Here is a 123143-nt window from a genome sequence, read left to right on the forward strand (position 1 = left end):
ATTGGCTGTCCGGTGCCCACGAGTTGAGAAATCTTGTGAGTTTCCAAGTGCTGTCGTCACTGGCACCAAAGGGCACCAGCCGCTGCCGCCCGCATATCGCGGCGCTGTCATATCATATCACCCAATACCGATAGCGGTTAGAACGGCAGTGAGCTCGATTTCTCATGTTCCCTGTCGTTCGCGGCCTGCTTGGACAGGGGGCACAGGCCTGTGGCCATACATCCGAAAACGAACCAACGCTGAGGTCATGACCGTGATGATCATGGGTTGCGTGCGGTACTGTCCGTAAACCCATGCTGAGCTGAACAGGTCAGTCAGAACCGAACCAGCCATTGATGCAGATGACCACACCGGGGTATCTGGAATAGTGTCTCTTGTTCACGCGGAACGAGATGCGGTCGTTACGGTTGCCGGCTCGAGCGAATGCCGCCTTGGACAGGCACACAGCGTGCGATGGCATTCCTTGATGCTTCAATATGTTTTTGAAGGATAGTCTAGTAGGGGTGCTACCGATCTGAGTAACTATATCGGCACCTCAGCGCTCAGCTCTCCGGTTAGACAAATTCGATTGCGATACTCACGATGTAAGCCTGGGCTCCCCGGTATCGCATCGCACCAGTCCCTGGGCCTTGATTATGTCTTCTGTTTGAAGCTAAACGTCGCGTATGAGAGGATCGTGATTGATCAGGTTTTGAGTGTGGAAAAGAATGCAGGACCTCTCGCTGCGAATATATGCTATTGGAAAAATGTAGCATGTGTTGCCGAGCAATATATACATCACCACAGATCGAAATTGATAGTCGAGACGTCATGAAGGATGAGAAGAAAAATGCGAGCTCAGGACGCGTCGTGGATCGCGCGCAATGGACGCGTTGTGCACGTGACCCGCGTCTTTAAGGTGGCGCTCCCGGTATTCTTGCATTTTCAGACACAGAAGCGATGCAGGAAAGGCGAATCGCCGTGGAATAAGGTCTCTTATAAAGGAGAGTGTATCAAAATAAAGGTTAAACACAAAAGTCACGGCAAAACGTGGGCCATGCATACATATGGTAACTGCGGTGACTATGGGGGACTCGCCGCATATTTACAGAAATCTATGCGGCTTTTCCGCCATCCGCGGTTGGAGGAACTCTCAGTGCCGTAGAACATTTCAGAACCATCAATTCTTCCCCTTCCAACCGCCTTTCATGCAAATGGGGCATTGTTGAGATCTAGATGTATAACACTCGTCGAGAACGCGGTGAGTTCTAATGCTAATCGCTGCAGCTCACTTTGGCCGACAAATAATCTCGGTCATCATTCTTCCGATGACAGGCGCGGACGCTTCAACATGCCTGGCTGGTCGGAGGTCCACCATCGTTCCCTCCGTCACGGTCGGTGCTGCCATCATCCTCTCCGTGACGTTGATTGCCCCTGGAATTAGAGGGGCCACAGTTGTTCTCATTCTCAGCCTCGCTCAAAGCGCTCCCATAGATGTCGCTATCGTAGTATAGTTCGTCGTCGTCGTCGTCCGTGGTCACGCATTCAGAGACAGTATGACTTGTGGCCCGTCTTCTCTTTTTGTATGGTGGCGTATTACTTCCAGTGTCGCCAAGTGAAGCAGAAGTTGGAACGATTGTACTCTGCTGGCCAGAGGACCCGGCGACGACTGTGACAAATGGCTCGTTAACATCTAGTCAGGAGAAGGGGGAACTCTACATACACTCACCTCCTTCCTCGAGCATGTTAGCAGGGCGTTTACGCGACGGAAGGCCTTTACGGTGAGTATTGAATGGAATTGAGAGGCTATGCTCCGACTGCCCGCCAGGTAGTACTGTCTGCGACTCTGGTGATGGCGACGCGGGAGGAGTTGGGGCTCCCGGTGGGAGGGGGTCTTCCCCATACATTCGCTCGTGCTCCACAATATGTCTCTTATGTGGGTTGTACCCTGCGTTATGCGCCTTCTCCTGAATCAAGACGTCACATCCGGGCAGTACCTGCTTGATGATTGGCCCCTCGAGGGTGGGCCCGCGGAAGCTGCGGCCCACACGGAACCAGGGTATCAAATCTCTATCTTTGTACAGTCGATTGATTATTTCCTCCTTGGGCAGCTCTGGATCGACCTTGAGGGCCTGTTTTTTTTTGCATTGAGAACTGTACATCTAACTGTGGCGTGACATGCTGACAAAGGAGACGTACCTTAGCATATCTCTGTACTTCTTCGTATGTCAGGCCTTCAATGACTCGACGCCGCACCATCTTCTTCATGGGTAGCAGCGGAACCACCCTTTTGTTAGCAAAGATAGAATTGATGATTTGTTCCTGCGTCAGATGAGGGTCGACACCGTGGGCCTGTGCCACCAGTCGTCATCGCAAATACATCTACAGGAGCAAAACTCGACATACAATGGCATAGCTTTTCACTTGGTCTTTGTTGAGACCCCTGAGGAACTTCCTGTCGACTTCTCGGCGGTTTCGCCGGTCGGTGGCGTCGCGCCCAGAGGAACTAGGCGAGAGAGAGGCCTGCATATTGATGGTGCCTTCACGGCCAAGCTTCTTGATTTGAGCGAGCTGCGACATTTGGGATGAGTGTGAGGATAGAATTGAAAGCAAGTTCTTGGTGGTGGTTGAGGGTAAAGGTGAGCAAAAGAACGCCACATTGGTACCTGCCTTTTATGTCGCCATCAACGGCCACCAACGGTACCATTAACATCACAACGTACCATTGTAGTCCACGAGGGCCGCAGCTGATTACAAATTCGAAAAACAAAGAAACATCAGAGGCCTATGCAGTCGATCTGCGCTCTCGTTAGATTCATTTTCTGGAAGAATTATGTAAATGCAGCTATGACCCTGTAGTCTGTTAGAGGCACCAAACACTCACTTTCGCAGACAAAGAAAACATGCACAGGCATACCATTATCTTCGCGCAAGTGACTTCCTCACGGCTTTAACTTGAGACTCGGGAGTGCTACTAGGTCCGAGTCTACCGAAGAGAAAATGTGGATCCTGAACGGGAAATTGGCGGCGATTCATTCTGCAGAGCGAGGAATAGACATTGTGCAACTAGCATTATAAACCATCCTGCATGAAACTCAGAAGCATGCAGAATTCAGTCTGCAAACCAATTCCGCTCAGCTCATGCCGTTTCTGAGACATGCCAGCTCCGGGCCGTTGAGAAACCCCAGAAAACTGCTTCATACGAGAGTCGAGGCTACAGCTCTTTGAAATGTACATGCTTGCTGATTGAAACTGGTACTATAGCGCGGCCTTGTACCAAGGTGACTGATTGTGCGACGACTCAGCGGCGATTTTACGAATCGAGTTACTTCCTAATTCACCGACGAATTGACAATCCCAGGCGTCTACACATAATCAGCGTAAACTAGTCCAAAGCGGGTAAATCTCGCCATAATTGACAAGTATCCCAGTCCAGGTTTTCTATGCAAATATCGAGCTCGCGATAGTCGCTAACATTCGACCGCGCTCCTGTAGTTCCATCCGAAGAGACACTATCAGGACGTCTTGCAGAAGTCCGGCAGGTTGTTATCCTCTCTATGTTACACCGACTTTTCAGATTTGCTCAAATTTACACTCTGGATTTCGACCCAGGAAAATGACAGGTTACAATTATCAAACGGGAAATTAGGTCGATGTTAATCAAGGTCATGAGATTCATCAGGTCAGTGTCCGCCGGGCGTGTCAACTCTTGTTTGCTCAAGAACCTGCTGTTCTTTTTGTTGCACCGCCAATCTTGCTCGGTTATTTAGTTCTTGATTCAACTTTGCTGGTCACGTGTTGCATGTAGTCGACACCCGGGCGCTCGCCACTGAAAGGGCAGCTCGTGGCTCTGGAGAGACAATGCAAGACAAAGGCGTTATAATGCGAAGCCTCTCGAGAGAACTGATTCACACATCTTGTCAACTCAGGACTACTCCGTTCCAAACCTGTTTATTCGCGAGTTCGTGGATCTACAAAGCAACCAGTTTATCATGCCCCCTCACCGAGCTCTCCAGATAGTCGAGGTTGTTCGTGAGATTTGCCTCTATTTCAATGCTCCTGTGTCATTCTTCAGGAATGTCTTGATGTGCCTCGCCCTCGTCAACAAAACCTTTTCGCAGATCGCTCTCGACCTGCTTTGGGAGGAACTCGACGATGTCGTATACGCCTTCAGATTGTTCACGGCGTTCGAAGGCATCCCTGCGCGTAAACATTTCGAGGCGTTTAGTGCTGGTGCATATAGCAGGGGCTCGCCCCTGCACTACGTGAGTTGGACAAGAACTCAAGCCTAGGATAGCTGACATACTTACCATTCTCTGACAGCATCTCAGCGCTACCAGCATTCCTTTGCAGGAATGGATTCGCTTCCGCTCATATGCGTTGCGAGTACGAACTCTTCGCTTAGATTTTGGACTCTCTCCCACCCCCGGAGCTGCAGTGCTTGCACACCTAACACGTCTGAACCCCTACCGCACACTCTTGTTCCCAGGCCTGCGCTCTGTTAATTGGATTCGCAGTTCGATCTTGGACTCCAGCATTAAGTACGTTGTGTGCCCTGGTCTTCGCTGCATCGACTTCAGTGCATCCCGAGTGCTGCATGATTGCTTCCGGAGCAATATCATACGATGCGAGGACGACATTCATCACAAGGTCTCACTACAGATTATATCCTCCGTCACAGCCGCATCGCTGCAGCGTATAGCCATCCACTACATCTCGCACCCATCCGCTTATCCGCCAACTCTCTGGTCATGCAATCTCCGTTCCGTCAACCTCGATTGTCCACATGTGGGTGTCGATATCATCAATGCGCTCCGGAGCTTGGAGCGCCTAGAGACGCTCGAATTGATGGCGGATCATATTACGGGTGAAGTCACGCATTCTTTCGGCTTCTGCGCACTGCGGACCCTTTCTCTGGGCAGAAATCTGCAGCTGGTTACGGATATATTGCCCAGCGTCCAGTCACCAGTTCTTCACCAGTTCGAAACACAAGTTAACGAGGGCACCCTGGAGAAGTGGCATGAATGCTTGTCCATCGTCTCCTCCCAATTTTCGTCGTCGTTGCGTTCCATCTCTATCCACGTGTATACAGGCGACTCCGAGAATACGCAAAATCTCATATTTGCAGAGCTCATGGAGCCAATCTACTCGATACATGGCCTTGAGGTCCTAAGCTTAGAAGTGTCTGGGTGCGACCGCCGGCACTTGAAGGAGCGTGACTTCTCGAGAATGGCACGCTCCTGGTCCAACTTACGCACCTGCAACACTCTCTTCGACTCCAGATGGGCATGCGATCCTCACAGCCCACCGGTCCTTCATCCTCGTGTCATGGCGGAGTTCTTGCAACTTTGTCCGAAACTAGAGACGCTAGTCGTGCCGAAGGTCGACATGTCCCCGGATGCTTTGACCACACTGCCGCCATTCAAGTCCTCTGCCCTTTATTGGCTTGATTTCGGATATTGCAAAAGCACAGCCGTGCCACACCCAGATTTCCTGGCACGTTACATCGATTCCATGGCGCCGAATCTGGACCTCGGCTATATGTTAGGAAGTATAGTGAACGATGAATCGGTGGAAGATGACGCTTCCTCCGGAGAAGGAGGTGACTCTGATAACGAAGGCAGCGCGGACGCTGACGACGGGGATGATGCAGGCTCTGTTAGCGAGGATGGCACTGGCGTCGATGATCAAGAGAACCCGCTCAATATCTTGTCGCGTCATGAGGATCCCCCTGAATCGAAGGACGAGTACAGCTCTACTCCTGCTAGAAGCGCTGTGCCTACGTGGCATGACACCATACGTCTCATGTATGACATACGACGTCAACGGTGGGCTCCAAGAGGATGAATAGTCTCAAGGAATATTGATGAGGTATGTTCTCTTACGCTTCCTGGTCGTACGCAATCTTAAACGATTGCTCGTTGTTGTGCCGTGGTCGCTGGTAAGTGCACGCAAGAGGATGACCACATCGGGTATGAAGGATAGTTCGATCGTTACTCTGTATGATGTGATAGTTGTGTAGGCCGAGATGTATACTGGCTGGTCAATGCATTCTGACTTCTGCTTTGTTGTGTACTTCACGGGAATCGTCGAGGATGCTGGGCAACAGCCCTTTATTGTTTACGTTCGTAACAACACCTTGGGAGTTGTGCCTCATGAAAGCTCTATACCATCACCTTCCATCACCCGCCGGGTATACTTGGGCAGGCCTATCGCACTAGATGACAAGTGTCGCGCCACTGGTGCCGTAAGGTCACAATCTGCGTATCGCCACTATGGACATTTTGTCATTTCGAGCCCTTGCGCACACTCACTTGCTGGACCTGATCGGTCGTGCAGTAAGACTGGATATCGCTGCATCGTATTCCATAAACCCTGCGCCTCGATGGCTATTTTTGCCCTGCTCGCACACCGCCCGCATCGAAATAGCCCTTTTGTCGCACGAATTGTTCCACAGTTTTCCCCCGGTACAGTACCCCTGCCAATGAAAAGGCATGTGTCCTGAAGTGCAGTATATTGAGCGCATGTTTCTGTCCTTAAATTTCATGATTTTTATGATGTGCCTTGGTGTCCTTTCTTTAGTATCTTTACAAGTGCGAGACGTTTAGTGCGTTGAAGGGTTTGCTGATCAAACCGCTCAAATAATACTGTACTGTACGATACATTTCACGACAGCTTGGGTGGCTCAGTTGGTTAGAGCGCAGGTCTCATACGTAAGTGTGAGGGATTATTTAATCCCGTAATCCTGAGGTCATGAGTTCGATCCTCATCCCGAGCAAGTATTTTGCGTACCACAACCGAGTCAAAACGAGTGCGCCGAATCGAGGTGCAAAATCATCTTGACGAAGCTGTGGACCAAGACTGCACCATTAGAGGGTAGTGGTTCAGATCTTATAATGTTGTGACTCTTTTTGCCTAATTTAGCACTCCGTCTCATGTGTACATATTGCAGGTATACACATATACCATCGGCGGATGGGTGTCTGATATTTTATCATAGAGTCAGGCCATATTAGCACCCTCCGAGCAGCATTCCTTATGATTTCACAAATTTCCCTATGCGATGCCAGAACAGATGCTCCTCGCTCTCTTCCTCTATGCCCCATACCTCGCCCTTGCTCCAAAAACCCATCTTTCGAATGAAGACATGAGTCGGTCGGTCGAGACAGCAGCCGTCAAACGCGTTCTTCCAAATCGGCGTCCAGAATCGCTGCCACCAAGCAACGTCGTCCCTCGGACTGAGCACATGCTCGAAGAACAGCAGCTGGCCTCCAGGTCTGAGAGCGAGATCCACGAGATTGCTTAGCGCCTCTTCGGAAGAAGGGATGGAGCATAGCGAGAGGATCGAAATGAGGGTGTCGACCGAATGTGGGGCGCCCAAGGCGGAGACGATGGACGCAGTGTCTTCAGCACCGTACGGCAGAATGAGAAGGGTGCCAGCCGACTCCGTAAAGCCGGCGGCGGTAGCGCGTTTTCGGATCTCGTCGTGCATCAGCTCATTGGGTTCGAGGGCGACATATTTTGTCACCGCTCCTGGATTGAGATAATTCACGGTGTGGCCATAGCCTGTGCATAGTCATAAGCTGAGACGTGCCATGCTTCGTTTTTCGTCTAATCACGATGCCTACCTGCACCAATGTCGAGCACAACCCCCCGAGCGTTTGCGGGGATGAGGTTCTCTTTAACAGGACGACTGTTCCCGTCGATGCCATCACCGAAGGCCGACCACACATGGTTCATGAAAATCTGCGATACTGTGCGCGGATGTAGCAGCACTGATGGGGCATGTATAACTGCGCGCAGAGTGGGCAGGAATGCCAGCTGCACAGCCAAGCGCAAATCTGTGAGGAGACCGATGGAAGCCGACAGCTTCATCCCGGTACTGAATGTAAGACCGAGGCGGGCGGACGTTAGTAAAGGATTATACTACCGACATAGGCTGATAAGACAGCTTACAGCGGAGTTGCGACGCGGTCAAGCGAATTGCGTTGCAGCAACGTTTCACCTTTGTTGGTAAGAAACGAGTTGACGACTTGTCAAGCTGCAATCATTTCGACAAATCTCGAGTTCTCAAGCTGTCCATGGCGGCCTTGAGATCACGCGTGAAGTTTTGAAGCTCAGCGCATGTGCAGACGAAGGCGCACACCTGTCTCGGCACCTTTACATCTCTTAGTAAGATATGAGCCGGTCCTGCTCACGACATGTGTGTTTAGGGGGGGATTAATGTGTGCGTTCTGAGCGATAAAAGCGACGGACATGTGAGTATGCTGACAATACGTGGACGCTACATAAATACACCAGGAGATGGAGACGAAGACCCGCAATTAGAAGTTCATGTACAAAACCCACCCATCAATGCCTTAACGCCTTCTGATCCTCAGCAGCCCGCGGTGGCGGGATGTTGAAAGTGCCGCCTATCGGACTCCACCCGTCCTCCGCCCTCTCCTCTGCCCGTATTAGACTCGCGATGCTCGCCGTGTGCCGATGGCTTTTCTTCGACGAAGACATGCCCTTCGGCTTCATCAACGGCGTCGCTGAGTTAGGCGTAGTTGGCGGGACTGGCGACCGAAACGTAATGTCCATCTCCTCCTCGTCCGACTCTCTGTCCGAAGGGTCCTCAAGGTCGTAGTCTGCCGCGTCGCGCATGATGCTGCCGTTGGAAGCCCGTCCACGTGCCGTGCGCGGCTCCTCTAGGTCATACAGCTCGTACTTTGATCGCCGCGTGCCGTACGGCGAGTTCAACCCACCCGGCGGCGCAAGGGCATTCGCGCCCTTGAGTTCGTCCGGCAGATACAGGTAAAAGCATGTGATCGCCAGGCACGAGCCCACCACGACGTCGATCAGGTAGTGGTGCGTCAGGTACATCGTCGCCCAGTACAGCACCGCCGTGTACGTCCAGATGAACTTGGTCGCGTGCGGGAAGAAGTGCGACACGAACAGCGCCTCCATCGTCGCGCAGCCCGAGTGCAGCGACGGGAACGCCCCGAACACCACCGGCGAGTTGCTGAACGCGACCGTGTACCCGTGCGAGTGGAACAGCTTGTCGATGCGCGCCAGCCCGCCCGCCGACCCGGGCATCGAGTAGTTCGCGGGCGTCAGGCCGTAGATCAGCTCGTACCACGGCGGCGCACACGGCAGCAGGATCTGCACCATCACCCCGATCAGGTTCATGTAGCCGAATGCGCGCGCCCACAGGTGCAGCGCCTCCTTCGTGCGGAACAGCCACAGGAACGCGGCGACGACGAACGGGAACGTGAAGTGGATCACGCCGTACGGCAGCCACGCAAAGATGTCGAGCACCGGGTGCGTGAAGCGCGTGAGAATGTCCGAGATGTTGGCCCCGTACAGCACGGACTCGAGCGTCGGCAGCAGGACGACAGAGATGTTCGGGCGCCACGCCGCAGGGATGAAGCGCGACGTGTAGAAGGTCAGCAGCCATGCGAACACCGGGGTCGCGGGGATGAAGAACTGCGACGTGAGGGGTATGAGGAGCGCGATGGCGTAGAGTACGGGTATCATGAGCTTGAGCGGGAAGCCGGGGACTTGCATGATGGTGATCCAGAAGGTGGCCAGGGCGAGGTGGAATAGATATATGGAGTCGGAGAAGGTGAAGGAGTGTTGGCGTAGACGGCTGATGGTGTCCCGCGGCGAGAGCGACTTGTCGAGACGGCCGACCGCGGCCATGAACGCCGTCCAGACTCGCTGGAGCGGGCGTGGTAGCTGCTGCTTTGAGAAACTCATGCTAGCAAACAGCTGTATTGAGATGTAGGTGAGCAACGTCCGTCGGTGTCCGGCAGAAGCGTACCGCGACCAGTCAGAGATGCGTAGGTCTCTGAGGTATCGAGCGCGGGTCAAGATACCGGTGCTGTTGTTCCCACCGAATCAGGCGTGGACGTCGTCGTTGTCGTGGTCGTTGTCGCTGCCGCCGAAGAGCTCGTATAATTGCACGTGCGCACCCAGCGGTACGGGCGGCTAATTCGCGCCGGCCCATTTGCTCACTGCGAACTTAGCTCAGTACCTACAAGCATATTGTCGGGTTGACCTGGCTCCTGGGACTGTCTGAACTTCTACTGAATCGTTTCTTGTTCACATGTCCCCATGAGCCTACTATCGAAAGCGACAGTAGGTGCAGTTGGGCTGCTTTGCAAAACATTCTTGAACATCGGGTATTGTTCCTCTGTCACCATCCATGGTTTCGAGAATTTGCGTGAGGCATTGGAGAGCAGTGGGAGGACGGTAGGATGTGGTGTAGTCACCAGTAAGTGCACACAATCGAGCATCTCTTCGGCGCGTTATAATTTTCATCTCCTAGTCGCCAATCACATCTCTACGTGAGTGTGTTACTTACGGCTTCCTTCGAAGTATTGAGGATTTAAGCAGACTGGATGACCCTGTGGTTTGGGGCATCCTCCCCTCTCGCTACTATCTGAGCTCTCGACTCACAAGATGGACATTGGGGGCGTCAGACATAATGTTTACGAATCCGTAAGTAACGCGCTACCAGTGCACCATACTTGCCTGTCTGAACTTGAGTGTTCTCTGCTAGATAGACTGTTCTCATTCTTTTTCCGCCATGGGCAAGTCATCGAAACGTTCCGAGGCAAAGGAATTTTCCAGCCTGCCGTTGACGATGCGATCGAGAAGCTGAACGGTGGTGCTTGGGTAGGTTACCATTGCAGAGGGGCCTGTACACTCCTTCACGACGCGTCTAGATTCATCTATTCGGCGAAGGAAAGGTCAACCAGCCTGCCACCGATCCCACACAAGACCCGGCGAAGCTGCTAAGATTCAAGTGGGGTGTGTACGTCAAAAATCGCATCTTAGCTGGTGACGTCCACTCACGTGCGAACTAGAGGTCGTATAGTCATGGAGACCGCGAATACTCCCGTAATCATACCCATGTGGCTGACAGGTGCGCCATCTCCTTACAATTAAGTCAAATTGGATTCTGATTCACGGAGTAACTCCAGGATTTGACCGCCTGATGCCTGAAGGGCGTTCGCTCCTGTGGAAGTTCATTCCCCGGCCGCGCGTTTCTCTGAGCGTAACATTTGGCAAGCCAGTCGATGCTAATGAGATACGCAATGCACTTCACACACATCGCGCTACGCCAGGGGTGTCAGGGAGCACCAGTGGCGGACTATCCGATCCCCGACGGCCACAAGAGGAACAGAAAAGCAGTGAAATCTTGCGCGCAGCTTGGCTAGGTGAGGCTGCAAATCCGGAGCTACTTGAGGAGCCGGGACGAGATACAGTGGCAGCGGTCGCAAGTGTCCGGAGCGCGGTGACGGCATTGTTGCAGCGTAAGGTAGAGGAACTTGGGCGCGAAGTTGTGAGTAGAAAGACGAGGACTTGACATAGAGTTCTTTGCACAATTCCTTTCATGACTCGGAATTTGCGGTGTTTGTCTTTGATGACCTTCCCACGCGATTGCATGCTCGGCGACACGGTGAAAAATAGCGAGGATGGTGTGCCGAGTGATGAACCTGGCGCGCCCCGACTCATCCTATAGCCGTCGCTGCCGACGCCTCACGCAGGTGCACATTCAATGTCCTACCGGTCCTGCATTCGTGTTCTCGTACATCTCTGCCTGAATGAACCTACAGCGTAGGACACAAGACACAATGCAGCCGCCTCAAAGCCTGAGGCGAACACGACACGCAGGGCGTCAGCCACCAGCGCCACAATCTCAGCTACCGGCGCCACGAGCCACAATTCCAGCCACAAAAACGGGCGGCAATTATTTGATCCAGTGTCAGGTCAAATACTTACACTGGTACCTAAATAGCAGTTGTTTGAAATTTGAGTCCCATGGGGGCATCTTTAGGGACTATATACACTCTCACAATTTTCTGGTATTTAAAATCGAATGTTGAAGGCGGTACAAGATGACTGCTGGTTGAACCCCATACCCCTGCCATTTGTTTGTGATGACCCTGTATTGTCTTGCCTGGTATAGTCTCGAGCCTCCGTGTTATTGCCGTTATCACTCAACCTGTCAGTCGGGCCAAACACACATAAATTTCGCGCCTCGCGTCGCTCTGAGCACCTCGAACTGAGAACACGGATATCTCTTGAAATACTCATTGTATAGCCTTGATTCTTGCTGCGTTCGACTCTGCTCGTCGCCCCGGAGGGCCTGATACCAATAATATTGCAATCTATCCATGCGTGACTGTTGTCAGCTCCGCCACTCCCTTCTGGACGCAGGATTGTTTTCGCCCGCGAATGCAAGCATCTGTTCGTGTCGGAATGACTGCGTTGGGTCAAAGTGGATACTAGGGAGGGCCCGGTATGGGTTTAGTGTGTCCCCCAGTAAGACTATCTTCACTATATGCTATTGTCGCCATACTGCTAGCACTCCTCCATGCCATCAGTACAGATTGCTTGGGATCTATTTTCCAGTATCCCCAACCCATGTAATATATCATATAAAGCCATGAGAGCTATCTTATGGTGTGAACCTGTTCCCCTCATCTGTCATTGGCATTCAATCACAAAGAGGCTCTCGCGCCATCTAGGACAGCTTCTACTGCATACTTGATGGACTAATAGTTGCGCTGCCCTCTAGTTCCATCACCTCTTATCCTCGCAACCAACCTGCATACAGCGCAAGAGAGGCTACATGAGATGCTGTGCACAGTATGTCACACCATCACTCTACCCCGCCTTGATATCATCTTAGTAGGCCTTAGATTGAGACTTACCAGGACATCTACACACATTACATCGTCCAATATGTGAAATGATTGATATGTGTCTATTAAGAGCATTACCTATGTAAGATACAATGCGTAGAGCAACTTGATTACGAAACAGAGCTTGGCTCTGGTGTCAGACATACCAACAGTGAGCCAAACACAGATAACTGTCTCTCCGGGAGAGCTGGACATGTGCTGGAAGTTTGGGAGTCCATCAACATCGATTTGAAGGCTGGGATTCTGTGAATTGCATGCTGTTTATGCCATTCCATAGTGCGCACGCAGGGCGTTGACAGTGACGCGCAGACAGCCGCTAAACAGATGATAGATGTCTTGTAAAGCTAGAAACACACCAGTAGTAGGCTACTAGGCTGAGATGTCAGATGGGCGAAGAACACAAGGCTACAGATGGACAACCATAGCTTGTGTGATGCTCGAGTGCAGAGAACAGACCAAGGAAAGAAATATGGGTTAGGGGACGCACCAAAAATGATACCGGGCCCTCCCTAGTATCCACCTTGACCAAATGCAGTCACTCCGACAAGAATACACGCTTGCATTCGCGAGCGAAACCGATCCTGCATCCAAAGGGTGGTGGTGGAGCTGACAATAGTCACGCATGGACAGATCGCAATATTATTGGTATCAGGCCCTCCGGGGCGACGAGCAGAGTCGAACGCAGCAAGAATCAAGGCTATACAATGAGTATTTCAAGAGATATCCGTGTTCTCAGTTCGAGGTGCTCAGAGCGACGCGAGGCGCGAAATTTATGTGTGTTTGGCCCGACTGACAGGTCGAGTGATAACGGCAATAATAGGATTTGAGCGAGACTGCGTTTACCACCCATAGTACTTGAGTATACTTCAAAATGCAAATTGATACGGTCCTATACACGGCGCGCCTATTGCCGACTACCAACCTGATTGAGATATGCCGACTGATGGCGGGATTGGTGGATCTCTTTAAGATCTCTCCCATGTCCTCGCCGACGAGCGGTCGAACATGATGGTCCACAACACTGTGACTGCGAACCCGTCTTGCTGAAGTCTCAAAATCTGCGATATTCGTTGCCACTTGTTGGCAGCATTGTTGGCGTCTCAGAACAACCACCGGGCTCTTGAAGCAGTGATGGAAACCGAATCTCAAATGCCATGGGGCATGTTGAAGACGGACACCATGAGAGCTATTCTCAAGGACCTAGGTCTCGCAGCGTACACTGAGAGGCATGAAGAGATGGCCCAGCGCCTGCAACAGGTCGAGAAGGATGGCCGTGAGTCGTTATCAAATACGAAAGGGTGCGAGTGCCTTGACGCATTGTGCGGTTCAGTGGATGCAGTGATCAAGAGGCTCGAGCGCTCTCAGGGCGGCGGATCTGGTGCAGGGAACCAGCGCGCTCGAAAGCGCAAGCTCGGAGGCGAGGGCTCAGCCCGTCTCAGCTCGCGAGGGCTTGCACGCAAAGACAGCAAGCCAATTTTCGAGGGGGTTGTATTGCCCGCGCCACCCAAACCGTGCCGGCAGGTGTTTGTTGGCGTGGTGATGCCATCTCTGCCGAGGAAAATGCGAAGGACTAGTTTGAAGCGCAGGGCCGAGAGTGATGACGAGGGTCTTCAATACGGTAGTTTGCAAACAAGACGGAAGGGCAGACGAACAGCATCGTTTCCTGTTACAAACAGCGATGGATACGAAAACTAGACTGTAGGTTTGCAACGAGGGTTGTCTTGTCGAGCCGCATCTTATTGCCGTTTTCACGAAAGGTGTCGCGCGCGTCAAACACAAACAAATTCTCGCTGAACGACCTCCCACTGAAAACACGAATATCTCGACAATTACTGAGCGTATCATCTTCATTTTTTCTGCGCTAGACTCGCCTCGTCGTCCCGCAGATCCTGGTACCAAAAGCATCGTGAATTTCCAACATTGAAATTTCGACATCTTCGGCATCCCTCTGATGCAGAATCGATCCTGCTCACGAACGCGACATCAGAAACTTGCCGAAAAGGTCTCCCTGGATGTGGATAGGTGCTACGGAGGGTGTGGTATACTAGTGGTATGTCATTCACAGTTGCTCCACTTTGTGCCATTCACATTCTTGGGGGCGACTGTCGTGTCCTTCCTTGTTCCTTTGCACATCTCAAAAACATCCCTTCGTTTGTTTCTATGGATTGTATCTTGCATTTGTGCCCCTACTGACCCCTTCTACCATCCTCTCCTATCACTGCAGCATTTCCCTAGCCTCTGGGTTGCGACACATGGATACAGTATGATTAAGTACAAATGATATGCCATGTAGGTACCAGTGTCCTTATAACCACAAGCACTTGGTATTGTCTTTGAAATGATATCGATAATGAAATCTATGTTACACATAATGTAGATGAGATATTCGTGTTTTCAGTGGGAGGTCGTTCAGCGAGAATTTGTTTGTGTTTGATGCGCGCGACACCTTTCGTGAAAACGGCAATATACACAAGCTGCTTTCATGGCCCTCCAGTCAACTCACCTACTTGACTACATCGTAACAAGAAACAGTACATATATACTCATACACCCCCAATATACCCATTCCTCTGTATATTCCACACGTTGTCGTCGCCCATCAGTTGGCGAGAGAGTAGCCCACATCTCCCTCGATGCTCTCCTGCAGCGTGATGAGTCGGTCTAGCATCACTTTGCCGCGCTCATTCAGACTCTCGCGGAAGCGTGCCTCCTTCATCCACATCAGCCCGTGCTGCAGGACATTCCGAGCACGAGTCGCTCCGCCACGTGTATCGCCCATAGACGCATGAAGAGTCGCGCGACGCTGCTTTGGGTCGTACGTCGCGCAGTGCAGGATGTTGTTGTTGTAAAAGACCGTCTCTCCGGCTGTAGCGGTAAGCTTGAAAGAAGCGGCGCTGAGAGATTCCGAACATACGTTGCAGGGTCACCTGGATCGCCCCGGGCATGTGCATGGGGTTCGTAGGAGGGTCAAGCGTGGACGAGTGTGCGCGCTGCGCCGGAGTGCGGGGGACCTTGTGAGACCCGGGCACAACATAGAGACACGAATCCGTATAGAGGGCCCTATATGTTTCCGATGGGCTTACGGCAGATAAGAGGAAGGGTAGGAGACAAACGTGTTCCATTGCACCTAGATACGCGCAACATCTGTTCAGTCGTTTCTGCATTGGAGCGGAGACTGGAGCAAAGCACGCACGCCATGATGCCAGATGCCCAGGGCGGTCCGCTCTTCATCGTCGGCGGCGCTCTCACGCACATCATCGCGGTGCCAGCGCAAGGCAAACGCATGCGACTCGGGATTGATCAGCATGTTGAACAGCTCTGGGCCCGTCAGATTGCATGCGGAATCACGCGGGCAATGCAGCGCAGCGCGGCGCACCCATCTGCAGCTCGTCCTCCTGACATCCGAGGAGCTCTTTCACGACGTTCACGAGGGGGTCGGACGTGTACCACTGCGCGAAGGCAGGCTCGCGCAGCTCGGGGTGCATGACGTGTTGCACGCCCCACGAGTCCGGGTCATCGTCGCCATACGGGGGAAACTGGCGTCCTACCTGCGGTCGCCGGACGGCCTGTTAGGCTGTTCTCGCTCACTGCAAAGAACAGAAAAAGAGCTCACCGTACGCCTCAGCTTCCAACTGCCCGAGCGCGTTCGTGCAATCGCGCGGTCAGCAGCCTCTTCGAGAGACTTACGAGAGTCTACGGGGATGAGGTCGCGCACAATGACGAAGCCCTGGTCGTTGTATATCTGTTTGGTTGAAGGGACCATAATTGCAGTGCACTGCTAGCAAATGGTATCTCAGAGGCTGCACCTGTGTCTCGGCGAACAGCCAGTATCACATGTTATTAACGTCCAAAAAACGCCTCGAGTGTTCGACATAATCAATAACGTATTTAAGAACATGTCAAAAACCTAAGGGTTTTTCCCGGAACAGTAATGCGGGAACCTAGTCAATTACTTACGTAATCATACTTGAGGACCCTGAATTTGGATATCAATCACAGCCACCTTGCAATAATAACGTTAGTGTGGCTAACACATGCTCGATGCTTAATCACTGACTGAACAATGCAGTGCAGTGTGCTGATTCACAGAAATCGTCTAAACTCGTAGAACGCACGCCTTTCCTTCAAAATGACAAAGACTGCGCCTTATGGAACCTGGACCTCACCAATAACAACTGATGCAATCTTGCAGGGAGTAGGTCGCTAATAGGTAGGGTCGAGGTTCCTCAATAATGAATGTATTGTTTTATATAGGGTGCTAAGCTCATTGAACTCTTCGTGGACCCCATCACATCTACGATCTACCATATCGAAGGTAGACCGCTCGAGGGCGGGAGGAATGTCATCGTGAAGACAGAGGACGCTCGCGATGTCATAGGGCGGGAGTTCAACGCCAGGACAGGCGTCCAAGAGGTGATTTCATTTCTTCACCTGCTGCACGCGCTGACGAGACAAGCGCAGTATGGCGGAGGCGCGGCCGTTGCACACAATGGAGTTGTCTACTTCTCCAACTTCTCCGACAACAGAGTATACAAGGTGACGGACGGGCAGCAGCCGACACCCGTGACTCCAGGTGAGTGCATGTTCTGGATGGCTCATGCGCCGCATCATCGAGCATTGGACACGCAGACAACACCAACCACCGGTTCGCCAAGATCGACGTGCACCCGGTGCACAACCACCTCCTGGTCGCGATCATGGAGGACCACACTAAACCCGCGCCGCCCGACGTCGTGACGACGCTATGCGTGATCAACACCCAGACGCGCACCGTGACCACGCTCGTCTCTGGCGCGGACTTCTACGCCTTCCCGTACTTCTCCCCCGACGGCACGCGGCTTGCCTGGCAGCAGTGGTCCCACCCGGACATGCCTTGGGAAGGCGCCGAAATTTACGTCGCGGCGGTGTCCGCGGACGCGCAACGCCTCTCCGTGCATGACCTCACATATGTTGCGGGCAAGAAGATCGACATCAGCGCGTCGTATCCCTGCTGGGCGTCCAGCGAGCTGCTGCTCTTCACGAGCGACGTCTCCGGGTACCAGAACCCCTGGAAGTACGACGTCACAGCGGGGCGCGCCGCACCGGTACTCCCGGAGCCCGTAGCGCACGACTTTGCGGAGCCAGCACACAGCCTGGGGATAGAATACGGCACGGCGCTTGACGCGGGCGCAACGAAAGCGCTGTACGCAGCCCTGCGCGATGGCCGCAGCGTGCTGTACGTCGTCACGCTGAAGAGCGGGGCGCTGGAGGAGCTGGCGTGCCCGTACGTCGGGATCAGCGCGGTCAAGCGCGTGACAGAAGAGTCGGTTGTGTTCCTTGCGGACCGGGCGGACGCGGCGGGCGGCATCGTCGTGTGCACGCTGACGGACTACAAGAAGCCTGCGTACGTCACGCTCGGGGCAAAGGCAGATGCGGCGGCGCCGTTCCCGCATTCGCTCATCTCGGAGGCACAGTCGATCGAGCTGAAGGTCGGCCCGGATGGCGAGCCGCTGCATGTGCTGTACCTTCCGCCAAAGAACCCTGAGTACACCGCGCCCGAGGGAGAGAAGCCGCCCTGCATCGTGAATGCGCACGGCGGTCCTACCGGTCGCGCGTCCCTAGCGCTGAGCTGGGAGAAGCAATATTTCACGAGCCGTGGCTGGGTGTGGTCAGTAGTGTTCATCCACTTCCCGTTCCTGCCTCGGTCCCAAACCTAACGATGAGATCACCAGGCTTGACGTCAACTACGGAGGCAGCTCTGGCTATGGACGAAGATACATGTACGCGTGCGCATCCTTTCGTTGACATGCCATGCCTCTGATGCACCACAGCGAGCGCCTAGCAGGAAAGTGGGGGATCGTCGACGTGGACGACTGCGTGCACGCGATGCAGCAGCTGGCGGCCGCCCCGTATTCCCTCATCGACTCGCAGCGGAGCGTCATCCGCGGAGGGTCTGCTGGAGGATACACCACGCTCGTGACGGTATGCAGCTATCCCGACACGTTCGCCGCGGCCACGTCGCTGTTTGGGATTGCGGACCTGCGCGGGCTTGCCGAAGACACACACAAGTTCGAGTCGCACTACATGGAGAAGCTGATGGGCGGGACGATCGAGGAGATCCCCGAAGTGTACAAGGATCGCTCGCCGATGTTCCATGCTGACAAGATCAAGAGTCCGCTGCTTGTGAGTAGCCTTGTGTAGTTTACGTGTGTGGAGACGGCCGCTCACTGACTTGCCATGCCATAGGTGTTGCAAGGCGCTATCGACGCAGTAGTGCCACCTCAGCAAGCCCAGGTGATTGTCGATGCCATCAAGAAGCGAGGCGGGCGCGTCGAGTATACTATCTTTGAAGGCGAAGGACACGGATGGAGGAAAGCAGAGACTATCAAGGTTGCGTTGGAGCAGGAGTTGCACTTTTACGAGGATGTGCTTGGAATTGTGCCGGGTGCATCGACATGAGCTTCCGTTGGGTGATCTAGAAATGTGAATATGTAGGTTGTAGTGAATGTAGCATCATTCCCTGTACTATACAGTTATCGACGAAGGCGAACCTGACGGCTCCTTATGCGCCTCGGAAGTCATCAACAACAAATTTACGACATATGTCCCACAAGCCTACCCATGCACGAGCTACAATTGAATCCTGATCGTCTATGTCACAGTGCGCATTCTAATAAATTTGTTGCTGCATCAGGAAATATCTGACTAAATACATTGCAGTATATAGCGTGTATAGCACACCTAATGCTGTAGTTTGTCCCCAGATCTGTAGAACACTGCAGACAGCCCTGCAGCACATATAGTACGACATAGCACACATAGTAGTATGCTTCATCGCTATAGGCACCATTGTGCGCCTGCTTATCGCACTCTGTTACCTGAAGCACACATACAGTGCTGAGGTTCTCAAGTGACCAGATATATCATCAATACATATTATACCCCTTATACGCGATCTATGGATCTTGATATTTACCGCTAGATTATTCTTTGGAGAACCCGGAAAGAAGCAAGGATCAAGGTAGGATTTTGGGTCGAATTTGAATACCAGACCTTTAATTTGATTGTTGGCGCCTAAATGCATTGCGTCTCGGCTTCTTGGGGCGCTAGATACTCTCTTCAGCACGTCGGCTACATTCTGTTGACTCAATTCTGTTCCTCTCAGGCATCTCTGCTGGACTCAAGAACATTTTAGGACACCTGCCCGCATCATGTGGGCAACAGCGAACCCATTGACAAGGGTGCTCAATTTCTCGTCAAATTCGCCGCGGATGACGTGATCGATCCAATCGCAGCTCGAGGGCGGGAATACTCATGAGTCTAAGTCTCCAACCGTGGGCGATAGGGCGGCTCGACACCTTGTCTTCTTTCTATCATGGCGCACCAATTCCATAAGTGAGTCGTGTCGACCGTTGTCACTCGCGACACTGTTCACAAGGGCGGGATTGATCATACAGGGAGCCCGAGTTCGAGACACTACAGCTACATGCGGGGCAAGAGCCCGATCCAACGACAAATGCGCGAGCGGTGCCCATCTACGCAACGTCTAGCTTCGTTTTCAACAACTCCGAGGTGAGCCTTGTTAGTACTTACGGCCTTGAATTGAATCCTAACCAATTTTTCAGCATGCGGCAGATCTCTTTGGCCTTAGGTTAGCGGCATGGCGCAGTGGATCAACCCATGTATTTGTTAGCTCATGACGTGTCTAAAGGGCATTTGGGAACATCTATTCTCGTATTGGAAATCCGACCGTTGTAAGTGCACTTCGGTACATACTCGTCCAGAGGATTTCTCATGCACTCCGGGTATAGGAAGTCTTTGAGAAACGGATGGCAGCTCTCGAAGGAGGTGCTGCAGCAGTTGCGGCTTCGAGTGGTCAGGCGGCGCAGTTTATGGCAATCTCCACTATTGCCGGTGCTGGAGACAACATCGTCTCGACGTGAGTCCCGAAGCTAATGCGCCAGATTTTCGTGAAACTGAAAATGTCTCATCAAACAGTTCGTATTTATATGGCGGTGTGAGTGTCTGATACGTCGCAGGCGTCCATACAAGACTCGAGACTTACTGCAATTTGACGGCAGACCTATAACCAGTTCAAAGGTAAATTTCATGGATCTGTTTGGCCACGCGCATATAATGAACATACCTATCAGTGTATCTGAAGAAGTTCAATATCGGGGTCAAATTCGTCACCAGCGAAGATCCGGCGGCGTTCGCGGCTGCGATCGACGAAAACACGAAGGCTATATATGTCGAGAGTATTGGCAACCCAAAGTACAACGTCGCACCGCTACCCGAGCTTGCCAAGGTGCCTAAGTGATGCGCATATAGCTCATAATACAGCTTATCTGAATGCTTTTGTCAGGTTGCCCACGACAACAACATCCCCCTTATCGTAGACAACACATTCGGCATGGGTGGTAGGCTTGACATACTTCGTCTATCCCGTATACGTTACCTAAGTTGAATCAGGATATTTGATTCGCCCAATTGAGCACGGTGCCGACATCGTAGGTAGGTTCGCGTGGAGAATCTCCCTTCGTTGTCTGACATATCATCCCTAGTGCACAGTGCGACGAAGTGGATTGGTGGACACGGAAACACCATTGCAGGCGTCGTCATTGACTCAGGTATAGACATCATCCAAGTACATCCCGTTTTCATGCGCATATAGTGACCCTACTGTAGGCAAATTTGACTGGGCACGCTCCGGAAAGTTCCCCACATTCACTGAGCCCTCGGAAGGCTACCACGGCTTGCGATACAGCGAAACGTTTGGGCCTATTGCCTTCGCAATCAAGTGCCGCGTGGAAGTGCTGCGTGACCTTGGGTCGTCGATGAATCCCTTCGCTGCGTTCCTGCTACTGCAGGGCCTCGAAACGCTCAGCTTGCGAGGACAGCGTCACTCTGACAATGCCCTCATTCTTGCACAGTGCGTCCCTACTTTCCTGAATAACCGATTGTTCATATGATGAAGCTGACACACCCATGGCACGCCAGATGGCTGGAGAAGCACGACAAGGTCGCGTGGGTATCGTACCTCGGGCTCGAGTCGCACTCCTCGCACGCAGTCGCGAAACGGCTCTGCAGGCCAAACATCTACGGCGGCGTGCTGAGCTTCGGCGTCAAAGGCGACGCAAAAATTGGCAGCAAGATCGTCGACAACCTGCGCCTCGCAAGCAACCTTGCGAATGTGGGCGACGCGAAGACGCTTGTGATCCACCCCGCGACGACGACGCACCAGCAGCTCACGACCGAGGAGCAGTTTGCGTCGGGCGTGACGCCTGATCTCATCCGGGTGCGTCGTGCCTGTTGGTTGGCGAGTATGCGGCTGATGGGTCATTACAGGTATCTGTTGGTATCGAAAATATCGCGGATATCATCGCGGACTTCGATGCAGCCTTGCAGGCTGTGCCGTAACATTGCTTAATATTGTGCCAAGTAAGTCAGAGCGAAAGGTATGTAAAGCATAGGTAACTAAGAGAAATAAACACTCGATATGCATAGCTTAAGCGCTTGAACGATGTATGTCTCTGAAAGTCAATGAACTAAGATATTGAATACCCGTCAGCGAGTTGTTTCCCATCACGAGAGCACTCGTACGTCTCAACAACAGCAATCATTTGACTAGCAAATTCGCTATTTAGTATGGTTGGTCGTGAGCGTTGGCCGCGCCATCGACAGCCATTCGTGACAGTTGTCTCAGCACTGCGTTGTATACGGCGGTAGGCCGAGCAAAGCGCACGAGAATATAAGAAGACGGGCGTGCATTCTGAGAAATGCAGATGATTACAGTAATGCCCCCTAAACATACATGTCGCGAGCTGGACCGGGTCATATCTTACTAAGAGATGTAGAGGTGCCGAGACAAGTGCGCGCCTTCGTCTGCACTGCATGCGCTGGGCTTCAAAACTTCGCGCGTGGTCTCAAGGCGCGCTGATATGGACAGCTTAAGAACTCAAGATTTGTTGAAATGACTGTAGCTTGACAAGTTGTTCAGCTTGATTCTTCCCAACGGAGGTGAAACATTGCTGCAACTCAATCGCTGGACCGGGCCGCCGCGATTTCTCTGTAAGCCGTCTTTATTAGCTATTTAATGCTTACTGAAGTCTGAAGTCCGCTCGCCGTCTCAGTCTTACTGTCAATACAATGAAGCTGTCAGGTTCCATCAGTCTCCTCATACATTTGCGGGAGGCTATGCAGCTGGCATTTCTGCCCACACTGCGCGCAATTCTACGTGCGCCATCAGTGCTGCTACATCCGCGTACAGTGTCGCAGATTTTCATGAACCATGTGTGGTCGGCCTTCGGTGATGGCATCGACGGGAACAGTCGTCCTGTTAAAGAGAACCTCATCCCCGCAAACGCTCGGGGGGTTGTGCTCGACATTGGTGCAGGTAGGCATCGTGATTAGACGAAAAACGAAGCATGGCACGTCTCAGCTTATGACTATGCACAGGCTACGGCCACACCGTGAATTATCTCAAGCCCGAGGCGGTGACAAAATATGTCGCCCTCGAACCCAATGAGCTGATGCACGACGAGATCCGAAAACGCGCTACCGCCGCAGGCTTTATGGAGTCGGCTGGCACCCTTCTCATTCTGCCGTACGGTGCTGAAGACACTGCGTCCATCGTCTCCGCCTTGGGCGCCCCACACTCGGTCGACACACTTATTTCGATCCTCTCGCTATGCTCCATCCCTTCTTCCGAAGAGGCGCTAAGCAATCTCGTGGATCTCGTTCTCAGACCCGGAGGCCAGCTGCTGTTCTTCGAGCATGTGCTCAGTCCGAGGGACGACGTTGCTTGGTGGCAGCGATTCTGGACGCCGATTTGGAAGAACGCATTCGACGGCTGCTGTCTCGATCGGCCGACTCATGTCTTCATTCGAAAGATGGGCTTTTGGAGCAAGGGCGAGGTATGGGGCATAGAGGAAGAAAACGAGGAGCAGCTGTTCTGCCATCGCATGGGGAAATTTGTGAAATCGTAAGGGAGACTGCTCGGGGGGAGGTAATATGGCTTGATGTGATAATGCGGACAATATACAGCACGGATCCACCTGATGCTGTATACGTATGCGTGTGGTATTTACGCATGAGATAGGGTGCTGAACGTGGCAAAAGAAATTGCATAAAGATAATCTCCGGATTATTCCTCAGTAGCGAAGGGAAGTCCAAAGGCTATACCGCAAAACACTTGCCTGGGATGACGCCGACCACGTCGGAGTCCAAGGATGTCCTCCGCCAAAAACATGATTGGTGACATAGTGCATGCGCTCCTCGACGTGGGGGGACATATGTCACGAGAAAGCGGTGGGTGGCGACCAGTTGATGGCGGACGTGCTCGTGAAATTCTTCGCGGTGTTTTGTTATGACACTAGCAGGACATACAGCACGTGCAAACGCATCCTCTCCGCGCCGCGCTGCTTCGTGACCTTGGGCGTAACACACCACTGGGCATGGCCACAATGACTGCCGAGCTCACCGGGTATTCAATGAGTTTTCGTGTGGTATATGGTGAGTGCCCATGTCAGCAAAACTCCCCGGACGTCCGGGGAGTATGTGTGTGCAAATGCGATAGTGTATAATACACCTCGGAGCATCGCAGACTTTATAGCTGCGTCAAACTCAGTGCAAACCTGCTGCATGTGTATCACATCACCAAGTGCATGAGTATCTACAAGAGGGAATGCGAGTAGGGGTACGTCTCCGAGAAGCTGGGAACATAATCCGCATCGGGAAGCTCGAGGCCTTCGCGACCATCGAAATCGGTGAGCCATTGCGCGACAGCACGGGCAACGTGCCGAAGGGAGTTGGAATGGTGCGTGGCGAGGGTTTCGACGCTTTATACGGGGTCGAGGATGGCAGCGCCGAGCAGCACAGTACGTGGAGGAGAGGGAAGGCCATGGTGAACGGGGACAAGGAGCGTGGGCATGTGTCGGTAGAGCGACGCCGGGCGTGACATTAATGTACGTCTGGAAAAGGAATTCAACGCCGGAATAGCTCAGCTGGGAGAGCAACAGACTGAAGTATACTTGTCTTCTGGAGGTCCCGTGTTCAATCCACGGTTCTGGCATTTTTGCTCATAACCAGCTGCAACGCGCATCGAGTTGATTGTTTCATTTTGGCTGAATGCTTTGTTCCAGGTGCTATGTTCCTCGAATTTTGACTTTATTTCAGCCAGACAACCCATATACATCTCACGTTTATCGTGCCTTTACTAGCCTTCTTTTCACCCTTGCTTTTACAGCAGCGTGTACAGCGTAGTCCCAGCCGGTTTTCTGACGCAATTGTTCTGGTATAGAGGCGTCATCAATTCTTCGTGCGTACCTTAACAGCAGATGACAGCTTAGCCGGTCGAAGATAGTCGTGTTTCTTCTGAAGGAACAGCCCAGGTCGAATGCCAGTTGCGGGGTCGCAGCGCGTATAGCACAAGCACAGAGTTCATTATATATTCACTATCCGTGCAGTATACAAAAACAATCATGGTCCATCTGGTGTCCGTGTATCCTGACGTCCCGACGACTATATACCACAGTGACTAGTAGGAAGAACCGACAATTCTGCAGGAGACAATGTTATCAACGCTTACTGTGCTACAACCCTCGTTATTGTTTGGATAGCCTCACGAGAGCCGTTATTCGACATGCGTCGTCACAGCGGACCCACTCCAGGTCTCGTGAAGTCGGGGAAGTCAGGCCAGTTTCCGAGCTCTCCGGGATCTCCGCCGATGCGCACCCACTGCGAATGCGACGGCGTGGGCCCGTCGAGGACAAATAGCTGATGCCAGGCGGGAGGCGAAACGTACTGGTTGGGCGGCGCCGTGACAGTACACGTATTTCCATTGCACGAGAACTCGGGGAAGATTGTCCTCGAACCCATATTGTTACCGTGGGTGCTCGAAGTTGCTGGTCCTCTTGTAAGTATGTATGAGTGTACGTATCAGGTGTTGTACGCACCAGCAAGTAAGGACACTCTCATTGTATCCGTTGTCCCTTGATAGAGGGTGACGGTGATCGTGTATGTTCCGCCATAATCCCAGTCGTTCTGCTCCACGGAAACGTTCGGCTGTATGAACCCTTGCGTCAGGTAGGGCGGGATGTACACTTCCACCCTCATCTCTTCTGGGTATCCAGGGGTTTCAGGATCACTACCAGAGATTAAAACTCGTCCGTCAGGAAGCAGCTGGGTAGGAACAATATTGTCAGTGGGCATGATGGACGATGTATCACAGGTGCGACGTACAGTAGACTCCGAGTGGTACATACGTGCGACGATTGTAGTGTTCAATATGGAGATGCGCTGGTTTACCGGTTGACTGGGATCATAGAGGAGAGCTTGGTAGTTCGGATCTGAGCCTAATCCGAAGCCAGCAACTCCTGCTTGAGCACCATTGACAATGAGGAAAGTGCCGTCCGGAAGCGCTGTTAATCGGTCAGTACTGCGACACTATGCTCTATACGTGGAGGCATACGGGACTAGGGAATATACAAAGCAGCCATAGATCAGAGTGAGCAAACAATACAACAGCAAATATATTACTTACGATGCAGGTCATGACTCTCTTCGAAGGCTGATAAAGTTGTCAGCCTCAAGTACGATCCTGAGTCGACATCTATGCCACGTACCATTCTTTCAATTGTCCACTCTGGGTTCTCGACTTCAGGTTGAATGTTTATGCAGTTGTCAAGAGCAATGCCGAAGTTAGACCCTCCACAGATCAGGACCGTCACTGGATCTGTGTAGGGAGGATACTGGGGAAAGAGGACCGCTGTCGCCTCCATGGGGTAGGTCCTTCCGGCTAAGAAGCTGGTTACTGACCCCGGTATGTTGGGCAGAACAGTGACGGTGTCGAAGTTGACAGGTTCGAGGATACGGGCCTCGTTGTAGTATCCTAGCAAAATGTTAGATAAGATGAATCGGGACAAAGATGGCCATACCGATGAAGATATTGCCACTGGGGAGCATCATGAGGAACGGATACAAATTATTGGGATCCGTCCGGTTGAGATAGTCAAGGAACTTCCACGTGGGCCCCCCTGCTGGCGTAGGCAGGATCTCCAAAGAGGGCTCTGGTGCACCATTGCTACCGACTTCGCCACCAACCACCAGGACACTGCCGTTTGAAAGCAATAGCGCTGACGGGTACCAGCGTCCTCGCTGGACATGTTCAGCATATTGTCAATGTCGACAGGTTATGACGTACCTGAAGGGCGAGCTCCTCATAGTTCTCTTCCCAGTCATTTGTACCATTCACGCCGGCACTGCCGTCAGGCGTATACAATCTGACACCGTAAGTACTTTCGAGGCTCCAGCCACCGATATTCAGTTGTCGCGCGCCTCTATCCGGCAAAACGATGGCTGCAGAGCAGAAGACATCGGTTTTGACATGCATAGTACGCCACGCCAGATCGAAGTTGTCGACGAGGCTGAGATCAAGCTCGTATGCTCCTGTGGAGTTCTCATACTCGCTCGTTCCCCACTTCTCCAGGAAAGCAACTTTGCCATTGATGCCCACAGTCGCTAAAAGCGGAACCACTACTCCGCCAATCAGGAACTACACTTGTCGTCAGATACATCCGTTAGTATGGACCCATGCGTATTCACCTCGTATCGGCCTGTGTTCGCTGGGGTGTGCCATGTTTGCAAACCGCCATTCCAATAGTAGAGCTGGCAGGGTCGATCGCACTAGTATTCGATGAAATCAAGACAACATGACTGACCTGTAGACGCTCAGGCCCACCACAAAGATGTAGAGGATCTCCAGAGCAAGGCATCGAGCAGTCAGACTCCGCGGAGAATCCAGGGCTGTACTGTATAACGTCCGAAACATCGCCGCACCCTAATTCATCATTAATATGGTCCAGCGGAGAGCTGCACGGATCGGTCTCACAGCACTCGTCGCCATATTCCATACCGGCTGCTGGGTATCCGAACAAGGCACATTGATTGAGGCAAGCTTCGACGGTATTGTTGTCGGTCCAAATATTCTGATACGGGAAAGTTCTATTGGCGCCAGGCTCCCTGAGATCTAAATAAATACTGACAGGTGGATGAGTTATACCACACTGCTTACTCGAGGCAGCCTTGGTATTGCCATTGGCCAGGAAGACTAGTGTTCAGCACAATGGAGACTGGGTAGGCGGTAACGTTGCCGGTCGATGTGTACACCTGCATGCACGGATCAATAGACGACGGCAGTCATATGCGGTACTGCGTACCGAAAGTCGATTAGGTCCGCCGCACGCCTCCCTACGCGCAATGTGTGAGGAGCTATCGAGCCGTTCAACGGTGTCCATACGTACGTAGCATTTCCACCACAGCCCATGTTGCAGTCACTCTCATCTGCAGTGACCGCGCCGTTGACCAGATTGTCACCACAGACTATACGATAGCGTAGATTAACTGAGAGCCGGGTCCGATATGCGTGATCACTTACAGCATTGAACACTGTATTCAAGACCAGCGAGGGTGTAATTTTCGGCTGTACAGTTGGCAATACATGATTCAACGGTCAGGTTTTGGTTGTCTGGGAGCTCGTTTGCGAAAACACGGCCATTGACGTTGTCACTACAACTCTAATCAGAAGGAGGGGATCGAGCAATGAAATGTCTTACACATAGCATGCAGCATACTGCCAAGGAGCAGGGAGGCCAGATGTGACCGGATAGACAGAGCTAGAGGTACCTCCACCTCCACCTCCACCACCACCTCCTCCTCCTGGAGGTTGTGGCTCATGTGGTAGTGTGCCGGTGTAATTGTAAACCTACAAGGAGTTAGTGTCTAATTCAGTGATGAGCGTGGACGCACATACATTCAGTGCGTTGGGACCGCCACAAAACTCGGAACTGTTTCCTGCACAGGCCATGTTACAGTCACTGATGGCGATCGGTGCGCCTCCATTATCGAACTCAAGACCGCAATCTTCAGGGCGAATGAGTCACAAAAAAGCAACGACTAAGGCAGTACTTACAACATTGGTCTGCATATTCCGCACCAGCCAGAGGATACCCTGCATTGTAACAGGCAGACGTACATGACTCGATGTCAACGTCTCCCGTGACCGCAGGTGTCACTGCGAGCGTGCGAGCGTTGACGGAATCGCTAAGGACGAATGTGAATTGGCATTGTCATACACGGAGTACACTATGAAACGCACCTGTAGCATCCGAGAGACTGCCATAAACCGATACTCGGAACGGTAATTGGGGGTGCGGGAGGTTGCACCCCACTCCAATACACGTTCAGGCGATCTATGCAATATGAACGAGGCACGAACGCGATCACATGACGGACACGTACTGCCCGCGCCGCACGTTTCAGACGCGTCCCCAGCACATTGGAAGTTGCAATCACTAGCATTGGCTAAGGTCCCCCCATTATCAATCCCATTGCCGCAGACTGAACCAGAAGATGTCAGTCATCAGGGCGCTAATCAATATTTCCTGGCCTTGGCGTACAGCATTGCGATGCATATTCCACACCGGCATAGACGAATTCCTGTTGAATGCAGTAGTTGACACAAGCCTCGACGGTCATATTGGTTGTGTCTGTGTAGGACGCCCCGGTCAAGGTCCTAGCGCCCGTGTTATCCCTGTCACGACGAATCCCATAAGTGAGCGCATCTCTTGGCAAGGGCTGTATTGTCCTACGTGTAACATCCTTCGTACGTCCAATTCCCAGGAAGGGTAGGGCTTCCGCTACTCTGGCGACGATGAAGGAGCCCTCTAGGAAAGACTCTGGATGCTTGAGACTGCAAAGCATAAGCATACGTTCCGTCAGTCTGACGATAGCAGCATGTTACATTACGTACCAGGGGAAATGTTGCGCTGAGCAACACAACGAAGGGAACGAGAACCACCATCCTCGCCGACTCCTAGGCAGCCCGAGATGGATAATACTCAAGGGTGACGCAGCCTTAACGAAGGCACCTCAAAGGCGGCCTTTTTGTACTGGGCTAACCGCCCAGCAACACCAAAGAAAGAAAGCGTGCAGACTTCGCGGCGGTGAAAATAAACGCGTCTAGGCCACTTATTTAATCCGAATTTTGGATGTGCCGTATATCGGTCGATTTTGCCAGCCCTCTCCAGCGAAGCGGTAACAATGCACGCCCAAAACGGTCCACTGCGCGCCTCAAACGCTCGGAGAGGGCTGGGCCCGATCAAGAACTGCATTCGGGGTAGGCAAAGGCGTTCCCGTGTCCGAACGTCGACGACTGAATAGTCTTATTGACTATTGACAGCCCGTCTACCTCGGCTTGTGTTCCCCGCTGCGCGTGCCCGTGTTCCAAATAGTACCGGATGAGGAAGTACAGAATTGAGCGCAATCGGCGCATCCACATGAAATATGACATCCCATGGTCGACGGTCCTAGCGTGGCTTGTGGAACAAATGATGCGAGATTCGGAGGGTTAGCACAACTAAGGCAGTTGAGCACCCTTGCATGTTTCTCATGAAGCCCTATGTGTTCCGTCGTCTCATTAGTAGCAGGCGATCCATGAGGAGTACTGTTTGTGCACCTCGCTGGATCTGTCGTTCCTGGCTTATTCGCTTCGGCGGCATACTTATCGCTTGATCAAGAGTACTAGTGGCAGCAGGGAGATTGAATCGGTCGGAGACACGACTGGCAGAGCGTGCTGCAGGACGTGTTACACAGCCTAGAATCGTCGCGTCCGAGGCGCGGTGTCACGAATGCCAAGACTGTTGTGTGTAGCCAATCGAACAGTTCGAGTATTCGCTGTTATATAATTCAACGTCATAAAGACTCAGCTGTCCGAATGTTAAGAAGGCTCATACTTGCCAAAGTTGGCCACGGCGTCGGCTAGCGCGGTAAGGATGTTTACACCCTGTTCTACGCTTGTCTCTCTCAGAGTGACCAGAGTAAGATATGAGTGCATGTTTGACGGAGTGTGAGCGACCATGGGCTTTCACTAGCAGTTGGCCATGGCGATGACTTATAGCTTCCAGTATTTTTAGATGAGCACCCTGGACGCAAGAATAGCCCAAGGCGGCGGCACGTTTCCGGCCGAGTCGAGACGCTGGTATAGAGACGCCCAGTGGCCAGCTACGCGTGATGCGTCCAACAAAATTATTATCTCCGTATCATGTTCTCATTCTTGCAATGATTTGGTTACTGAGTGATCTGTTATGCAGCATTCACTTCTTGTGCCAGTGTCGCGGAGATAGAAGGGCTTGTCAAGGCGAGACGATGATAGTATTCCACATCTGCAGATCCAAAGTCAGTTTTGGTCAAGAGCTCCAACGAACCTGCGATACGGCCCACATATAGAGGTGTCATGTGGATATATAGTCTTCATTACTTCCTTCCCAGAAGACATTGCCCGACTGAAGATTGAAAGCCCTGCCAGCACTAGCCAAGGCACACAGTGTCACCATTGCCACTCGCCGCCCCAGCTCGTTCCTTGAAGCAGAATTATCATCAGGCAGGATCGATCATCTTCGACGGCTTCGAGTCTAGCGGCGACGTTGATATGCATCTGCGCTGAGGTACGAACAGTCCAGAGTGGCCTGATAGTGTCTCAGTGCCCCGATAGGCATGTTCTGTTCCCCGCGCCCCAGAGATAGGTGAGAGATTACCTGTCAGCATTCAAGTACAGCGGCTGGATGCTTGATCTTCGCTTACTGTCCAGAATCAGGCACGCTGTAGTTAGTACGCGGTGTCAGGTGGCTGAGACATCCGTGAATTTTCCCGACGTGTCTCCTTTGAAATGATCAAAGGGATGGTAAGTAGGGGGGTATCTTAGGACTCACCCTGATAGCTGTAATCGCATGAGTGAATCAGGGAACATCTTCGCCTCAATCGTCACTGCACATGCAAAGCCATGACGATTACATTGTCGGCTACCACCGTGTTTGATAAACCTCGTACACCCTCGTGAGCATCACAACCACTGCACTTGTGGGGTGTAGGGTTCCATACAATGCAACCATCGTGACTCACGAGCACGACATATACAAATCGGGTATAGCTACTAGTTGAGAGTGGGACCCGGGAGGGAGGACACACAGATAGGCGATACGATCGGAGACAGTTCGCGGAGCTCAGAGAAGATAACCCTACATCTCTTGTGGCGCACGTTCGAAATGGCACTACAGGACAGTCATGCAATCCTAGCTCAGCTGCGGGTCCACAGGCCTGCGGTCCGCTGGCACTTGACTTGAGAACGTTGATTCGGACCAAGTCCGACCGCAGTGAATACTGAGAACGCTCGCGGGCATTATACGACCTGTAAACCCACACCTCTCTGTGGATAGATGTCGATCGACCAGCGCGCAGAGGCTGCGCTCACTGGACGTGGCAGATGGTGGTAATATCCAACACACGGGCCGCTCTACATACAATCAGGCACCATCGGGCGCGATTCACACCCTCCTGAGGTACGATATGGATACTAGACCGCCACCACAAAAGCTGTGGGCGAACTGTACCCGTGAAAGGGTGATACACGACAGTCCGTCAGTGAGAATCGCACCATGAATCCAGGACATCGGACCCTAGGACGGCTCCGTGTTCAGGCACCTGAAGCAGATGATGAGCGGCACACCTTGTGACCTACCTCAAATCGCCGCCGTGCGACTGCCCATTAACACAAGACCGTGCGAAGTGAGGGTCCAAGCCATCATCACTCCCAGGATTCATTAATCAAGACACATCTGGGTACCATGACCAGTTGATAGATATCATGTCCCGCCCTGTAGTATGTGCTCCAGTCGCCGAACCTCGGAATAGCAGGAGCAAATGTTCACCGATCGCCGTTGACATTCGAGATAGACGCACGCGTCGCACAGGCAGTAGGGGAGATCAGAGACGCGACGCCAGCGGCGTGTGAGCTGCTGTCAAGACGCGCCTGCCGAAGGGTTTCAGACCACCAGACAAATTCTGGATGTACGGTATGGAAGTATCGTGAGCATGGCCGACATCATGATCTGATCCCCTTGGTTCGCCATAACGCAGGCTCCAGTATTGCTATCTACGGCACGATGCATACGATCAAAAGCATCGTCCATTCCATGCCCTGTCAGCTAGTATACGGATGGAGGTGTGTTTAGCTGAGTCCCCGAGGCTTTCCAGAGGCACTGAACAACCAGACACCACGCACAGCAAGGTGGACCAAGACAGAATGCAGATCCTTCGTAAATGGAGATGTTCTGGCGGGGAAGCGCTGCGAATTCAGGTGATAACAGATCGCACGGCTGGCGCAAGGCTCTGAACCACCCGGTGATGATACATCACAGGTGCAAGGCCAGGGTCTAGATGTTCCGCCCCGACACGCTGCGATGTATGTATATCCTGAATATTTGAGCACGACTCAATGTACATGTAGTAGCCAACCAACGCTTACCCGACTCATCTTTTCGTGTTCGCGGTTGAGATCTGTGAGAAGAATGGTAGACGCATGACCAAATGAGATGCGCGATCGGGCGAGCTATGTCCGCGTTGCGACGGAGCTTCTGGATGTGGGTCGGACATTCATTGAAGCGAGATGGACTGGTCGCGGGGGTGCACCGCGCACGCAGCTGGCGACATCGAGCGAGAACGAATAGGAGGCGTCGCAAGAGACCAGAGAAGTCAGACATGCGTATTTGGAGGGGCAGGACGGCCAGTGGGCGATAACAAACTCCACACGAGGCTAAAGTGGGCATGCACGGACGCTGATGGTATTAGCAATAGATAGTCCGAAGCGGTCAGTACTCCGATAGCACACAGACCACCCAACCTTGTCCCGCTACCCGCTACGCCCGCCCCCGCGGTCGAGAGACTAGTAGTCGAGAAAGACGTTGAGCAGCCTGCCAACGACGGCAGCCACAGCCATTCCAGCTCCGCGAACGAAATATTCTCACGGGACCCCCTAATTGTGGCGCAAGCAGCACGGCGGGGCGCGAACCTTCTTTCCTCCTCCCACCCCGACGAAATCTAGCTCGCGGTCAGTCAACTTTGTTTCCAAACTTTATACTTCATTTTTGCTGACCATCATCTCATCGCTCATCGGCCTCGACGTCCGCGACGCTGTCCAACACCGCAATGACACCTCATCCAGGCTGTGCGGCATGTCCCACGACTCTCATCATTCCCCAACATCTCCCACCAACCCTCCCGCCGCGAATACCTGGACAGAGCCTCCTTGGACGGGGTGGATAGAGACCACCGGCGATGCGCTGCTCATTCTCGAGGCCGCCAGGCGCGGTCTCATACCGCGCGTCACCCGCCGACTTGTTGATTCGGAGCGCAAGATGATCACCTCGGGGTCTGTCTTCGTCTTTGATGAGGACGAAAGTGGTATCAAGCGGTGGACGGACGGATTCTTCTGGAGCCCGAGTCGTATACTTGGCAACTTCCTCCTCTACCGCGAGACGGAGAAGCGAGGCGCCGGTCATAGGAGCGCACGCTCCGAGCAGGCCAACGTAGAAATTGAACCGCAGTACCAAGAGCCTGTCAAGAACGAGGGCCAGACACTGAGCAGACCGAAGAGCGAGGCACACCGTCTTGCGAGCGTCGATCGGCAGCGCGAACGCAGCCTGGTCGGCAGTCTGACGAACAGCTACAAGTTCAAGCCTGGGGGCATGATGAAGAAGGTGCGTCATCAGTTGCGTCCCTGCCAGTGCTTCGTATGCTTCGTGGTGTACCTTGCGTTTCTCTTCAAGTGGATAGTCACACTCGATGTCGCTCGAGTGTCTTGCTCCTTAGCGTGCCGAGCTATGGTCCGAGTGTGCTCACTGATGGTACCCTCACTGCTCAACGTGGGCGTTGAACGTGATGTCGCAAGTACCCGTCTTCGGGCACTTGCGCAAACATGTCTCGTTGCCTGCATGCCGAGCAGCTCACGAGGAGTTCGTCACCTGCACTGGTCCATCGGGAGCATAATTTTGGCTTACGGCGTACCGAGCTGAGCTCGAGGAATTACAAAAGGGCTGTCTTCTTCAGATGTCCCTGGGTTTCAAAGAAGTGATATCGCCGTCGTCCACCATCCATACGAGTGGACCATACCAATTTTTGTGCGATGCTGGGATACTGGCACATCCTTAACGCTTAACCTGTCTCGCGCAGACATTTTCATTGTCGATCGGAGGTGTCGCGCAACACCTTATCTCGTACTACAAGATCGAAGACGTGGAACATGGTCGGCTGCGTTCGCCCTCATCGCTGCCCGAGCTCGCGTCGCTCGACATCAGTCCAGAATACCTCGACAAGACGCACTTCCGCAACCCGCCAAAGGTGGAGATTGGCGTAGACGGTGTACCACGTTACCGTGGCGAGGCCGATGATGCGGATACGTCGCCGCACATGCTCCCTGCCTCCCTATCACCGCCGAGCCCCTACGCCGAAGCAGACTCTGGCTCGTCTAAGCGTGGCAAACGCTACGACCCTTACAGCAGCAACCCACCCAAACGCGCGCGCAAGGTCAAGAGCACACCGCCAGGCCAGGATACTACGTCTGAGACTCCGCCGCAACCGCTTGCCGTCTCGGTGCACCAGCCGCAACCAGGCTACGCGAGCGGTGATCCTGCAGCGCCCGTACCACCGCACTACGCATCATACGGCTACTACCAGGTGCCGCCGCCAGGGTATCCTGTACCGCCAATGTATTCTGGGACGTACCCCGCGGTGCCACCACCAACGAGCACGCCTTCCCCACCGCAGCAGGGCCAGCCATCGCCGCCTGCGCCTGCGTACGCTGGCTATACCGACCCCGCCTACGCCGGGTCACACTACCCGCAATACTATGCGCATCCGCACGCGTATGCGAGCTACCCGCCTGGCATGCCGTGGCCGCACTACGGGTACCCGCCGCCTCCGCCTCCTGCGGTGGCAAGCGCTGGCGATGCGGACGCGGATGTTGACGATGAATCACGCCCTCAGGCGGGCGGGAGCTCCGGGGCCTAGTCTGCCGTCACGTCGGCTTATGCTTGGTTATCGGCTCTATGTTATCGTCGTCCAGTTATGGTGTCGGACAATGTCGTTTCTGTGTATATTAGTCTGGTTCTCCCGGTCTCCAGTTGATTCTCTCTCACGCTAGTCGTATACCACGGTTCCGGACGTGTCCGCCGCTTTGCCTTTGCCAGTTTGCCCCCTGTCGTCGTTGCTGTTTTCGCTTGTGGTATATGTGTATCGCTAAGTCCAGACTTCCCTATTCTCGCTGTGTACTTGTACGTTAATTCAGGTCCCATACGTGATCTTCTGTTCGGATTGACTGATGCCGTGGAACCATTCAAAGTTTCAATATCGTTGTCGATATGGATTGCTATTGGACGGTGCGTGGTCGCATCTTCCTCTCCAGCACAGAATTTGACGCTCCCAACAGATCCGAATGCTCCTACATGCTGTATTGAGCACATTGAGACAACCTAACGTCTTCTGCGCTGCGGCCGCATACTAAGATACATCGACTCTCGAAGAACAGCCCCGGGAAACGTCTCTGAATCGCAACGCGGTCTTCGCAAAAGTCGGGATGTCTTGCGAAGCGCAGAAAGGTTGCAAAATATGCACTGCGCCCAGTGACTCTGCGATTATACCATATTGGATACCGTAGTGGCCTCTTTTCCAGCAAGAGAATGGTCTCTCATATCCGCTTGCTACTTTGGTTGTTTCCGCGTTTCAAGGCAAGATCCCTTGAGTCTCGGAAGGTCTGTCAGTTCTCTCGGGGGATCATACGGGACACCCTTGCTTTGCACTACAAGATTAGGCTTGACAACTCGAGATGGTCGACGAAACGTCTTGTCATTCTTTGATGTACGACAGGCTCGAGAATTCCCGAGCTCCGAACTGAATGCGCCTCAGTCCTACGCTCATATTGGGGCAATCGATATAGTTACGCACGGCCTTTCGCGACTCATATGGCCTGTTCCTACAGTTGGATGAGGACAACGAGGTCTACTGTCTGCAGCTTCCTTGTCCACCGCTGGGAATCGAAGAGTACGAGCGAATAATTCCGATGACCCTTACCGAGGGGATGATCGCAAGTATTAGCGTCGACCCGTCTCAGAATCTTCTGGTCCTGATAGCTGCACCCATCGGCCTCGTGTAAGCCTGGCGTTCCTGCTGCTTTCTACTTCGTTGACAACGTTCCTTTCGTTCCTTTTCTAGACCCGACGATGTGCATCCCCTCGCAGAGCACTGGGATTGAGCTCGTTCGATCTAACACCTCGCATGGACGGCAAAACGATCGGATACGGACATGGTCAAATCGTAGACCAGGCATGCATTAAATCGGTGACAAGCAGGTGCACGATTGTCCTGGTCCCTGCCTATTCCCCCTTTCAGAGGCCATTAAGGATAATTAGTGCGCTACGTCAGCATGGTGGTCCTCCGTTGTGCCATAGTACTTCCTCCATTGCCCATTTGAGAGCAAGTGAATTGGTAGTCAGAGTGGCTTATTGTTCTCGTACGTATAATGGTTCTATGATCGCGAGGCTGTGTCTGTCACGAAACATCCCCTTATCTTTCCAGACTACAGCAGTACCAGTACTACTGTCCGGTTTACATCAGTGTCCGTACGGCTTTGCACTGGAGATGAATGCGGTGCGTTGCTGCAGAATGCCTTGCTGTACTCTCGGGCATATTTTTTAGCCTGTGCCTGCGCCTCCTCCATTACTCCCACTACCCATCGTCACCAATGGCTACTGACCGACTTGGCATCCATTTGCTCGAACACATGGATGTCAGAAGTGATCGTTCCAACTTCATGCATAGCTCGTCTACAAGCTTCGCTTTGCATGACAGCGCCGACAGCCCGGACTTTGTGCAGTATCATGCTGTAAATCGTGAAGCCGGCCGGTCAGCGGTACTCTGGCGAGGAAAGACCCTTGAGGACGACGTTCCAAGCGAGGTCTCTGGGATTCGGTGAGACATACCTCGATCGAGCGAAAGCCTATTGATGCCGTTCAGCAGCTCAGGTCAGCCTCAGCTCGGAGCACGAGCTATTTGCGCGACACAAGATGTTTCATCTGCAAGTAAACCTGTGTACATCAGAGCAAATCCACCATCAGATCATCCTAGGCATCCGCAACATGTACAGAGGGATGCTACAATATCTAAGTTGAAATTCAAGGGCCGGCGTCGCTCAGGAAACCACGCGACAGTACCTTCCTGGACCAAACGTCAAAACAGCCGGCCATTAAGTCGATTGTTTCTAGGTTCTTCTCAGCGCACCCGCAAAATGAAGCAGGACATGAGATCCTTCAATCCCAGGCCAGCTCTACACCGCTCTCAAATGAAATATGGCATCTCGACGAACAGCATATACCAGAAACTCTTTACCAGGCACTTGATATCGTGCCTGAGGGCTCAATGGAAGAGTCGAGAAACTGGATGTACGTAACTCCATGTGACGATGTTTACTTCGCGTCCTGAAAAGCGCACGATAAGGCAAGGCGACGTACAAAAACATCCGCAAGGGTCGCGACAGGCAGACGAATACCAGCCAAATAGGCCTTTCGACATCCGGCTTGCTTCTAAGATCTAGGATATGATCTTGGAGTACTTGCAGTACGACTCTACAGCGCTCATGAAATGCGTGGGTGTTTGTAGGAGTTGGGCTCTGAGTTGTCGGAAGCACATGCCGGAAGAAGGCATTTTTCTGAAGAGTCAAAGAGATGTCTTCCTTACCGCGAGAGAGGAGTCTTGCCCCTGCAGCAGATTTCATTGGGGACGGCTCTGGAAACAAAACGAGCCAGAGTGGGTGGAGGAAGCTTGGAAGGCCCTCGAAGGCAAATACTGGCGAGTCATTGCTGAAGGGCAGAAGGAAGCTCCTCTGCAGAGCACAGGATCACTCCGTCACTTGGGATCACTCGCAGCATCGTCGCTCAAGGGGAAGTGGGCGGGCAGGAAGGTCTTATTGACGATCAGGCATGGCGACTGGATCGTTGGCGAATTCCATCCAGACGAAGTTTTCCACTTTGCTGGATGGAGCACAATCAGGACGTTGACGCTACACGATGTCACTCTACCTTCTGCTGTCGTGTTCATCAACCTTGTCGCGGCGTCAAGTGCAGGCGGTGGTCTGAGATCACTCACACTATCTCGTGTCAAGTTCAAGGATCCTTCTATACCTGGCCATCTCCGCAGACGCATGTGCAGTCAGAACACTCGAACATTAATGGGACATCGCTTCGGCCTCACTCTTTGTGATTTGGATGCACTATCTTGTGCTGTCTTCGCGCAAGTTTTACTTGCCGCCAAGGTTCATAACGACCCATGGATGCCATGGCTCCGACTTGCTTGGGGTTCCTCTGGGCTCGGTGGCGCTGTGTCGAGCTCTCCGCTGGAGCTCCAAGAGATCTTGCAAGAAGCGGGCCCAGCGCTCAGGAGATTTTCTCTGACTGCGATTGGAGACATACGTAAGTGCTGTTTTTTGTCCAATGCCACAGACCTGAAGGCTTATTGTTTTGATATCCAGCGCATCACTTCTCACTGTTACGCAACACAAATCGACTTGTGGACATATCGCTCAACATCTGGCTTGACCGACGGCATTTCAATTGTAGCTGGCTTGCCGAAACTCTCGAGAACCTCTCGCAAGCGCCCGAGAAACTTTCCATTTGCTTCGTCATCAACATTCATATCAAGGAGGGACACATTGCACCAAGAAGCGAGCGCTGCAATGGCTACATACCGAGCATATCTCGGTCAATATGAAAGCGGGAGGACAGCACATCAACACAATCTGATCGTCCTCGACGTCACCGTTCCGTAGTCGGAAGATGTACTGAACAAGCGAGGAGCGGACAGCGTTATCGAGAAATGTCTGCCGGATCGCCGAGTCTTCCTAGTGCATGAGTAACAGCCTATAACCGTGGGGACTTCTTCAGATAACTCAGCTATTTAGCAGGGCCAGGGTGTACGAACGCCTCGATACTCTAGGTTTCTGATAGAGCAATTAGAGAAGGAGAACTACCTGCGGGATCTGAATGAGGGCACGTGTTGCGCATCGTATCCGAGCAGTAGGAATGTCAGTACCGTACCTTTCGTACCCTAGGACATTCCTCAGTATCTATATCGTCATCTCAAGGTCGAAGCTGGTTTTAGTGAGTTGATCGCTCGCAGCACCATTATCCGCGTGTATACCTCAGACTACTGCTGCATACGGTGCATATTTGGAAGGATCCGGATAGCTCAATTGAACATCGGTATCGGCACAGAGAAGACAGCTATCGTTTAACATGAGCACCTGATGACGTTGAGCATGAAGTCAGCATGCAGGACCTCGGGTGATACCAGATATCTCAAATATCGCAAGGAGTGTCGCGTTAGTGATGATTGAGGCTTCGCAGGAGCAAAATGCCAGGACCGTGGATTGAACACGGGACCTCCAGAACACCGGTTAACTTCAGTCTGTTGCTCTCCCAGCTGAGCTATCCCGGCAGCACATATCATCTTTAAATAGTTATGCTGACACGTGACCAACACCGGCGCATAGCCTAATCGATGCACAGACGTTCATTCCTTTGCTTTAAACTTGCAGTCTCGCTCAGGGCGTATCTTACTAAGAGATGTAAATTTAAAGGTTCCGAAACAGGCGGGCGCCTTCGTCTGCACATGCGCTGAGCTTCATATCTTCACGCGTGATCTCAAGGCTGACTGAGAACTCGAGATTGTTGAAATGATTGCAGCTTGACAAGTTGCTCAACTTGTTTCCTCCTAGCGGAGGTAAAACATTGCTGCAACTCAATCGCTCGACCGTGCCGCGACTCTGCTGTAAGCTGTCATTATTACCTAGTCTAATTTCTTTTTTACTGACGTCCGCTCGCCGTCTCAGTCTTACTTTCACTGACTCAATGAAGCTGTCAGCTTCCATCGGTGTTCTCACAGACCTGCGGATGGCTATGCAGCTGGCATTCCTGCCCACACTGCGCGCAATTCTACGTGCGCCATCAGTGCTGCTACATCCGCGTACAGTGTCGCAGATTTTCATGAACCATGTATGGTCGGCCTTCGGTGATGGCATCGACGGGAACAGTCATTCCGTCAAAGAACAGCTCATCCCCGCGAACGCTCGGGGTCATGCTTGACATTGGCGCAGGTAGGCATCGTGACCAGACGAAAAAAAAGAACATGGCCCGTCTCAGCTCATGACCACGTGCAGGCTACGGCCATACCGTGAATTATCTCAATCCAGAGGCGGTGACAAAATATGGCGCACTCGAACCCAATGAGCTGATGCACGACGAGATCCGAAAACGCGCTACCGCCGCAGGCTTTATGGAGTCGGCTGGCACCCTTCTCATTCTGCCGTACGGTGCTGAAGACACTGCGTCCATCGTCTCCGCCTTGGGCGCCCCACACTCGGTCGACACACTTATTTCGATCCTCTCGCTATGCTCCATCCCTTCGCCCGAAGAGGCGCTGAGCAATCTCGTGGATCTCGTGCTCAGACCTGGAGGCCAGCTGCTGTTCTTCGAGCATGTGCTCAGTCCGAGGGACGATGTTGCGTGGCGGCAGCGATTCTGGACGCCGATTTGGAAGAACGCGTTTGACGGCTGTTGTCTCGACCGACCGACTCGTGTCTTCATTCGAAAGATGGGCTTTTGGAGCAAGGGCGAGGTATGGGGCATAGAGGAAGAGAGCGAGGAGCAGCTGTTCTGCCATCGCATAGGGAAATTTGTGAAATCGTAAGGGGGAGGTAATATTGCCTGATATGATGCTGTATATGCCTCTATTTCTTGAGGGTTTAGCTACAATACATACACGAATGTAGTTCCCGGCATAGAGCGACACCCTCGTAATTGCATCGGTCAATGATTAAGCGTGTAACATTGTGATGTCATTTGCGAACATCTTGACGGAAATGCGAAGGGAATGTGATGAAGTAGTGATAACACTTGAAGCCCAAGATGTGTGTGTGCCCCATGTCAAGAGGCATTAGCTCTCTAAGTCACTAGTGCAGAGCGTCAACAGAGTCGAAGGCTCGAAGCTATCGAAGCTACAACTAGCGAGATAGTGGACCGCTTCCTCTCTCCGAGAACTCGGTGGAGAGCTCTTTTCTGATGCTGCAGAATTGATCATGCGGCGGCCGACAGACAGTGAGAAGGCTTTTTAGCAGGAATAATTGGACTTGTCCAATGTAGAATGGAACCCATGGTGACAGTTTGCTAAGCTAGCGTGGTGGCAGACAATATTTCCAATCGCTTCGGTCTCCGGCACATAACTTAATTTTCCGACTGTCCCGCATTTCACGTTGACCCAAGTTAGGAGCATGCCTCCTGGACTCGAGTGTTATTTGGGGCACAGTACTCGATACCGGCAGACGAAACCTGCTTATGATCGATCATTGTATTAGTTGCATCTTATGGCGCTACAAAGGCCACCTTCTTACGATATCTTTATTGCATTTCGAGATTAAAGAGCACATGGTTATGACGAGATAGGTGATGGGAAGTCATGGCCTCAATGAAACGCAATCACGTTCAGATGTAAGCTTATATCATAACTGACAGTCGTAAGAACATTGTATCCTCCAAGGTAACACCGGTGTTCAGGTGGCCCTGGAGAAAAGCACTCATGACATGCAATGTAAAACGCGGTCTATCACAGTCCGATATCACAGTCATCTTGGTCCTAATCCCGTGGAATCACAAACCTTTGTTGTAAATATCAAGCCAACGCATACACAGAACTCAACCACCCATTACCGTTCGGGTATTATCGCATGACGTCCAACCACAGCGGTACGTTTCCTTACTGATCTTGCGAGATGTAAGTTCATGTGGACCAGGCTCCGATTTTGTACCCACCATCCACCATGATACATACTCGTCCATTGATCCCACCAAGGCGGACCTAGCAGGGAAGGTCGTTCTCGTCACTGGTGCATCAAAGGGGATTGGAAAGGCCATTGCCATTGCGTTTTCACAAGCGGGCGTATACGGCCTCGTCCTCGTTGCGCGATCACATCTGGCTGAGGTCAAGGCCGCCTGCGAAGCCGCTCAGCGCCCAAACCAGCATCTGAGAGTGCTCGCTATGACCGCTGACATCACCGATGTTGCGCAGGTCATCCACGTCATGGAGAAAGTCAAGGAGTCCTTCAAGAAGCTTGATATCCTGATCAATAACGCCGCATTCTACGGCGGACTCGGACTCATGCATGAGCAGGATCTAGAGGTGTGGTGGAAGACAAGGGAGGTGAATATGGGTGGGACGTACCTGGTCACCCGCACATTCCTGCCGCTGCTCTGTGAATGCGGGGGAGCCAAGACGATCATCAATATGGTGAGCGTCGGCGCGCATTATGTCGTGCCGCATGGCTCTGCATATTTGGTATTGTAATCTTAGTTCCTTCCCGAGCTGCTGTTTACGACGCATTTCGCAGACAGCGAAGTTCGCCTTGCTTCGTTTCACGGAGCTCATAATGGCTGAGTATCACACCCGAGGCGTGCTAGCTATCGCAGTACACCCGGGCTTTGTCCTCACTGACATGAGTGCAGGGTTACCAGATAACATGAAGCGTATTCTCACCGACACCGCTGAGTTGCCGGCGCATGCGACCATCTGGCTGGTGCGCGAGCGAAGAGACTAGTTGGCTGGGCGTTACTTCAGTTGCCAGTGGGATGTTGACGAGCTACTGGCGAAGAGACAGGAGATTGTTGATGGTGACAAGCTGAAGATGCGCATGGTGGTATGAGTAGCCAGTAGTGCTCCTAGAGCATATTCAATATGGAGGAACCATTACCACCTGTGTTGCTTTGGAGTGGTGTCTATCAACGCCGCTGATGTCGTAAATCAAAGGCACAAGGTACAGTGTCCTCCGGGATTAGAAAGCTACAGCACGGACAGCAACGACACCCCGAGTTACCGAGATGGCATAATGCTTGTTGTAGCGGTTCCACTGGACAACAACAAACCCTAGTATGCAGCTATCGCATGGACTCAGAATGCTCCCCTCGATGGCGCGATCTTCATCGGCGCGAATTTGATCTGGACTGCCCGTCATCATACCACGTTAGGAAAGCTCTATATTGGCCGGGATAGCTCAGCTGGGAGAGCAACAGACTGAAGCCCGACGGTGTTCTGGAGGTCCCGTGTTCAATCCACGGTCCTGGCATTTTGCTCCTGCGAAGCCTCAATCATCACTAACGCGACACTCCTTGCGATATTTGAGATATCTGGTATCACCCGAGGTCCTGCATGCTGACTTCATGCTCAACGTCGTCAGGTGCTCATGTTAAACGATAGCTGTCTTCTCTATGCCGATACCGATGTTCAATTGAGCTATCCGGATCCTTTTAAATATGCACCGTATGCAGCAGTAGTCCGAGGTATACACGCGGATAATGGTGCTGCGAGCGATCAACTGTCGCCTAAATCCCCACTCCGCTCGATGTATCTCGCGACTTAGGACTGAACAATCGGCGATAGATCTTCGTCTTTGGATGTCGTCTTTGGTAGCGCTCCCTGCAGTGTCTACACTGCAGCGTGGCGTGCCATCTCCTTGGAGAGAAAGGCTCAGTAACAACGCAGTTACTGAGTTTGAAGGCAAAAATGCGTACCTTCCAGGGCGCCTGAGCTGAATCCTGGTCCCACTGTTCTCGAAGCCTGAGGAACCACGACTCCATTTTTTCAGACCACCTGTCCAGGTCTACGCCTGCGCGGCCACACAAAACGGTATCTACTATGTCTCAATTGAATTTTGGGAGAAGCGCTTCAGGTAACTTCTCGTCGACACTTCTGCAGAACAGCGATAGTTCTTGAACATACCGTGAATAAGCCAATCTCATCTAAAATTGATTTAAAAACTTGTTCCAGGGAACACTGAGTTTATGGACATATGTAGGTAAAGTCGCCTGCAGGGTTTATAGAACAGACCTTCTGGAGGATGATGCAACAATTCACGACCAATCATTGGGAGTGATTTAATGTAGCATGTCCGTTAGACCTTCTCCTCGTGTCACTATGCTGCATTCAAATCGTACAGGGGTACTAGGATAAGGTCAGAGTTCTGCGCAAGTAGAAGAATGAATGCGTCTAACGCACGGGACGAGCCCTTCAAGAAACTTGAGAGGACACACACGAGGTTCGCCGTTCACTATTTCCGGCGTAATCTTGTACAGAGCCAAGGTACGAGCCACCACAAGATACACCACCGTGTTAGCAAAATGCAATCCTGGACATAACCTGAGCGTAAAGTGAGTATAAGCGTCAGTCAGACATTACATGATATTATACCTTCGACCAAAACCATAGACAAGTGTTCTTGGATCCCTAGGAGCACTTCCGTCTCCCGCATGCAAGTAACGATCTGGTAGGAACTCTTCTGCTCTGGGATACGCCGTCTCGTCATGCAGCATTGACCTGCGTCAAAAACGTGTTGCGTGGTATTCGAGCCTTCGACTCAACAAGAAACTTGGAGCACTTACCATATATTGCCCATGATCCAGCTTTGCTTAGGTATGTGGCATCCGGAATAGTCGGCGTCTTCAGTGTTGCTGTGTGTCACGAGGGGAATAGCAGGATTCATGCGATGCACCTCTCGTATCACACAGTCGACATAGACCAGCGCGCGTTGGTCCGTGATGTCAGGGAGGTGGTGATTTCCCACGACTTGCATAATCTCCTTGTATGCACGGTCCTGTACCTCAGGATGGCGGGCCATGAAGAGGATGAAAGTGAGAATGGTACTAGTAAGCTGTCCCATGCGTGAGGGTTAGTATGGCGAAATGTATTCCGTAGAGACAGGGCGTACTGTCTCTATCCCAGCTGATTGGCTACGTCAGGTAATTTAATATCAATTGCATGCGATTTACTCACCACTGTATAGACTCCCAGCGGCGCACATGATGATATCTTCGCTGTCAACAGTGCGATTTTGTCCTAGGTTCACAAGGGAGTGCTTCACGAATGAATCCGTTGCCGTGCCCAGTTCCTACAGAGGAAAACACATGTCATGGTATCAAAAATGAATGGACATCGCTGCTGGCTCACCATCTCAGCCTTCACTTCAAGGAACGGGCCTCTGGTCATCTGGTAGAACAGAGTTCTGGCGGATTTAGCCCAGCGCTGGAAGCCTGCACCGGGGAGCCATGTCGGAAGATACTTCACTTGCAACGGAACTATGCGTCAGGTAGCTATCGGCACAAACGGCGAGGAACCGACATATTGGAATGCGATTGACAGCCCATCGACCTGGTTGGAGTGCTATGCTCGTCTGCTCCATGACAGCTTTGGCTATTCTTGTGTATTCCGGCTCAGGCTCCCGTCCGTAAGCAAATAGCACGACGAGCTCCTCGATGTTACTGCCAAAGAAACATGAGGTCCCGAACTGACTGACTGAGGGAGAACATACTTCTGAATGTGCGAGTAGAACGCAGAGGGGTCAGAAGCAAGCTGTCGCATCAATTTGATCGACTGCGTGTCGAGCAACTCGCTCCACTTGTTTGCGATGGCATCTGGATTAAGAGCGGCATGTAGGACCTTGCGTGATCGTTTGAGACGCTCGCCGTAGTACTGAAAGCCAACGTTGTTCTGACGGCCAAGGAGTTCTGCCATCGGCCAGCGCGGCTTGGAGGCGAATGTTGATCGTTTATCTAGCAATTCGGTAGCGTCCTTCGCGGAATTAATGACTATGATGGGATGTCCCAGTTTCGATACAGTGACAAGAGGTCCTTGAACGATACGTTGTTATTGGCTGCGATACATCTATAAGCTAAGCACTTACCTATCTTCAGAGACCAGCGCTGGTAGGTCTTCCAAGGGGGTTCGTGTTCTCCTGCTAAGTACGACCCTGGACCTGGCCGAGATGCTATGACCCTCGATGAGTATGGGAAGGTTGTTGGCCTAACATACCAGGTGGAAGAGGAAGCAGTTTCTTCCGTGCTCGCAACAGTAATGCATATGCAGCCACTACAATCGCAACGCAGAGCCAGAAGTCAAACATAGTGGAACAGTGACCGTCGAGCCCCTATCCTAAACGTGGAGAAGGTATATCAAGTCCTACGAACTTGTAAAGCGCTACGAAAGTCACGGAGGACGCGTGAGTGCCGCATGATGCGGACCGTGTCCGCGTTACGCATACTGGTTATCAGCTTACTGTAATGGAGCTCTAACCAACTGAGTTAGTGTGCTTGGTGGGCATATCAAAAAATGAATCTTGAGCCCTGCACGGCGTTACTCCGCATATAGGCTTGATGATCAGTGAAATGGTCGACGTCACAGAGTATCAAGTCACTTACTCCACTCAAATCCCACTTTGCCGGTGTGATAAGCGCGCATTAAGTTCATCTAGCGATTGCCACATATTTGAAACGTGGGGCTTCGGAGTCATTGGTCTATATCTGGAAGATACACTGGTTGGGCGAAGAGTGGATCTCACCATCAAATCACGACGGAGTGACAGCTGGATGTCGAGTGTTCTGTGATGAAGGAATGCTACGCTCGGGTATCTACATTACCAGACTGTATATGTCCCTTCGGGAGACAAGCAGGGTCCTTCAGGTTGTCAGTTCAAGGGGTGTTGCAAATCGAAGGAACACTAGTGAGCGGATCATGCCACCGTACAGTGCATACAATATCTAGAGCGGCAGAAGAGCTTTCAAAATGAGAACCCTTGTTCTCGCCTGCGCCGTTTTATTAAGACCGGGGTTGATAACAACCGGTTTCACGTCCGAACCAGCGGAATCTACACAAGAAGCGAGAGCGAGCTATGCGGAGGATAGAGGTGCGACGAACAAGAACGCTGGGCCCATATCAACAGGGCGCCAGCAAATTGCACTGTATACTTACCATGGGGACAACTGTCGCGATCGCACACATACCGAATAAGTATTTACAGCTATTTGCGTAACAATCATAGGTTGTGGGACGTGTCGGGATCTGAACGTTCGAACCCACAGACCGCGGGAAGTCGGTCAGGACCCCAAAATCAAGACAGCCTACTTGCCGTATATGGATATTTGATTTCGTTAGCCGCTGATATGCCGCTAAAAACTACACCAATATTAGTGTCCTCCCATGAAGTTATTGTCTATTCAGAATGCCACGGAAACTATCAAACTTACTACAGGTATCATTAAACCTTGATGTTCATCAAAAGTACAATCTGATGAACAATTTGCTGCATATGATTTTATGACTGAAGGTAATTTCCTTGATCCTCTATCTGCCAAATTGGCCATGTCAACAGTTGCATCATCATTGTGGGGCCTGACAGGTGTTTCATACTGTGTGATTAATGTTTGAAAATGTTGTAGGTTCTGAGTATAAAAGCAGTTGGTCTGTTGAATACCTGACCCACTTTGCAGATTACAGCTATCATGATGGCCACATCAACCACTACTGACACACTTTCCATTAACCTTATGTCCTCATTTGGCCCAATGCTTATTGGTGTATTATTCTCATGTGCACTATGGGGTATTACATGTGTGCAATTGTAAGTGCTACACATTTGCTAATGAAGTATACTGTCAGGCTAATCAACTGTGCTAGATTCATATACTTTTTTGTGTATGTATAGTTTTTCTAATTAATATTGTTTGCATACTAACAATATGTAGTTATGATGCAGACTCTGTATGGTTGAAAGGTTTTGTAAGTCACTTGTGTATTTGATCCAAAAAATGACACTTTGATCTGAAATTTGACAATAGGTGATGATTATGTGGTACATATATTGCAACATTGGCTTATGTTGTAAGCTTATGTGCATTTCAGGTCACTAGACACAGCAAATGTAGTTTGTCTGGCACTTTCAAGTAGGTTGATACAACTTCTGGACTTACAAAAAATTGAGGTTTTGATATTGACAGTGTGGCCAATACTTATATTACACTGGGGGGATGTGGAAAGATTGGTTGGTCCTGGACAACCATATTTACCGTGAGTTTATGTTCCTTGCAACTTTACAAACATATACAAATGTATGTTGCTAAATGCTTCCATATTTCAGATTGATTCTGGTATGTATTTTCAAATAATCACTGAGTGACCACAAGAGTTATTCACTTTTTAAAGCATCGTACATGGATTGTTGTAAGTGTGAAGTTTGACAAACCACCTAATCTTCTCACCATCCTTTACCAGTCCATTGTGGATGTTGGTGTGCAAGTTTTCTTTATGTATAGAATTTACAAGTGTAGGTCTTGTTTATATGACCATGTATTATTATTGGCATATTAACTACATCAAATCATAGTTGGAGGCAGGAAATGGACAGGTATCTTTGCATTGGTATGATCATTTTTGTTTTATCATTAAAAAGCTAACATGAAAGTTAGGTTCCTGTTTCTCTGTATCAAATTGGTGGGTTCCTACCAAATGTCAATCATAATATAACTTGATGTAATTATTGGTATGCTATAGGAGGATCAATTCGTAAGTGAAACAATCAGAAACATGCATATGAAGCTATATGCTTACAAATCAAATTGAAAGCATATGTTGTGAAGGGGTAAGTTCTAAAACATTTCTTAAAAAATGTCTCTGATTTCCAAAAGACTTGCAAACAAGAGCTTTTCTGAGCTGTCTTCTGCAGAGATGATTGTGAGTTAAGTTTTATTATGACAGATATTGTATCAGGATTAGTGTTTAAATGGGTAGGGTATACAAATTGCAGTCCGTGCAGTTGGTGCTGCAATTGACATCACTGTGACCATATGTCTTATATATATACTCATGCAACATAGACATGCTGAGCTTATATTGTGAGTGGTTTTATATTTCATGATCCACCATTTTACTAATTTGTAAATAGCTCCAATAAACTCATTTATCACCTCATTATTCTTGCCATCAATACTGGATTGTGGACTGCAATTGTGGCCACAGTAGACTTTGCAATGGTCAGTAATGTATTATTTCAGAATATATTTGCATATTAACTTGAAATTGCCAATGATCACAGCTGGCTTCTAATCCGAGTTCTCTCAAGTACACACCTTTTGAGTTTTCGCTCAGCTCACTTTACATCAATGCTCTTCTTGCAAATCTGAATGCCAGGAAGTACTTACGGCACGGTGGCATTGCTCCCATGAATGGATTCATTGAAGATGGTGTAATTGCTATGCAACCTATGAGCACGGGTCATACTAATTCATTCAGAACAGAGGAAACCCATGTTTGTTTGTATATCATTCCTATGATCTCTCTCTAACACACTTATTAGGATACCTCTGTACCTATTAAGGTTGCAACATCCAGAGTTGTCGAGATACCACACAATCAGACTAATCCTGAAGAGCTTTCGAAGGTGTGTATACTATATATGCTTATGGTGAATAATGACAAACATTCACTTGATAGAGGTACCTTTGAGGCTATCTAGGATACTTGTAATAAACAGACAACTGCTTTGAATGACATTCCACATGGTCATAACATGCTTGTCGACTTTGAGTTGAATACCTTCCGACGCATCAGGGAAAGGGCATTGAGGCTTGCATTCTTCCACACTTTAGCAGATATTTCTACACAGCTCGAATAACTTTGGCATGATGACATCAAGTGCAGCACTATATAACAAATTGAGGTCGCCGTAACACCACTCTGATTGAACATCCAGCATTCTGTCTATAACAGCTCATAGCGCACTGGGATGCACGGCCCTTTCTCGATGGCCGCCGAATCCCAAGCCTGCAGGCTGGAGGACACCTTAAGCATTATGTCCGCTCCGGAGTCAACAAACCTGAAGCGATCCATCATTTGCGTGAGGATAACCTAAGTATTGTCAGGGTCGACATAGTCTTCACTCGACGACTGCATGTCCTTACCTTGTACTGATATATTGCTACCACCAGCGCGGTTAGCTAGCTCCTCGTTACACAAGTGTGAGCGGGACGCACCCAGACGTATACCAATGCAGCTGCGTGGCCCGTCGCTGAATGCCAGCGTATTTGCCCAGCCCGTGCATAGGGCCTCGCTAGGAGGCAGGTCATGCAACCAACGATCAGGGCGGAAGGTGTCCGCGTCCTTCCAAACCGCATCTAATCGCTGGATAGCGATGATCGGTATGAGGACGACCTGTGCCCAGTACGTGAGCATACAGAATTCAAATAGCGACCAACGAACACACCTGTCCAGGCAACACAGGGAGTGCAGAGATGAGCTCGCCACTAGACAATCGCACTGGTTCACGTAGCGGGATGACGTCCGCGCGGATAGCGGTGCGTTCCATATATGGGAGCCCAGGGTAGAGACGTAGACTGCAGGGCGTGGAGGTATGTTCAGTCGTAGTAAACATATCTGTATGAGGTAGCTTACGTTTCCTTAAGGACTGCATCGAGGTAAGGGAGGCGTGCCTGGAAATCGTCATAGGTTGGCTCGTGCCCGAGCTCAGCGAGCTCAGTGCGCAGGCGTTCTTGTACAACCGGGTGTCGCGCAAGCTCGAAGACAGTGAAGCCGAGCGTTTGCGTAGTCGTTTCGTGCCCGGACACACTGCAAAGGTGGGCGTCAGCGTATAGCGCTATGGCGACTTCGTGGAGGAATTACGAACACAAAGGTAGATATCTGCGGACGTGGTGTCAAGTTCGAGTCATCCGGTAACAATGATGGAGAACACACCTGTTCGAGCAATTCTTCGTGCGAGAGCTTGCCCGTTGAATGGGCAGACACTACGCATTATATGAGCTGATTTTATGGAGGATATACACATGCTACTCACAAAGCCGTGTCAGGAGGTCCTTCTGTTGAAGCTGCTTGTTGGCAACAAGAGCCTCGTTTCGCCGAATCATCTCGTGCGCTACACCAGACTGGGCATCGTGTTCAGTAATACCAAACTAAGCCACGCTTTGGAATCGTACTTGTATAACCGTCTTCGCGAGGCCTTGACTCTGTATTGCTGATATCGGAAGCTTGTTCAGGATTGGGAAACGTCTCAATAGCATGAGCGTCTGCAGATTATCATCCGGTCAACAATACACTCTTCGCAGTGCACGCACGAAGAACGCACCAGGAATCCGGCATATTGCAGAACGGGACCGACCCCACGGCGTCGCGCATTAAGGATGAGCTGCGCGTCGTCGCTATTTCCACCTTGAAAGTCATGGAGGAATACCTGCGCGATTGTCAGCTTAGGTGAGCTACGATGATTGACGAGACTTCACACCACTCGACCAATAACGTTCAGGCTGTTACGCGGTGGCAGCGCCGTATGTCAAATGTAATATGAATTATTTTGGCTTATGGACTCACGTCGCCTTAGCTGTCCAGTCGAGAACGTTGATAAGAGCGCCGTCGCTACTGCCTTGAACTTCAAGAGTGAGATTATCGATTACCTGCAGAACAATAGATCAGGCGTGCACACGCCGCTTTGCGTGGTCGACGTACCTGTACCGAGGCTACGGCGATATCCTGAGACATGGCTTTGATGTTTTCGTGCCTGAAAAGCGTTAATGTCGGCCAGCGTGCATGGAAGGATCTAAGGTCGCACGTACGAGAACGACGGGCTGACCATATGGCGCATCCGCTTGTGTTCTGCTTCGCCTTCGACCCATCCTAGTCCTTGACCGAGGAGTCTTGCAACCCTAGGACGAACGACTTCACTGTGTGCTATAAAAGCAATTGCAAGACCATTAGTAAGACCCATCGTAAGATTTGAGTGGCGAAGGAGGCGTACGATAGTCGTAAACTTTCTTTTGGAGAATGTGCGTGATCCCGAGGGGATCACCGAGAACAAGCTGTCGCTATGAGCACGCTGGTAGCATGTCGTCATTACATGATCCACTCACAACGTCCGGTGCCTGCGTCGGGTGCGTAAAGTCAGCCTGGCGGATGAAGTAACTGGGGAGATCATGACCCACTCTGAAAGCGGCCTTGATCTTGAATGTTAGACCGTGTATATGGATCCACTCTCGGCAGGCACGGCCAGGTTCCTTCATGAAGACGGTCTTTTCATGTCCCCAAACCCATTCTGCTCCGGACTAAGCAATAATTCAGTATCGACCACTAGAGCGTATGCGAAGGAAGTGGACGTACGGGAACGGGGAGTGCCTGTACAATACTCTTCGATCGAAGCACACTGGAAGCAGCCCACAGGAGCGCAAGAACGAGGATGACACTTGTAGCTTGCTCAGCGAGAGATGCAGGAAACATGATCCCAAAGGCCATCATGACAGCCGTTGGTTCCAGCACCTTTGACAGTCGTTATATATATAGTAGTTGACATATGTAATTGTCACGATAATGATGCTGGAGCGTGAAGATGGTTGTACACATATGCAGTGATCATGAGATGCTGGTTTATCGACGCAACGAGGTATCTCCGGGGTCACGACGCTTCATTCGCTCAAGCCCGGGGATTGACAGTCAAGCGACAGTAATCAGATTCACAATAACGCGGACCTCAACCAAGTTAGTTGTGACTCGTCATGCGCAGTTGAACGAGAATTTGCTCACGCTTTAAACCTCTACATCTGGGATGGCATTTTGATTTTTCTCAGTGAGTCACAGTGTATCAATTGTGAAGCGATGAAACATTTCGGAACGCGATTAGCAGGACTGCATGAAGGACTTGACGCGCGATGTGGCACAAAGAAGTCGTGGCAGAGCGAAGCATGATTTCCAAGCCAGGCAGACGTGAAGCCAGCGTCTAACAAGTTGCGGAGACTGTGGGACCAAACAGAAGTTTCCTGTTCCATCAGTTCGCTCTAGCCATTGAAGACAAATAGACGATTGCAAAAGCGAATGAAACATAGTCGCGATATCACGGGAAGATGCATGCATTACGTAATAGACCCTGTGTAGTCACGCGTGACAGTCTAATTAGTCGCATTCCACAGCGATCATTCTTTCATGGCAATTGACATCGTGAATCTGACAATCCGGGTCGGATGGCTACGTATCTCTTTAAATTAATTCATATGCGGTAGAACAAGAGATTCTCGACCGGTGGAGGGCGACAAAGTTCCAAATGAAAGGCAGATTGTCACAGCGTCTAAATCGGCGAAGGCAACGAACGATGTTGTCTCCCTCCCACCAAGTAAATCACATCTTATCCATATTACCCCATCACGAGGCCCACATTCCGCTAGCGACCGGGTATGGGCCACTTCAGAATCGAGTTAATTTCACGACCTTCAGACCCTAGGGGACCTTGCTCCACGGATCAGGGGATCTCGTCGAACTCACGACTAGAAGCATATGTGTGGCGTACCGAGTCCACTGCGGCGCTAATATGTGCGTCAATGGTGTCCTTCTGATGAGACTTTAGCAAACGAACTCATAGGGATGCTACCTTGCTGTGATTTCTGATAGGAAGGTACGTTGTACCTCCGTCAGTGTCACCGCGTCAACACACAGTATCTGTGAGCAAACGAAGTGGGTAATGATGGTCATACATGCGCTGACATCTGCGTTGGGCGCTCCGTTGTAAGAAGCCGTACGCATAGGGCACCAAGTAGCAGGCTGCGTTCTCATGGTATATCCCCCGGATCGAGATTCGAACAGCAGAATACACGCTCCGGACAGTATCTCTGTATCCGATGCTGCTCGGGCTCGGAGATTCAGTTTCCCCTGGCGCCATTATGTTGTATGTAGTGGGTCGTTGATCATATACGACCCATTTGGCCTCGAGTGAGAGGCTTGAAGTTTACGTTACTCTAGGGCGCGTACATTGGGCAGTTGCTCAGGGCGCACAAGCGTCTGCAATGAGCTATCCGAGAGCTGTGCCTTCCTTCTATAACAAGTTGATTACAGGCCCATTGTCCACTAGCAAATATTCAATATACTGCAACTGCCCAAGACTGACATTGGAATTATTCCGTACCCTCGAGAGACTCAATCATCGTACAAGAAATGTTTGCAAAAACATCATTTCTAGTTGACGACACAAATCAATCCTCTACAATACGAAATCGCAAACCACCGGTTTCGCTACAAAAGCTCGGAGAGTAGTCATGCTAAGAATGAGAACTGTGTTCTAGGTACAAAAATACAATGCTTGACATGCACACACTTTACCTGGCTAATCTATGTTGGTACCCTGCATTCTTCCTTTCACAGGAAGCAGATGCGCGAGCATCAGCCAGATCTGATACACTAATTGAGAGACACGCATTTTAGGGCAAATATTCCACGCACATTATAAATCAAGTAAGAGCGCGCATCGTGCTCTGGAGTCCTCCACCAATAGAACCGGAGGCCAACGAATAGCCCTAGTGCGAACATTGCGGTGCTCACTCCTGTATCGACCTTCCAGAACCAGCACAGGAAGAGTGACCAGATGACCATCGCACAGATGGTGAATAGACGTGCGGTTTCAGGGGCGTATATCGGAAAGGTGACGCGACCAAGCTTTGCATCTCCCTCGACGTCAGGGAAATCTTGTGTATGGACGGTAGTGAAAATGAGGGTCCCACTGATGACGACCGCGATCCATGAAATATGATCCAGCGCACGGGTATCACCTATTCACAAAGCAAGCGTCAGACTGATTGAGTTTTGAACGACATTCTTCATGGCACTCCAAAGCTCACCCACGAGCTTTGTTGCCCCTATCTCGAAAGCTGTATATCCACCTATGTTGCATAGACTCTTGCCCAAGTGATGAGATGCGAGCCCAACGTTGTCATAGAAGTACGTGGTGAGCATAAGGCCAGCAGTTACGGCAACCATGTCCCAGCCACACATATATGAGTGCAGTAAGCACACGAGTACCGTGAGATGACGTAGGCGCACAGCGGCTGCCTCGGACACTCGTCCTGATGGAAGTGGTCTCCATGGTCGGTTGAGTACATCCTCCTCCTTCGATCGAGCCTGGTTTGAGACATTGCACATAAGCTGGTGCAGCCAGATCCACGACCATGCCTGCAATAAGCGCGACGCAGAGTGCAGGGGAGCTGTCGCACACGCGAAGGCCGTCTAAATGAGCACACATCAGCTTCGCATCAGCGGGAGCATGGGTAACCTCGAGGCTTACAATAGGCAGGAATATGGTCTTGTAGTCTGTCCACGTGAACAGTAATAAAGTGTGCAGATGACGAGGGAGCTGCATTAGCATAACGAACGTCCGTTTGCCCTATGTTAATGCCTCGCCGACGTTTATGTACGAGGGTGCGTGCATGGTTTGCAAAGGCGCACAAGGTTGTGATTCGCAAACAAGCGTGAATATCTCATTCCCGGCGTTTCCGGATGTTACTTATCTTCGCAGGATAAACGAGCTGCCACGATCATATGTAAGAAACAATATTGAATAACTCACTCTCCACAGTGAAGTGTATCTTATGTCGGTGCTAGTAATGAACAAGCGATAGAACGGTAGCTTCGGGGGGCAATCCCGATCACGACGGACTTGGTCTGGGAATGAGCCGAACCTACGAACTCAGAGCAACATCAAACAACTCACCAACAAGGGATAGCATGTTGGCCACCACGGTGACAATGCCCTTGGCGGCTCACCGGACTTGCAAACAACTTTGGCGCATCAAGCATTGCGTGACTAGGAGCCAGCCTACCATGCTGAGATAAACTGGTGACGGGTAATGAGGGAATGGATTCGGCGGCAACACCGTGGTGGTAGGGGTACTGACGTGGGAATATACATGCTACGCAAGTATGTACGATCGCTATCCGATCGAATATGATCGACCTCGGGGGCTTATACTGAAAGCGTCAATTAGAACATGCCCAACACAATCAGTGAAACGCGACTTGTTTTATGCACAGCGGATCAAGGCCGCCACAGGTTTGCGTCTTCACATGACGATGGAGTTTCCTTATCCAACTATAGCGCTGAGTTGCAAAGCGTCGACCTTAGTCTCAGAGCAGACCTTGATACTTGGCTCAGGCTCCGGATGTCCCCATCTGTCGCGGTACGTAAGGCGGCTCAATTTTTGCCGCTCATTCGTTCACTCGTATGGGTATATCGCATGTGCTGCGGACGGATGGGCCACTGTGGTCCCGTAATGACGAATGATAGCACAGGATCGTTTGACGACAACCCTGGATATGACAGAAACAGGCAGGGACGCTTGTTGAACTGAGTTCATCAGAAGCCTTCTCGTTATCAGAGGGCACAGTGTGTTGCCACCGGAAATCATGTCCACTGTTGTCGAGCAGATCTGCCAAGGCTGAGCACAATCATCTAATTAGGGGCCTTCGTTAACAATCGCGCTGAACGCGGTGCGACGTAGGTTTCCGTGACGATTCGTAATAAAGCAGCGCCGGACCATAACGCGGATGTCTTCTAAAATGATGTCATGACATAAACTACCCCGATGGACAGATGGGTACAAGTAACTCCATTCTGCTATACAAATTCTCCTAGGTACAAGGTAAATGGAATGATAGGTATGAACTTTGTGTGGACATCGTGTACTATGCAGAGTAATTGCTCGCTCGTAGCAGCATCATTTGCGCGTGCGCTTCAGACCGTGGCTGTATACGGCACTTGAAAGGATGCGGGTAGCTGTGCGAATAGCGGTGTCAGCAGAGGCAAGTCAGCTATCGTTCGATGTATACATACCTCACGAGGTTGAGCGTGAAGTTCGGACGTAGGTCCTCGGACGGATCGGGCATAATGTCGAACATCGCAAGCAGTGTCGTAATGAGAATGAAGACGGAATTCTCGCCTAGATACTTTCCGGGACAGATCCTGGATGAGTCCGTCAGTGGGTGCCGCAGGAGAAAGGTACCTGACGCCGCTCACCGTTTCGCGAAACCGAATGCCCAGGTGGCCGGGTCGATAGGGGCATCGTCACCTAGGAAGCGTTCAGGGATGAATTCTGTCCCCTGGGGACAGTCGAGTGCGACAGCCCTGCATAGCATTGTATCAAGCGTGGTTTCACATATGAAGTCAGACATACGCACCAGACATTCGGGATAACGATAGTGCCCTTTGGAATATAATATCCGTTGTACAGGTCGTCCTGCGCCGACATGCGAGCGATGCCTGCTGGGATAAGTCACGATCAATGGAAATGGGAGCCCAGGACGTCGCACTCAGCGGAAGGACAGGGTGCCATCGCATCGTCTCCTTGATCACCGCGTTGACATACGGGAGGTGCGCGCGATCACTAATACTAGGAAAGCGCCCGGTCCCGACGACGCTATCGAGCTCTTGTTGCGCACGCCGCTGCTTATCCGGATGCAGCGCCATTGCCATTATGAATACAAGCACCGTCGAATATGTCTGTCACGCGGGTAAGGCAATGCCTCGCTAGAAAACACAAAGTAGCGTACAGTTTCGCCGCCAGCTGTGATTCCCGTCAGCTGCTTCTACATCCAAGCGACCTCGCGACATACCTCCATACATAGCACCGGCTGTCCATTTGATTCGTTGCTCGATGTCCTGCATGTCATTTATGCGCACGGACAGTAAGTCTTGCGTCATAGACGGAGGCGCCCTGCCAGCATCCTGCGAGTGCGATGTGATGCGTCGTTAACGACACTTCGGAAACACGACCGACACATACCATCTCGCGCTTCACGTGTTCATACGGCTTCGAAACGAGCCGCTCAATCATCTCGCGGCCCGTGCTTGCCTCTCGCTGGAAAGGCACCCACGAAGGGAGATGTTTCACTGGACAAGGCGCTCAGATGAATTATGAACATGACCCTGACTTCACTCACGGAAAGGCATGAGGTCGCACAGGTACGCCCCGGGAACCGTAGCTTCACTGATAACTTGCATGGTGCGCTCCGCATGAGCGATGTACTGGACGTGTTGTTGAGACATGAACACCTCATTACCCACACAACACAAACCTCGTCTTCGGCAGTCTCAACAGGGAGGCCATACACAACCGATAAGATAACATTTCCCGCTATACTGCATGCAGGTTATCAGCCCGCCACCGGCGCAATGGTACGGAAACCACGTACAGGCGAACATGGTTGAAGAAATCCTCGGGTGACTGGAGTAGCCGTTGGCAGAGTAGAGCGGCCAAATCTTCCTGGACGCCATGATAACGCTTCACAGCCGCGGGACTGAGGGCGGTGTGTGCCAGTCGTCTATGCGCCCGCCATTCTTCTCCGTACGGAAGGAGCGGCATACTCTAAGTGCAATGTTAGCTCATGTTACACATGTCAATACATGGTGATCGCTAACTTGACTAAGTCCCATGAGTTCACTGACTACTGTGAAGGTTGGCCGGTTGGAGTAGATACCACTGCGCTTGTCGAGAAGGTCATTGATTGCCTTCATGGAATTGAGTACCAAGACGTGGTTTCCAAGACCATGGAAGAACAGGAGGTCACCTAACGCGGGGTCAATAATTCCAAAGTGTGCCAACAAGTGCAGTCAACGTGCAACTAACCATATTGCTCCTTGTACTGGCAGAACTTGAACCAAGCACCCAGGGGAGATACTTGGAGAATATTGCCTATTATGAACCTAGCAGGAGGACCGGGAGGGAATGCACGGCGTTGACGTTGACGCCAAAGCCAGAGAACAATGACTATAGGAATTGCGAGCAAATACCTTCCTAGCTCAAGGGAGAATGCTTTCTCGTTGAGGAGCATCTCGGGAGTGAAGACTTGTTTGGCGGTCGGATTCGCTAGCAAACGTGGACGATGCAGTGTTTGTCAGTTGCGCCTTCAAGATAACTGCTCCATGTGTAGCCAAAAGGAGCTTTTGTGGTGTGATAACAAGTACTATGCAGCGAAACGGATTCATATTCTGATCGTCGACTTGCAAGCGCCATATTGCGCAAATGACTTTGGTGCAATTGCTAGCGATGGTATTCATGGAGTCTCCGCATCGAGCTAAGCGCCGTTACGATCTGTGTCCCGCAAAAGGTTACGGCGTTAGTCACATTCTCAGGGTCTGTCCTATTAGCGTGCAAGTGCCGTGCGATCCTGTACTTGGCCGAGAGCATTCATGGTGAAGATTGGAGTTGGATCGATGCACCCGATCAGAGATCCGGTGTGTGAGCGGCCTTCCCATAGGACCGGGACACGTCGATGACACAAGACGCCGCCAATATAGGCCCGCGGTGACATGAGCTGGTACATCATATGTCAGGGTCGAGTCTATGTCCGAGATTACATGGTTATTTGCAGTGGAACTGCATTCCGAGCCATATTGAGATGTGTGCACCCCACCGTTGCCTCATCGACTCAAACAAATGTAGCCGGCTTACGTGCATCACATTTTCTACTTTTATTGGACCACAATAAACATTACGATACGCTGAACGCTGAACGACGTTGACATTCCCTATGCTGCTGTGAATCGAGGTGAAAAGCCTCCACATATGATAGCTCCGCTCCGCGCTCGATATATTGCAGATGGATGCCGTCACACAGACTGCGTCCGGCTTGACCCCTTTATTATCTCCGCAGCCTTTGATAGTGCAACAATCAATTCCCGTATGAACAGCGACAAAGTGGACTGCTCACTTTCTCGGCTATGGCATATGTGGTCGACTGGATGTGGCAGCCGATATGCAACGGGATTATGCTAGCGTCGACAACTCGTACATTGCGCGTACCATACACGAGGAGACTCGAGTTCACGACCCCTATGAGCATCTCGATCAGCCATTAGCCATGATACTGAGCAGCGCCAAGTATTGCTCCACCCACCTCCCGCATTGCGTGGCGCCATTGCAGCTGTCCCTACGGTACTGCATTAGTTAGTTGGAGTGAATGACGGCATCTGGTATACTAGCCTATGAGGTGGTCTCCTGGCTATGACCACCGTCAGTACTCGAGCATAGATGACGATATGAGGAACACTTACCGATGTGTTGTTGCGAATGAAACTAGCTGGCAATCAGAACCGACCTAATCGCACTCAAATCACAGACTGCTTACCTCAGAAGATCGTCAGACGTTTGCGCTGTGGGCGATGGATCGCTTTGATTTGCGATCATGTCTGCGAACGGGCTTAAGTTCCCGACTCGCTGCATGAACTTGACAGTGGCCAATAATACCGCTGCATCTGTGAAGCATGAGTACATCCATCGGCTCATGAGACCAACTGCTGTCATACCAAACTCGCGGCTGAGGAATTGGGGGTCGATTGCTGGGTGTGCAAACGGGTCATCGGAGTTAATATGCTTATAGAAACGTCAATAGGCGACTGGCTAGGGAAAGGAGACGGTGTACTGACCACGCTCCCGCGACTGGTCGGATGCTGAATGGCATGAGTATTAGGATTTCCCCTACTGGCTTGTGCTTACCATATTCCCGCCAAGAATCGCAATATAGCTTTGATTTGGTTGAGGGTCGTAATAACCTAAGCTCCACTGAATCAGCTCAATATAGGGCCCATCTCCCGTCTCTAGCCACGAGCGCTGGATGGGATATTGCAGCTCCTGGAGCGCAGAAAGGTCGGGTTGCTTGGCCTCCTTGTCAAACAGATCGAGCAAGGACGCAAGCTCGTCCTCCTCAACGAACGCTTGCAGTGGTAGTATAGTTATGGTATTGTCAGTTGCCGCAAGTAGACCGGTATGATTGGCGTAACTAGTGTGGACCTATTTGCATTCGTGTTCAGGCAACAGTCGTTACAATTTCACTCACTATAGCTCAGTTTGCTCAGCCAGAAATGTTGCATTGTTCCTCAGGATGTCTATGCGGTGCTGCATTGATTGAGTTACAAGCCTGCGTGAGTAGGATGCTTACCAAAGGTCTCCACTCCTGGTTTCAGTTGCCATTGTGCCGCGATGTACAGATGTTCCTATTCGAGTCTCAGAGCACCATCACAATCGCAGATGCCTGAGACCTGCCTGCAGGTTCTCGCCCACAGATGGCAGATCAATCAGTGTTTGTATGCCTTGGGCCTCGAGTATACTTCTATTTCCGATACCTGTATTCTCTCTCAATATGGCTGAACGTGGCAGAGCAGAGAAAATTACTTACCAGAGAGCTCCAATATTTGCGGGGTCTGGACAGTGCCTGCCGATAGAATGATCTCGCGTGAAGCATTCGCGACGTAGGAAGCAGATCCGACGGAGAACTGAACCGAAGTCGCGGTCAATGGCTCGCTCTGTTCGGCAAAATGTATCATCGTGACCTGCAAGGTCATGTGTTCACTTTGGTGTCATATACGGGCTACAAGTATGAAATACCTGGGCATCGACAATTATGTGCAAGTTGGGTCGTACAGGTTGATTACAATAATAACCTGTCGCAGAGTATGACCTTGTTCCTGTGCGAGGGTCAACGCTGGCTAAGGTATTGAAAACGCCTGTGCTGTTGCCACCTTGCTGCCCGTATCACGAGTCGTCGTCAGTCGTATCAACAATGGCCTAGTAAATCCACACTCACAGGCTGGGCGTTTGTGGGAACCCCGATAGTGTTCAGGGTTTCAGTCAGCAATGTAGTGTCTTCAAAGTAGAAGGAATTATAGGACGCCTATATTTGCTGGGTCAAAATCCACTTGAAAGGACTAGGGGGGCATGGTTACGTACCACAATAGGGCCCGAAAAACCATCAACATTGGGTAAATTCATCGCCGCTTGCGCTGCCTCTGCGGGAGAGATTCCCGGATACGGATTACGCGGTAATAATGACACGTTCTCAGACTTCTTGAAATATGGCAATAACCCATCCCAGGTCCAGTCGTTTTCTGGAGCAAATTCACTCCACGTATCGTATTCCACTCTAGAAGCGCGATTTGTCGCCATGCCGTTGATACCACTTGAGCCACCTAGCATCTTGCCTCTGTAATGGCGCTCGAGAGGTATGTTTGTCCAAGGGCAGAGCTAATTCTTACCTAGGGAGAGAGATGTTTCGTCCACCGGCATTTGGCTGAGTTGTCGTGACAAAGCCCCAGTCATACGAGAAGTTGTGTTTCTGACTGAAAGCATACTCTGCGAAAGACGTATGTAAGAGAACGTTGTGATATGAGATGCACCGCATACCAGGTATATCAACAATGGGATCCCCAAGATGAAAGTATCCAGCCTCGAGGACTCCGACCTGTACTCCAGAATCTTCTGCTAATCTAGGCAGATTGTCAAAATACGGATGAGAGGTCGCGAGCGTTTGATACTCGCCTTGCTGCAACAGCAAGACCCGCCGTACCACCACCTGTAGGAAGCCTTGTCGATATCACAGGTAGACCAACCCAGAGCGAACTTGATCACCTATGATGATGTAATCCAGGTTGACGCGTAAGAAATCTGAGATGTCACTTCCTGAAGGAGGGTTCGGTAAAGGGTCACATGCTTGACTCTGCAATATGTATGCGGCGAGGATGAAAGCATGCGACTTCATTTGTGCACTCGTTGAAGTGCGTGAAGAGTTCGATTTGTGTTCAAATACGAGGGCATCTGTTTGGCTGATGTGCAACTACCCAGTGCTGCAAGACGCTAAACAATTCATGTGGTTGCAGATATTTCTGTACACTGCCCGAGCACTAGTTAGCAGATGTCAGGGATGAAGATGATGTAGTGATTGATGAAGGATCAACTATGACAGATCCCGGGCACAACCTCGGGGGCTTGCATGCCTCATGAACTTTAGGGGCACGGGAGCAACGGTATGGCTTCGCACACTTTCTGTTGATCGGTGAAGGTCGACAAATTGCCCTACGGTACACATAAATTCGGGCATGGATCGAGAGCAACTGCTTCCACATGCAGCCATCGGGGTTTGCGTTGCCCTTGCCCATGAGACAACGAACGCGTAAATGGTAATGCGCGCGTCCTCGGGGCTTTCTAAGTGCATGGCGCCATCAGAACGAAACAAGGACGACCGCAGTGAAATACACTTTGATTGTACCATGACCTTCGTGGCTGAGTTAGTCACCGCAACTGTCACAACGCAGTTGTGACAGTTACTGAGACTGCAGACAACAGTATCTGACTGGACTGTCCAGTACTTATTCTATGGAAAACTGTGAGCAGCGACATGAAAATCGATTTGGATATCTGTCGACATTTGCTCAAAATGTCCAGGTTGCATGTTCCTTATCGACTCGGCGGTCACCTCAGGAAGCACTCAGGGTCTCGTGGGTAAAGCGCTCCGATCAGAATACGGACCTTAGTAAGTAGAGTGTGCTACGACAACTGTCCTTCACAACTTCTTGAGGTCGACGCTGGCCCTAGATCTGAGAAAAATGTGGCACAGCGCTGGAGTGACCATCAATGGATAAGAATGGAGGGCATGAAGAGCGTCAGCGTCAAGCCACAGATGGATTACAAGGATCCGGCGGTAGCGGAACTTCCTGTAGTTTAGGGTGCGAGGTAGCAAGCGCCCATTCCCAGTTTGGAATTGGCCATCTCCGTGCGACGTATCACCGAGGGTGCCCGAGCGCAACCCGCCCTCAATGGTGACTTCAATCTTAGAGGGTCACATATGTCCTCGCTATTTCGGCCAACACAGCCCTGTGGTAATCTTGGAGACGGTTTACTTACCATCGCCGAAAAGAAATACATCATTCATAATTCATTGGACAACCTGCTTTCATGTTCTACCGCTCGGCTTAGGTCACCGTGTGGTCTTACACACTTCTAGACGTGACAGCGCCAGCTCAGCGCTATATTTATAATATTTACCTCATAGACGATTATTTGCGCTGTCCATGATTTACGCTTTCGGAGGAGATGCATCATGGATCATAAAATCATCCAAACATTGCAACAAGGATCCGATTACTGACTTTTAACGAGTGAAGTCTTCATTTCGTTCCGTCTTCCTTGGAGGAATACGACGGAGGATGGTCAGAGCCAATCGTTGTATCAATGGTGAATGGTTAAGCTTGGGTACAAACAGCCTGAGCGAATCGAACGGAACGGAAATTCTAGCTACCAGCGTGAGTTGTGTACAGCTCGAAGTCCAGGCTGAAGTGACAGTCTATGCGAGCTTGCCTCGGGTTTCTGTCTCATATCAAGTGCACGTCTTCAGCTGTACAGTATGTCTAGTTCTGCAGCATCATACTTCATGGTGAAGGACGCAACTCGTCTGATGCAACATCAACCACGGGATACAATGTTCAGCTAATTATATAGTGGACCTATTGATAATCACAAGTGTACAACACAGGCATCCCGCGCACTACCAACAATAGCTTCCAGCAGTGTCTTTACCTCAACTGCGTCGTCTATGGTCGGGTAAAGCCCGTGATTACCATTCGCATACTCCGCCCACGCTCTTCCAGTATTGCTCATGCCGTCGTTCCTCTCCAGCTTCACTTCCTGCCCATCGACGTACAATACGGGGTCACGGATATGGAGAAAGCTGCCTCCAGGTTCGCTGCTCTCGACGCGGATGGATCCGCTCTCGCCGTCAATCGTCCATATGAACGGTGTCCCGTCCTTACCATGCTTGCTCTCGAGACCCCCACGCCAATGAATGCTCACGACGGCTCCGCTCTTCAGCACACCAGATATTGCTGCCTGCGAACACCCTGTCTGTTCAATGGACACGCCGGTAGGGCTTCCTGACCCGTCGACGAGCTGTGCAGTCGGGAACTGATTCTCCAGTATGGCAGATACTGATGAGAATGGGCCGAGGGTGAACATGAACGAATCGAGGAAATGACCGACTGCTATATCCAGCATTGTCGCACCGTTCTCCACTGTAGCCGTATACTGGTTACGTTCGCCGATGTAAGGGCCCCAATAATACGGCTCCCTGGCAGGGCGCGCAGTCTGGAAATGAGGGTTCACCAATAGTCAACGACAGATCTTCGATAATAGAAAACTGAGCTCACTACGGTCGACGATAAAACGCGTCCTATTTTCCCAGAAACAATGATTCTTTTGATCTTAAATGGTTTGTGTCAGCTCACTGTTCATGCCCAACGAATCAAATAAAATGCGCAGCGAGCTTACCTCCCTTATGACGAGACTCTGCCTTCCTTGCAATCCAACCATGGTCCTTATCCGGGCGCTTCTGGCGGCGTCTGCTATTTCTCGCGTTTCTCGGAGACCGCGCCCTGCGGGCCATTCGAGAAAAAAGTCCTTTCCTGCCTGAATTACTGGCAGAGCTGCAGCTTTGTGGTCGGTCGCTTTCACTGCTATAGCGATCATATCGACATCGCCGTCTCCGGCTATGTGGGCGGTGGAACTATGGTACGCCTTCACGGGCCCTTTCGCCAAGTCGGAATATTTTTTTGCGCTGGCTTGGGCAGAGTGTGGGTTACTGGTCGAGACAGCGGCGAGAGCATACTGATCCGAGAGTGGCGACTGCAGAAGCGAGGGCGCGAGCATGAAGGCTGCCCACCCTTGGGTAGAGAGGCCAACGAACCCAATGCGAATCGGAGACATGCTGGTTGATGGGCGCGATCACGTCCACATTCAGAGTATATAACCTGCATGAAGCTTCTGTACATACGGTACCATGAGCAAAGCTCCTTCTTCCTCTTCAGAATTATCGAAGTTGAACACGGGAGCAAGGGCTGCGGAAGATATCTAGCAGCCAGGGTAGATCGTTATCCTGCTGTCCGGAGCTTCGAAGAATTATATCATTATACGAAATCTGACAAGTTCTGCTTCTGCTTCCTTTGAGATACATTCCACGTACCACGATGCACTCAAGCATTTCCATTACTCCTCATCAGACCCCTCAATCGGTATCATTGGCTCGGGGAAACCGGAACTTGGAAGTGACAATGACGATATGCGCGATTGGGGATATCCCCTCGGAGCTGCGCATCAGGGTGGATACCAAACCTCTCCAGAGCATGTTTTCGGTGATTGACCGCTCCAGCTAAACGCTTAATGTCAGACCTGCTGTTCACAAAGTGTGGCGTCGGTGCGGTTGATGCGGCGTTTGAAATCACGGGTTGGGACGGTGCCGAAGCCCGGCACTGCGTAATCACAGCCACAACTCACCAAATTGGGCTCTTGTTTCCGGAATTCGCCCGATCACACATCCACTTGCGTATCAGGTTCGTAGACACGGGCTTGGCTGTCCAATCTGACGCCTGTGATACGAGCAACTTCTGAAAGCTTCACAGTCGCCGAACGCTGCATACCATTGCCCACTTCCATTTAAGAGGTTATCTGCACTTCGTACTACTACGCTTTTGGCAGAATGGCAATTAGGTCGCCAAGAAGATGCGACATCGTAGGGCGCGGGGCGCAGGACGTGCTTGTCTTTCGACGGTTTGAGCGGTGAACATGATGGATAATTCAGCGAGTCCCACGGATATTGTATGTTAAACAAAGCTCAGATCGCCTACACAGATCCAATGCTACCATACTCTCTAGAACCTCGGGCCTTGGTGCTCATAGCTGTTGATGGTAATCAGATAGTCAACGAAGGCGAGTCCATAGGTGACACCCACAGTTCCTCGAGGTACTGTATGTCTTCCGTAGATAGCTTGCGGTCAGAGACAATGGCATCGTACAGTCTTTCGATCTAGTTGTCATGCAGAGTCAATCCGGGCGGGCTTATTGACGAGACTGTCCACTGACCGAATTGACACCGACGATAGGACTGGTGACCTTGCTGACAGACCACGCAAGCGCCACCTGGCTCATCTTCCACTCGAGCCTTTGCGACACCTCATTAACCCGCTTGACAATTTCCCTGTCTGATGCCCTGAGTTTCTTCTTGAACGGTGAATTACCTGTGCTCTTGACCCTTGCTGTCTCCACATCAAGTGGCCGAGCTAGATTTCCGTCCATCAACGGAGAGTATGATAGTATACCAATCCCTTTGTAGTTGCAATAAGCAAACATCTCCAGCTCCTGAAAGGTATGTTGAAAACAAATCGAGTTTATGCTCAAAGGTGATGAGTGGGAGCGTACCTGGGGCCGGTAGAGAAGCGAATGCTCCACTTGGATGCTCACAAATGGTGTCCAACCATGTAATTCGGCCACCCTGTTCATTTCTGCAAGCTGCCAAGCACGAAGGTTGCATGCACCGAGATAACGGACTTTCCCGCTGAGAACTAAGTCATGCAGCGCTCTCATGGTCTCCTCAACGGGAGTGGAGGGGTCGAAAGCATGGATCTGAAGCAGATCTATGTATGATGTCCCTAATCTGAGTAGCGACGCGTCGATCTGATTGAATATGGCGGTGCGCGACAAACCGCCCTGGTTTACGAAGTCGCGAGATTGGCCAAGGCTCGGATTGAGCATGGTCTTCACACCTGGATCGGAGGACACAAGGAACAGCGCTTTGGTCATTATCACGAGGGTCTCTCTTGGTATGCTGTACTGCGGTCAAAAGTTGATAACTATCTGAACATGCGTGGTTGGTAATTGGCGAGAGACATACCTGCTTTATAAAGTTTCCGATGATTCGCTCGGAATCCCCATTCGAGTATGTGTTGGCGGTATCGATGGTATTCACGCCCGCATCCCAAGCCGCTTTGAGCAAAGGAAGACTCTGCTCAAGGTCATGGCCAATACAGAACGCGACGGAGCAAAACACAGACCTGCTCCTCCGTCAACAGCCACGGCTTGAGGCAGACACAATCAGATTTTCACGTCACATTGAATGGCATATATTCGAAACCAACTCACGTTCCATTTGGTATTTCCGAAAGTCATACCCCCCAGCTGCAGCAACCGGTGATTATTGCCTGTAAGCAGTATTACAACAGCTTTGCACTCACGATGGGGACGGACACGCGTAGACCAGACCGTCCGAGTTGACGATACTCGGGAGACATCTTATGAGCCATTGTTGCTGTTGCTATGCTTGATTTCTGCTGTGCTCGAATGGGACGGCGGTTCAACCACTTCAGCATATGGCTTGCTGCAGAGGCGCCAGGTATATTAGTCCATTCGACCGCAATGATCCGTTCTGTACGTGCGCCTTAACAAGCAGCAATTCACCCTTCTATCATTCGGGGAACAAACAGATCTGCCCCGAAGTTTGGGGTTTACCGTGACACAAACGACGCAGATCCAATTTCATAGCGCGTTGAAACACGAGACCCACGCGTTTGGGGTAACACAAGATCGTGTGAGCGACGAGGCAATGGGAAGTTCCGCTGTGTCGGTAGAGTGCTTGGCAGCGAGCACTTCTGCATACATATTGGAGATAAGCATGATGTTGACAAATCAATTGGTATGGAGGTGCAATATCTGTTTGCACTTGTTGATAGTCGTTTGCTTTTGGTAGCGTCAATGGCAGAAGTCGTCCTAGATCGCCACTTTTGGCCGTAGTCTGTAATCAATCAACACATTGATGTCGAAAGTCTGTGCGGCTGCGCTTACCATCAGCAACACGATACAATCGTGTATCACATGTCTGATTCCAGCCCAAGGGCATCGTGGTCACACCCGGAGCGACTCAGAAGCCCTGTTACTGGTGCAATCTTGACCATCATGTCTCTTAACGTCAGTAGTCACTTCCCGGATTACAATAAAGATTGACGTCCTGCCAGCGTTCAACAGTATCCGTATCTCCTTCAACTCCAAAATTGATGATGTGTTAGCTGTGATGTCCGCTGACATATTCTTATGTCGCAAAGGGTCCAATCATTCCATATCATTCATACTTCTGTCATGCGGACCCACATACTTCCATCCAGCAGATGTATTTGAATCAGCTTGTCTTGTTCCCACACCCTGTATGGCATCACGGCGAGGCCGCGACCAGCTTCTATGCCGACACCACCCCGCAATCATTGGATTTTTCCGAAGGTTCAGGGTTCCGCGGTTCGCGGTCCTTACGCAACGTCTAGCGCCATAGCATAGGCAATTCACCCCTCTATCCGTAGGAGGCGTCCAGCGTAATCGGGATTTCGCAATGAGACAGTGCAATCATGCGGTGTGTCAGAACGGCTCGACAACAGGTCTCACAAGGACAAGTTGTTTTGGGTCGTGCCTTGCCAGATAGACTCCGTCCAACGGTATTCCACAGGACCTCTTGACGTAGTACAACCATGTCCATTGATGCCGACCCGAGTGCGCCGAAGGGCTTGATAGACACCAAGGAGGTGGGCGCAAACCCGACTCGCAGTCCCCCTGCACAAGAATCCACGGATAATGCTGCATACCGAGAGGATGTCAAAGTAGATGGAGGTCTCTGGGCCTGGCTATCAGTCGCTGGCGGGTACGTAAATATTCGGGAAAATGTCCTTCGCTCTAACCATCCTCGATCCCAGATGGATGATTCTGTTTTGTACATTCGGCTACGCGAACTCGTTCGGCGTATATCAAGACTACTACACACTCGAACACTCGTCATCATCGTCTAATATAAGCTGGATCGGTTCTCTGCAGGTGTGTACGGGTAGGCTCATCACTCGGTGTGATACTCACAAGTAGCTTTTGCAGTATTCGCTATCATCTTTCTTAGGACTTCCTGCTGGAATCTTACTCGACATGGGCTATATGAGAACAACAATGATTGTTGGATCAGTGCTATTCGTATTCTCGTAAGTTTTTCCCGTTAGACTGTTCATCCAATTTTGCTGAAAACGCAAGCTGCAAATTAAATCAGAATGTTCATGTTATCGTTGACCGACCCTCACGATTACTACCAGCTAGTCCTGTCGCAAGGTGTCGGCCTCGGAGTGGGGAGTGGTATGCTCCTAGTTCCAGCCCAGACGGTCCAGTCACATCATTGGGAGAAACGTCGCTCCCTTGCAATGGGTATCGTTGCCACGGGTATGCTGCTCTTATACTTTTTATAGGCTAAGTTTCAACTCGTCGTTTTCGTGCAGGTTCCGGCTTCGGCGGCATCATATACCCGATCATGTTGAACAGACTGATACACGGTCCCCTCGGATTTGCGTGGGGAGTACGTGCATCTGCATTTCTGACAATGGGTTTCCTCTGTATTGCCAATTGCATCATGACGACTCAACTTCCGAGGCATACTGTTCGACCGAAGCCGTCTGTCTCTGTCATGTCCATTACTCATGACTGGGCCTACCTGTCAATGCTTGCAGGGTTCGTATAATAGGCCTTCATACGGTCAAACTTCTGATTCGGTTGTACAGGTTCTTCACGGTCCTGTGGGGTTATAACTTTCCCTGTATGTGCACCTTCTCCACTGCAAGGTTAATCACGTTGACGTACTAGATTACTACATCCAACTGTGGGTTACTCTGCATGGCATGTCGAGCAACCTCGCATTCTATACGGTGAGGATCGTTTGTTCCGCGGATTCCATGCCAATCTTCCTCATACGTGAACAAATATGACATAGCTCGCTATTATGAATGCTGGCTCCATTCCAGGACGAGTAATAATGAATGCTATGGCGACCAACCTAGGCTTGTTCAATATGCTTATTATTGTGATAGTCGCCATGGGCGCCCTCACATTTGCGCTATTTGGAGTACTCAGTCCAGGGGCGGTGATTGCGTTTTCGATCCTATATGGATTCTTCAGCGGCGCATGTAAGTGGATACGCGAAATACTAGTATTTAGGTGACAAATCTAACATCTACTCGCAGTCCTGTCTCTGTCGGCGCCAGCTATTCTCGGTATGGCGAAGAATGTAGATGAAGCGGGGTAACTTGTTCTTACTATCAAACCCTCTTACGACACTAATCATGTATTCAAACAGCATGAGCCTTGGTCTAGCATATTTCATAAGCTCCTTTGCGTTCCTGACTGGAGCGCCTATCGATGGTGCACTACTCGGGAACGTCAATGACCCTCGGTGGTACCGGCCGACTGTGTTTTCAGGAGTGAGTACTTCAGCACTCAGGCTTGGACATATTAGTTACCTGACTCACTTTGCGGCGCCAGGCCGTGCTGATGGTTGGAGCTGTCTTCTTTACGTCGGCAAGATTCCTGTTAGTCAAGCGACGTGGTACAAACTACGTTTGACCATGATGCGATGTGGTAAGCTGGTGTTGGTGCTGGCTCAATTCGCCCCTAAACCGGACCTACCGATGCGGATGTATTTCCCTTAGAAACACTTCTCCGTGTCACTCATTTAATGGCTGCATATTGCTTGGACGCATTTCATGTAAGGATTCGGTGTGCTGATACTAGAATGCAATACATCCCTCAGGCTTCGCCCTGCGCTTTGTGACAAGTGCTATACATACTACTCGTCAAAAGCTGTCTGAGACATGAGAAAGTCAGGCAGAGGCTTCCCGATGGCTCACATGTCCAGGTTTGTATGGTACATTTTATTTATAAGGATTGACTCTACGTATAGGTGGGACATTGGTATCGAGGCAGTTGATTGCGTGGATTCAGCCTAGATTCGCAATGAAGTTGACCTCAACCATTCATGAGAATGTACGGTGAAGGCTGATAGTGAGGATACTTCTTCGGTCTGCATCCTGACCATATCTCTTCCCTTCCCGCCCGGTGCATAAGGAGCAGAAAATCATCCAAGAGTGGATTGCCGAATAAGAGGACCAGGTCAAACATCACCATGGAGCAGTGATCAGTTGGCGAACCAGAAGCTCTTAATCCAGTATTGCTTGCTGCAGGCGACTACATTCGTCTCCTTCGTTCATGCAGGCCGTCATTCACACGGGGTTGACTAGCTTGACACCACTCCCTCACGCATGATAATTGGGGTCTTACAACAGACTATATCCTCCCCGCGTCTCGGTATGCAAAGGACATGGAGATGAAACGGTTGAATCTTTGATGTACAATACGTTTCCGACTCTGGGATATCTATTGAATACAATCTGGATCGAATAGTGTTTTCAGTACCGAGGATGTGTGGAACCTTGCCCGCATAGCCCCACACTCACCACTCTCGCAGTCCAACCACATCCTCACGTTCGGAATGCGACCACGCAAGGGACTGCAGGAAGATCTAGGGTTGAGGGAGGGCCAGCTTCACGACGAGCTCGCGTATACAGATGCAAGCGTTGTCAGGGGGGCCCGTTCCTCCTGCGAGTCTATCGTCGGTCGCGGCGCGTGAGACTTCATCTAGCACAGTGTCCCTCGCCATTTGAACTGCACGTGAGATCACCACCGAGGGACAACTTGGAGGAATGCAACGTCGTAAGGCAGCCACGCGACATTTGATGTCGCACACTCCTTGCCAAACAATCCAGCGAAGAGCAGTAATCTCTGCGGTGACGACGGTATATATCTAGTATCTTCATGATCGCATGCCTCGCGCTCTCAGCTACTGGGAGTCTCTACCTAAAAGCCACCTCAAACCTGCCTTGAAGTCTGCATTGAGCTTCACAGCTGCGGTCAGGGTGGGGTAATAGACATGGAATCCATGTCCCACTCCAGGATACCTGTCGCACGTCGTAGCTCAGATTTAGACATGCACAGGACGGTAAGTATGCTCACACATCAAGCCTCGTCGGAACGTTGTCCTCTTTCAGAAGCCTCTCGTACACCAGAGCTTCATCCCGGAGCGGATCCCGTCCGCACGCCTGCACGTACGTTGGTGGGAGACCCGCGTGCGAGGGATACAGGAAAGGCGAGCACTCGGGATTGAGTGGCTCTGCGCCTAAATCCGCTGCCAAAAGCGATCACCAATATCAGGGCGCCACTCAAGGTTCACGCAAACGGTATTTACCCCAGAAGGCCTCCACCCGCTCTCCATTTAACGACGGCGAGGTACCGCGGTATTCCTCCATGGAGAGCAGCTCGCCCTTGTACCTGAAGGACGCATGTCAACCTACTGTATAAACTGCCACGCATACAGCTATGTCGTACTTATCAGGATACGCCTTTGGATGCAATACGATAGGAATCTGCAATATGGTTCCGCTAAGCCTGCGGTTCTCGAAGAATGGGTCGTCTCGGGCACGGTGGGCGAGAACCGCTGCGTAGTTGCCTCCCGACGATTGTCCTCCTACCAGGAAGCCGCGCGAGATGTCGCCACCAAAAAGCGCCTGATTGTTGACGGTCTGCGAGAATGTCAGCTCTGAGGTTCAGATGACGGCCTCGCGAGTACGGTACCCATTTCAGCGCAGCATAGCAGTCGTTGAGACCGATGGGGGATGGGTGTTCTGGTGCGAGGCTGTTTCGACATGTCAGTTAAAGTTGTCTTTGTGAGGAGGCGCAAGACGTACCGATACTCGACATTGATTATAGCGATTTGGAATTCTACGCAGATGATTCTGAGATAGTAGTCGTCAAGCTCCACGTTGCCCACGATCCATCCTGCGTGACCCATACATCAACGACTTGTATTGCCAAAGTCACAATGTAATACCTCCACCGTGAATCCAAAGTAACATAGGGAAGGAGATGTCCTCGGAACCGCGAGGTGTCAGGCAGCGTACGAGTATTTCCCCATCATCAACCTGGACATGGTGGTCTGCCACAGTATACGCATCCTCTGCATGTTTCCATTAGGAAAGAGTATATGGTGCGATGCGTCTGACGCACCCGGAGGAAGATGCGGTCTCAGGGTGTCCTTGGTCATCCCAACAACGCGCACATTAAACTGCTCACGCAAACGAGAATGGTCCCTCTGCTTCTCAGGCGGAGGCGGCGGAGGCAACGCAGTCACTATAGCGGCATATTCGGGATCAAACTGACCGAGCTTGCTGTAATTCGACATTTGGAAAGCACGTGTCCAGAGGCCGTGGTAGGGTCGCGGCAGCGATGTTTAGTAATGCAGGGGGCAAGAAAGCATTGATTCGCGTCTCCGATGCTTCATCATTTATACTTGGCTCGGTGACGTGATACCGCAGTCTGCACGCTATGTGCGGAGTCAGCAGAATTTAGTCGCCGGGAAAGTTTCCTCACAGAACCTCCTAGGAACGGGCCACTGCGTGTAATCATGCCTTAGTTATTGTGTGTGCAGGTGTTGGCGAGGACAATGTCCGGGTCTGCGAAAACACACATATTGGTGATAGGCATCAATGTGCCATCAAAGTGCTAGTCGGCTGATCGAGACGAGAGGAGCATTCCTTCTGGTCTGCTAATGTTATTCCGAGATGGAATATTACACGGGCTTTTACAGACACCTGAAAATCGACACCTGTAGTGATCAATTCCCCAAGGGCTTTCAGATGCACGTCGAGACTTATGCACAGCAGAGAAAGTTGTCATGTTATGAGCGAAGTTTCGAATGCTTGGGAATCGGTATCTCAGAGTATGCACATTCCGTTATCTTACTATGGGGTGTATAGAGTTGCTCATGGCCGCGTTCGCAAGCCTCGGGTTCACGAAGCACTGCACATTTTTTCAAGATTCTTGTGTCATCAGATGCATTGAGATCTTCTACACACCTGTGAATATTTTCAGTGCAATAAAATGAGTTTTACTTGTACCGGCACGAATCCACGAGGACAACTCATTTTGAGGGTGTAATAGGCATAGAGTTGCTCAAATCATCACGGCATGTCACCGCGACATTTTCACACTCCGACGCGGCAACACCCGCCAGCAGTGAGACGAGCATGGTCTGATACAATGGTCTATACTCCTATATTGATGCCTGACTCGTAGACAATGAGCGAGGGCTTATGGACAGTACGTCGTCCTGAAGATCGAGCGAGGAAGTCAAGAATGACCACTACCCCAAGTGAAGAGGAGCAGATACTTGAATGAATAACCAGGTTGAACTTAGGGTTTGACCGACTAATGGTACAACTATTTATACAAGTACTGGCTATGCATGGACCACTGTATCTGTGTGGTCGTGTTTAGTAAAGAAAGAAACGTAGTGGTACAATACCAGGTACGAAGTGCGCACGGACCCCATTATGTAAGCTACATAATGTTCAACCCATGGGTGAGCGCTCAGACAGGTGCCAGTATGGGCGCTAGTAGTACAAGAAATAGAATGGAAAGATAAATGTTTCATGGTCTTGCAAACACATCTGTGCGACGTGCCGAGCGAAGTCTAAACTACAGTCACATTCAGCCACAGGAGCAAGACGATCTCACCCACCACGCTTGTCTACATCATATCTCAAGTGCTTTAAAGTATCAGGCTTGTTGATAGACATTTATATCAATAGAGAATGAAGACTGAAAGCTTCCGGGGTGAAATTCTCATCGCATTCGGGCGAGATCTAGTTCAATATTTGTGTACACTGTTGTCAAAATGCCTTGTTGAGCATGCTACTCATTCCACATTCATGATTATATTATTTCTGTGCCATGGGGGCATCCATAGGGACTATATACACTCTCACTGATTTTTCGGGATTTTAAATTAAAATGTGGAAGGCCGTACAAGGCGGTTTGAGCAACTCTTGTTGGAACAAGGGTGCGAACGGCGCGGGGCACGTTTGTCCACGGGTGTAGCGATGCCCGTAAGGGACAATCGCGTGTGGTACGTACATCGCGCGGGGTCGTTATATACTACGATAGGGGCCTCCGGCCCCCGGCTACTTGCGCGCCCGAGCTTTCGGGCTCGTTCCTGACCACACAGGTCAGCGTGTTTCAACAACTCTATGCCTTGAGCAACTCTATACACCCCATATTGACGTTCAAGCTCTGCCGCAGGCGGATCGAAAGGCCTTCCGCACAGACGCTCATTCGTACGAGACGTCTGGCGGTGATGCGCCTGTGGCGCAGTCCGGACATTGTTTGGACGTTGTTTGGCTCACTATACAGTTCCTTATTTTCGTACCGTAGAACTCTTGCTCTCGCGCGTAGGCTGACTTCAGTTCATCCCTTACGGCCTACTGAAGTCAGTGAGTACCTTTAGACATATCAACAGTATCAATATACTAATGTATCATAGATATACTATTTGTACAGGTGCATACCTATCTGAGTTCGTCCCTTACGGCCTACTGAAATATACTATTTGTACAGTACAGCGCTCTCGTCCCACGTTAGGTTTAACAGGTTATGAGCCCTACCGACACTTACGAGATCACGCTCGGCTCCAATGAGTCGCCCGTCAGCCGCCTCCCCAAGCTCGCTGAGGATGGATCGAACTGGGTCTTGTTCAAGGCCCAGTTCAAGGCGACGGTGTCGTCCAAGGGCCTATTGCGGTTCCTCGAAGGTCGCAACAAAATACCTATCGAACTGACAGCTCCAGGCGTCGATTCAGATGCTGACGAAAATTACGAGAATGCTCTCGACATCTGGACAGGGAAGCATGAAGCCATTCACGCACTCCTTTTCCAGACCATTCCGGAGACAATGAAGCTTCGCATCCTTTCCCTGCCGAAGGCCTCGGATGCCTGGAACCTTGTCTGCAAACAATACGAAAATCAAGGGGAGTTTGTTCAGATGGACATTCTCACCCGTATGCACGCCCTCACCACCGAGAATGGGAGCGACCCTCGACCGACGCTCAACGAGCTACAGCGGCTATGCACAGAGTACGCCGCCGCCGGAGGCTCCCTCGATGACGCAGGCTACAAGGCGATCATCCTCAAATGCCTGCCGTTGAGCTACAGAGGTGTGGTACGCACCATCTTGTCTTCTGCACACCTCATAGCTTTGGCAACATCGGTGCCCACTCCGGGTACATCACCTTCACCGCCTGGTACCACCTCCGCGACACCATGCTCTGGCCTATCTCCAACTGCACTGGTTGAACAAATCTACGCAATAGCGCGAGATGAATTCGCCTTGGCCGGCCCTGTTCTCGCCAACGACTCTGCTCTTGTAGCAGACAGCTCCAATAAGTGCTTGAATTGCGGACGCGCTGGCCACACCAAGCCAAATTGCTGGAGTAAAGGTGGAGGGAAGGAGGGCCAGGGACCTAGGAGCAAAGCTCGCCGTGAGAAGGCCGCAACGGATGCGCATGAGAGCGCGAAAGCCGCCATCGCTGAGCTGGACAATGACGGTGATGTCTTCGCATTCAAAGCAATAGACTTGCCCATCACTGACATCCACTTGCGCTCTGCAACCGGCAACGTACCTCGCCTCTGGGACTCGGGCGCAACACGACACTTGCACCCCATACGCACAGACTTTGCGAACTTCCGCAGCATCCATCCTAAGCCTATCCGGACGGCTGATGGTCGGGTGTTTTACACTACCGGAGAGGGAGATGTCCTACTGCCGACTGAATACAAGGGCAGTAAGATGAAGGTGAAGCTCCAGGATGTTTTGTACACACTGAGTATTCCCCACTCCCTTATCTCCGTCAGCCGGGCCACCAAAGCTGGCTTCTCCGTCCGTTTTGAACCCGACGGCTGTCATCTCATAGCCCCCAACAGACGCACCTTGTCGCTCATCCCCGCTCATCAGGGGCTGTACTCTACCTCGACAGATAGCAGTGCACAGGAGGGAGCGCTCAGTGCGGAGGTCATGTCCGTGTCACTGCATGAGCTGCATTGTCGCATGGGCCATGCATACAGCCCCGCTTTGCTCAAAATGGTCCGTGCGGGTGTGGTCAAAGGTATCAGGCTGTCGGACGAGTCCAGCGTCTTCTGCAACTCATGCATGAGAGCCAAACACGCCCATGAGCCTTTCCCAAAGCAGCGCTCGAGCCCACGTGCTACCAAGTACGGTGAGCGCATTCACACGGATGTCTGGGGAAAGGCGCCTGTGGCTACTCTCGGCGGCAAGGAATACTATGTCTTGTTCCTCGATGATCACTCCGACGAGGCCATCGTTCACTTTTTGCGACGGAAAAGTGACACGTTTGGCCGTTACAAAGCATATCGGGCTTGGGCTAAAACACAACGTAGCGCCGAACATGCAAAGGAGCTACAGTGCGACCGCGGGGGCGAGTATCTAAGTGAAGAATACAAAGCTTACCTCGAGGGGGAGGGAACCATCCGCCGGCTCACCGTACACGACTCGCCCCAACAGAACGGCAAAGCCGAGCGCCTGAACCGCACCTTGACTGAGCATGCTCGCGCTATGCTCATTGATGCCAGTCTCCCGAAGTTTCTTTGGGGTGAGGCTGTCTCTCACGCTGTGTGGCTTCGCAACCGCACGACCACAAGCAACACTCCCAGTGCAACCCCGCATGAGCTCGCCACGGGCAACAAACCCAATCTCGCCGGGCTACCTCGCTTTGGCGCCACAGTGTGGGTACGCATCGACCCTGCAACCAAACTCGATGTCAAGTCGAAGCGCGGCCGTTGGGTTGGTTTTGACCTGCAAAGCAAAGGTCACCGGGTCTACTGGCCGGACAAGCGGACTGTTGGCATGGAACGTGATGTCCATTTTGAGCCGGACGTTTCTGTAGCTGCAGTCGATGTGCCGCTCGAGGGGGAGCAATTGTTGCACGACCAGCACCCTCCTGCCGAGCCAGTCAGCCAACATGCACCCGGAACAGATGTTGTACCTGTTCCGGAATCAGCTATTGATGGCGATGCAAACCACGACTGCGATCCACCTCCACACATTCTGCCCGAGCCAAGGGCACAACGTGCGCGCAAGCCGTCGCAATGGGTCAAAGATCTACAATCAGGCACAGGTACCACAGGCGGGCGGGGAGCGCAAAAGGTTCCCTCATCAATACTGGAGCATGGAAGCCTTGCAGCTGACGAAAGCAGCACCTATGCCCTCGCTGCTATGCCGGGAGATGAACCGTCTCATCATGAAGCACTGAGTGGCCCCGAGCGAGAGGCCTGGCTGGACTCAATGCACGAGGAACTCGCACGCATTGAATCGATGGGAACTTACGAGCTTGTTCCGCCGCCGCCGCCAGGCACCAACATTGTCGGGTCCACATAGGTGCTGCGAAAGAAGCGAGATGAGAACAATAACATTGCTAAGTTCAAATCTCGCCTCTGTGCGCAGGGCTTTTCGCAGGTGCATGGTGTCGACTACATGGACACCGCCGCCCCCACTGCTCGCCTTGAGTCCCTCCGCCTCGTACTAGCTCTCGCAGCCCAGAATGACTGGGAGATTCATCAAATCGACTTCAAAAATGCTTACCTCAATGGAGACCTCGACGAGACTATCTACATGCGTCAACCCCCCCGGATTCAAAGTGCCCGGACGAGACGACTGGGTCTGGAAGCTTCTCAAGGCATTATACGGCCTCAAACAGGCAGGTCTCATGTGGTACGAGAAGGTCTGCGAGCTGTTTGCGGAGCTGGGTTTGACCCGAAGCAAGCATGATTATGGGGTATTCTTCCTCTTTCGCATAGGAGATGTCATCATTATCGTCATCCATGTTGATGACTGCACCCTCGTGACGAGCTCTAAGGGGCTCATGATCAAGTTGAAGAGCGACCTCGGCTCCCAGTATGAGATAGTCGACCTCGGAGAAGCTCGTTGGCTCCTAGGCTTCGAAATCCAATGTGACCGACATACCCGTACCCTCACCCTCTCGCAAGCGGGATACATTGCAACCCTCCTCGAGCGGTTCCGAATGACTGACGCATATGCCCTATCGGTGCCGTTGGATCCTCATGTCAACCTTTTTGACGTCGAACTGACTGCGAAGGACCGTAGTGAAATGGCGACGCGCCCGTACGCCCGCCTCGTCGGCAGCCTCATGTACACGGCAATTGGTACACGCCCCGACGTCGCATTCACGGTTTCGCTGCTCGCGCGATTCATGAGCGACCCTGTGCCGGTGCACTGGGATGCTGCAAAACGCGTCCTTCGTTACCTTAAGGGCACGCGAGACCTTCGCCTTACTTTCAGTGGGTCCGATGAGGGATTAATCGGGTTCACAGATGCCGACTGGTGTTCCTTACCTCACCGCCACTCCATCTCGGGGTATGTTTTCACCTTCTCAGGCGGAGCCGTCAGTTGGCGCTCTCGTAAACAACCAATCATATTGCTGTCTTCCACGGAGGCAGAATACGTCGCAGCTTCCGAAGCTGGTCGCGAGCTCCTCTGGCTCCGATACCTCATCGGCGAACTTACTCACCCATTACAAAAGGCCACGCCGTTGCGTTGTGACAACCAGAGCGCGATCGCAATCGTCGACTCCGGTCTGCTTCACGCTCGGACTAAGCACATCGATATTCGGTTCCGGTTCATTCAGTATGTGCAAGACTCGGGTGCTGCTTCCATCACATACATCCCTACGGGCGATATGATCGCCAACATCCTTACAAAGGCCCTCCCACGCTCGAAGATTGGCAAGCTCGTCGCTCTTCTTGGCCTGCGCTTGGCTTGAGGGGGAGTATTGACGTTCAAGCTCTGCCGCAGGCGGATAGAAAGGCCTTCCGCACAGACGCTCGTTCGTACGAGATGTCTGGCGGTGATGCGCCTGTGGCGCAGTCCGGACATTGTTTGGACGTTGTTTGGCTCACTATACAGTTCCTTATTTTCGTACCGTAGAACTCTTGCTCTCGCGCGTAGGCTGACTTCAGTTCATCCCTTATGGCCTACTGAAGTCAGTGAGTACCTTTAGACATATCAACAGTATCAATATACTAATGTATCGTAGATATACTATTTGTACAGGTGCATACCTATCTGAGTTCGTCCCTTACGGCCTACTGAAATATACTATTTGTACAGTACAGCGCTCTCGTCCCACGTTAGGTTTAACACCCCATAGTAGCTACTGTCAGTGCTATCGATGGAAGGAGCTCTGGGTTAAGGTTTCAACATTGACTACAGTGCGAAAAGGGCACAAAGGCACCTACCTCATAGCTTCGACAACAGACCACAGTGTTGAAATGCGCAGCCCCGCGTGGTCAGGAACGAGCTCGAAAGCTCGGGCGCGCGAGTAGCCAGGGGCCGGAGGCCCCTATCGTAGTATATAACGACCCCGCGCGATGTACGTACCACACGCGATTGTGTTGACTTTTGGGTATGTCGGGCAAGCGTCGCTGCCGGCCTGGGTCACGTGGTCATGTGCCGGTGTGGGAATAGGACTTATGTAGGCGTTGCGCGCCATAGGTAGCCCCATCGGTTTGTAACCTTATCCACCATTGATCCCTGTCCATCGAGGACGTTGGCTGCCGGCGGTCTTTCCGGCGTCGTTCTCACAGATTGTCCCTTACGGGCATCGCTATGCCCGTGAACAAACACACCCCGCGCCGTTCGCACTCTTGTTCCAACACACAGGTAAGTGTTGAACGTCAGTACTCGCTTCCACATAACGCCACTGTTGCACATGATAGAAATATTTGGAATATATAGAATATAAAGTGAGATGTGTTCTATTACCGAGGGTTGCAGGCGAAGTAACGGGTTTGAAGGTTCTGTGACGTGACAAACGCGAACTGTCACAGTTATATGATGCATCACGCGCTCGCGATAGGCGCGTCGACGGCTCATTATGACGTCGTTGCCCCTGGACCCGATGTCTCAAGCACTCGCGGACCCCTAATAAGACATGGCGCAGGTGTGTCTCGCCATACGGACCACCCGTGAATTCTTCGATAACGACAACATGTAGGAACGCAATGTCACGGTACAACCGCGTGACATTTGCTATAATATAGCACAATCCCTCTTGCCAAATAATTAAGCAAGGAGCAATAATATCTATGGTGACAACGATTAGCTGGGTATGTCCTACTAATTACGTGGCACTTTCGTGACCATATTCCTCACGCTCTCAACTACCGGGAGTCTCTACCTAGAAGCCATGTCAAACCTGCCTTGAAGTTTGCATTGAGCTTCACAGCTGCAGTAAGGGTGGTAAAATAGAGGTGGAATCCATGTCCCACCCCAGGATACCTATCACGCGCGTCTCAGATCTAGACAGGGTTTGGAGGGGGAATACCCTCACACGTCAAGCCTTGTCGGAACATTATGCTCTTTCAAAAGCTTCTCGTACACCAGAGCTTCGTCCCGGAGCGGATCCCGTCCGCACACCTGCACGTACGTCGGTGGGAGGCCTGTGTGCGAGGAATACAGGAAGGGCGAGCCATCGGGATTGAGCGGCTCTGCGCCTAGTGCCGCTGCCAAAGCCAACCATCGACATCAGAGTGGCACTCCAGAATTACGCGAATAATATTTACCCCAGCAGGCCTCTATCATCTCCCCGTTCAACAGCGGCGGAGTAGCACGGAATTCCTCCATGGAAAGCAGCTCGCCCTTGTACCTGAAAGACGCATGTCAATCTAATGTATCCATTGCCACACATAGGGCTATGTCGTACTTATCAGGATACGCCTTTGGATGTAGTACGATGGGAATCTGCAATGCGGTTCCGCTAAGCCTGCGGTTCTCGAAGAATGGGTCGTCTCGGGCACGGTGGGCGAGAACCGCCGCATAGTTGCCTCCCGACGACTGTCCTCCTATTAGGAAGCCGCGCGAGATATCACCGCCAAAGAGCGTCTGGTTGTTGACAGTCTGTGTAGATGTCAGTTGTAAAGCTTACATCACAACTCCGCGAGTACGGTACCCATTTCAGCGCATCATAGCAATCGTTGAGACCGGTGGGGAATGGGTGTTCTGGTGCGAGGCTGTTTGGGCATGTCAGTCTGAGTCGTCTCTGTGAGCGAGGGGGCGAAGGACGTACCGATACTCGACACTGATTATGGCGATCTGCAACTGTACGCAGATGATTCTCAGATGATAGTCGTCAAGCTTCACGTTGCCCACAATCCATCCTGGTTAACAAATATGTCACCCACTGGTATTGACGATACAACAGTGCTATACCTCCACCATGGATCCAAAACAAGACAGGGAAAGAAACATCCCCAGGGCCGCGAGGCGTCAAACAGCGGACGAGCACATTTTCGTCATCAAGATGGACGTGGTGGTCTGCCACAGTGTACGAATCATCTGGACGATTCGTCGCCGTTAGGAAAGCGTTCAATATACGGCGCCATGCGACCGGCGCACCCGGAGGAAGATGCGGCCTCAGGGCTTCTTTGATATGTGCCTCAAAGTCCCCATTAAGCTTCTCGCGCAAACGAGGATCAATCTTTCCAGGCGCCGGAAAATTGGCTATCGCGGCGGCATATTCGGGGTCAATCTGGCCGAGCTTGCTGTAATCCGACATTTGGCCGATGTCTAGTTTCTGCGGATAACGCGGTAGGGTGGTTGATGGAGCCTAGTAGTAAGGCAGGAAGGAAGATAATAATGATTCGCGTCTCCTATGTCCCATTTTATACTGCACAAACCCATGACTTGAGTGGCGCCCGCCGGTTCCGACCGGAAGTCCCGAGCTGAAATCGCCTAACGGATGACTTGGTTGGCATGACTTGGTTGGTATTGACGGCTCCGCCCGATGGCCATCTGCTGCACCGTGATCTGCAAACTGACAGTCAGGATTGTCTCTTACACGAGATATATGCAATACGTAGGGTTCATATTGTTAGACCTACCCGAAGATCATTTGTACGCAAGCGTGGTTGATGAGAAATTCGGAATGAAAAGTTGGGACCATTGTCCCGACATGGCTGCACCCTGCGAAGCCACGATTCATTCATTTTCAGCTGCTTCTACATCTTATATTTGCTGAAATCGAAGCGTGCGTGAGCGGACCTCGGGCGGGAATGGGCAGGCACTGGAAACAACAACTTTGTTTGGTAATTTTTGAGCGAGAAGATATATTGCTGGGTCCATAGTCCCGACTGTTGATACCGAATTCCACATGGACCCCGCTTACGCACAAGTACGCACAAGTATTCTGGGGTAAGTGTATCGATGTTGAGTTAGCTGTAGGCTGTCGCTTGCAGAGCCCGCCCATTCCCGCCCGAAGTCCGCGTACGCAGACTTCGACTTCGACAGGTCTAAAAATATGAAATCAGCTGTAATGTAAGGAGAACAATATAACGTGTAACATTACATGCATGCATGTTTCAAGCATAGCCCCTTGCGCTTGTATGAGCCTGTGCTGTTGGTCAGAATTAGACGTGTTGGAAATAGCAGTCGATACTTACGGTAGTAGATCACATGATCAAGTATGGTACTTACACCAATCGACTTGTACTTAGTTCCTTACGTGTTTGCTGGCTACAAGCTGGGTCAAACACGGTTTATCCTATTGTCTTCAGTCTCGATCCCTGCCAAAAATCTAACAAGACGGTCAGCACCCCCTCAGTTGGCAAACTTGTGACTGTACCGCAAACACAACACGAACATAGCTGAAGATTGAGATGTAGGTTGGAGTGATCGCTTGCCTACTTCAAGTTTTAGTTAGCAGAGATGCATCGTTTACACTAAAGTTTAGCATCCTTACTTGCTTATTTGTTTTAGAAAGAACTATACTTGCTCATACCTGGTGGATTTAAGGCTACAGTTGTAGGAACGAGGAACGAGGTTTCCATGACGTGACAGACGCGATCTGTCACTTGCACGTGGCATCGCGCAGCTAGAGTCACGGTGACGACTCGTTGTGACGTCATTGTGGGTGGGCATGTTCGCCGTCGACCCCACGTCTCTAGCGCTCGCCGAGCCCTATAAGAACATGGTGCACGCTCGTATGTTCAAGCTCAAGTCTCACCAATCTGCGACGGCTCGTTCACCTTTTGAAGTACAGCATGTCGCAAAATCTGCAGCAGCCCAGCGCGGTGCAGTCGTCTTCCGACCTCCCGCCCCCGCGCGAGCGCAAACGCGTTACGCGCTCCGTGTCTCCCCCGCTCTCCCACGTCCCGCTCTCGCGCTTCAACTACATCATCGCGCTCCTCGCTGCCGCGCTCCTCGCGTTCTATGCCTGGCGTGTCGCGCAGTGGAAGGCCGAGGTGGGGGGCTGGTGGAACCTTGCGCTTGGCAGGCGGCCGCCTGCAATCCAGAACCAGAACCACATGAACGGTGCGAATGGCGCGTGGGCGGCGCAGCCGGACGATAGCAAGCGAAAGGAAGGCGAGCCTGACGTGGAGCAGCGCATCGAGGAGCTTGCGAGAGCGCTGGGCGTTTCTAGCACCGACCTGGCGGGCGCAATTGCAGGTGTCGTCCGGGAGTTCGTTCCCCCTGCAAGTCTATCGTCGGTCGCAGCACACGAGACTGGGTGAGCACCTCGTTAAGTACCGCGTTCCGCGTCATAACGCTGACTCCTCGTTTGCAGCAATGCCGTAAAATACCTCGTTGACCCATCCAGCGCGTCCTCGTCCGCTGCTGAGGAGGCTCCCGGAGCGACTGCCAGTAGAGGGGTTGGAGCAATGTTACACGCAGTTGAGGCTGCAGTTGGGATGGACGAACCACCTAGCGAGCTCGCAAGTGACGCCTGAGCGCTATCAGTTACTGAGTTGTTCCATGTTTCATGCCTGGCCGAGGAGCCTGCACATTCTTGTATGGCACACGCATAATTTGTACCCAAATCAGGCTATACAAGTCCTTCTGACGCGATGGATTGGCCTCATCAAGAATCAGTAAATCAGAATATCGTGAGAGGCTTCACCGCCGTCCGCGCGCGGAATGCAATTCTCCCTTCAGCGATCTCGAACGTCATTTGTAGTATAGTACCGGAAATGTAACGAATACTCACTTGCCTATTGGTAAATGAACTCTGACACGAGGTCACCGGGCACGGGCAAATTGCGAAGAGAGCCTATCACAAGGGGCGTTCACAGTGCAGACTCCAGCGCGGATTCGAGGAGATTCCAGCTCAGATTCCGCGCTGTATTTCGAATCTCTCTGAATATATGTGCTAACATCAGTCCACAGATTCATCATGCAGCGACTGATGTGTGCTGCATGCTTGACATCTCGCACAATGCCTACTAGTACTGCTCGTCAACAGGCTACGCACGGCCGTAGACGCAGCCTTGTTTGTGCTGGAGGTGCTCGAGCTGGTCTTGCATGATGACTGCTCTGAGCAAGGCGCAGTCGGATCTCGAGCTTTTCGTGTTCGGAGGACATATTTCGAGCGACTTCTGTATTAGAGGCTAGTATAATAAGAAGACTAAGTAGGGGTGTAAATAGCAGAGGTGTCGCAAGTAGGCTATTAGTGGCTGAGTACCACCTACCTACCTGAATTGGAAGACTTTAGAAGTCCGACGGGAATTTCGCAGCAAGATTCTGCTATGATTACATAAGCATATTGCGACTTACGGGGAACGCCGCGTCAGCCTCGGAGAGAGAGCGAAATACAGCGTTTGTCTCCCCTAGGCAGCCTAGAATAGAGCGCCCTCTTTGATGGTCAGAGGATGGGCACTCTAAAGGTCTGCTTCAATACGCGCCCCCCGGACCGCATGCGACCCGCGAATGATGTAAGCGTAAGATGAACTGCATGATGCGGCCGATTCAAATTCATGCACAGCAGATCGAACTGGACACCCATTCGTTTCATCACACCGACGCCAATCATGTCCGCAATAGCTGCCATGTTCCACGTGTACAGGCAGGCACAACTGCGCCCAGATTTACATCCTGGATTTTGACCTAGGTATATTACAGGTTGATTATCCGGTAATTAGCCGATACTTAACTTGATGTTAATTAATGCTACGAGACCCACCGCGCTCTATCCGTGTTCGGGGCGAAAGGTTAGTCCACCAATTACGAATATCCGGAGCCTTCGAAAGTCGGTTGAAGTATCATAATTCAGCCATCTTCCTGGCAGCCTCGAACCATAGGGACCAGTGATCGGACTCTCTCTATGGCAATCCCATATACCACAATGTCAAAATGTGCCTTGCGGTCATGGCTCGAGCAGGACACACAGCGCAAGAAAAGGCAATGATGCGATCATGGAGGAAGACATCCTGCCATAAATGACATTGTCCCGACTTCTTCCGGGCAGAACGGCATGCTAACTGGAAAGGTTCTGACCCTTGTGTATCCAGCACAAAACACGATATACATTGCCGTCGGTTTTAAGCCCTCCAGGCCGGACTCGCAGCATGATACTCACCATACATGGTAGTGTATACGCACGGACGCGTCCCTCCGCGCCTTCCATCGTTCGTTCCGGGTAGCAGCACCACCACCCCTGCCACGACGAGCAAAAAACGTTTCGAAGAGTAGCCAACCCCATCGGTTAGCTTTGGTCAGCCGACTCTCGCGATTTCAAACTTTATCGTTTCTCCGTCCTCGCCGGTCTTCTACTAAGGTACGTCAAGCTCTACGGAGTGACCCTCGTAGCGCACAAGTGATACAATCACGTCGAACTTAGGTACACGGTGCGGGCGAACCCCGCCCAGTACCATGCGCTTCGAGCAATCGCTGCACCACGAACAGTACACACCATATTATCTCAGGCAGGTGTGAACAGCTCTGTTCCTTATAGGACTCTTCCAGGACCAACCCATACCCAGCTCACGCCAATGCACCTCAGAGTTGTTACTATACATCAACTATTTCCAAGCAGCAGATACGGTCTTCAGCAGTTACTGTTAATCTCGTTCTATTGCTCTGCGGGTACGCAGCCGTGCATTGAGGCGAGGCTGAAGAATATTTGAAGATGTCGTAGGCGGCCGTATCGTCAAACTTCTATGTGCGGCTCTCTTCTGCTTATTTTAGAAGATTGCTTCATGACAGGTTCAGACCATGTGGCGGATGGCCTCTTGAGTCGTCGCTTCTCCTTGTAGCCGTGGCTCTTTGAATGCCTCAACAAGCTTGGTGCCAACCTCGATTCTGATGGCTGGGGTCTGTACGTCACCCGCTTTGGGCCTGGCCCCATCCTGATCAGTCTCGGTACCAGACTTCAGGATGCCGTAACGATACCTGGCATGCGTTCTTGTCCTTCCAGAATCCGCGCACTTGCGATTGATAGCCCGACGGGCCTATATGCAGGCCTCTGGCGCATATTAAAGCAAGCCCGTCGCGAGCCTATCCCATCAACTAGTTCTACAGCCCCCTCCCCAGATACATCGACTCATGTCTGCGATTCTACATTCTATTGTACCCACTGCTGCCGTTCTCCTATGGCTGCAGATTGTCTCCGCCGACTATACGACCACCTGCCAGCAGGAAAGCCTTCTCAACTATTATTTGGTCGCAACATGCACTATGGACAACGGAACGCAGCAAAAGACCGCGGTCAGCTTAGACAACTGCATTGCGAACTACGGCGGTAACCTCGCCTGTGCCGCAGAGTGAGTGGACATTACTACCCTTGTCTTATACTTTCGCCAAACCCCCAGCTTTGACACGGCTTGTCTAGTGGAAACTTTTCAGTGTCCTGTGATGTATCTTCGTGCTCCCTGTTTCAAGAGGGAGAATATATGCAGTGCTCCTGCGGCAATGGATTAGGAAACCAGACAAGTTCCATTGTTGACCTTGGTCAGCAGATTCTCGCTTCATGCCCAAGTCCAATAATCCTCATCTGTCGTCTCTTGATCAGGATCCTGCATCTCCAATAATGACGGTGACCTCGCCTGCTAACTCTGACAAAATCGAAGTGTCTCCCGTACAGATGCTCTTCTGCGGGTCACGTAATCCTTCGTACTACTAACGGACGAACGTTTTGTGGTGTGAATATACTCCCGACACCTTTTTGTGAGCTCGGCTGGCATGGCCAATGTCCAAATGTCGTTGAAAGTTCTACTTGAAGGAGTATTGACTCTCCATCATATGGCTGACAGTAATTGAAGGCAGTTATCATCGAGACGCGTGGGCTCAGCCACACTGAGGATGATGGGACGACCATGCGTCTGAAAACATATCAATCATAAGACCAGGCATTGTTGTGGACCTATACTTATTGCTATGCACATTGTTAGCTCTGTGTCACCATTGGCACCATGAGGCGTTGTCGTTACAACCCTATACACCAGGCGTTGGTGATATGGGTGGGCACGTTAATCGTGGTTTAGCGGCGCTATAGCAGTCCCTCCGTACACACTAATATGATGTTGTGCCAAAAACGAGAGTCAACGTCGGAACGCACTCAATACGAATTCTGTTGCGTATATGATGAGGTCTCCGATAGGCCTTTACACGTCGTAGGGTGTGTCCATATCAAATGCAGAAACCGATGCTCCAACCCAAAGTGAGTTACACTATGTACACTGCCAACACGTACGAGTACTTCGACAATGGATACAACATTCAGATGGATCGGCTAACGCTTATACGCCGCGTTACAACAATGCCCAGCTCGATCTCATCACTCGCCTCCTCCCCCGAATCATCATCGTCCTTAAACAGCCAGTCATCCGGAAAGTCCTTCCACCCTCCTATGGAGTCATATACAGAAGACTGTGAGAGATCGCGCTTGTGTCTGAGCAGTAATGAGCTGCTGGTGTGGGATGACTGATTCCGCGCATGGAGGATTGACGAATGGGTCCCTTCGGAGCTCAGCGTTGTCTCTCCCATTGACACGATCTCATCGTCTCCAGCGAAGAGCTGGCGTAGCCTGATGATGTACCGCGCGAGCAAGATGGCCGTGATACTAAAGTGAAAAAATGTCAAGAATGCCGAGTGTTCAGATGGGACGTTGTACGAACCGAATGATGAAATCGACCGTGCACGGGAACATCTACGGGATAAAAAATGAGTGAGCTTGAGGTGGTGAACGGGGATCCTTCCTTGCGAACCTCGGTAACAAACAGTGTGATTTGCAATACATTCATTGCGAGTAAGAGCCTGAGCTTTACGTTAGGACAACGCGCTCCTAATGTCTACGCATAAGATCAACTTACACGAAATACAATGTCCCTACAGATATTCAGCATCAGATAGGACTTGCATTTTTGGGCACATACCTTCTCTCAGTAGCACCGACACTGCAGATCGTGATGAGCTCGCTCGGATTGTCGTCCGGTCGATCTTGTGTGTGTAGTACCAAGTTGATATTATAACCACCAGGTCGGAGATGATTAAGCAGACTCGAGTTATTATGACCACTATCAACGGGATTGAGAAGCCTGTTCGACATGCCAACATGGAAGTTCTAACACCTGAACATCGACATTCAGATCATCTGCTCTGGAAACCGAGACAAGATTATCACTTACTTATCGCTAGTTGCAGTTGACAGATTGACTAATGTATTGCAGACGCCGGTAAATGAGGTTAAGGATACAGAATAATCGGTCTGGGTCGTCACAAACTGCGATCCCTCGTTTGTTAACTGCTCTGCGCAACTGGAGGCATCACATACAAGATTTGTTCCACACGGCACTAAGCCGAAGGCTAATGCGCAGGCGGCAAGTCGCCAATCGCGACCAGAGATAGCGTAAACCCGCAAACAGGAGAATGCTACCACCACTTGTTGTCAAGTCCGGCATTCGGTAGAGGAAGGTAAGACAAACTGACCGGCCCATACGCCATACCACATGATTTCCAATGTGGCATACAGTAGCTCGATGTTCTCGCAGCTCCATGCATAAGCTGTGTCAGCTAGCCCTACCCCGTAACAATCAACAATTAAGTACCTCTGAGCTTATATCAGCGAAGATAACTCAAGTTGAATCTAGTTGAGAGTACACACCAATGATGTCCGCCAGGGGAAAAAACCTACAGCATCGACTAAGGCCATGAAGATGATAATATAGCGATTGAGATAATAAATAACAGTAGCCGTCGAGGTTTTGTTCATCCAGACGTATTGTATTTCGTCAGACACCGTCAGCAAGTAATCATAGAGTACGAGCACTGAAGCGAATTGGGTCACCAATGACATTGGCGATTTACTGGATACACTCACCGGTGATAGCCAAAGCGCAGCAGACTTCGGTACTCCTGTGGATAACGTGTACGCCCAGCGACCCAAGGATCTCGAATACGACAAGAACTTACAATGGCTGCTCAACAGATATGACATGCCCAGTGCTGGCAATTGACGACATTGCCCCCGCAAGTAGAGAGGCCCGGCGGCATAAGAGAACGCAGGGTACGGTTCGGCAGGGGGATCACCGATTAGAGGCCATGGGCTATATATTACCACCCGTCTTGGAAAAGCGCTCATATCCGTCTCGGTCACTAGTGTTGCCTGAAGATGTTTCAAGAAATGTCGCACAACAGAGCGCTGTTCGCTCCACTCAAGTGTACCAGAAGGCTGTGTGTGGGCTTATCGTGGCAGTCTCTTCACGCCTACAGATAACAGGCACTTGACTTGCGAGGGCAGCTTTCATTCAAATGTAGAGTTAAAGTTCGCTTGCAAATTCCAAAGGTCTAGGTGACATATCTAAGCCACCGGGGCAATATCAGTCCCTATGCGTTATTAGCATCTGATACGTGTTCAAACGCAATCATCATGTGCACAGATCGTACCTGAACGGCACAGAATTTCGGAACGCGAACCGAGCTGTTTCGACTTTGAAAAGGACTGCAGATGCAGCGGATCACTGGCGGCTCCGAGCCTGTAGGCGCCCACTGTGCCTCAATCCAGTACGGGATCTGCACAGCGGAACAGCTGGACGCTTGCTTGAAACGCACTCTGCCGGACGGTCTGTTCCTTCGGTTGTCGAGTTGGGCTACATCGGGCTGCCGGACAACCAATACAAGACCAGGATTTGTCTAACCGCTCATTTTGGTTCTTAGCTCGTGGGCGCCAGCCACATGAAGTGATCGCAGAGCTTCGCGAAAACAACTTATTGCTCAACCAAACAAAGACATCGCATGAGTGTTTACCTTCTCACCCGAACAAAACTGGGAGGGAGTTACAGATCAGTGATAAGCACTTAATAATTAGATTAAGATTCCACATACGGTGTCGCCGGTGCCTTTGCGAGCCAATCATACCAGGCAGGCGCTAAAAGTGTATGTATCTGACGGCATACAAGGGTAGGTTCGAGGCGATAGCAAAGGATACTACTGATTACATTAAGTACACTAGATCACACAGAGACAGTAGAGGATACGGCGTATGCAATACAATAAGTTACTGAGGATGGGCGTACTTTCGCCTGTAATACATGGCGAGCTCGCCACCCTGCCGCCATACAAATTGTCGCACGGCGGCTAGGGTCATGTCCAACGGGAGTACCACGTCATTGCAGACGATCTCGTAGACATCCTCGGCCCGTGGTCGACCTTCGCCTCTCGAGGACATCGAACGCGCGTCGAAGGAGGATCGAGGCGTGTTCGGCATTGTGGGACCACGAGAACTCGCGAGTTTGTCGAGTTTGTCCTGTACCTGGAGGAACTATCAGCACAATTCCACGTGGCGGGGATCATCGCATTACATGGGTAGTTAACTTTCGCACTCGCAAGAAGCGACTAGCAGTAAGCTTCGATTGTGCGCTGACGTATCTAATACGTTAGCACTGACATTGAAGGACCACATCTATACACGTACGTGTTAAGAAGTTCCGGCAACTGCTCGTTCGGATCTGTATGAGGGAAAGGCAGAAGAACAAAACTGATCTTGGTCACAGGGACGGGCGGTACCCGATTTGCCAGGAGGTACTCGGCGAGCCAGACTGGCAAGACTTCTTCCAGAGTGCGTACATCAACAGAAGTGCTCGCAACGTGCCCTCTGTATAAAGTTGTCCAGCCAGAGACAGCCTCTTCAGAGATGATGAGGGATGTGTGCGGAGAGATAGACAGATTTGGCGCTTCATTTGAGGAAGGGGGATTGATAGGGCCAGAAAGCAGCGTCTGAGCAGGGTTCTTGGATGTAGCCTGCTGTGAGTTATTCTAAGACGGATATACGAGACCAGTTAGTATTTATAAACTAATGTGTACCTAATAAAACTGATACTCACTCCTGTCACGGGCACATCACTTCCAGTTAAAGTCCCTCCTGGTGTAGCCGGACCAATCTCGCTTGCCTGCCGCTTATTGCTCTTCCCAAATGCTCGTATTCGGCCCATGAGGCCGCCTGCCGTCGGCGTACTCGGCGTCTGCTGACCGGGCTCCCTGCTAGCCCAAGACGCGAAGTCGTCTGGAGTTGAGGTGCTCGTGGCGGTAGACATGGAGCCCCGTCGGGTACGTAGAGAAAAGTAGTCGGAACTCGGTGGTGCGCTCGAAGCGACATCGGGCTGCGTGCGCGCGGTCGGTGTGCCTTCTGCCGGCGATTGTGGGATGGGAGACAAAACGGAATCTCGTATGCCTTGGTTGAGTGGTATGAGAGGCGTTAGGAGAGGCGTTCGCGGTGCGGCAGAGATGGCTGGAGAGACAGCAGGGAGCATATTTGGCGAAGACACGATGCTGGTGCTCCGTGGAGGACTGGTATGGGCAGACGAGTGTTGTGATGAATCGGTGGAGGTTCTGCGACGACGTTCAGGAGAGTGCCCCTGAACGTCAATGTGGTTAGGTGCACTGCCGCGGTGCAGTCGATGTGCCATCTCCGCATCTCTGGAGCGGCGAACGTGCTCCCGCTGTTCCTCGCGGATAAAGCCGTGGAACAGATTGCGCAGCACCCATTTGCCGATGTTCACTGGTTCAGAACCGAATCAGCATGACGGATTGATAACATGCTTTCGAAGAACGACTTACATCGGGTTTCATCCCCATGTCGTCGGTCAGACGTATACCCCGCTTCGTCCGCATAGATCTCCGCCTCGAAGCACCTCTCGTTCAGATGGACAGTGAGCACCCCCGTCTTCGTGTCAACTGTCGCCCATGACTGCACTACCGCCTCACCCTCAACCCGCTCCCGCACAGTCTCTAGCGCCTCACGTGGACTGCGCTCTTTCCTCGACTTGCCTGAGTCACAGTCGGTGATCACGCTCGCCTCGCTCCCACAGAAGCTCGCCGCGGCGACGTCCTCGCTCAGAAACCGCCCACGACACACACCCCGTATGACGTCCCACACGGCAACTTCGCCCGCCGTGTCCACTGTGAGTGCGTGCACGCGGTCGTTCAACATCGCGCACCGTACGAGCCCGTGCTCGCCCTGCACGATCTCGTCCGGCTCTGTCCTGAGCGGGATCGCGTCCGCGGCAACCTCGCGCTCCTCGAAGGCGGCACGTGCGCGCGTCCCTGGATGCAGCGTCTGTGTCTCCTCGCCCACGCGGACGTGCGAATGCGCGTCGTCCGGTCGGAACTCGCTCGTGCTTCGCGTCTGGGCCGCGCCGCCAAGCACGGCGTGCAGGGGACGCGTAAGGCGCGGCATGCTCATGATGGATGCGGCGGAGTACAGTGTCGCGATCTCCGGGTCGCGTCCGCGCGGGAAGGGTCCGTGCCCGCCAAAGCCAGAGAATGCGTCGTGCGGCGACATCAAGCGCACCAGGCTCTCGAATGGAATGCCATACCACGTCTCCTCTCCTTCGCGGTCTGCAAAGGTGTCCGGCTCTTGCGGTATCATGGATTGCGAGGACGTCATGGAGGGTGCTAGGGAGGGCGAAAGAGACAGGCGTTGACCTTTCTTCGATGGTAAGGGGCTGCTGGGCCTGAAATGTCCCTGTAGGGATGCAGATCGAGGAGGCGTGCTCGATACGCTGGTGGTAAACTCCAGCGAGTTCCTCGCACCCGTCCGTCTGTCGATGTAGTCCCCTCCCTCGCTGAGCGGTGTCGGGGAAACTGCTGGGCTCTCGGCGCCTGTAGCACCTTCCCTGGTCGTCGCATTCAGTGCGGATGCCCTGACTGCCTTGCGCGGGGGTACTCTCCAACGCTTGAAACTCGAGCTCCCAGAAGCCGTCCAGAGGTACGTGTCGTCGATCCCGACCATCTTGTTCACGCCCTCTGCAGCACCTGTCCCGTTCCCGTGGTCGCTTGTGTCTTGGCATAACACGACACATTCACCTTCAGAGACGTCTGCGCAGCCTTCCACATCGACCTTACACACGAACCCTGAGCGATCACCCGAGAAGAATATCTCGAGCGTGGGATGTTGAGAGAAGAGAGACCACACCGATTCAGTGTGATGTGTGAACGTGTGAAGGCAGCGTTGAGAGGAGAGTGACCACAACTTAATAGATGCTATAAAGTCCATGAGCTTTCATCTATGACTACACCAGATAGTCAGGCTCACCATCCGCTGATCCGGTGAGCAGCTACAGAGGTATCTCAGTTAAATCCATCGATGCTGGAACACTCTGCTCACATATTTCGCGTCTTCCGAGAGCAACATGGCGCGTATGTTGTCAGTATGGCCAACAAGTTTGCCTATTCGTCTCCCTGAACGAGGATCCCACATCCGAATTACTCGTTCGGGCGAGCCCGACGCAATCATCGACCCGTACGGATCAGTCGCGAGAGCATAGACAGAAGCTTTCGGACCAGATGATTCTGGTGCGTTGAGAGTTACAACGGGTGTAGACGAAGACGATGCGCCTAGATCCCATAATTTGATCGTGCGGTCGAATGAACCTGATGCGACCCAATGTTGTTCGCGACTATCCAATGTGTTCATTACGACTCGTCTTGAGAATAAGCCGTACGTACCTATGTACGAGGCAACGAACATAGTCGCCATGTGTTCCAATGGTGGTAGGTTCTTGCGATGGACTCAATTGTTCCTGTGCGTGTGGATTCCACGTCCTGATAGTGCCGTCAGAAGACGCAGAAACAACTGTGCATCAGGGGAATGAGAACCAGATTTTAAATGGAATCATGTGGGGTACATACGGGTTTGATTCTGGTTGCACAGCAAAATATCGTTTACCCAATCGGTATGCATTTGGGCACATTGTCGGAACTGTGTCGCTGGAGGTTCTGCCTTGAAGGATGTAGTCAGTAGTCGTTATGCCATGAATCACAAGACTGTGAAGAATGACTTCTGGAGAAGTGTATATGAAGACAGCTCTGAGGTTGAACAGGAGGTCCAACAGTGAAATCTAAAAGCCAGCAGCGTCTGTGTGGAATCCTTGCAGCTGGGCAAGATTTACCTCGTCAACAATATTAATGCACAAAGAATAGCCCTTTGACTTCGACCGCGTGAGTACGTTAGCGCGCCACAGTCAGTGTTGTGGGCAGAATCCCTAGAGGCGGACTTGTGCCAACTGTGGCTGTAAACCCCATAATAGGGACCACGGTGCACTATATACCATATTAGGAAGTGCATATTCCACCAACCTGCCAAATGCCATCGCAATTGCTCGGTGGGCAGAAACTGTGGCCATATCTCCGCGGGTCGAGGCGTCGGGAATTGCCTTATGTGGCAGTAAGCGCGTACGCACGTGATAATATCTCGTCAACTCGGGGACATCGCACGACGAACACGACAGCGATAATAGCGACGATGGTCTCTCCAGGTGTGCCAATAGTTCTGGGGATATCCAGGAGGTAGAAAGAGACACACCTTGCGGGCCTCGAGGGCCTCAACGTCCGCCTCCCACTGCTCCTCAAGTGGAATCGACTGCTGAACGCCGACTACTCTCCGCTTGACTCTGCCAGTCACCTCTCCAAGTACGTCGCCGTCGCTGCGGAAATCCTCGCCGTCGTCTGTTTCCTCTTCGATAATGTCATCTGCCCAGTTCGTCATAATCTCCCATCGGCGCCCGCTGCTGCCGTTCTCGGGGACACCATAACGTCGGGTCCGATGCTTGAGAGGGAGGCCAAGGTCCCACGAGATCACTAAGCCGTCGCGCCCGCCCGTGTAGAGTATGCCTTCAGGAGTCGGGCGGCCGATGAGCTGCGTGGACGTATCGAGGGCGAGCGAGGCGACACCAAGGCGGTGGCGCGGGTGCAGAACTGCATGGGGCGTCGGGGAGGAGGGTGTAGGAGATGCGTTATGATATGGAACGAGCAGAGGACCAACGACGCCGTGTCGCGGTATGCCGTGCGGGGGAAGCTGCAGGCGAGGAATTGGTTCAGAGGGCGCAGGAATGACATAGGACACGCGCCGCCGTGCTGGCGGCATTTTTGTGTGCGGCCGCTGGTCGTCGGGGGCGACGGACACAAGTGGTCGTCAGCGAGGCATTCGATGTCGAGCGCAGGTTGCAGTTCAGGATGATGTCCGGCGTCAAGCGTCAGGCACGGCATCATAGATTAGATTGTCCAGACTGTAGACATCTCTCACAACTTATTGAGAACTTGATATCAAGGTGGTTCACAAATTCGAGAAGGCGCATTTTAGCATACAACAGTACTGTACAAGGAAGATCCTAAATCTAGTAAAGCACAAGCGTCTTTCACTCTAATCATGCGACAGATCCCACCAGCTTCGAGAAGATCAAACACCTTGTTCGTGATAGGCTTGACCATCGCGGGACGCGGACGTGGTGATGAAGTGACCTTTTAGAGGACATATGTATGTCGGACGAACCAATAACTGAGATAATTAATACTATACTCTATGAGCTTCGTCAACTCACCATTAAACATAGCCCGGGTACCGGTCTGGTACGTAGCTGCTTCACTGGACGGACCAAACGATGAGATAGGGCTTTGGGTTCAGTAGGAATAGAGCGCATACATTGAGGAGGTGCGAGCCAGTCATATTCCCGACACAATACCAAGAGCACAAATGGGCGAAAATGACAGACAGGCGGTCCGTGGAACCGTGTTCCGAATATCCACACCGTCGTGAACGTCCGCTTAGTAAATCCTTCGGTCTACTGCGGGGTCAAATCAACATGTCCTTTGCATTATATCATGGTACGCACATTATTGGAGATCATGACCAATGAGATAGAACCCAACCGACTGCACAACCACCAAAGATCACATCTTCTTATAGCAATAAAAGCACACTTAGAATGAAGTGAACCAGTAAGCGACGAGACGATTCCACTTTTCGTCAGTGGGTAGATAGGTGAAGCACGCGGCTGCGATAATGCAGGTGATGTTGCTGGCAGCCATGATGACAACGCGCACTGCGGCGGAGTGAGGATGATGAGTAGAAGACGAAGCTCAACCATAGCACACCGTTCATGAAGCGAGTCGCGACGAAACTACAAGCCATGTTGATTAGCGCCTGGGTATAGGCACGCGACACACTCGACGCACTCTGCAGCGATCAGACTAGCGATCTATAGGCTGGCGGAGGCGGCGTCGAGCAGCTCTGTCTGCAGCGTGATGAAACCCATCCCCTATGTTGTAGTATCCTTATAGTGCACCTCAGCAAAGCGATAACACGGCCACTAAAAATAATGCATACCTGTATGATGATGGTAGAGAAGTTCGATGATAAGAAGTATCTAGACCGCATACCAATCAGGAATCTGCGCCACAGTAGATGCGATAAACTGCAACCATGTCTTCGGGCTTGTTGTATCTACGAGTTTGATTCAGCCTGTATCACAAACACGACCCACCATTCGTACCTGATATATCTTGATGTCCCTGTTCTTGATGCCCATCTTGGCCTCCGCCACACGCCTCACAGCCAGTATATTTTTGTCCTCCGTCACGAAGCTCTCTCCGACAAGTGAATCGGGTAGCAGGAACAGGACCATAATACCATCTGGGAACGTCAGTACAATTCACACGAATGCATCAGTGCAGAGCAAACGCAGGCGTATGCACGCTAGATTGACGACGCGGAGGACGAAGAATCCGTCGCGCAATGTCCGGATCCGCGATCATCCCGATCTAAACAGGACGGAATACAACAGCCACAATTAGCCACAGGCGCGCCTTTTTGTATCGTTAAGCAGATACATACCCAGGTCGTAATTTGGCATCAAATAGGTCTACAATCGTTTGCAAGGTTGTTCTTTCATGACCCGCGGAATGCAGTGTTCATCCGATTTGCCAAACCTCCTATGTCAGCACTGAGTCTACAGTCATCCCAAGTTTCAAGGTGTCAGACTGTCTCATGATTTCACGGAGTGTAGTGTACATCTCTACTTCGATGAGGGTTGAACTCCTTGTAAAGTCTCGACTGTCATGAGCAGTGCAAAATGTAGTGTAGAACATCATCATGATATACCTCCAGTACAGACAAGTAAGAGAACACTTGCTCCATGCAACAGGTCACCCTCGAAGACCGCGTCTCTCATGTCTGCGATCTTCGAGGGCGATCTAGTGTCCACTTAGATGAAATACAAAGCTTGCGCTGAGAGCAGCGGGATGTCCTTGTTTCAGTCACATCGATACCGCGTACTCTTGCTCGCGCGGACCTGACCCCAAACAACTAAAAAAAACATTGTCGCGTCATTGGGCCTGCAGTTGCGTGAGAAGTTTGTCAAGGACGAACGCTGCGAATCCCAATCATGAAAACAAACCAAACGACTATGAAGATAGAATCGCCTGACAAGAGAACACGCGAGATAGCCTCACATTTAGGTCAGGTACAAGCAAGGCGCGGGCTGTCGTTCGACAAGCAGCATCGTCGCAGCAATCCGCTATCAGCGAGGAAGAAGTACAAGCAAAATATCGGTGTCAGATGGAATATGCTATACAATGCAGTCACGGTCTCTGGGGTTTTGTAGGATTGCCGAGGTACGAAACAACTGTGTCAGTCTCCCGCTGATGCTGCTGGTACCCGCAACAAGAGTGTTAAGTGATCCTCACTGGAATTTGTTAAGACGTAGACGATGCGTCGAGGCTATATACGATGTCTCACCTGATCCTGATCACTCATCGAGTGTCCTTGTGCACGAGCATCTGCGGCTGTGGCTCTGGTGGCGCCACGACCCGTGCAGGGATGAGAGGCTCGCGTTCTCCGGAATCTGTTGTTGTTGTGTCTTTGCTACAGTCGCATTGGCACATATTCTCCGTACACGAGTGACCTAGATTGCAAGGTATCCAAACGATACTTCAAAAGACTCTAAGAATAGCACTGACGAACGCTGGTAAAGTCTAAGCAGATCCCAGCGAGAACATCGAAGCACGCAGTGCAAGAGACAGATATAATACTCGAGAGCACTCCGTCAGACATGAGATGGCGAGGAGATAAACCAGTAGTTCTCAAGAAGAAGGCTTCGCAGAGCCTGTGTGAGACCGTAACATCGTGCAGGCGCGCTGGAAACAGAGACGCACTGGGCGCCTCTCCATGAGACTTGTATGGTGGCACGTGATCAAAGGACACGGCGCCAAATTAGCGCCGTCTTTGATAACTTTAACACTTCTTGAAGCTAGTGGCAGAAAAGCAAAAACTCAGTGGGGGCCTCAAATAGTACTCACCACACGAACATAGGCCAAATAACAAGATACGAAGTGTCTTGAATAATCGGAAACCGTCCCCGAGCTCAGGGTATTGTCGCTGATTGGTGAGCACCTCAACCGTTTTCTCCACAATGGCCTGCTGCAGTACTGACTGTGACTTGCACGGTGTCAGGAAGACGAAATGGGAAGAAACAGTACGATTTCGAATTCTGGAGTTGCTTCGCTGAGACTGAGCACTGACATAGAATCGCGCAAACCGGACGTCCCTACGAGATCTAGTGTGTACATAGCCGTCATGATTCTTCGCCGCACTATCTTATACATTCCCAGAGCTCAAGAAGGATCCTGGAGTCCCGCGCCTACCGAGTCTGAAGGCCCGCAACACAGAGAAAGCGCGCGCGTATGCAGTACGCATACATCATATTTTGCCCAACACACGATCTCATCCTGTCCCAGCATCCCGGCCCGCATCGCGTCGACCCTGACGCACAGATGGCAGTTGAACCTACCCTTTCCTCACTCGCAGCACTAGCCGGGTCTTTTACGCCATCCGAGAATGGACCTGTAGTCGACCCCTCTTCGTCGTCGAGCGGCGTCATAAAGACCAAAGAGCAGTTGCGCCGGCATTACATTCGTGCCCTACACAAAGTCATCGGCGAGAGTGATATCATTGTCATGGTGCTCGATGCGCGCGATCCCGAAGGCTGCAGGAGTCGCCTGGTTGAGGAGGAAGTACGGCGGCGAGAAAGCGAGGGGAAGAAGCTTGTCTTTGTCCTTAACAAGATCGGTATGCTAACAGACATGACACCCCTCGGGTTTCAACTTATGCTGAGCACCATAGATCTTGTTCCGCGTGAAAATGCCCAAGCGTGGCTGCGCTATTTGCGCCATAATACGCCCACACTCCCATTCCGTTCCGCCTCAAATGCGCAGCGTAACAAGCTGTCGTCTCCGACCGCGCCCGCCCTCGTGCGTCTTCTCAAGGCGTACAAACCCAGTGCGACACAGAGCGTGACCGTCGGGGTTGTCGGTTACCCCAACGTTGGCAAGAGCAGTCTCATCAACACCCTAAAGAGATCAAAGGTGCGTAATGCATCACTGGTGAAGGGTCAGTGAATGCCCCCCTAACCCCGCTGATCGGGTCAAAGGGTCTGGCCTGGGTATCTGACCGGGTCAGAACATCACCGTTTTGTAAATTGGTATTAGAGTGTCTCAGGGATGGCATCTTACGTACTCTGCTAGGTCTGTGCAGTTGCCGCTCAGCCAGGCCACACAAAAGAATTGCAGACAGTGCAACTGGAAAGGGGCTTGAAAATTCTTGACTCTCCTGGAGTCGTCTTTGACGAGGACGACTTTGACGACGGGAAGTCAAAGTCAAAGAGCAACGTCCTGCTGAGGAACGTTGTGAAAGTCGAAGATATTGAAGATCCGATCGCTCTCGGTGAGTCAAGCTGTATCAGTGATCCAGTTCGATCCTGACAAAGCTTGCGCAGTGGAGGAGATAGTCAGCCGGACAGACCATGAGATGCTAATGAAAATATACAATCTTCCACAAATCGGATCGATTCTGGATTTCCTGACGATGCTAGCTCTCACGACTGGCCGCTTGCTGAAGGTCGGTGCTCCCCCTTTGAGCCGTCTAGTGTGTCCCACTAACCTTTTTGCTCACAGGGCGGTACGCCCGACATCCTAGCTGCTGCTCGGACAGTCCTCACAGACTGGAACCACCAAAAAATACCATACTACTCCGAGCCTCCCAACATTCATCCGTCCCTAATACCGTCTACCGTCGTGGAAAGTGGAGAACGCACTGTTGCGCCGGGTGCGGAGACCGTCGGGCAAGCGCAGATCGTGTCCGAATTCTCGACGGCGTTCACTCTGGACGGCCTTTTCGGCGCTGCAGATGCGGGTGCGTTCGGCGGCAGTGTTGATCAGGATGCTATGGAGCTGGAAGAGCCTGAACAGGTTGTTGACCTGATGGACCAGGACGGGTGAGAGTTTGACTCGTTGCTCTTTTGCGTGATGGATCACTGACCTCCGCTATCCAGAGTTGCAATGGAATCGGATGACCTCGCTTCCCAAATCCCTCGCAAGCGGTCACGCTCGACTTCTCCCGGGCCCTCGACAGCATCACAAGCACCTCAGCAGGATTCTGAGTATCATACGCGTCCACCCAAGCGTATGCGGAAATCACACGACGTGCCATCCTACGACGCTCCCGTCGAGGAGCATGCGAAGCGCGCCATGGCGAAGTCAAATCCGCTCAGTCGGCGTGTGCTAAAACGGGAGGCGAAGAAGGCCCGACGCGCTGCGACGAGGGCGGTGAATGCACAGGCCGTTGAGCTTGATGGAAGCATGGATATCGACGATGTGGGTGGGTTGGGTACGAGTTTCATGGCGGGAGCGGCGGTCACGACTGGCATGACTGTCATGTAAGTTCCAGGACAAGTGTATCTCATAAGCATTTTCCGGGGTCTACACAGGCGGCGCTGAGATTGAGTTCAACCCGGGTTCATCAAACAGCACACTCAACCCAGGATGGACCCAGGCTCCTAAAACCAGCCCCACAATCGCGTTCTTTGCTCCTACATACGAGAGGCCAACTTAGTGTTATATATGAAAAAATTAAATCACGTGATTGATCCGAAAGCGAGAGCACGTGAGAAGTCAGAATAGCCGAATAAGAGGAGGATGAATGCTATAGAGGGGCTGGCGCAACTGGTCACTGAGTCATCCCCGAGCGCTGAGGTTTCGGCGTCTAAACAACTATTCCCCGCTCCTAACCCTGATGTAGGTCTTGATTTATTCCATTTGTGTGAGTGCGATGATCTCATTCGGGTAGGCCACACTCTTTGCAGTCTCATGCACCTGCACCTGCAAAGGCGCATGGGTTGCCTAAGCCATATGAAGGGTATACATCACGGGACCTATGTATTGAGTGATATCATCGAGTACTAACCAGGAGGCCACATTGTTGCTGAGTAGCAGGGAGACCAGAAGTTCAGGTATGTTTATTTCATGTTCTTTCAAGCACCAGAGAAATGCGTGTAGACTGTCCAAAGAGAGTCATTGTAACAAATTATATTCTGCAGGCTATGATCTATGTAACTTCTTCTAATCTAGACACAATGTAGTGTCATGTATCTCATGACACCTGCACCAAAGGTAAGGAGTTGAATAGCAGATTTGACTTCTCACTTTCAATTGCGGTTAATGGGCTGATCAAGGTGTGCCGAATTGCAGCTGGAATTGCTACTCCACAATCCAGCCAAAATAAGACCTACATCAGGGTTAGGAGCGGGGAATAGTTGTTTAGACGCCGAAACCTCAGCGCTCGGGGATGACTCAGTGACCAGTTGCGCCAGCCCCTCTATAGCATTCATCCTCCTCTTATTCGGCTATTCTGACTTCTCACGTGCTCTCGCTTTCGGATCAATCACGTGATTTAATTTTTTCATATATAACACTAAGTTGGCCTCTCGTATGTAGGAGCAAAGAATGTGATTGTGGGGCTGGTTTTAGGAGCCTGGGATGGACCAGGTTTTTCCCCAAATTGGCACCGCCGGGTATTTTCTGATTCAGCCTGGCATTGGGTAAAACCTGGCACCCAGTGACTTGCGCCATGCCAGGTTCAGTGGACGGGCCGAACCATGCCGCTATTCTGCAAGCACCCCATAATTACCATAAAATAATTCAAATAAATAATATATATATTATCCCGTACTCTATGGACATTTGACAGCAGTGCAAACCAATAGCTACTAGCTACATATATACAAGTGTCGTCAGTATGTCAGTATGTCAGTAGGTCAGTATGTCAGTAAGTTGGGATGTCAGTAGGTTGGGACGTCAGTATTGTCAGTATATGATTAGTGCATCGCTCTTGTCAGTGGTATGTCAGTCTTGTCAGTCTTGTCAGTATCATGTACTCACCTCCTCAAAGTGTTGCACACCAACCACGGTACATGATCCTTTCATGATTCAAGCCAGTAAGCGTACAAGGCCCGCACAAAGAGCTGCAATCGCGCACCTTTGAATATCCACAACCAGGTAGGTCCCTGGACTATACCGACTCCCTTCACTGATTGGTCTTCCCTATGTACATACACGTCAGCGGCCATCGTGCAAGCACCAACGCACCTGCATGCATGAATGAGTGCATCTGTCCAGTCAGGCACAGGTGCAGGGAGTTGAGCAAGAAAAACGATGACTCGCGCTGCTGGCAAATGCGCAGTCACAATGCGTTACCCAGGTCACATGACTGTGACCTCAAGGGTGTCAGTGTTTGCGCGCGCACTCTGCTCTGGTCACTTATCATGCACGGGCTCCCCATTGCACCACTGGGGTGCCCTCCCATTCACATTGTCGCGATTTGGGGTCAAGCGACAGAGGACGAACAAACACGAAGGCTGGAGGCGTTCGACTGGGTCTCACCGAAGCGATGGTGAGCAATGCTCAAACCTAAGGCTAGGGACAAGATAGTGTATTTAGTTAGTGAAGTAAGGAAAAGATACAAAGGGAGCTTACTGACCTAGGAACAAGAGGTCGAAACTGAGGTCCCTAGGGCAGCAGAGGCCAGCTTATATACAGGAGAAGATAAGGGCAGGCTGTGCGCATTGGTCCATGTGCAGCTGGTCTGTGCACAGCATGCTGACACAGCCCCGGGGGCCAGTGAGTCAGAGCGGCTGTGTCAGTGGGGCCTGAGCTGCGCCACGCACTGCCGCCCATCTAATCTGATCATACAGTAGATAAGGAAATGTCCGTTTCAGGCGTATAGTACAGAGGTCGCGGGTTTGAGCCCGCAAAAAGGAAAAATTAAAAAGACGGCTAGGCGCCGTGTCAACTCGTGATATTACCCCCCCCTCAACGGCGCATGACCTCATGCGAGGCACCCTTGCCCATCTCCCACCCGGAGCGGCAGCATGCTTCAGTCAGCGGCGAAGGCATTGGCTGGAAGTTGAGACCACCAAAGACAGTGGCATTGAGGCGGCGAGGGGCATTCGGGTTTTTCCGGTGGAAGTTGGATATGAGGGCCGGTGCATTCACAACATTGCGTGCCGGTTCCCATGATGTATGCGAGTCGTCATAACCCTTCCACTTGACGAGGTACTGCAGCTGACACCAGAAGATCCTCGAATCTTTGATCCGCTCAACCTCATACTCCTCGTCGCCTTCAACCTCGATGGCAGGTGGCTCCTCTGGCTCCCGGCCCGGGATCTCGCTACGCGCATACTTGCTAAGCAAGGAGACGTGGAACACCGGGTGCACAGGCACCGACTTCGGCAGAACCAATTCATAATCTAAGTCTCTGAGCTTTCGCCGCACAGCATATGGTCCGAGGTGCTTGGGACTGAGCTTCTTGCTCGGCTGTTTCAGCTTAAGGTTCCAAGTATCAAGCCAGACCTTATCCCCCAGCATGAAGACCGGTGCCTCCTGCACGTGCTTATTATAGTACACTTTCATGCGCTTGGCGGATAACTCAAGCGCAGAGTGTGTATCATCCCAAATTTCCTTCAGGATCTTGAGCCGATCAGTGGCTGCGGGCATCGCAGACATCGGATTGATCTGCACTTGGATCTCAGGATGGTACCCCTGATGCAGGAAGAAGGGGGAGTGCCCGGTTGCAGAGTGAACTTGGTTGTTCGGCGCAAATTCCGCAAGCGGCAACTGCTTCGCCCAATCATCCTGCCTGTGGCTTGTGAAAGCACACAGGTACTGCTTGATCTCCTGATTCCAGCGCTTGGTCTGGCCATCCATCTGAGGGTGGAACACTGTGGACAGCACCGGCTCGATCCCTAGTCCCTTGTATACCGCATGGAGGTACTTTGACGCGAACTGGGGACCTCGGTCTGATATGACCTTGGCCGGGGCCCCATGGTGTTTGAACACATCGCGGATATACAGGTCTGCCGCACCTTCTGCCATCAGGGTCTCGTGACAGGCGGAAAAGTGGACCTGCTTGGTAAAGCGGTCGGTGGTAACCAGAATCGAGTCGAATCCATCAGACTTCGGCAGGCCAACAATCATATCGGTGGTGATGATCTGCCATGGGCGCTCGGGGATCTCGTTCGGCTTCAGTGGACCCTGGGGCTTGGCTGGGAATGTCTTGGTACGGTTGCATACATCGCAGGTGCTTACGTACTCATTGACAAATTTGGACATTCCTGGCCACCAGTAGTTCCGCAACACGAGCTCGAGGGTTTTGGCACAACTGCCATGACCGGTGATCGGCGAGTCGTGGTGGATTTTGACAATATCCCGCCAGAGCTCTGCGTTCTTTGGGACATATACACATCCGCAGAACAACAGAAGCCCTTGTTCGGCATTCCACTCTTCAAAGCCCTTCTGTAGCTGAGGCGGCCCGAGGTTCTGCACCTTTTCAAGCACCTCGGCCACTGCCCGATCCTTCTCCGAACATTCCCTGATGCGCCTCAGAAGCGACTGATCAGCTGTCACCGAGGCGTGCCCACGCTGTGTGGCGGTGATGTGGAAGCACTCCTGTTTGAGGACAATCTGATCGGTGTTGTCATCCTCATCGCCAACCTGATGGTCCGATTGGCGTGACAGGGCATCAGCCTTTCCATTCGATGTCCCGGCTTTATGCGTGATGCGGAAGTCGAAGCGGGCGAGGAACAGTGACCATTGCGCTTGATGGCGCGTGAGGTGCTGCAATGTGCGCCAGTACTCGAGGTTCTTGTGGTCAGTTACGATCTCGAACTAAGTGGGAAGTCCCTCGAGATAGTGGCGCCAATTGTCCAGTGCTTTGATGATCGCGAGTATCTCCTTATCGTAGATCTCGTAGTTATGCTGGGCAGGGTCCATAGCGTGAGATCGGAAGGCGACCAGATGCCATTTGCCTTTGTCCTGCTTCTGCATCAGCACACCACTGGTGGCGTACCCCGAGGCATCAACCTCAATGTGTGTTTCCCGATTAGGGTTGTACAGCGCCAGAACAGGGGTTGTACCGAAGAGCCATTTGAGCTCATCAAACACGTGCTGCTCCTCATCTCCCCAATGCCAGAGGTCATTTCCTGTGAGTCGGTCGAGTGGTCGCGAGATCTTAGCGAAGTCCTTAATGAAGCGGCGGTAGAAATTGGAGAACCCCCGGAACTTCTGAACATCTTTTTTGTTCTGGGGTACCGGCCACTCATTAATTCCTTTCAGCTTCGCAGGATCCATTGCTACCTCATCGCCACCGAACACATAGCTGACGTAATCGACCTTGGGAACATCCCATTCACACTTCTCAGGCTTCAGGAACAGATCGTTTTCCTGAAGGTGGCGAAGAACCTCGTGTGTGACCTTCTCATGCTCCTCCTTATTGGTAGAAAAGACAAGGATGTCATCCAGGTACACGAGGACTTTGCCACCGACGATGAGATCGTGGAAGATCTCGTTCATCATGGCCTGGAAGGTTGCAGGAGAGTTGGTGAGGCTGAAGAACATCACCAGGGGTTCGTACAATCCCTAGTTGGTCACAAAGGCAGCCTTCCACTCATCACCAGCTTTGATCCGGACATTGTTGTATCCCCATCTGACGTCGAACTTAGTGAAGAGCGTAGCGCCTCAGAGCTTATCTACCATCTCGGCGATCAGCGGCAGTGGATAGCGATTTTTGACAGTGATCGTGTTCAGCCGGCGGTAATCCTGCATGGGTCAAAGTGTCCCTTCCTTCTTTTTGATGATGAAGAAGGGGGACGAGATGGGCAACTTCGACTCCCGTATGTAGCCTTTCGCCAGCTGCTCCTTTAGGAACTTATCCAGCTCCTCCTGCTCATTGTTCGACAATGGGTACACCTTTGAGTGGAACGTCGAGTAGCCAGGCACGAGTTCGATTGCGTGATCATATGGCTTCCTTTCGGGTAACCGTTCTGATGCTTCTTTGGAGAAGACATTCAAGAACTGGTGATACTGCTTCGGTACTGACTCCTCGACGGGCTTAACGACCTTCTTCTTGATCTCTTCCTCCACAAACAGCTGGGAATAGGTATGTCCTGCTGCAACGAACAACTGAGGAGCGCCTGGAAGTGTGATACCTTGCTCCCAAGCCTTGATCAAGTTGGTCTCTGTCCACTCAACCTCTTCCGGTTTCTCCTTGGGTTCAAAGTCTGGGAGTACCTTACTCCGGCAGGCACCAACGACTGACCATTTGGATTTTGGCGAACGCCTGCGTGCCGTGGGCCTGACCCCCGTATCATGCATAGTTGCTGCTTGCTCCATTCGGCCAGTCTTTCTGGCACTGCACATTTCAGGGCATCGTGACAGTTTGAAGGAGCCTGTCTCCCAATCGATCTCAGGGTTGTGCTCGCGTAGCCAATCCAACCCGACAATCACATCCTCTGGACCTATGTCTGTGACCGTAAACACCGTTTTTTCGATGTGTTCTCCTATCTGCATCTGTAGCACGGCTACTTTCGAGATGCTTCCATCCTTGTTGAGTGTTCCATCGATATTGTAGAGCGGAATTGGTTCCTTCAATTTCCGCGTTCGTACTCGATTCTCCTGGATGAAACACTTGTTGATAAACTTTGTGGTGGCTCCGCTGTCCACCATTGCGACTATGTCCTTGTGCTGTCTTTCTCCTTTGAGGCGCACCGGAATGTGAAAATGCTGAGACCCGTGGTCTAATTTGTACACATTCGCAGTTGCCAATACATTGTACAGATTGTTATTATGTGGTCCAACACGTGCGGCATGAAGCGCGGACCTGATCAAAAAGACTCCTCTTTCATCGCCTGGTAGTGCTCCAACTCCTTGCACATCAATTTCACCTGTGCCATCAAGGCCGCCAGCGTCTCAGATTTCTCTGGACTTCCTGAAGCGGCACTTGTACTTGCCGAGGGTGATGTTGTGACGGGGGCGCTTGTCGCGGCCTGGGTAGAACCCGAGGCAACCGTAGCCCATGCATCAGCGCGCTTGGTGTAAGGTTTGTCCTTACAAATGGGGCACTCGAAGCATCAGTACCCTTGCTTCCCACAGCTGAAGCAACTGCCAGAGAAGTCTCCTTTTCCGACGGCAGTGTTGATGCTGGCCGACACTCCATGTGACCTGGGTGTACCACCATGCGCTCCACCTTGTCCACCTCCTCGGGCCGAGAAGAAACTGTTCAACTCGGGCCGACGGGCCCGGCTGATGTCGAGTATTTGCTCGACTTCCGTGGCACGCTTGTCAGCATCTTCCCACGTGGTGAACATTTTGAGCTCGATTTTGCGGTAGACACGGGAGGGGATACCGCTCAGGTACTTGTTGCGGAGTTCCAGGTCTCCATACCCGGAATGGTCCGCCGGACCCTTGAATAGTGCGGAGAATTCCGCAGCGGTGTGTTTCTCGTGGACTGACTTGTCCGCGCAGAGCTTTGCCAGTTCCACCTGGGCTGCAGCTTCGTCGTCGAGATTGCCAAAGCAGGCCTTGAGCGCGGTAGCAAAGGCTGCCTCATTTGCAAACGGGGTTGTGACTCCTTGGGTACCTAGCTGTACCGATACAAGCTGGGCAAAGAATGGAGTGGCCCAGGTACGAGTGTCGCCATCAAGGAGGCTTAGAGCGACCTGCACCTTGAGCTCGATGGTTGTCAATAACGTGTTGACCAGCCAGTAGATGCAGAGTTGGGATAGGAACCGATCGCACTCAATGATGGTTTTTCCATTGTATTGCAGGGGGAGCAGGAGTCTCAGTGTCTCCTTGTCAGGAGGGGACACTGGGGATGACATTACCAGCGATGAGGGGGACGGAGGACTGCCCGCGGGCAAAGGTGGCTGTTGTGACTGTCCACCGGGTGAACTTCAGGAGGAGCGAGTGCTTGAGCGGCTTCGCGGCAGCGTCGGCGGTGGAGGCGATGGAGGAAGTCCGGAGGCGGGGTGACATACAATAGGGACTGGAGTCGAGGAGGAGATTGCTGATGACGAGCTGGCCCAAGTAACCGCTGGACTGTCACTGGGCTCAGGCTTCGGGTTCCTTTTCAACCGCGGCCCCAAGGAGGGCTGGGGGATTGCTTGAGGGGTCGCTGCAGGCTCTGCGACTGCCTCAGTTCTTCGAGGGAGATCAGGATCTCCTCGCGCTTGACCTGTACTGGTGACAGGTTGGGGAATGCGGGTGCCCAGGGATGCGGGTTGGGACGGGACAGGAGTGACGTGGTGAGAAGTAGATCTCGATGTGCTGGTGTACTGGAGTGCGGGGCCGCTGGGGTGCTAGACTCATCTGATTCACACATAGCATCTTTCCTCGGCAGTGATGGACCGTGGAGTGCGATTAGGGCACGGTTGTCGATCACAAATGAAAAATGGAGCTTTGGATCTGTCGCTCTCTGGGTCGTTGCAGGAGACGTCGATTTGTTCTTGTGTGTCGAATGCATGCTCGAGTTGAGAGCAGTCGAAGAATTCGTCAGCCACAGTGATGGGGGAAGGAAGGGGAGGTGCGCGTGCTACGAAAGGCCATACTAGCTAGCTTACACCTACGGCGCCCGAGATAACACTAAGGTTCGCAGTTCACGTGGGGCCCAGTACTGCTTTTGGCTAGTATGCAGCAGGAACCTAAGCCACGCGTCCGTGAGGACAAGTATCGCCCACTGAAGTGCAGATACCGAAGAGTTCGTTCCCCGAGTGGTGGTGATGTATTGTAGGCTATCTAAGTATAGTAAGGGTGCGCACCACCCGACCTATAGGAAGTGTGAAGTGAGTGGGAGTTGTGTGTGAATGCCAGCAGCGAGGGGAGTTTCGACCTAATGTCGTGACTTGGGGTCAAGCGACAGAGGACAAACAAACGCGAAGGCTGGAGGTGTTCGACTGGGTCTCACCGAAGCGATGGTGAGCAATGCTCAAACCTAAGGCTAGGAACAAGAAATGTATTAGTTAGTTAAGTAAGAAAAGGAATACATGAGAGGCTTACTGACCTAGGGACAAGAGGTCGAAACTGAGGTCCCTAGGGCAGCAGAGGCAGGTTTATATACAGGGGGAGATAAGGGCAGGCTGTGCGCACTGGTCTGTGTGCAGCTGGTCCGTGCACAGCATGCTGACGCAGCCCCGGGGGCCAGTGAGTCGGAGCGGCTGTGTCAGCGGAGCCCGAGCTGTGCCATGCACTGCCACCCATCTAATCTGATTGTACAGTAGATACGGAAATGTCCGTTTCAGGCGTATAGTACAGAGGTCGCGGGTTCGAGCCCGCAAAAGGGAAAAAATTAAAAAGACGGCTAGATGCCGTGTCAACTCATGACACACATCACCAATACTGGCTCAGTGAATGTGTTTGTTTTACCATCAGCCAGTGCATATTCTGAGGTGCGTGACCATTTGCTATCTGCTCTCGCTCTTCCTCACAGCCTCGGTCAACAGGTGGTCGCAATGGCACTTGCTGGGAAAGCCATGCCATCAGAATCATGGTGCGCCCACCCAATTAACCACAAGCACTGCCATAGTGACCCGACTCCAAGCGCACCGGACAGCTCAGTCTGGCCTGCACATGTCAATTCACAGTGGATGTTCACCTCTGTCGAGTCCCAAACAGACGAGAGCCCCCCAGCTCCTGACAGGTATGCAAACTCCCAATATCCCATGCTGATGAGCTCAAATCCCACCTCAATAGCTCTGTATTGAAGATCAAAAGTCCCTCTCTCGGCAGTGTCAAGGTGACACCACACAATCCCACTCCTGAAGTGCCAAAGCAGCGCTTGACACGCAGGCTGGATAGGGTATGTTTATTCAACTCTTCTCATGCTGATGGTCTTAATGCCATCTCAGAAGCCGGGGAAGTCTCAATGGGCAGTCACACACACTCTCTCTGCTGAGTGTTGCACTGAGTGGGATGCTGAGTTTTGACATTTGGGCAGGGGACTGATCCACCGACCTCTCATCTGAAGGGTCCATATGCTACCTGTGCCATCGTCAGAGCCTTCTGACGATGAGCTTATGATATTAACACCTCTCAGTGGTGACAAAGTGTAGCACTGCATGAAATGTAGCATTGTTCTTATGTAGCAATCAATGTGATCTTAATTCGTGTATCAAAAGTATTATGAGAGCAGCATAAAGGTCAGGTTCATGGGATCTGCCCGTGAAACAGGTGCACCCTCATGCTGCTCTCAACAATCATCCTCGGCGCGACCCTGCTCAATTCCTGCCCCATGCAGTGGCATATGTCCATATACCACTGGTAACAGTTCCAGACATGGCTGCAGAGTCTGCCCAAATTGTGCCTTGTCAAGGTGAATTGTCTTGGAGATAAATCTATATCACATGTTAGATATGAGTTGGCGACTGGGATAGACATGAGTGTATGGTCGCCAATGTTTGTTCTTAATATTGGTCCCCCACTCTGTGACACGCGCTGTCCACCACATGATACAACGGTCTATACTCCTATATTGATGCCTGACTCGTAGGCAACGAGCAAGGGCTTATGGACAGTGCGTTGTCCTGAAGATCGAGCGAGGAAGTCGAGAATGACCACTACCCCAAGCGAAGAGGAGCAGAGACTTGAATGAATAGCTAGGTCGAACTTAGGGTTCGACCGACTAATGGTACAACTACTTATACAAGTACCATCTACGCACGGACCACTGTATCTGTGTGGTCGTGTTAGTAAAGAAGGAAACGTAGTGGTACGATACCAGGCACGAAGTGCGCATGGACCCCATTATGTAAGCTACATAATGTTCAACCCGCGGGTGAGCGCTAAGATGGGCGCCAGTATGGGCGCTAGTAGTACAAGAAATAGAATGGAAAGATAAATGTTTCACCACGCATCCACATGTGACCAAAAATCCTGCACTTTGATGGATTTCCCGACAGTTGGACCATGGTGGGTTACCTTTCATTTTTTGGGCGCTGTTGCTGCCACTGCATCATCTTCATTACTGGACTCATCCACTTCGGCCATGTCAAGGTCAGAGGCATCCAAAGTCCCACTGTTTTCCCACATCAAACGGTGCTATGGCACTGATGGTCAGCACACACAGACTACAATGAGGCCATGACCTACATACCAAAATCACAATATGGATTTGGTAGTCTGCCGAAAGAGTGCTGCCCGGGCTGCCCATCTTGAATTTGGTAGCAATCAGCCAGGTGGCCTGTTCAAGGCTGCATTGTGCAGCACCCAGGCTGACACTTTTCAGAAGCTACACGCCTTGTGTTAGACCTCATATGCCTATGAAATACAGTATCACAGCTTACCATTTTCCGATATTGATTTCATGCCAATGATGCATAATCACGGCAAACTGCCATGAGCATGTTCTCACGTACCGGATTGCCATAAATTTGTGTGAATCCCAGCAGGTCTTTGTCACGCCGGAGTTGTTCCTAGGACCCATCAGTTTGACAGTAGACATTGTCACCATGCTTGCACCTCAATATTAAATGCCAGACTCATAAAAGCAACACGGCCAGGCTCAATGATCTTGTCTCAGGCATGAATTACCACTTGTTTCTGTGTTGCTCGTCAGAAAGGCAGGCACAATACTTGTTAGTGACTTGCCTTGTGATCCTTCAAAAGCTCCCATTTCCGATCAAGACTGCTTTCAACACTTTGCAGTAACACCATGAATTTGCCGTAAGCAACAGATTGCACTTCCACATTGTTGAGTACACAATACTGTGTTGCCTGCTGATAGATGTGTATGCAAATGTCACCAGGCTCGAGATCTTCTCCGAGCTGGTTGCACAAAGGTAGATCAGCAATGGCAGTGCCTGTTAGGAGTATGCCACAGACCTCAATGAACACCTGGAGATCTGAGTATTGTTCTGACCTCAGTTGCAAGCAGTTCGCAACAAGCTCCAACCATTGCTTGATGTGCACCTTATCAAATGACATGTGGTGAGTGGAGGAGGTCTCAGGGTGGGGTGAGAAGCCTGGTGGGGAGGATGATGGCACCACAGATGTGTGTGACGCTGCCATGGCCAGAGTGCCGAGCCCCGACATGTTTTCATAGTGGAAATGAGGGCAGAGTTGAACTATTCATGGGATTCGCACTCCCGGAGGGAAGATGATCCAAAGGAAAAGACATCAGGATGTATGCGAGGGGCGCAGGGGGAGTCCAAGGCTATCCTGATTTATATACCGCAAGCCTTGTTGATTGCTCCTGTTTGCGAATTTAAACAAACCAGTTAAACAATGGCAATATCAGGCACACCGCAGATGTTGATGCGACGGGACATGTCAGGCATGTGACTGTGTTTACATGGTCCAGGAAGGGGGGCATATCTTAAATACTAAAACTAGTCGTGCATTGGACGTTGCATGTGTTGCGCAAGTCACTTACTGCCAGTGCTGCCAGGGCTCTTTAGGGGCACGGCCATCATCTTAGGCCCACCTGTATGGAGGAGGCTGAGGGTGCTCAGGGGAGTGCGAACAGGCGATGAGAACACGGCAAGGAGGGTGCACACATTGTGAGCATCTGGGTGCATTCATACTTGATGGCCTCCAGCATATCATAGAGAACATTTGGTTGGTGGTGCTGTTGAGCAGCAGCAGGCCTGCACTGCGGGCGCATGTCAATGGCTTCACACTGGATGGGATCGGCTCCCTCCTTGCATTGTGGTGGCCTTCAGCGTATTGTAGAGCTGCTTCAGATGGCATGTCATAGTGTTTGCACCACTCTGAAGCAGGCCAGGCTGCAGACGTTGGTGTAGATGTGCAGGTGGTGGAATGTGACAGGACTGACAGACCTGCAGAAGACAAGGACTCTTGGCTGCTTGTCCTGGTGTGGCAATGTGCTCATTCTTGTTTGCTGATGTTCACACTCCTCCATGCACTACATTGTTCATGGCTGTGTGTAGCAGAGCTCACACTTTGCAAGGCTTGGATTGAGTCTGACGGGTGTTCCAAGCATCAACCTCGCTGCATGCACCCGCCAGGATTGCCATCTCAACATCCAACTGCACCGGCTCCATACGAAACACTTGCACATACTGAGCATCACACATTTGTGCCATATTTAAAATGACATCCTTGGGGACTTTATGATGCACACGTGCATGGGTACTTGTGGTGAGCTCATGCTCTTGGTAGATGGCAGCTGTGGGCCATATAATTGTGTTGTACGTTCACAAGACATAGTATATCCTACACTGTAGGTTAGTCAGGGATGTGTGAGATGCGCAAGGGACCTACAAGAGGGGCAACAGATACCCAGTGTGCTGCATGCAATTGCAGGTACCCATAATGCGGCGCTTTGCCTGTGACCATGAACAACTGGATGAGTGTTTTGTCTGCATGTCCTGCAAGTGCACTGAAGCTGTTGGTGACCTGCAGAATCTCCATCACATGCCCAATAGATGGTGCAGGTGGTCGCGAAGATCCAGCAGCCGGCGGGGTGGTGGTTTGAAATATAACCCAAGCCCCAACCACATAACCTTTGCCAGCGCAGAATTGCACCAACTTGCATTGCCGTAGAGCAGGTGGTGGTTCTGTCAGCATTGATGGCAGTACTCTCGTGGTGAGTGTTTGCAGCCAGGCAACATGCGCACCCATCTCAATGATGCACTGGCCTAGGAGTCCTCAGAATTAGCCATTAGAATATGTGCAGCTGAGGCATGACATGCATACCAAGAGAATGCTGTGCGATGGCATCTGTTGCCTTGCTTAGGCCATAATAGTCCATGATGACATTCTTGACATCCATGCGAGGGTGCACCAAAGCCAGAGGATATCGGCCGGCAGTCATCCAGGCCGCAGGGTCACTGTCAGCGTTATGGCATGCATGCCAACCTGATGTGGGATCCTGGTGCATGAAAATGCCACCGCTAAGGAGATGGCATATGCGATTCACATGCGCAAACCCACATGCAATGTCGCGAGATGGTGCATGGCAATTGCTATGGATCCTTTGCATGTGAATGATGGCATTAAAGGATTCAAAACCTTTGGTGGCAAAAAGAATGGCAGGTCCAAAGTGTCGCACATGTGCCACCAAGTGGAGAATGATATGGAATTTTGGTTTATTAAACCACCATGGTGTCCAGTGTGCAGTACAACACAGGAAATGCTTGATCACTCTGTTCATACTCTCCTGGAATAGACAGCATCAGCGTGAATGTCAGAACACGTGAGTCGGTATGCACACCAGATGAGATTCCAGATCCTCAATCACAGGCTGCCAAATCAGTGGAACCAAGGTGCAGAGCATGAGCCATGCATCAAAACATTCTGCAGACACCATGTTGTACAGCACAAATGATGCAACTTGACTAATGGTTTGGAAATTGCGGCCGGTGAGTGATCCCACATATGTGACCAATGTTTCACCAGCTAATGATGGCAAGCCCAGGCCTGACACGTCCAGTGACGACAACCAGGTCTTCAGCAAGTCTTTGTGATCCCTGGGGATGCATGCAATTGCATCACACCAGAAGTATTTGATGAAGCCAAGGAGTACAACATGGAGTATCTCAACTGGTGTATCGTGATTCACGTCCAAATCTGTGAATTGCATGAGTGCCCTGCAGACACACTTGGCGCATCACAAAAGCAGAGACTCACCATGGATATGAAAAATAGGACTGGATGTGTTGGCCGGAAACTCTGATGTGATCATCTCATCAATGATGGCTTGCTTCTCGCCGTGACTGCCATGCAATTTGCATGAGAAGGCAGCAATTCTATTAACAAAATGGTCTTGAAAAGTGTCCTTCATGCCAGTTTCTGTTTTCATTTGCTTAGCACGAGTGGTGCCACCGACTGTACTGGCTTCTTGGAATATAGCTTGCAGGTGGCCTAACATCTCATTTGAAGTTTGTGGTCAGATGTCCTAACAAGGGCATCAGTGTTATGGTTGTTCGACATGTGAGCAATCACGCACTGCAAAAAAGTGTCGCGCTCGGTCAACAAGTTCCTGCAGAGTCTCAGCACAGCGCATTTTCTTCGCTCTCTTGCTATGACTACCAGCGGAACTGGCAAAGGTGTTAGAGTGCTTGGAATTGCTGTCTGCTTGATGTCCCGAGCCTGCCAACTCATCGTGGGGTAAATCCAATTCATCAGAGGCATCACACCCTTTGACCCAGCAGTAACGGCAAAAGAATTTACCTGCTAGGCTGACATGGCAGGCAAGCTCGCTCTGCATGGGATTGTCACCCAGCAGAGCGAGTACCCCAGGGATAACGAGGATCATTTCCTTCAAATGGATATCCCAAGCCCAGATCCCATTGTGTTGGGCATCCCTTAATGTCATGAAGCAGCATCAGTGTAAACAGATCATGAGTGAGCAGAACTGACGTACTCCAGCTGTGAGACAATTCTGTCAAGCATTTCGAAAGGGGGTGCAATGTTGGACGTTGATAAGAAGTGTACATTACTCTCTTGCTGCCCAATGTTGTGGGGGAGCCCCACCGCCGTAAACAACCATGAGTTATGTTTGTTCCATTTCTTTGATATGTTTCCAGAGGTGTCATCGCAATAAAGCCACATCATGTACAACATGACATGATGCCCTTTTGCCTGTGAACACCAGCAGTTGCCTGCTGCCGGGTCAGTATATGTTCATGGATAAATCCCAGAATTGCAGGGATGAATAACACCTGCACACCATGCATGAGCACCAAGCAAATTGTCAAATAAGATGGAAGACTTACCAACAATCACACAAGGATCTGGAAGGTTGTCAGTTTGATAGGTGGCCACCAAGTTCGGCAATGATAACGAGAGCTGTGTGGCCGCAAAGTGGATTGGTTGGAATTCATGCACTAGGTACCCACAATGTCCATGGTCTGTACTGACAGGGAGTAGGTGCCAACATTTGCCAAACATCAATTGATCCCTAGCAGGGGACTTGCATGTGTACCAGCAAATAAGGATAATGAGATTACCATTGCGCAACTTTGCGGGCTCATAGAGGAAGTAATCCTGATGGTCCATGCAGATCATCTGGCTTGCAATCTGAGGGCTGAGCTCGTGCAGCCACTGTCGGCCTTGTCATGCTTCTTGAAGATGCCTGCATTTTCAGGGTAAAAGTGCAGGTGTTCTCAGACAACTGGGTTGGCCATTTCTTGCCCGACGTCAGCAAGCTATGGCATTGAGAGAGGCTATTACTTACCTGCACGATGATTGAGTGCAGGTCATTGACATAGTATACATCACTGAGGGGGCCCTTGTACCAAATAGAGGTGATACCACATAGGTGCTGTAGGAACTCATTGACTGCCTTCAAGACAGCAAGCAATGGCCTATTGTCGACACCGAGTATGTCCAGACACCAAAGGATCATTTGCATTTGGGTATCGGAAAAAAGCGAACACGGCAGATGGCGCAAAATATCCAGGATGCATGTCTGGAGGACAATGAGCATAAGAGACATACACTGGCAAGTGAGTGTATGCACTACCTTGTCAGGCCAAGGGAACCAGTTAGGCTCCTCATCAGAGTGGCCACACATACAATGCAGGCCTGAGGATAAATGATCTAAAAGGTTCCACTGAATGAGATTAGCACAGATTGGGAAAGAGGACAAGCATACCGGGTGTGCGCTCTGCATATTCTTGGGTGAGCCTGTCTTTGGACCATTCGCTGGGCTCACTGTCGGACATGTCATGCTGCAACTGCGGGTTTGCAGCAAGCCAATCAAGCAAGGATGTAGTCAAACTTGCGACTGCACCCTGGACCATGGTGGGTGCTAAGTTGCCGCTAATCTGAGATGAAATTGCCTCCTAGTCGAGGATCATGTTGTCTTGTTGATCAGAGTGGCCGAGATTGATAGACAAGTTGTGTGTGATGTCTTGAAGTAAGTTGTAGAGTGGGTCGACAACATGAGGAATGGTGCTTGTGGTAGCCTTAGGGTCAGGAGCCTGCATGCGATATTGTAATGCCTGTTGATGCCAGCTGGAAGATTCATGATGCCTGGCATTGCGCAGTGTTAAGCAGTGGTGGTTGTGGCAGGCCGTGCATGTCCAAAGGCCGCGGTTATCACCCACACCGGGGATCCACCCTGAATATACAGTCAGTGCCTCCAGCTGGTGCAAGCTCAGATACGTACATCTCGAGGCCAATAAGCTCTGCCCAGGTTTGGGCGTAACTGTGGACAGGGCTGGTGGCATGGCATGAGCAACATACAGAACAATGAGAATAAGAGCAACAAGAAAACAAGGGCAGAGGAGCGAATATATACGAGGGCAGATGTGTCAGTGTGTCCTGGGACACGCACGTGAGCTTGCACGCATGTGCCACCCTGTGCCGTGCGCCCCGTAACACTGGCCCCCGGACATGGTGGCAGTGGAAGCAAATCATTGTGTGCATCATTTCCAGCGTGCTGGCGTGTTCTGGGCAGCATGCAGGAGGGCACGTGCATGCATGCGCACATCATTGTGCATGGCACGGAGAGATGATGGCATGCAGGCAGGCAGCAAACAGCCGTTCGGCTGCCAGCTCTTGTCCTTGCCTAATATGGCAAGTGCATGGTGATTTCGCCCACCTGCGTGCCCGCAACGTGTGCACGCAATCTCGCGCCGTATAACTCCAGGGCGGCACAGGCTGGTTTTTCATGCTTTTTGTCCTTGACATCCGTGTACTCCCTTGCACCCATACCTATGTCTGCGCCATCTGCCCCATCCGTCATCGACCTCACCTCAGCCAAGCACATCCAATTGCAGCATTAGATTGATGCCATCAATCAGAACGTGGGCAAGAAGTTGATCGTGCTCTCAGGGAAGGTCGACGAGCTGTGGGAGCGCATGGCCCGGCACTACAGCCTCAATCTTGCCCAGGCTATTGAGCCCGCATTGCCTGCCTCCGGCCCGCGCCCCATCAACAAGGAGATCCAGTGCCGGCAGTGGGCACATCTCCATGATCTCACTGATGAGTGGTGAGAGAAGGCTGCACGGGGCATGCCATTTGTATTGGATGAGGATGCGGCTTGATTAGGTGCACCCGCTGCATCGGTATCTGATGTCCCATTAATCTGACTTCCTGGCTTCTGCACAGTGTGTTCTCCTGCATGCTCGGCTGCAGCTCCCTTGCTGGTGAGCCCCAGCCTTTCAACTCCCATGGCTGTAGCTTCCTTGGCAAGCCTGCCCTCGACACCATCACACCAGGCCGAAACGATGTTTGATACCATCAGGTCATGGGTTGAAGCAGCACAGGCTGGCAATCCATATGCAATTGCAGGCCTGATGGTGGCACAATGGCTGCTTGTACCCAATGGGACTTCTGTTGCCGGGCCTTCCTCGCTATTGATTCATGTGAGTACCTTTCACATACAGCTATGGATCCTTTCCATCCCTGTTGACTTTGCCATTTTGTAGACTGTATCAATGTCTAATCAAGTACCTACTGTCAATGCAAGACTTTGTACACAATATGGAGGTACCCAGGCCTGGGAAACCATCAAGGTCAGCATGTGTTGTCATGAACATCTTTATGGGAAGCTGCAGGATGCATTTGGAGGTGACAAAGACTATTTTTATGCATTCTTTGCTGAGCCATCAGACCCGCAGAAAAGGTGCAAGCAGGATTTGTTGTGTTTGTACAGGCTTGTGATTGAAGCCATTCCTCACCACAAGAAGGATATTGCTCACGAGCAGCTTAAGCCGGAATACCAAGATGTGTTCAGTACATTTTCAGAGCAGTGTTGCATGAAAGGTGGAAGAGCATGAATGATTGGGAGATTTGGTGGGAGCTTGGCTTAGAGCAGTATAGATAGTAGCCATAAACACCACTATTCATTTACATCACATACTGCTTTACATAGTGCATGAATGCTTACCATTGTTCCTATTGTAATCTACCATATATTTGTGATTGTCATTCAGAGCATAGAAGTAGCAGAACATGGTGATTGCCTCCACCTGTGACCATCCGCCACAAGCAGCTATTTCATCAATAGACCAGTTAAGCTGCTTGACACAGTACTGGCACCCACCCCATCAGAATGAGTGCATGCCATACATGTCATGACTTGGTATGGTGTCTAGCCGGTTTTTAATTTTTTCCTTTTCACGGGCTCAAACCCACAACCTCTGTACTATACACTCGAATGAACAAGTTGTTATCTACTGTACAATTAGATTAGATGGGATGGCAGTGCATGGCACAGCCCGGGCTCCACTGACACAGCCATGCTGACTCACTGGCCCCCGGGGCTGCATCAGCATGCTGTGCACAGACCAGCTATGCATGGACCAGCACGCACAGCCTGCCCTAAACCTCTCCTGTATATAAGCTGGCCTCTGCTACCCTATGGACCTCAGTTTCAACCTCTTGTCCCTAGGTCAGTAAGCCCTCATGTATTCTTTCCTTCTTTCACTAACTAATATATTATCTTGTCCCTAGCCTTAGGTTTGAGCATGCTCACCATCGCTTCAGTCAACCCAGTTGAATGCCCCCAACCTGCTTGTTTGTTCTTCCTTGTCGCTTGACCCTAAGTCGTGACAATACAAGATCCACAACTTGTAGCCAAGACCTTGCAGGTCCTTGGTCAAGGCATGGCTGAGAATAGCTGATGTCTAAATAACAAGATTGAGCCACAGCAAACAAGAAAAAACCATAAACAGCATGCATACCATTGGTTGATCATATAGAATCACACCATGAACAGAGACCTTCTGAAAGAGCGGTCTGAGTGGCTGGACATCTTTCCCGTACATTGCCAAAAGACAGATGAGCGCACACATCAGACAGATCTTCAGGTTTGTTTCATTTGCCCACAGTCACCAAACATGGTTGATACCTGTCTGGGCAGACTTGTGCACACCAAGCTGCACATCAATGTAGCAGCCTAGCAGGTTACAACTATCAGCAGTAGCTAACAATCAATAAAGAGGAACTCACATTCTCCCAGAACAATATCCATGCTCTCGAACTGCAGCATCTGCTGCAAAAAAAAAACAAAAAAACCAATCAGCATCATGCACACCAAACACAGGCCTCCATCAGCACTCACTATCTCAGTCAGCATCTTGTACAGCATCATCCAAAAGCTCCACCAGTCCACCTCGTAGCTGTATGCCTGCCCCTGCATCACCTCTGGTGCCAGGTACTCTGCTGTCCTGCAGAACATCGTTGTGGTGTTGAGCAGCCCAGATGGGGCCCACCCATTCGCAAGCTCCTGGCCCTTCTCACCCTTCATCCACTGCAGCATCGCTGCAACTGGCATGCCCATAGTGAAGTTGCCGCAGAAGCTCGACGGCATCAGCAGCGTAGTGATTGGCAACGTGCGGCACAGGAACTCCTTCAAGAGCCCAAAGTCTGTGAGCACAATGTGCCTGTCTGTGCCGATGAGGATGTTCTTTGGCTTCAGGTTGTGGTAGATCACACCCGCTGCATGCAGGCCCTCAACACCCTTGATGATTTCCATGGCATAGAATCATGCGCAGTCGCGCCCGAGCCGGCCCCAGTGCACAAGCTACATTACGAGGTCACTGCCCGGGTGGAAGTTCTGGCATCACACTGTGTCAGACGCAAGGGGTGCCACACAGACAGACGGCAGGAGACATACCATGACCAAGACAGGTGCTGCCTGCATGCCTGGGTCCATCAACTTGCCCCACACCTTGCATGCTGCATGCCACCCCATTGTTGACACCAACGAGTCATCTGCCTCGCTTGCAAGTGGCAACAGCAGGAAGATCTGTGACACGCGTGATGTCAGGTCCATGGACTGCGAATGTGGGATGCATGCCACATGTGCATGACCATTGGAGGGTATGGGTGTCAAGGGTGCACTTGTGTCATCCTCTGTGTCAGTGTTGCTTGCCACTGCTGCTGCTGAAGTGTCTATGGGTCCTGGACCATCCACCACTACTGACAAGGCCCAAGGCGATCAAGGCATTCAATGACCGCATGATGGCAGATGTTCAGTTGGACAGTTTGATTAGCCACAGTGCATCAATACTCACGTCCTGCATGCTGGGCTCATGCCTTGCCAGTGCCGGTGTCATGTGCCAAAGTGGTTTGGCACAGATACATAAATAAAAAACAGTCATATATGCGAACTATTATGCAGACATCTAATATACCATTTCTTCAACCATGCACTATACAGTTAATGAGGACAAATAGGAATGCTAATTGGAAACATCCACATACCAGCCTGAAAACTGTAGGGCCTAAAACCACTGAGCTTCCACCTCATCAAACTGCTGGTAAATACGTGCCAGCCATGCATCGAGACACTTCTGCTCATGCTCCCAAATACCCAGATGACTGGAAAACCCCATCACCATATCTAGTTGCCCATCGTTCTGGACTAGGTTGACATAGTTATTGTCCACACTGATCCTCCACAAAATCAGTGACAAATAAAAAGAAATAAAGAGAAGATAGG

The 123143-nt window shown here is 51.4% G+C and overlaps 36 protein-coding genes and 4 non-coding genes across 40 annotated transcripts; 15 read left to right on the plus strand and 25 right to left on the minus strand.

Moving 5' to 3' along the window:
• Positions 1 to 1325: 1325 nt before the first annotated feature.
• Positions 1326 to 2559, minus strand: POSPLADRAFT_1141752 (hypothetical protein; the record flags this gene model as incomplete). Its single annotated transcript, XM_024485342.1, has 4 exons — positions 1326 to 1648; positions 1709 to 2111; positions 2179 to 2331; positions 2386 to 2559. The coding sequence occupies 4 exons, from the start codon at positions 2557 to 2559 to the stop codon at positions 1326 to 1328; spliced, it is 1053 nt and encodes a 350-aa protein (XP_024339797.1).
• Positions 2560 to 3971: 1412 nt separating this feature from the next.
• Positions 3972 to 6484, plus strand: POSPLADRAFT_1046355 (hypothetical protein; the record flags this gene model as incomplete). The annotated part of the gene is made up of 6 exons (XM_024479007.1): positions 3972 to 4244; positions 4333 to 4520; positions 4560 to 5807; positions 5851 to 5920; positions 6002 to 6231; positions 6319 to 6484. The coding sequence occupies 6 exons, from the start codon at positions 3972 to 3974 to the stop codon at positions 6482 to 6484; spliced, it is 2175 nt and encodes a 724-aa protein (XP_024339798.1).
• A 169-nt stretch (positions 6485 to 6653) lies between these two features.
• On the plus strand, positions 6654 to 6757 carry POSPLADRAFT_t71. Its single transcript has one exon. It is a non-coding gene; the product is annotated as a tRNA-Met (tRNA).
• Positions 6758 to 7015: 258 nt separating this feature from the next.
• Positions 7016 to 7966, minus strand: POSPLADRAFT_1074323 (hypothetical protein; the record flags this gene model as incomplete). The annotated part of the gene is made up of 3 exons (XM_024482691.1): positions 7936 to 7966; positions 7608 to 7861; positions 7016 to 7545 (listed from the first exon to the last, which is right to left on the minus strand). Exons 2-3 carry the CDS (start codon positions 7852 to 7854, stop codon positions 7016 to 7018), a joined length of 777 nt encoding a protein of 258 aa, XP_024339799.1. The 5' UTR covers positions 7855 to 7861; positions 7936 to 7966.
• Positions 7967 to 8192: 226 nt separating this feature from the next.
• Positions 8193 to 9737, minus strand: POSPLADRAFT_1074324 (hypothetical protein). Its single transcript, XM_024482692.1, has one exon. It carries the CDS (start codon positions 9718 to 9720, stop codon positions 8332 to 8334), a length of 1389 nt encoding a protein of 462 aa, XP_024339800.1. The 5' UTR covers positions 9721 to 9737; the 3' UTR covers positions 8193 to 8331.
• Positions 9738 to 9979: 242 nt separating this feature from the next.
• Positions 9980 to 14372, plus strand: POSPLADRAFT_1065990 (hypothetical protein; the record flags this gene model as incomplete). Its single annotated transcript, XM_024482027.1, has 10 exons — positions 9980 to 10237; positions 10292 to 10310; positions 10360 to 10464; positions 10530 to 10641; positions 10692 to 10780; positions 10833 to 10891; positions 10950 to 11311; positions 11586 to 11646; positions 13765 to 13950; positions 14008 to 14372. The coding sequence occupies exons 1-10, from the start codon at positions 10078 to 10080 to the stop codon at positions 14370 to 14372; spliced, it is 1518 nt and encodes a 505-aa protein (XP_024339801.1). The 5' UTR covers positions 9980 to 10077.
• A 904-nt stretch (positions 14373 to 15276) lies between these two features.
• Positions 15277 to 16440, minus strand: POSPLADRAFT_1056362 (hypothetical protein; the record flags this gene model as incomplete). Its single annotated transcript, XM_024480762.1, has 6 exons — positions 15277 to 15542; positions 15592 to 15737; positions 15791 to 15804; positions 15871 to 15995; positions 16054 to 16225; positions 16291 to 16440. 6 exons carry the CDS (start codon positions 16438 to 16440, stop codon positions 15277 to 15279), a joined length of 873 nt encoding a protein of 290 aa, XP_024339802.1.
• A 366-nt stretch (positions 16441 to 16806) lies between these two features.
• On the plus strand, positions 16807 to 19115 carry POSPLADRAFT_1142092 (hypothetical protein; the record flags this gene model as incomplete). Its single annotated transcript, XM_024485383.1, has 8 exons — positions 16807 to 16872; positions 16932 to 17090; positions 17139 to 17250; positions 17307 to 18028; positions 18131 to 18324; positions 18389 to 18436; positions 18488 to 18839; positions 18903 to 19115. The coding sequence occupies 8 exons, from the start codon at positions 16807 to 16809 to the stop codon at positions 19113 to 19115; spliced, it is 1866 nt and encodes a 621-aa protein (XP_024339803.1).
• A 916-nt stretch (positions 19116 to 20031) lies between these two features.
• On the plus strand, positions 20032 to 22076 carry POSPLADRAFT_1033612 (hypothetical protein; the record flags this gene model as incomplete). Its single annotated transcript, XM_024476949.1, has 14 exons — positions 20032 to 20051; positions 20114 to 20228; positions 20282 to 20307; positions 20368 to 20410; positions 20468 to 20595; positions 20655 to 20673; positions 20738 to 20756; positions 20810 to 20964; positions 21022 to 21076; positions 21129 to 21170; positions 21221 to 21286; positions 21345 to 21588; positions 21657 to 21954; positions 22005 to 22076. The coding sequence occupies 14 exons, from the start codon at positions 20032 to 20034 to the stop codon at positions 22074 to 22076; spliced, it is 1302 nt and encodes a 433-aa protein (XP_024339804.1).
• A 729-nt stretch (positions 22077 to 22805) lies between these two features.
• POSPLADRAFT_1141841 (hypothetical protein) lies at positions 22806 to 23644 on the plus strand (the record flags this gene model as incomplete). Its single annotated transcript, XM_024485353.1, has 2 exons — positions 22806 to 23052; positions 23115 to 23644. 2 exons carry the CDS (start codon positions 22806 to 22808, stop codon positions 23642 to 23644), a joined length of 777 nt encoding a protein of 258 aa, XP_024339805.1.
• Positions 23645 to 24646: 1002 nt separating this feature from the next.
• Positions 24647 to 24729, plus strand: POSPLADRAFT_t72. Its single transcript has one exon. It is a non-coding gene; the product is annotated as a tRNA-Phe (tRNA).
• Positions 24730 to 25307: 578 nt separating this feature from the next.
• Positions 25308 to 29517, minus strand: POSPLADRAFT_1046361 (hypothetical protein; the record flags this gene model as incomplete). The annotated part of the gene is made up of 18 exons (XM_024479008.1): positions 25308 to 25561; positions 25613 to 25838; positions 27043 to 27210; positions 27261 to 27323; positions 27377 to 27495; positions 27547 to 27695; positions 27730 to 27824; positions 27875 to 27905; positions 27959 to 28037; positions 28093 to 28223; positions 28271 to 28419; positions 28468 to 28577; positions 28627 to 28665; positions 28690 to 28757; positions 28813 to 28906; positions 28956 to 29054; positions 29114 to 29399; positions 29467 to 29517. 18 exons carry the CDS (start codon positions 29515 to 29517, stop codon positions 25308 to 25310), a joined length of 2211 nt encoding a protein of 736 aa, XP_024339806.1.
• A 2838-nt stretch (positions 29518 to 32355) lies between these two features.
• On the plus strand, positions 32356 to 43287 carry POSPLADRAFT_1046362 (hypothetical protein; the record flags this gene model as incomplete). Its single annotated transcript, XM_024479009.1, has 10 exons — positions 32356 to 32370; positions 32530 to 32576; positions 32628 to 32712; positions 32858 to 32952; positions 34189 to 34246; positions 34719 to 35554; positions 42333 to 42334; positions 42382 to 42875; positions 42976 to 43161; positions 43210 to 43287. 10 exons carry the CDS (start codon positions 32356 to 32358, stop codon positions 43285 to 43287), a joined length of 1896 nt encoding a protein of 631 aa, XP_024339807.1.
• POSPLADRAFT_t76 lies at positions 39949 to 40031 on the minus strand. The gene has a single exon. It is a non-coding gene; the product is annotated as a tRNA-Phe (tRNA).
• Positions 43288 to 43624: 337 nt separating the features above from the next.
• On the plus strand, positions 43625 to 43707 carry POSPLADRAFT_t73. Its single transcript has one exon. It is a non-coding gene; the product is annotated as a tRNA-Phe (tRNA).
• Positions 43708 to 44553: 846 nt separating this feature from the next.
• On the minus strand, positions 44554 to 46536 carry POSPLADRAFT_1141616 (hypothetical protein; the record flags this gene model as incomplete). Its single annotated transcript, XM_024485318.1, has 11 exons — positions 44554 to 44601; positions 44672 to 44777; positions 44829 to 44954; positions 45020 to 45288; positions 45346 to 45359; positions 45411 to 45525; positions 45585 to 45712; positions 45756 to 45895; positions 45946 to 46264; positions 46318 to 46401; positions 46446 to 46536. The coding sequence occupies 11 exons, from the start codon at positions 46534 to 46536 to the stop codon at positions 44554 to 44556; spliced, it is 1440 nt and encodes a 479-aa protein (XP_024339808.1).
• A 1378-nt stretch (positions 46537 to 47914) lies between these two features.
• On the plus strand, positions 47915 to 49910 carry POSPLADRAFT_1046364 (hypothetical protein; the record flags this gene model as incomplete). The annotated part of the gene is made up of 15 exons (XM_024479010.1): positions 47915 to 48030; positions 48155 to 48188; positions 48248 to 48290; positions 48391 to 48476; positions 48612 to 48629; positions 48681 to 48696; positions 48793 to 48827; positions 48960 to 48971; positions 49046 to 49047; positions 49094 to 49139; positions 49197 to 49300; positions 49351 to 49438; positions 49501 to 49713; positions 49762 to 49845; positions 49899 to 49910. The coding sequence occupies 15 exons, from the start codon at positions 47915 to 47917 to the stop codon at positions 49908 to 49910; spliced, it is 909 nt and encodes a 302-aa protein (XP_024339809.1).
• A 57-nt stretch (positions 49911 to 49967) lies between these two features.
• Positions 49968 to 52700, minus strand: POSPLADRAFT_1046365 (hypothetical protein; the record flags this gene model as incomplete). The annotated part of the gene is made up of 17 exons (XM_024479011.1): positions 49968 to 50079; positions 50281 to 50312; positions 50366 to 50382; positions 50438 to 50615; positions 50668 to 50797; positions 50856 to 51029; positions 51154 to 51205; positions 51256 to 51343; positions 51395 to 51484; positions 51544 to 51648; positions 51700 to 51721; positions 51786 to 51868; positions 51921 to 51972; positions 52028 to 52142; positions 52210 to 52276; positions 52322 to 52513; positions 52569 to 52700. 17 exons carry the CDS (start codon positions 52698 to 52700, stop codon positions 49968 to 49970), a joined length of 1641 nt encoding a protein of 546 aa, XP_024339810.1.
• A 1855-nt stretch (positions 52701 to 54555) lies between these two features.
• POSPLADRAFT_1141071 (hypothetical protein) lies at positions 54556 to 55590 on the minus strand (the record flags this gene model as incomplete). The annotated part of the gene is made up of 4 exons (XM_024485255.1): positions 54556 to 54621; positions 54672 to 54997; positions 55067 to 55451; positions 55510 to 55590. 4 exons carry the CDS (start codon positions 55588 to 55590, stop codon positions 54556 to 54558), a joined length of 858 nt encoding a protein of 285 aa, XP_024339811.1.
• Positions 55591 to 56906: 1316 nt separating this feature from the next.
• Positions 56907 to 59051, minus strand: POSPLADRAFT_1142184 (hypothetical protein; the record flags this gene model as incomplete). The annotated part of the gene is made up of 13 exons (XM_024485398.1): positions 56907 to 56997; positions 57055 to 57183; positions 57238 to 57345; positions 57399 to 57480; positions 57531 to 57720; positions 57771 to 57784; positions 57834 to 57945; positions 58004 to 58110; positions 58161 to 58245; positions 58296 to 58359; positions 58413 to 58585; positions 58639 to 58787; positions 58847 to 59051. The coding sequence occupies 13 exons, from the start codon at positions 59049 to 59051 to the stop codon at positions 56907 to 56909; spliced, it is 1509 nt and encodes a 502-aa protein (XP_024339812.1).
• An 840-nt stretch (positions 59052 to 59891) lies between these two features.
• On the minus strand, positions 59892 to 60592 carry POSPLADRAFT_1141676 (hypothetical protein; the record flags this gene model as incomplete). The annotated part of the gene is made up of 4 exons (XM_024485328.1): positions 59892 to 60052; positions 60117 to 60157; positions 60348 to 60474; positions 60526 to 60592. Coding segments are annotated over 4 exons (396 nt in total), but the record flags the coding sequence as incomplete, so codon positions are not given.
• A 642-nt stretch (positions 60593 to 61234) lies between these two features.
• Positions 61235 to 61702, minus strand: POSPLADRAFT_1141705 (hypothetical protein; the record flags this gene model as incomplete). The annotated part of the gene is made up of 3 exons (XM_024485333.1): positions 61235 to 61341; positions 61395 to 61548; positions 61604 to 61702. Coding segments are annotated over 3 exons (360 nt in total), but the record flags the coding sequence as incomplete, so codon positions are not given.
• Positions 61703 to 62059: 357 nt separating this feature from the next.
• POSPLADRAFT_1121407 (hypothetical protein) lies at positions 62060 to 62483 on the minus strand (the record flags this gene model as incomplete). Its single annotated transcript, XM_024483519.1, has 3 exons — positions 62060 to 62198; positions 62251 to 62334; positions 62392 to 62483. Coding segments are annotated over 3 exons (315 nt in total), but the record flags the coding sequence as incomplete, so codon positions are not given.
• Positions 62484 to 64504: 2021 nt separating this feature from the next.
• POSPLADRAFT_1046368 (hypothetical protein) lies at positions 64505 to 65749 on the minus strand (the record flags this gene model as incomplete). The annotated part of the gene is made up of 3 exons (XM_024479012.1): positions 64505 to 65131; positions 65194 to 65247; positions 65315 to 65749. The coding sequence occupies 3 exons, from the start codon at positions 65747 to 65749 to the stop codon at positions 64505 to 64507; spliced, it is 1116 nt and encodes a 371-aa protein (XP_024339816.1).
• Positions 65750 to 66731: 982 nt separating this feature from the next.
• On the minus strand, positions 66732 to 68106 carry POSPLADRAFT_1140621 (hypothetical protein; the record flags this gene model as incomplete). The annotated part of the gene is made up of 7 exons (XM_024485196.1): positions 66732 to 66845; positions 66902 to 67177; positions 67238 to 67648; positions 67710 to 67820; positions 67870 to 67893; positions 67958 to 67993; positions 68050 to 68106. The coding sequence occupies 7 exons, from the start codon at positions 68104 to 68106 to the stop codon at positions 66732 to 66734; spliced, it is 1029 nt and encodes a 342-aa protein (XP_024339817.1).
• A 1221-nt stretch (positions 68107 to 69327) lies between these two features.
• Positions 69328 to 71227, plus strand: POSPLADRAFT_1046370 (hypothetical protein; the record flags this gene model as incomplete). The annotated part of the gene is made up of 8 exons (XM_024479013.1): positions 69328 to 69497; positions 69550 to 69667; positions 69931 to 70054; positions 70111 to 70187; positions 70599 to 70791; positions 70849 to 70906; positions 70962 to 71085; positions 71147 to 71227. 8 exons carry the CDS (start codon positions 69328 to 69330, stop codon positions 71225 to 71227), a joined length of 945 nt encoding a protein of 314 aa, XP_024339818.1.
• Positions 71228 to 72500: 1273 nt separating this feature from the next.
• POSPLADRAFT_1141130 (hypothetical protein) lies at positions 72501 to 73898 on the minus strand (the record flags this gene model as incomplete). The annotated part of the gene is given in 8 exon segments (XM_024485258.1): positions 72501 to 72618; positions 72674 to 72845; positions 72906 to 72988; positions 73046 to 73256; positions 73273 to 73352; positions 73405 to 73495; positions 73548 to 73673; positions 73724 to 73898. 8 exon segments carry the CDS (start codon positions 73896 to 73898, stop codon positions 72501 to 72503), a joined length of 1056 nt encoding a protein of 351 aa, XP_024339819.1.
• A 2249-nt stretch (positions 73899 to 76147) lies between these two features.
• Positions 76148 to 77671, plus strand: POSPLADRAFT_1103200 (hypothetical protein; the record flags this gene model as incomplete). Its single annotated transcript, XM_024483239.1, has 2 exons — positions 76148 to 76711; positions 77585 to 77671. Coding segments are annotated over 2 exons (651 nt in total), but the record flags the coding sequence as incomplete, so codon positions are not given.
• A 3009-nt stretch (positions 77672 to 80680) lies between these two features.
• Positions 80681 to 83138, minus strand: POSPLADRAFT_1140727 (hypothetical protein; the record flags this gene model as incomplete). The annotated part of the gene is made up of 12 exons (XM_024485218.1): positions 80681 to 80765; positions 80821 to 80924; positions 80963 to 81014; positions 81211 to 81284; positions 81504 to 81613; positions 81780 to 81862; positions 81915 to 82086; positions 82147 to 82229; positions 82287 to 82480; positions 82509 to 82593; positions 82650 to 82740; positions 82793 to 83138. 12 exons carry the CDS (start codon positions 83136 to 83138, stop codon positions 80681 to 80683), a joined length of 1479 nt encoding a protein of 492 aa, XP_024339821.1.
• A 1483-nt stretch (positions 83139 to 84621) lies between these two features.
• Positions 84622 to 85308, plus strand: POSPLADRAFT_1056379 (hypothetical protein; the record flags this gene model as incomplete). Its single annotated transcript, XM_024480763.1, has 2 exons — positions 84622 to 85088; positions 85146 to 85308. 2 exons carry the CDS (start codon positions 84622 to 84624, stop codon positions 85306 to 85308), a joined length of 630 nt encoding a protein of 209 aa, XP_024339822.1.
• Positions 85309 to 87561: 2253 nt separating this feature from the next.
• POSPLADRAFT_1046372 (hypothetical protein) lies at positions 87562 to 88536 on the minus strand (the record flags this gene model as incomplete). Its single annotated transcript, XM_024479014.1, has 4 exons — positions 87562 to 87804; positions 88100 to 88104; positions 88148 to 88224; positions 88481 to 88536. 4 exons carry the CDS (start codon positions 88534 to 88536, stop codon positions 87562 to 87564), a joined length of 381 nt encoding a protein of 126 aa, XP_024339823.1.
• A 535-nt stretch (positions 88537 to 89071) lies between these two features.
• Positions 89072 to 89595, minus strand: POSPLADRAFT_1056380 (hypothetical protein; the record flags this gene model as incomplete). The annotated part of the gene is made up of 3 exons (XM_024480764.1): positions 89072 to 89414; positions 89470 to 89501; positions 89560 to 89595. 3 exons carry the CDS (start codon positions 89593 to 89595, stop codon positions 89072 to 89074), a joined length of 411 nt encoding a protein of 136 aa, XP_024339824.1.
• Positions 89596 to 90113: 518 nt separating this feature from the next.
• Positions 90114 to 90617, minus strand: POSPLADRAFT_1098158 (hypothetical protein; the record flags this gene model as incomplete). The annotated part of the gene is made up of 3 exons (XM_024483163.1): positions 90114 to 90223; positions 90281 to 90370; positions 90482 to 90617. Coding segments are annotated over 3 exons (336 nt in total), but the record flags the coding sequence as incomplete, so codon positions are not given.
• A 1230-nt stretch (positions 90618 to 91847) lies between these two features.
• POSPLADRAFT_1140651 (hypothetical protein) lies at positions 91848 to 96335 on the minus strand (the record flags this gene model as incomplete). Its single annotated transcript, XM_024485201.1, has 11 exons — positions 91848 to 92102; positions 92152 to 92209; positions 92265 to 92590; positions 92674 to 93347; positions 93407 to 94273; positions 94460 to 94831; positions 94884 to 94905; positions 94956 to 95247; positions 95297 to 95423; positions 95480 to 95570; positions 96153 to 96335. The coding sequence occupies 11 exons, from the start codon at positions 96333 to 96335 to the stop codon at positions 91848 to 91850; spliced, it is 3267 nt and encodes a 1088-aa protein (XP_024339826.1).
• Positions 96336 to 100085: 3750 nt separating this feature from the next.
• On the plus strand, positions 100086 to 102340 carry POSPLADRAFT_1056382 (hypothetical protein; the record flags this gene model as incomplete). The annotated part of the gene is made up of 9 exons (XM_024480765.1): positions 100086 to 100098; positions 100150 to 100182; positions 100235 to 100311; positions 100361 to 100691; positions 100746 to 100987; positions 101147 to 101345; positions 101398 to 101519; positions 101576 to 101895; positions 101953 to 102340. 9 exons carry the CDS (start codon positions 100086 to 100088, stop codon positions 102338 to 102340), a joined length of 1725 nt encoding a protein of 574 aa, XP_024339827.1.
• Positions 102341 to 108861: 6521 nt separating this feature from the next.
• On the minus strand, positions 108862 to 110252 carry POSPLADRAFT_1140878 (hypothetical protein; the record flags this gene model as incomplete). The annotated part of the gene is made up of 2 exons (XM_024485230.1): positions 108862 to 109598; positions 109865 to 110252. The coding sequence occupies 2 exons, from the start codon at positions 110250 to 110252 to the stop codon at positions 108862 to 108864; spliced, it is 1125 nt and encodes a 374-aa protein (XP_024339828.1).
• Positions 110253 to 112705: 2453 nt separating this feature from the next.
• On the minus strand, positions 112706 to 118491 carry POSPLADRAFT_1033630 (hypothetical protein; the record flags this gene model as incomplete). The annotated part of the gene is made up of 23 exons (XM_024476950.1): positions 112706 to 112822; positions 112878 to 113012; positions 113140 to 113196; positions 113435 to 113548; positions 113606 to 113847; positions 114156 to 114220; positions 114280 to 114438; positions 114683 to 114804; positions 114867 to 114911; positions 115007 to 115302; positions 115363 to 115383; positions 115442 to 115616; positions 115679 to 115756; positions 115959 to 116314; positions 116375 to 116615; positions 116694 to 116836; positions 116918 to 117051; positions 117111 to 117128; positions 117314 to 117408; positions 117608 to 117733; positions 117924 to 118157; positions 118212 to 118273; positions 118344 to 118491. The coding sequence occupies 23 exons, from the start codon at positions 118489 to 118491 to the stop codon at positions 112706 to 112708; spliced, it is 3183 nt and encodes a 1060-aa protein (XP_024339829.1).
• Positions 118492 to 119207: 716 nt separating this feature from the next.
• On the plus strand, positions 119208 to 120521 carry POSPLADRAFT_1046376 (hypothetical protein; the record flags this gene model as incomplete). The annotated part of the gene is made up of 5 exons (XM_024479015.1): positions 119208 to 119309; positions 119479 to 119684; positions 119889 to 120060; positions 120124 to 120446; positions 120470 to 120521. The coding sequence occupies 5 exons, from the start codon at positions 119208 to 119210 to the stop codon at positions 120519 to 120521; spliced, it is 855 nt and encodes a 284-aa protein (XP_024339830.1).
• A 1248-nt stretch (positions 120522 to 121769) lies between these two features.
• POSPLADRAFT_1078713 (hypothetical protein) lies at positions 121770 to 122183 on the minus strand (the record flags this gene model as incomplete). The annotated part of the gene is made up of 2 exons (XM_024482968.1): positions 121770 to 121866; positions 122005 to 122183. Coding segments are annotated over 2 exons (276 nt in total), but the record flags the coding sequence as incomplete, so codon positions are not given.
• Positions 122184 to 122222: 39 nt separating this feature from the next.
• POSPLADRAFT_1056388 (hypothetical protein) lies at positions 122223 to 122474 on the minus strand (the record flags this gene model as incomplete). Its single annotated transcript, XM_024480766.1, has 2 exons — positions 122223 to 122255; positions 122316 to 122474. The coding sequence occupies 2 exons, from the start codon at positions 122472 to 122474 to the stop codon at positions 122223 to 122225; spliced, it is 192 nt and encodes a 63-aa protein (XP_024339832.1).
• Positions 122475 to 123143: the final 669 nt, after the last annotated feature.

Source organism: Postia placenta (genome assembly GCF_002117355.1).
Source record: "Postia placenta MAD-698-R-SB12 unplaced genomic scaffold POSPLAscaffold_6, whole genome shotgun sequence".
NCBI classification, from domain to species: Eukaryota; Fungi; Basidiomycota; class Agaricomycetes; order Polyporales; family Adustoporiaceae; genus Rhodonia; species Rhodonia placenta.

What these genes read in the sequence shown, in the direction of transcription:
- POSPLADRAFT_1074324 (XM_024482692.1), bottom strand. Translation starts at nt 9,720, where the DNA reads ATGAGTTTCTCAAAGCAGCAGCTACCACGCCCGCTCCAGCGAGTCTGG.